At 38.9% G+C, this 128,033-nt stretch overlaps 4 protein-coding genes and 2 non-coding genes across 7 annotated transcripts; 4 read left to right on the forward strand and 2 right to left on the reverse strand.

Moving 5' to 3' along the window:
• Window positions 1-11,780: 11,780 nt before the first annotated feature.
• On the reverse strand, window positions 11,781-11,885 carry LOC122022049. The gene has a single exon (XR_006122798.1). It is a non-coding gene; the product is annotated as a small nucleolar RNA R71 (small nucleolar RNA).
• A 45,896-nt stretch (window positions 11,886-57,781) lies between these two features.
• Window positions 57,782-73,005, forward strand: LOC122021187 (formin-like protein 1). Its single transcript, XM_042579264.1, has 4 exons — window positions 57,782-59,372; window positions 59,470-59,669; window positions 61,679-61,923; window positions 71,947-73,005. Exons 1-4 carry the CDS (start codon window positions 57,988-57,990, stop codon window positions 72,742-72,744), a joined length of 2,628 nt encoding a protein of 875 aa, XP_042435198.1. The 5' UTR covers window positions 57,782-57,987; the 3' UTR covers window positions 72,745-73,005.
• Window positions 73,006-81,148: 8,143 nt separating this feature from the next.
• Window positions 81,149-111,501, forward strand: LOC122018835. 2 transcript variants are annotated; one of them, XM_042576268.1, is made up of 10 exons: window positions 81,149-81,440; window positions 83,824-83,901; window positions 83,980-84,545; window positions 85,987-86,592; window positions 86,659-86,816; window positions 92,783-92,985; window positions 93,074-93,201; window positions 93,305-93,654; window positions 93,777-93,880; window positions 111,173-111,501. In XM_042576268.1, the coding sequence occupies exons 1-10, from the start codon at window positions 81,158-81,160 to the stop codon at window positions 111,241-111,243; spliced, it is 2,547 nt and encodes an 848-aa protein (XP_042432202.1). In that variant the 5' UTR covers window positions 81,149-81,157; the 3' UTR covers window positions 111,244-111,501. The 2 variants fall into 2 exon arrangements, with proteins under 2 accessions (XP_042432202.1, XP_042432201.1); XM_042576267.1 differs by lacking the exon at window positions 111,173-111,501 and having other exon boundaries at window positions 93,777-94,000.
• Window positions 111,502-116,136: 4,635 nt separating this feature from the next.
• TRNAS-AGA lies at window positions 116,137-116,218 on the forward strand. The gene has a single exon. It is a non-coding gene; the product is annotated as a tRNA-Ser (tRNA).
• Window positions 116,219-120,739: 4,521 nt separating this feature from the next.
• LOC122019184 lies at window positions 120,740-121,447 on the forward strand. Its single transcript, XM_042576682.1, has one exon. The coding sequence runs from the start codon at window positions 120,740-120,742 to the stop codon at window positions 121,445-121,447; it is 708 nt and encodes a 235-aa protein (XP_042432616.1).
• A 5,323-nt stretch (window positions 121,448-126,770) lies between these two features.
• On the reverse strand, window positions 126,771-127,517 carry LOC122019185 (vegetative cell wall protein gp1-like). The gene has a single exon (XM_042576683.1). It carries the CDS (start codon window positions 127,515-127,517, stop codon window positions 126,771-126,773), a length of 747 nt encoding a protein of 248 aa, XP_042432617.1.
• Between the last annotated feature and the right edge of the window lie 516 nt (window positions 127,518-128,033).

The raw sequence follows: 128,033 nt of genomic DNA on the forward strand, positions 1-128,033 counted from the left end.
TGACTAGATTCCGGTCTCGGAAAGACGAAATCTAAGTCATACTATTTGTGCTAATTCATACTATTATAAAATGTGCTAACAATCTATCTTGCAGGATATATATTACCTCGAACTAACTTTGTTTTGCAGGAAAAGGGAGTTTCTGGAACAAAGTGGTCCGGGCGCCCGGAGGGGATCCGGGCGCCCGGAAGGCAAATTATATCCAGCCAAGTCGTCGCCACGTGGAGCATCTCGGTTTGAGCAGCTACGTCACATTCCAGGCGCCCGGAAGGAATCCAGGTGCCCGAAGCAGCATATAAAAGAAGCCCCAGGCAGGAGCTTCTGGATCAATCATCAATCTGAGAACTCTTCTACTGCTGGTCCTGCTGCTCTGCTGCGATGCCAACAAAGCTCCGACAAAGTGCTCCTTCGGTTTTTAGTTAAATTCCTTGTCGGTATTACTTTGTTTCATTAGCATTTCCTGTATTAATCTTGTAATTATATTCGAATTGCTAGTGATTGCCCAACGAAAGTGGTCAAGGACCACGGGCCTTCGAGTCGGAGTCGTCACAGGCTCCGAATGAAGTAAAAACAACTGTGTTCATTTACTTTTCCGCTGCGTAGTTTTACTCATCTTTTCGAATCGATATTCACCCCCCCCTCTATCGAATCTAACGGTCCTACAAGTGGTATCAGAGCATGTACCGCTTTGATTTGGTGCAGCCACCAATCAAGCAAAGGGGGGTCGTTTTAAAGAAAAAATTAGATATTGTTTGTCTTTTAAATAAAACCTTACGCCTTTCATTTTTTCCCTCCAAAACGGTTTTTGAAAAATACATCGCCATCTTTTCACCATTGTTTAGTATTTAAAAAATATTACATTTTCAAAATTTTGAAATAATATTTTTTTCAAATATTTTATTAATATTTTAATAATATTTTATTATTTTTTCTGAAAATAGTGAAATATTATTTTTTTCAGCACTGCTAATCCAAGACCAAGTCTTGGGATTTTTTTCCGTTTCTCTGTGTGCAAGAAAAATGACTCTTCAAGAAGGACGGAACTCCCACGAACCACCACCATACGATCAAGATTTCAACTATTGGAAGCAATTAATGGAATGCTTCTTAGGAAGCGTAAACTTTGATTATTGGTTGATATTGAGAAAACCTTCTCAGAACTCAGAACTAAACACAAATGTAAGTAAAATCATTTGTAATGTTTTACCTAACAATGTTTTATGCAGAGTAAAAAAGTACAAAGATGCACATGAACAAACTAATGCTGGAGCCGAGAAAGGTATAGCCTTATTTGCAAGTTCCGCCAAAGAAAAGAAAAGCAAGCCTGAACTTGAAGAAGATTCCTACCAAGATTCTGAAGACGAAGAACACCTGGTGAACTTGGTAAGAAAAATGTTCACCAGGAGAAAAAGGAGCTTCAGCAAAAAGGATCTTCAAAAGATCAGTTCTCCCTCAGAACAAAAGAACGTGACTTGCTACGGCTGCAATAAAAAGGGACACTAAAAGAACGAATGCCCAAAACTAAAGTTCGACAAACCAAAGTCAACCAGAAAGAAGGCACTCAAAGCAACGTGGGACGACTCCTCGGACGAATCGGAGGAAGAAGAGCAGAAACATCAGAGCCACCTCGCACTGATGGCCCGCGAAGACGAAACAGAAGACGAGTCGGAAGATGAAGACGGGTCTGAACCCGAAACAAGCCACGAGTCCGTACTCGTTTCCGAAGGCCCGAATGAGGTATATTTTAATTTAAACAAAAAAGTTTTTAGAATTATTTCCTGTTTAAATAGTAAATTAACTAAAATAGAAAATGAAAACAAATCACTTCTTGAGGAAAATCAAAACCTCAAGGAACAAATCAAAATTTCAAATCCAACTCAAGATCTAACACTTGAGGAGGAGAATTTATCACTAAAAAATGAGATTAACAATTTAAAAGAAATGTTAGAAAAATTCACAACAAGATCAAAAAATCTTGACTTAATCCTGAACAATCAAAAAACATGTTATAATAAAACCGGACTCGGATACAAGTCAAACTCAAATAAAACTTTTAAGTCATTAATAACTCAATACAAATCAACTAATCAAGCTTGGGTTCCAAAAGAGTGCCTGACCACGCAAGTAGGACCTAATCAATATTATATACCTAAAGAAAAAATACATTATATAAAATCGAATAAACCAAATCAAAATCCAAAATACAAACCTAAATTAAATGCAAAATCTAAACACTTTAAAAATCAACAAAATTATCACCAAGTTAACCATAACTATAAAAAGAATCGACACAAACCCAAAATCAAAATTTAAATTAATGGCCAATAATTCAGGGGGAGGCTCCAGAATAGCTGGCACCTCCAAAACTAACTTACCCGACAGGGTAACCCAAAACAAACTAACCCGACAGGGTAATTAGGATTAGAGACCAAGTTTAACTTGAATCATGATACTGGTGAAATTTTTGGATGATAGTACGTTAGGGAAGCTTGGGCATCGCATGTCTAGAAAGATATGGCTTCGATCTGGTGCATTTGGCCAAGTGGAACTGACCGAAGCTACCCTTAAATGGATCCTAATCAGTTAGACCAAGATTTAGTACTAAGCTCCGTGGATAGGACTATTCGGAAAATCTCGAAAGGTTGGTTACTTCTAATGACGTCCATGTGACTCACCAAGCTTAGAAATTTATCCGAAGAATGCCTATTTGTGGAGACCAAAGCTAAATCTGAATCTAACACAAGTTAAACCAAAACTCCATAAGTAAAAAAAAAAAAAAATAAAAAATCTAATGTCATCTCACAAAATCATAGGATTCCCTGATTGATAATATAGATCGGGTGAGATGAATAAGGCTTAAATTTGCTTAATTAATAATTAATTTCAAAATTTTAATTTTAAACTTAAAAATTAATTTCAAAATTTTAATTTTAAACTTAAAAATTAATTTCAAAATTTTAATTTTAAACTTAAAAATTAATTTCAAAATTTTAATTTTAAACTTAAAAATTAATTTCAAATTTTTAAACTTAAAAATTAATTTCAAAATTTTAATTTTAAACTTAAAAATTAATTTCAAAATTTTAAACTTAAAAATGAATTTCAAAATTTTAAAACTTAAAAGTTAATTTCTAAATTTTAAACTTAAAAATTAATTTCAAAATTTTAATTTTAAACTTAAAAATTAACTTCAAAATTATTAATTTTAAACTTAAAAATTAATTTCAAAATTTTAATTCTAAACTTAAAAATTAAATTCAAAATTTTAAACTTAAAATTTTAATTTAAAAAAAAAAAAAAAGGTCAAAAACCAGGGGCGGGCGCCCCTGGTATTCCCTCCGGGGCGCCCGGAAGGGGATCCGGGCGCCCCGCCCTAAATCAACCACGAGCGCCCGGAAGGGATCCGTGCGCCCGGAGTCCCCTATAAATAAGGGGCAGCAGGCGCCCCCAACCTTTGCCCCACCAATTCTCACTTTTGCCAAGGTTCACTCCGAACCTCAGTGTGAAAGTACTTTAAATCAAAATTTTCTTGCGGTGAACGCTGCTGTGATTCAACCGAGGTCGTCAGATCTATATTTGTCGATGGCTCCTCGGTAAAACCTCTTCCCCTCTTTAAAAGTTTTTAGAATTTGACTTCTCAAATTTCTCTTAGAATATTTTCTTATATATACAGTAGGAAACGAACGAATACTGGTGCTGGACCCTCTAATGCTAGCTCTGACCCTAGGTTTCCCACAGATGAACTAAGGATTAAGTTTGAGTCAACCATTTATAAAGCCATTAGGACTACCTGCATAGATAGATCATTCTTTCTAGAGTCATGTCCCTCCGTTTTAGAGGTTATAGAACACTATAACTTAAGGAACCTTGTCGAATGTACCAGTCCAATAAACATAAGTCTGTGTGCCGAATTTTGCAATAACCTAGTGAAAGTAGACGATCTCACCTATACCACTAGGGCAGCAGGCACTGATATCACATTTTCCCCTACGACTATCTGAGAGTTTTTAGAGTTGCGTCCATCTACTTGTTCCTTTTTGTGCTATCCTCCCAGGGATCTACCATTTGGAGATCCCTACTCACATATTACTCTCGATATGATTTATTCGTATTGTTTTGGGGGAGAGCGAGATCCCACTATGACACAGTTTAGGTCGGTAGAACTTCGGGTCCAGGACTACGCTCTTTATAGGGTTTTAGTCCTTTGCATTTTACCACTGACTACTCGGGACATCGCTGTGATGCGCCCATTCCATTCATTCTTACTCTATGCCCTGAGTCATAGGTTAGATATTGATATCAGCCTACATATCTTCTCCACCATTATCTACTCGGCTGGATTCGTGACTGATAGACGAGTCCACATGCCATTTTGTCACATTTTGACAGCCTATATGTCCTCGTTGCACATTGATGTCACTAGAGGAGACATTGCCCATATGACCGAGTTCGATGTTATAGCAGCTCGGAACTTCTCCCTAGCTGGTGTCCAGATAGATAGGGATGACGGGACTATGTCTTGGCGGAGGGGGGCACAGCACCAGCCCGATCCAGACGCACAGGTGGACGAGTTCATGCTCGCACTATTTCCAGAGGAAGCCGCACAGGCTCCACCACCGCCCCCAGCTCGAGCACCACGTCACGCTCCCCGCACTCTAGCCGACCGTATGACCGGACTAGAGAGAGCTATGGCGAGTCTCCAGCAAGAGAACTCAGATTTTCATCGGGACATTCGGCGAGAGGTTGCCGAGTTACGAGCTGCCGGGGATACCCGACACACTGAGCTGATGGCGCTTCTCCGATCCTTGGGATCTGGACCACCCCCTTCATCAACTCAGTAGATCTAGTTATGACTCACTTCTACAGCTACACTACCTATAAAATATGTTGAATCTATCTAGTGATATTTCAGACTTACATTGATTATGTTCTAACTTGAAAGACTAGGATTTTTCAAAAATACTTTCAAAAATGGTTTTATCAAATTATAAGTTAAACTTGTTTGTTTTCAAAACTTTCCATTTTTAGATTTTCAAAAACAGTTTTGGCCTTAGACTAGTCTTGAATCCTTAGAAAACATGTACCCATAGGCCTAGTTTTTGAGCATCTCACCAACACCTTAGGTTTACCTTGCTTGTGTTTGACAAACATAGAAAGGGGTGAGATGCATAGGCCAATTGTCTGGACTTAAGATGCTTATTTCAGTGCATCAGCATAAGTCTGGACGTTAAATACAACTCAAATATTAATCAGATTAAGTTGATCAATCAAGTCAAACACTGACTGCTTATAATCAACTTAATCTGACTAACCAAGTGAAAACTACTATCTTCTGATAGTTAGTTAGTACCTAATTGGTTAGACAGCTGGTTAAATTTAAGTATCAAGTTCAGGGGGAGAAATTAACTAATATTTTGTGTGTTTGAAAAATGCCTTTTAAACTAATTTATGTTTGAACATTAGTTCACAAAAAGTTAAATTTAACTAAGTGTTTGAAAAACTTGGAAGTTTAATTCCACCTAATTTTCAAACCTGATTTAAAAAGTTGACTATTAAACTTTACAAATTTAGCCTTTATCAAATTAGCCTTAAAAATTTATTTTGGCAAAATTTAATCTCACTTAATTTTTGCTTTGTTTTGAAAAATTGAAGTTGAAAATTTACCTTTTGAAAAGTAAAAGTTACTTAAACCGAAAAAAAATTACCTTTAAATTTATACTTTTCAAAATTCAACTTGTCTCCCCCAAGTCAACTTGATTCTTTTTGGATTTTTTTTACTTTTTCCTTGAATTTTGAACCAAACTCAGATATTTTTCAAGATCAGCTGTTTTACAGTAACTCAACACTATGTTTACCCTTGTTTTTTTTTATGAATGCCAAAGGGGGAGGGTTAGGACGGTTAAGTTAGATAAACCAAATTGAAAACACTAAAACTAACTTTAAAACCGATGTACATGTTTTTTGCATTTTTTCACTAACTTAACCAGGTTGTCATTCCATCAAAAAGAGGGAGATTGTTGGTGCGGGTAGCACTAACGGTCTAACTCAGGTTTTGATGAATGACAAATCAGGTTAAGTTAGGTTTGTTGTTATCTGACACTTTGATCGAGTGTGCAGGAGAAGTCTAGACAGGTCGACGGGCTGACCAGATGTCTGGCACGAAATCCAGCTAGGTCGACGGGCTGACCGGATAGCTGGCGAGAAGTCCAAGCGGGTCGACGGGCTGACCGGACGCTTGGCGAGAAGTCCAAGCGGGTCGACGGGCTGACCGGACGCTTGGCGAGAAGTCCAAGCGGGTCGACGGGCTGACCGGACGCTTGGCAAGAAGTCCAGGTGGACCGGACGTCTGGCAGGTAAGTGAGGAAAGTCACTGGAGGGGAGTGACTGCGAGAACGTGTTCCCGGGAAGGGAACATTAGGCGTCGATCCGGCTTAGATCCATTTCGGATGTCTAAGTCGAGATCGTGACTAGATTCCGATCTCGGAAAGACGGAATCTAAGTCATACTATTTGTGCTAATTCATACTATTATAAAATGTGCTAACAATCTATCTTGCAGGATATATATTGCCTCGGACTAACTTTGTTTTGCAGGAAAAGGGAGTTTCTGGAACAAAGTGGTCCGGGCGCCCGGAGGGGATCCGGGCGCCCGGAAGGCAAATTATATCCAGCCAAGTCGTCGCCACGTGGAGCATCTCGGTTTGAGCAGCTACGTCACATTCCAGGCGCCTGGAAGGAATACAGGCGCCCGGAGCAGCATATAAAAGAAGCCCCAGGCAGGAGCTTCTGGATCAATCATCAATCTGAGAACTCTTCTACTGCTGGTCCTGCTGCTCTGCTGCGACGCCAACAAAGCTCCGACAAAGTGCTCCTTCGGTTTTTAGTTAAATTCCTTGTCGGTATTACTTTGTTTCATTAGAATTTCCTATATTCATCTTGTAATTATATTCGAATTGCTAGTGATTGCCCAACGAAAGTGGTCAAGGACCACGGGCCTTCGAGTAGGAGTCGTCACAGGCTCCGAACGAAGTAAAAATAACTGTGTTCATTTACTTTTCCGCTGCGTAGTTTTACTCGTCTTTTCGAATCGATATTCACCCCCCCTCTATCGAATCTAACGGTCCTACACTAGGCGCCCAAAGCTGGTCTAGGCACCCGAACCAGAAAAGTCATCCAGAAGTTAAGTTGGAGCGCGAAGACTAGCCAAAGCTACGTTAATGATTTAGGCACTCAGAGGGGTTCCAAGAACCCAGAGGTGGATAAACTTGACGGTTCAAGTTTCAATAAGAGATTGCCATGTTAGTAATGGTCCAGGCGCTCAAAGGGGTTCTAGGTGCCTGGAATGGGCCTATATAAAGGCCTGCGACCAGTATCTTCAGACAATTATCTGTTATAATTTTCATATTCGCGTGCTTCTCCAAAAAGGCTCTGGTAACACAGAAAGGTTGCTCCGAAGTTCAAAGAATAAGGACTTCATCAATTGTCTTTCTGTTTGTCAGTAATATTTATGTTTTAGTTCTTGTACTCAAATCTATATAACTTATTTTTGAACTGATAGTGATTGGCCAACAAAAGCACTCGACGAGTGTAGACCTTGGAGTAGAAGTTGTCGAAGGCTCCGAACCAAGTAAAAAAGTACTTGTATTAGCATTTGTACTTTTGTGTTTTTCTTTCGCTACTTATTCTCGATTTTCAAAAAAGCGATGAATGTTATTCCCCCCCCCCCCCCCCCCTCGAGTGTCTTTATAATCCAACAAATGGTATCAGAGCTAGGTTGGCTCTGAATTGGTGCAACCACTAATCAGGCAAAGGAGTGACTTTCAAACTTTATCTTAATTTTTCTTTTCAGTTTTAAGTTTTTTGATATAATCTAAATTGGTACAATTACCTTTTCAAAAAAAAAATCTGTTGCAAAATACTCTGAATTGGTACAACATCAACCGAGTTTTAATACTTTTATTATCTCCTACACTGCTAATCCAACACCTAGTCTTGGGATTTATTTCTTCTTTTTCTTTATGTGTAAGGTTCTATCTTTAAATGGCCCAAACTAAAGGTACAACACTGTTCATCCTCCGCTCTTCAATGGGGGTGACTTCCCATATTGGAAGAAGTGAATGGAGGTGTACCTGAAGACAGACTTCGACTAATGGTTCAGCATCTAAAAAGGATACAAGCCTCCTATCGACAACAATACTGGGATTCCAATGAACCCAAAAAATTGGAATGCGAAGATGAAAAAGAAGGTGCAAACTGACTTCAAGGAATTGAACATGATCTAGTGTTGACTCATGAAGGAGGAACTAAACTGCATCGACCTACATGAAAATGTAAAGGAACTTTGGAATAAACTCATCAAGTTATACGAAGGAATTGTTGGAGCAATCTTAATGATCCGTGTGACCATGTGTTTTGGTGTTTGGACAAAGGGTTTAAGTTAGGATTACCATATAAGTTATACGAGTTATTTGATATGTGTATGTGAGTGTACAGGTTTGTAGGATACACATATGACTCAGCTTGATGGCTTCGGGTCCGGTGAAGGATGGAGCATCCGAGGGACCGTGGACAAGGCAGTAAGGACAAGGGCTAAGCGAAGCGATTTTGAGACATACGCGAAGAATGACATTAGGGATAAGCCAAAGGCTTGGATGCATTCGGGGCACGAGAGCCAAAGGAAGTAGGCTTAAAGGCAAGAGGTCAAGGCTGCAAAGAAGAGTCAAGTGAGTCGTAAGGATACGAGTGCATGAGAGATTGTACTCAGGAAAAAATCCGGGGGGGTACTATAGCAGTCGACTGGTGTACTATAGCAGTCGCCTAGTGCACTGTAGTAGTCGACTAGTAGAGAGTCGTTGGGCTGACACCAGTCGACTGGTGCAAGGACCAGCCGACTGGTAATGGTAAAACAGCAGGGTTGTTTTCTTCCAAGCTCTATAAGATGGAGCTTGGGATGGCCCGCCAAGGTGACGAAATTGGACTTGGTTAAAGTCTAATTAGTAGTCACTAAGTGCTCAAGGTTTCCTTTGTGGCCAAGTGTTCATGGTGAGTGTTGTGGTGAGGTTTGTCCACCCATAAGGAGGTTTGAGATAGCCAGAGTTTCCGGGGACTAATCCACCGACGGATTGAGGGATAGTCCACCTTATCGACAACCATGGAGTAGGAGCAAGTTATCTCTGAACCACATAAATGGATGTGTGATGTGCGTAGATTGTATACACTTGTTTAGCAAGTTTTGATGCACATTCACATATTTTGCACATGCTTTGTCTACGTATTTTTATACTTCCAGCTTTCATTTTAGTATATTTACTCTTTTTGTTCGGAGATTTGTTTTTGTGCATTTTCTGTACACAGGAGTTGAAATTGGTGAAGGTTTCATGTTTAAGGCCAAATCCGCAAGCGAAGCAAAGGAGGAAGGCACCATTCTTGTACCTCACACGGCCCTAGGTTGCCTAGGCCGTGTGGAGTTCCTTGGCCGTGTGGATGCAGCAGAGATGGAAGTTGCTATGGTCGTGTGAACATCACACGGCCGTGTAAAGATTTGAAGCCAGATGGAGCCCTGGCCATGTACACCACACGGCCATGTGAGATTTCCAAAGACCAGGAAGGCCCTGGCTGTGTACATTACACGGTCGTGCAGGATTTCCAGTGAGCAAGAGGGCCCTGGCTGTGTACACCACATGACCGTGCCAGGTTTCCAGAGGCGGATCCAGTGCAGGCCATGTAGATCTACACGGCCGTGCAAGGGGAGCATTGGCAGAAGCAAGCCACGGCCATGTACCACACACGACCGTGAAAGGTTGGCAGAGAAGGGAATGGCTCTGGCCGTGTGAACCTCATACGGTCGTGCCTCGAGGTCGTGTGGCGCACGAACCTCACCTCTAGATAAAGGTTTCTTCAAGATTTAAAGGGGGATCTTCTCCCTTTTGGGGGGAATTCAAGATTTGGGCATTCCTCCACCTTCTTGGAGGGATTTCCGGTGATTCTAAGGGCAAATCTTCAACGCTTCGACTCCGGGAGAGCGAGGATTGGATCCGAAGACGGTTCTTTATCGTAGATAAGCTTTTCTTCCCTTTCTCTCTTGGATTTAGGGATCAAGATGTTTATCTTTTCTTCTTCTTTTGGATTCTTTCCTTGTTCCATGGGCTAGATCTCTTGTTCTAGGATGGAGGGAGTATTTGTAATGGAGATTTGATGTAAACTCTTGTGGATTTGCCAACATTTCTATTTCTATGATTTTGCCCTATTTGTATCTATTCTTTCTTGTGTGGATTGTTGTGATTAGGGCTTAATTACCATGCTTGATTGAATGTTTGAATATCTTGTGGATCTTGTAGAGATAATTCCTCATTCGATTTTCCAAGGGGCGTTCGTGATAGGAACATGCCCGTGTAAAGACGTTTGAGGGGTAATCTTGAAGGGAAAATTAGGTATTTCAAGAGGGTAGGATAGATTTTATGCATTAATCTTTATATCTTAATGAGGTTGAGAAGTAGTGGATTTCTATGTTGATTTTCTGAGGGGCGCACGTGACAGGCAAGCCCGTGTAAGGACAACATAGGGTTCATTCCTAATTGATCGTATTTAGATATATTTCAGTCCTAGGCTGGTTTTCTATTGCAAGAGGAAACCGGCAACCTTCTACAAATGATGGGCAATTGAGAAATAAGATTTGGTAGATCATTACATTGAATAATATTACAAAGAAACCAAAACTCCTAGAACATACCTTTATCATTGCCCTTATTCTTGTTTCTTATTCTTTTATTTCTTTGTTTACCTTTCATAGTTACACTTAGACTTTGTAAATCGATTGATTCATTGTTTAGCTAACTCGCTTTGAAACATCTTTAGTACTTATTCCAATCCCTGTGGATTCGATATCATTTATTATTACTTACGACATATCCATACACTTGCGGAGGTCAACAAGTTTTAGCGCTGTTGCCGGTGACTACGCTATAACATTAGGGATTATCAATTGAGTTAGACTAAACATAACTTTTCTTTTCTTTTCATTAGCATAATTGAAACTAATTTTTAGAATTCTGTTTTCATTATTTGCATATCTTTCTAATTCTTAACAATTCTTTTTGTTGCAATTCTAATTCTAATTCTAACTTTGCATTCTTGATTTCTAGCACTCTAATCTAACTTTTCTCTATTTTTTTTTTTTGATCTAGTTTCTTTCTTCTTTTCTTTTGTAAACATATCTTGCAATCTTTAGCATATGAATTATTCTAGACATTTTTCTTTTTCCTTTTATATTTTCTTTCTTGTTTTCATTATGCACTTTCTTCCTTGCACTTTAAATTCTGCATTTTCTTTCTTGCTTTTCATATTACATTTTATTTCTTATCTTTGATTCTTTATTTTATAATTTTTTCTTGAATATCCATGAGCACTAAAATGTCAAGCAGGCCCATGAGAAATTTTTCTACACCCTTTTCTGCAAGATTTTTATCTCCCATTATCCAACCTCAAATTGAAGCAGAAAGTTTCCAACTAGACCCAGAGTTAATTTTTATGATACAAGGTCATAAATTTGGAGGAGAAGTATTAGAATGTCCTTATCTGCATCTTGAAACATTTTTTGAGATTTGTGATATGGTGAAATGTGAAGGAGTGTCAGCAGATGCAGTTCGATTGATGGCATTTCCTTTCAGTATCAAGGATAAAGCAAGGACTTTATTATATTCTCTCCATCCTCAAAGTATCACAAGTTGGGAGCAATTAGAAAGCAATTTCTGAATCATTTTTTGCCTCCAAGAAGAACAGTGTATATGAGGAATTGCATAACAAATTTGCTCAGGCATATGGAGAATCATTGTTTGAAGCATGGGATAGATTCAAGAGTCTTCAAAGACAGTGCCCTCATCATGGTTTTGAAAAATGGTTGATTCTGCACATATTCTATGGGGAAATTTCTTTCTCAGACAAGAGTTTATTGGATTCATCAGCTGGAGGTTCTTTTATGGACAAAAGTGTAGATGAAGCATATATGTTAATTGATCAAGTGACATTAAACCTCCATGAATGGTCAAACATAAGTTGGATGAAATCTCCCTCAAACATTCAAGAAGTGCAAGCCATAAATGCTATAGAGTCTGTTAAACAAATTGTAACTCAACCATCTATGGGTTTTGAAAATCACAAGTCACATGGGAAGTTCAAATATTTGGGGGCAAAGATTGAAAGTATTGTTTTAAAATAGTTTAAAGAAGATCCCCCTCCTTCGCAGACAAGATCTAGTGAAAAGTGTGATGATGTTGGGTTGAGAATTGAAAAAAATCATGAAGAACTTCTGAAGAAGGACATGTTTAAAATTGAGGAGAAGAATCATAGAAGATCACAAGAACTCAGTTCCATTTCTCCAGGAAGTTCCCAAAGGCCACAAGTACCTTTCCCTCAACGATTGATCACACCAACACTAGATAAGCAAGTTGGACCTCCTCCAAAAGTTCAAAGGGAATTTGGGAAAAAGGAAGTTCGATCTTTCCCAGGACCTTCACTAAGGATTCCTTTTCCACAAAGGTTAGCGGGGGTCAATGAAAATAAAGACTTCGGCAAATCCGATGACACTAATAAGGTTGAGAGCAGATTTCATAGTGTGTATAAAGATGAAGACTCTTCATATGAGGATTGTGATGATAATGTAGTGGATAATGAGTTTTTAGATCTACCTCCAGGTTTTATTGGAAATAGTGAAATTGAATTTTTAGATGATGAATGTGATGTGGTAGATCAACTTAAAACTGCAAGTGAAGTTATTGATCCTCCTATAGTTGATTCTCCTATTGAGGATATTGATGTTGGTTTATTTTTTAATGTTTGTGTTGATGATGTTGATATGGAACAATGTGTAGGGAGCTGTGTTGTGGAAGCAGCATCTCAAGAATCACCACCTTTGTCCACACGACCCTTAGAGGTTGCAAGATTTGAGCATGTTGTGGAACAATGTGTAGGGACTCATGTAGATATGGTTGAGTCTCAAGAATCACCATCTTTAATATCATCAACACCTGAGCCAGAGCCAGAGCCATCATTTGATTCAAAGGAAGTCACATCCACATGTTTAGAAATATTAGGTATTTCTCAGCAAAGTAATGTTAGTATTTCTTATGATCTTTTGGAAAATTTTATAGAGGTACCTATCATTGATTTTGTTGGATGTGATTCAATTTTTATTTCTTATTTTGCTTATCTTAATATGGTTATGGCTCTATCTTATCTAATATGTTTGTGGGAGATTTGTATTTTCTTTGCATGTGCAGATTTCACATGGGCTAATAATTGGAAGCTCAATCTGAACTGTCCTCGACCACCCGAAAGAACTTTTAAGAAGACGAAGTTGGAGAGAGCGATACTTCACTTTTTAATTCCAATATTGAAAGCTCCCTCCATAATAAGAACCCTTGGTGAGATGGTTCTAAAATATCTTACCCCTCCAAGAGCGAGATTTAGATGAATCTAATGAGGTGGTCGAGCTATTGACCTTAAACAAGCGCTTCTTGGGAGGCAACCCAAGTTCCATCTTGTTTTCATTTTCTAGTTTCTTTTTGGTTTCATTTCTTTCCTTATAATAAACTTGTATCCTCTACTTAATTTTTCTTGTTTATCTTATTTTTGTATATTTCAAAGTTATGGAGGAATGTGAGCATTGGATAGAGGAGTATCTTTAAAAACATGAATGCCAACCATTTGGAGCTCATCACTTGGTAACTTCTCTAAACATCATAAATCTCCTCCATATATCATTTCTAGTTTTCATTGGGACAATGAAAAGTTTAAGTCTGGGGGGATGCATTAGATGCATTTTATTTGCTTTGTTTGTTTTTGTTTTTTGTTTATGTCTTGCATTTTGTTTTGATTTTTCGTGGCATACATCTTGAGAACATCAAACTTCACTTATATGCTTTCTTGTCTTCAAGTGAAAATGTTAGCACGTTCATTATCTAGATTCATGATGTTCAAGTGATGCTAGTAGTATGCTTAATGTACCTCTTTTCTCTATCTTGGGTAGCATGAAATAAGCTAAGTATCTTAGGGAGATGAGTTTTAGTCTTGGCTTGACCTTAAGGATCTTATCTTCACTACACCTATACTTGATGCTTGAATGGTTGATATCATTGAAATAGTCATGATTCATCTTGTTTGTTTAGTACTTGGTTTCCATGGTGATTTCACAAACTTCATTTTGGTTACTGGATGAGGCTCAACTCATGTAAGTTCATTTGAAAAAATCAAAATATCCCAACATTTGTACTAAAAGTACACTTGTGAATAAGATTTGCACAATACAAATACTTATGAAAAAAAAGAGTGTGGAAAAAAAAGGGTAAAGAAAAAAGTGAATAAGGGGTATAAAAAAACAATTGTCGTGAGTGGAATCTAGCTAGTCACCCCTTTGAGACCGAGTTAGGTTACTGGGGAAATGACTGCTTAGCTTCTCTTGAGATTGAGCACGCCTTTGAGACCTTGGGTTGATTGAGAAATATGAACTAAGTGTGTGGCAAGTAAGTGTCTATCACTGGTTACTTGTGTAACGACCCAACTCCTGGGTACTAAGCTATGAGCCGGATCGCTACATTAACTACTGAAGCTACTGTGCTGTACTGTGCGGAAATTGGGTAAAACAAAATTTCACTAACTGGCTCTATTAAACTGACAACTGGTACACCCCTGCTGTTATAAGGAAGGGTTCAAGACCCTTTCCGGTTGAGGTATAGGTGCTGAGGAGGATACTTGACCTCCCATCTGAGCCAGAACTCAAAACTAACTTCCCAGCTAGCTGCTGTTCGATCCACGGATCGATCAAACTTGTCGCGATTCCGTGCCCTGCTGGATCGGTCGGAAGACCGATCCAGGTGTGTCTGGATCGGTCTGCAGACCGATCCAGGCACCTGGAAACGCTGGGATGCCTACTGTTCGATGCTGGGTCGGTCGGCTGACCGATCCAGGGAGATACAGTAGGCTACTGTATCCATCTGGATCGGTCGGCTGACCGATCCAGGAAAAGGAATGGCCCTGGATCGGTCTGCTGACCGATCCAGGTTCTGATAGTCTGAAACGAAATCAGAATTTCTGATTTCCAGCACTGATTCGTGCCAACAATCACATACACAAGCTCTAGATACATGAAAAAAAACACTCTAGCATGCAAATACTAACGTTCTAAACATGATAAACTAAACAAGACATAGTTTACTAAGCTACAATACCTAGCAACAAGACTAAGTCATAAAACTAGACATGTTAAGTACTAAAACTGAAATAAAAGCATATAGATCCCAAGGATCTTTATTCCAGACCCCTTGCACACACACATCATCGTAGCATCGCCCTCCAGCCTCCGCTAGTCCACTTTTCTTTTACCGGTATCTGTAGTATAAGAAAAGTAGCATCTGTAAGCTAAGAAGCTTAGTAAGAAACCATCTATCTCACAAAAACATGCAACGATGCGATTATGTTTTTAAAACATGCTGTTTGAAAACTGAACTGAGCATGGCAACATGGCATGGCATACAAACATGTACTGAACTGATCATGGCATACAAACAAGCTGAGCATAGCATACTGTATCTAAAACTAAGCAGGAATACTGAACTGGTCATGCATATACATCTAACTGGTCATGAACTCAAATCATGAAACTTAACTGAGGTAATTTAACTGTAACTGAAACTAAGTTAGTGTTTCCATCACTGATTATATAATTGGAAAAACTATATATAATAATAGATGAAAATACTAAACATGCTGCTGGGGCCCTGGCAACTGTACTTTTTGTGCGCGCATCCCTACGAGACTCGGGATTGCAAGTTCCGAATCCAGCAGGGTTACTAGATTATCTGAACCTAGGGACGACTGTGGGAGTCCAGCCCATGGATATCTGATCCAAGTACAGTGCCATCTGAATAAAAGTAAAATACTGAATACTGTTTTATTTTACTTTGCTGTTCTAGGTTATCTGAACCTAGAGCTAGGTTATCTGAACCTAGAGGCTACTGTGGGAGCCCACCCAATGGATATCTGATCCATATAGCTGTAATAACTGATAATAAGCTGAATAAAATGTTTCTAATACATTTTACATGCTGTTAGGACGCCTACTGGTGCATCCTTCTGAACTGGGCATTCTACCGAATACTTGGTGTGCACTAAAAGCACACCCTAAAACTGAAAACTGTAGAACTACTGAACTAACGCCAAAACTAACAAGCGAGAGCAATTATACTGCAGGTGAGGGGTTTCTTACCTCCTGTTCGTAATTTCTTACGATTCTATTCGCTAGGATTCCGGTGGAGATGATCTTCTCGACAATCCGCTCGCGTCTTCGCGTTCCTCTCGCGGAGAAGAACCTTTTTCGTGTTGGAGTCGTTGCCGGAAGATGTTCCCTTGACCCTTGGCTTGGTGTGCCGTGCGTGAGGAAGAGGGGAAGAAGGAAGAAGCGGCGGTGGTGTTGGGAGGGTTTCGGTGGAGAAGGATGTGCCGAACCAAAATAATATAACCCAACCCCAACTTAAGTTTATATTTATATTAAGTGGGTAACTAGGCCCAACTCAAATATAAATATAAATGTTTCCCTTCTCTTTCAGCACGGCCCTGCTGGGTTCAACTGGTTACTAGCATTATCCCTTAAACCATAGGTCTCGGGTTCGATTCCCGCCTAAGCTATTTTGCGACTTATTTGTTTTTGCTACTTCCGGTACTCCAAAAATTATGTAAAAATATCCTAAAAATCTAGAGAAATCATAGGATATTTCTAAAATAAATTCGGGAATTTTTTGGACTTTACAATCCCCCATACCTTATAAAAAGTTCATCCCCGAACTTAAAACAATTCTGGGTACTTCTGTCCCATGCTGGCCTCTGTCTCCCAAGTCCCCTCTGCTACTGTGTGATTTTCCCAGCTGACTTTGACTAATGGTACTTCCTTGTTCCGTAATTTTTTTACTGCTCGGTCTATTATCTGAATAGGCCGACTGTCATAGCTGAGATCATCACGGACCTGTACCAACTGGGGCTCAATCACCTGGGTGGCGTCTGGAATATGTTTCTTTAGCATGGAGACATGAAATACGTTGTGGACAGCTGACATCTCCTGAGGTAGCTCTAGCTCATATGCTACCTTGCCCACTCTCTTCGTGATAAGGTATGGTCCCACATATCTGGGAGCTAGCTTGCCCTTCTTCCCAAAACGCATGACTCCCTTCATGGGAGCTACCCTGAGGAAAACTGTATCTCCAACTGAAAACTCTAGGGGTCTGAGTCATATATCAGCATAGCTCTTCTGACGGCTCTGTGCTGTCTCTATCCTCTGGCGAATCTGCTGTATGGCTGCTGTGGTATCTGCTACTAGATCTGTCTGAAGCTCTAGTTCCTTCTGTTCACCACTCTCATACCAGCAGATTGGTGATATGCACCTCCGCCCATAGAGTGCCTCATAAGGTGCCATGCCGATAGTGGCCTGATAACTGTTGTTGTATGCAAATTCTGCTAAACTCAGATATTTGCACCAACTTCCCTTGAAGTCTAGGGCACACGCTCGGAGCATATCTTTGAGTACCTGATTTACTCGCTCCGTCTGACCATCTGTCTGAGGATGGAAAGGTGTGTTAAATTTTAACTTAGTGCCCAATGCTGACTGTACACACTCCCAGAAGTGTGATGTGAATCTGTTGTCTCTGTCTGAAATAATGGTCCGTGGGACTCCATGTAGTCTGACGATCTCCTTGAGATACAACTGAGCTAGCTGCTCCATGGAATAGGATATTCTGATAGCTAAGAAGTGGGCTGATTTAGTCAACCTGTCAACTATTACCCAGATGGCATCAAAACCATTCGTGATTCTGGGTAATCCCACTATGAAATCCATAGAAATATCCTCCCACTTCCATTCTGGGATCTGAATGGGCTGCAGAACTCCTCCTGGTCTATGATGTTCTGCCTTGACCCTCTGACAGGTCAGACAGGTCTGGCGTATCTGGCGATATCTCGCTTCATCCTGTGCCACCAAAATCGTTTCTTTAGATCACGATACATTTTGGTGGAACCGGATGCATCGCATAGGAGTCCTGTGAGCCTCGTCTAGAATCTTTTTCGTAGTTCCTCCCGATCCGGAACACAAAGTGCATCACCACGACACTACCCCATCGGACACTCAACTCTCCACTTTCTCGATTACGCTAACCCTTGCTTGATTTTTGGATTTCGGGATCCCGCTCCTGAGCTGTCTGGATATCATCAAGCAAGGTAGATGCTAAGGACATAGTGGAAAGCTGCCCGACTATAAGCTCGAGACTAAAAGCTGTAATCTCCTTCCTTAGGGGTGGTGACATAGCTGCTAAAGATAATAAGGTAGCACTGGACTTCCTGCTGAGTGCGTCTGCTACCTTATTAGCTTTCCCTGGATGGTAGAGGATATCTATGTCATAATCCTTGACCAGCTCTAACCATCTGCGCTGTCGCATATTCAGATCCTTCTGAGTAAAGAAATACTTCAGACTTTGATGATCTGTATACACTCTTCACTGAGCTCCGTACAAATAATGTCTCCAAATCTTGAGAGCGAACACCACCGCTGCAAGCTCAAGGTCGTGAGTAGGATAGTTCCTCTCATAATCCTTGAGTTGTCTGGAGGCATAGGCGATCACCTTGCCCTGCTGCATCAGTACTGCTCCTAATCCCAATTTAGAGGTATCACTGTAGATGTCGAAGCTGTCTGTGTTTTCTGGTATAGCTAAAATAGGAGCACTGGTCAATCTCCGTTTTAGTTCGCTGAAGCTGTTCTCGCAGTCCTCTGTCCACTGAAATTTCTTGTTCTTCCTGGTGAGAGCTGTCAGTGGGGAGGCTATCTTGGAGAAGTCCTCTACAAATTTCCTGTAGTAGCCCGCTAATCCTAGAAAGCTTCTGATTTCACTGGCGTTCCTGGGTCTCTTCCAGTTTACTTACTGCTTCTATCTTGCTGGGATCTACCATAACACCATCCTTGGAGATGATGTGACCGAGAAAGGCTACTTGGTCTAGCCAAAATTCACATTTCGTGAATTTGGCGTGCAGCTGGTTCTGCTGAAGGATCTGCAAAACTGTCTTTAGATGCTCTGCATGGTCCTCCTGAGTGCCTGAATAGATAAGAATGTCATCGATGAACACGATGACAAACTTGTCTAAGTATTCTCTGAATACTCTGTTCATGAGGTCCATGAAAGTAGCTGGAGCATTTGTCACGCCGAAAGGCATGACTACGAACTCATAATGTCCGTATCTGGTCCTGAAAGCTGTTTTAGGTATATTACCTTTCTTGACTCTAACCTGGTGATATCCTGATCTAAGGTCAATTTTAGAGAACACTGTGGCTCCCTTTAGCTAATCAAACAGGTCATCTATCCTGGGGAGAGGGTACCTGTTTTTAATTGTGACCTGGTTCAAGGCACGATAGTCTATGCATAGGCGCATGCTTCCATCCTTCTTCTTCACGAACAACACAGGTGCTCCCCATGGCGAGTGACTAGGGCGTATGAAACCCTTGTCAAGAAGCTCCTGCAATTGCTCCTGAAGTTCTTTCAGTTCAGCTGGAGCCATGCGGTACGGTGCCTTGGAAATTGGATTTGTGCTGGGAATGAGCTCTATCTCAAATTCAATCTCCCTGTCCACGTGTTCAGCCCCTTTGTTGAATAAAGCTAGGCTCTATGTCTCGACCTCGATAGCTGTTGGTTCTTGTCCTGGCTGGTGTTGACTACATTTGCTAAAAATCCCATGCATCCTGAATCCAATAGCTGCTGTGCTTTCAATGCTGAGAGAAACTTCCTGGCTTTTCTCTTTGGTTTTCCTATGTACTCAAACTGTACTCCTGCTTCAGGTTGGAATATGACCTTCTGTTTACGGCACTCTATAGAAGCGCCGTATCTGATCAGAAAATCCATTCCAAAGATGACATCGTAGTCAGTCATTTCTAGCACTATCAGATCACCAAAAAGTTCTCTGTCTGCTATAATGACTGGCACTGCTCTGAGCCAGTGCGTAGATGCCATAATGTCTCCTGAGGGTAGTGTTGTCAGAAACTGACTATTGAGTAACTCTGGAGGTGTTGCTAATTTCTCGGCAAATGCCTTGGATACATAAGAGTGGGTTGCCCCAGTATCGAATAAGACAGTTGCATTATGCTGTAAAATACTGATCTGACCTGTGACAACTGTCGAGGCATTTGCTACGTCCTCTCTGGTCAGTGAGAAAATCCTGGCATTTGTGATAGCTGTGGGGGCTTCTAATCTGCCCTGACTGATCTGTGGACCATCTAAGGCAGCATACATCTGGTGTAGCTGCGCTGGCTGAGCTCCATACTGTATCGGCTGAGGCTGAGGAAGACTGTTCTTGTTCGGGCACTGCTTAGCCATGTGCCCTTCCTGTCCACATTCAAAACAACCTCGCGTACCCTTGCGGCAAACTCCTGGATGGTGTTTCCCACAAGTAGCACACTTGGGATGTCTGGAATGTTTTCCAGCTGGCCCTCCTTTTGGGTCACTGCTTGCCTTGCGTTTCCCCTTCCAGTTGGAGCTATGTCCCTGTTGTTTCTGCTGAGTACCTGAGCCAGCTTGTCCCTTGGGCTCTGTGGAAACCTGCTTCTGCTGGGTGATGCTGTGCTGATAGTGCTCGGTGATCAGAGCACTACTCACTAGCTCCTCTGTGGTTTGTGGCCTATGAACGCCACCAGCCACATTCATTGCGATCTCTGGTCTGAGCATCTTCAGCATCAACCGTACTCGTTCCTTCTCTGTGCTGACTAGTTCTGGACACAGACGGGCCAACCTGTTGAATTTCTTCACGGCTTCCTGAACTGATAGGTTGCCCTGACGAAATTCTGTAAACTCGTCATAGTGTCGGTTCGTGACTTGCATGTGAAAGAATTCCTCGAAGAATTCTTTCTCGAAGTTGGCCCATGTCATCTGGTTTACTGGCCACTTCGATTTAATCCGCTCCCACCACATGCGTGCGTCTCCTGTTAAACAGAAGGAGGCACACTTCACCTTCTCTTTGGCCAATCTAGAAGCTCCATCGTGCTTTCCAGTGTTTTAAACCATGCCAGAGCATCCCATGGTTGCCTGAGAAATTCTCGGGCTTAATTCTCTGCCAATGGATAAGGTAAGCTTCTCTCTTAGCCCTTGCTACTGGGGCTACAACCTCTGTGATTACTGGAGTCGTGAGGTTCGGTACTGGAGTGACTGGGGGAGTAGTCTGCTGGTTAGCCTTTAAGGAGGCTATCTCCTGCTGCTGTTCAGCTAACTGCTACTGTAGCTGAGCCACTAGTGCTGTAAGGTCTGGGGGAGTCACTGAACTGCCTGCCTCATGCTGGGGCTCGGCCGCTGATGCTTTCTTAGCTGGACGTCCTCGTACCATTTTCTAAATAGCAGAGAACACATATATATAACTAGGCTATCATGTTATAATTAACTACTGGTAACATGTTAAATACTATCACTGTAAACATGAATTAATTAACTACCAACATGAGAGCAAACATGGAAGCACATATAACTGATATGAAAGCTGAAAACAAAACTGAGTGAGAGATGTTCTTACTTGGAAGCTGTAGGCACAATGCTGATGTATGTGTAGGAAGTAAGGAATTCTGCTCTGATACCACTCTGTAACGACCCAACTCCTGGGTACTAAGCTGTGAGCCGGATCGCTACATTAACTACTGTGCGGAAACTGGGTAAAACAAAATTTCACTAACTGGCTCTATTAAACTGACAACTGGTACACCCCTGCTGTTATAAGGAAGGGTTCAAGACCCTTTCCGGTTGAGGTATAGGTGCTGAGGAGGATACTTGACCTCCCATCTGAGCCAGAACTCAAAACTAACTTCCCAGCTAGCTGCTGTTCGATCCACGGATCGATCAAACTTGTCGCGATTCCGTGCCCTGCTGGATCGGTCTGCGGACCGATCTAGCAGAGGCTGGATCGGTCGGAAGACCGATCCAGGTGTGTCTGGATCGGTCTGCAGACCGATCCAGGCACCTGGAGACGCTGGGATGCCTACTGTTCGATGCTGGGTCGGTCGGATGACCGATCCCGGGAGATACAGTAAGCTACTGTATCCATCTTGATCGGTCGGCTGACCCATCCAGGAAAAAAAAGTAGCACTGGATCGGTCTGCTGACCGATCCAGGTTCTGATAGTCTGAAACGAAATCAGAATTTCTGATTTCCAGCACTGATTCGTGCCAACAATCACATACACAAGCTCTAGATACATGAAAAAAAACACTCTAGCATGTAAATACTAACGTTCTAAACATGATAAACTAAACAAGACATAGTTTACTAAGCTACAATACCTAGTAACAAGACTAAGTCATAAAACTAGACATGTTAAGTACTAAAACTGAAATAAAAGCGTATAGATCCCAAGGATCTTTATTCCAGACCCCTTGCACACACACATCATCGTAGCATCGCCCTCCAGCCTCCGCTAGTCCACTTTTCTTTTACCGGTATCTGCAGTATAAGAAAAGTAGCATCTGTAAGCTAAGAAGCTTAGTAAGAAACCATCTATCTCACAAAAACATGCAACGATGCGATTATGTTTTTAAAACATGCTGTTTGAAAACTGAACTGAGCATGGCAACATGGCATGGCATACAAACATGTACTGAACTGATCATGGCATACAAACAAGCTGAGCATAGCATACTGTATCTAAAACTAAGCAGGAATACTGAACTGGTCATGCATATACATCTAACTGGTCATGAACTCAAATCATGAAACTTAACTGAGGTAATTTAACTGTAACTGAAACTAAGTTAGTGTTTCCATCACTGATTATATAATTGGAAAAACTATATATAATAATAGATGAAAATACTAAACATGCTGCTGGGGCCCTGGCAACTGTACTTTTTGTGCGCGCATCCCTACGAGACTCGGGATTGCAAGTTCCGAATCCAGCAGGGTTACTAGGTTATCTGAACCTAGGGACGACTGTGGGAGTCCAGCCCATGGATATCTGATCCAAGTACAGTGCCATCTGAATAAAAGTAAAATATTTAATACTGTTTTATTTTACTTTGCTGTTCTAGGTTATCTGAACCTAGAGCTAGGTTATCTGAACCTAGAGGCTACTGTGGGAGCCCACCCAATGGATATCTGATCCATATAGCTGTAATAACTGATAATAAGCTGAATAAAATGTTTCTAATACATTTTATATGCTGTTAGGACGCCTACTGGTGCATCCTTCTGAACTGGGCATTCTACCGAATACTAAGCATGCCCTAAAACTGAAAACTGTAGAACTACTGAACTAACGCCAAAACTAACAAGCGAGAGCAATTATACTGCAGGTGAGGGGTTTCTTACCTCCTGTTCGTAATTTCTTACGATTCTATTCGCTAGGATTCCGGTGGAGATGATCTTCTCGACGATCCGCTCGCGTCTTCGCGTTCCTCTCGCGGAGAAGAACCTTTTTCGTGTTGGAGTCATCGCCGGAAGATGTTCCCTTGACCCTTGGCTTGGTGTGCCGTGCGTGAGGAAGAGGGGAAGAAGGAAGAAGCGGCGGTGGTGTTGGGAGGGTTTCGGTGGAGAAGGATGTGCCGAACCAAAATAATATAACCCAACCCCAACTTAAGTTTATATTTATATTAAGTGGGTAACTAGGCCCAACTCAAATATAAATATAAATGTTTCCCTTCTCTTTCAGCACGGCCCTGCTGGGTTCAACTGGTTACTTGCATTATCCCTTAAACCATAGGTCTCGGGTTCGATTCCCGCCTAAGCTATTTTGCGACTTATTTGTTTTTGCTACTTCCGGTACTCCAAAAATTATGTAAAAATATCCTAAAAATCTAGAGAAATCATAGGATATTTCTAAAATAAATTCGGGAATTTTTTGGGCTTTACAACTTGTCTATCACTAGAAACATTAGGAATTCAAACTTGATGACGACTTGACTAGGACATAAATTGAAACTTGAAGAGTTTTGAGTTGTTTTATTTGCACTGTGCACAGGGTACTTATGCTTGAGCCAAACTTAACTTATTTTCATGATCATGCTTACTAATGAAACCTTTTGATAGAGTTAGGAGAATGCATTAGGGATATGAGAGCATTATAGAGCATATGAATTTAGATTGTAGCATTTTGCTTGAGGACAAGCAAAGGTTTAAGTCTGGGGGTGTGATGTGCGTAGATTGTATACACTTGTTTAGCATGTTTTGACGCACAGTCACATATTTTGCACATGCTTTGTCTACGTATTTTTATACTTCCAGCTTTCCTTTTAGCATATTTACTCATTTTGTTCGGAGATCTGCTTTTGTGCATTTTCTGTACACAGGAGTCGAAATTGGTGAAGGTTTCGTGTTTAAGGCCAAATCCGCAAGCGAAGCAAAGGAGGAAGGCACCATTCTTGTACCTCACACGGCCCTGGGTTGCCCAGGCCGTGTGGATGCAGCAGAGATGGAAGTTGCCACGACCGTGTGAACCTCACACAAGCAAGCCATGGCCGTGTACCACACACGGCCATGTAAGGTTGGCAGAGAAGGGAATGGCTTTGGTCGTGTGAACCTCACACGGTCGTGCCTCGGGGTCGTGTGGTGCCCGAACCTCACCTCTATATAAAGGTTTCTTCAAGATTTGAAGGGGGATCTTCTCCCTTTTGGGGGGAATTCAAGATTTGGGCGTTCCTCCACCTTCTTAGAAGGATTTCTGGCGATTCTAAGGGTGGATCTTCAACGCTTTGACTCCGGGAGAGCGAGGATTGGATCCGAAGACGGTTCTTCAGCGTAGATAAGCTTTTCTTCCCTTTCTCTCTTGGATTTGGGGATCAAGATGTTTATCTTTTCTTCTTCTTTTGGATTCTTTCCTTGTTCCATGGACTAGATCTCTTGTTCTAGGATGGAGAGAGTATTTGTAATGGAGATTTGATGTAAACTCTTGTGGATTTGTCAACATTTCTATTTCTATGATTTTGCCCTGTTTGTATCTATTCTTTCTTGTGTGGATTGTTGTGATTAGGGCATAATTACCATGCTTGATTGAATGTTTGAATATCTTATGGATCTTGTAGAGGTAATTCCTCATTCGATTTTCTGAGGGACGTTCGTGACAGGAACATGCCCGTGTAAGGACGTTTGAGGGGTAATCTTGAAGGGGAAATTAGGTATTTCAAGAGGGTAGGATAGATTGTATGCATTAATCTTTATATCTTAATGAGGTTGAGAAGTAGTGGATTTCTATATTGATTTTTTGAGGGACTCGCGTGACAGGCAAGCCCGTGTAAGGAAAACATAGGGTTCATTCCTAATTGATCGAATTTAGATATATTTCAGTCCTAGGCCGGTTGTCTATTGCAAGAGGGAACCGGCAACCTTCTACAAATGATGGACAATTGAGAAATAAGATTTGGTAGATCATTACATTAAATAACATTACAAAGAAACCAAAACTCATAGAACATACCTTTATCATTGTCCTTATTCTTGTTTCTTATTCTTTTATTTCTTTATTTACCTTTCATAGTTACACTTAGACATTGTAAATCAATTGATTGGTTGTTTAGATAACTCGCTTTGAGACATCTTTAGTACTTATTCCAGTCCCTGTGGATTCGATATCATTTATTATTATTTACAACATATCCGTACACTTGCGGAGGTAAACAACGTGTTAGCGGTTTGTTCTTTCCTTATTGTCTTTAGCTTGCTTGTTTTGTATTATTTCACTGTGTAAACTAACAAGTGTAGGAAGCTATCGATTTGGGGGTGGTGTCCATTCAACCCCCTTTCTAGCTGGCCACTGATCCCCAACAAGTGATATTAGAGCGAGGACACTCTCCATTGGACTAATCGCCAAGGAAGCTAAGAAGATGACCGACTTGACTGATCCACCGAAGTATGAAGGAGGAAGCTTATAGGATATCACCTTTTGGATGGTGAAAATAAAGAACTTCTTCAAGACAAATTGGGACACAATGATGGTCATCGAGGAACCATTTGAAATCCCAAAAGACAAGAAGGGGAAGAAACTCCAACTGTGATATTGAACGGAAGAGCAAACATCACGGTCAAAGGCAAATGATAAGGTAATATTAATGTTGATTGAAATTTTATCTTTTAACATGATAAGTCATGTAGGTGAATACAAAAATTCCCACGAGTTGTGGAGCAAGGTAAAGATGGTTTTAGGTGAAGAACTCATGCCTACACACGAAGAGGAAAAATCCGAAGAAAGGAATGAAGTGGCTCAAATGGCGGAGGAGAAAACTGAAGTTGATTCATTCTCAACATCCGAGGAGGAGAAGGAAGAGAAAGCATTATTAACATCCTCAAGGGTTGAAGAAGAATCCAAGACGGATGAAGAAGAGGTTTTGGAGGTCAACGTTATGAGCATCTCCACCGAAGTCAAGTCAAAGGATCACATCATTTGCTTTGGGTGCAATGAGAAGGGACACTATAAGAGTATGCATCCATTGGGTAAGAAAGAGGTAACTCCTAAACTCAATTCAATTCCTTTAGAATCTAATTTGAGTTATAGGAAAGAAGAAGCCCAAAGGAGGAGAATGTACATTAGATGCTTCATGTGTGGGGAGAAGGAACACTACTGTTGGTTAGTCCTAGGAAGATCGTACCGGTTCCACTGTACAAAAATTTTGTACAAGTGTCGAACCTATCCTAATAACCTATTGTGTTCTTTAGAAATTAAATTCAGAATCGCAAACGGAACTTAACATTATTGATTCCAAATTTAACTTATCTGTTCTTAATGGTTTAGACTTGGGTCGCAAACGATGCTTAACATTATTGATCTAAATCCACCTATGTTATAAATTCAATTAAATATTAATTTCAAAAATCAGCTTCCAGGTTAAACATGGCGAGGCACTAGGCCTTCTTGGATATGGGAGCAACCACCACTTCCTAGACAAAGCCTTTCAATGAAATCTAATATTTAATTTCCTTATATAATCCTAGGTTTAACCAAAAGGAACAATCAAATCACAAATTCAAAAAACAAAAAAAAACACAAACTCGAATCACAAATTCGAAACCTAGAATTATATGCCTCTTGTGTTTGGAATTCATACAAAGAAAAACTAGTATGATGCAGAAAATAATTACTAGTTATACATTTCTTTGTATGCAATGACCTCTTGATCTTCTACCGTATTCCTCTTCTTATCTCGGACGTTGTGTGGGCAACAATCTACCGAGATGAGAACTACCCAAACCCTTCTTCTTCCTCCTTGCAAGTTTCGGCCAAGCTCCTCTCCTTGAGATGAAGAATTTCAGCCACACCACCAAGCTCCAAGGGATTCTAGAAATAAAGCCTCCTTTCTCTCCTTTTCCTCCAAGCAAGATCTGACCACCACCACAAAGCTCCAAGGGATGATGTCGCCAGCCACCAAAAAAGAAGAGAAGAGGAGAAGAACAAGGACTAGGGCCGACCACCACCAAGGAAGAGAGGGAGGAAAATAGAATAGAGTTGTTCCTCATGAAGGCACCCCTACCCCCTCTTTTATATTCCTTGGTCTTGGCAAATAAGGAAAAATTAAATAAAATCTTACTTATTTTTTTTGTCATGAAAAGGAAAATTTAATTGATTAAAACCAATTTCCTTTTCTTAAATATCATGGTCGGCCACCTCATTGCTCCAAGCAAGGAAAGTTTTAACACAAAATTAAAACTTCCTAATTTGTTTCCGAAAATTTTAAAATGAAAATTTCTCTAATAATTTTTCCCTTCATGGTTGGTGATAAAAGGAATTTTATAAATTCAAATCTCTCTATTAAAACATGTGGATGATTTCCAAAAAGGAAAGTTATCTTTTAAAATTAAAATCTTCCTCTCAATCTACAAATAAGGAAAGATATCAAATCTTTTTTTAATCTTTTGTAGAAACTTATAAAAGGAAAAAATTTATAATTTTGAAACTCTCTTTTAAATCATGAACATTGTTACAAAAAAAGAAAAGTTTTCTCAAAATTAAAATTTTCCTTTTAATCTACAAAAAAGGAAAGATATCAAATCTTTTCTTAATCTTTTTGTAGAAAGCTATAAAAGGAAAGACTTATAATTTTAAACTCTCTTTTAAAACCATGGAATCTACATAAGAAAAATTTTTAAAAAATAAAATCCTTTTAATTTGATGTGGTCGGCCACACCAAGCTTGGATTCAAGCTAGGGCTACCCACACAACTTGGCTCATCCTATTTGCTTGGTCGGCCCAAGCTTTGGTTCCAAGCTTGCTTGGCCGGCCATCTTAGGATGGGTATAAAGGTCGGTATAGGTGGGTATAATACTTTATAAATGAGAGGCTACGATAGGGACCGAGAGGAGGAATTGGTTTTAGTCTCCCGATGAAATTAAGCTTCCCGTGTTCGCCCCGAACACCTAACTTAATTTTATCATAATAATTCATACCACTAAAGAATTATTATTGAACTACCGCACCAATCCCAAATTATATTTTTGGGCTCCTTCTTATTATGAGTGTGTTAGTCTCCCTGTGTTCAAGATGTCGAATGCCCACTAATTAATTGAGTTACTGACAACTCACTTTAATTAATATCTTAGTCCAAGAGTAGTACCACTCAACCTTATCGTCATGTCGAAGTAAGTCCACCTGCAGGGTTTAACATGATAATCCTTATGAGCTCTTCTTGGGGGCATTATCAACCTAGATTACTAGGACACAGTTTCCTTCTATAATCAACGACACACACTATAAGTAATATCATTTCCCAACTTATCGGGTCTTTTGATTTATCGAGCTAAATCTCACCCTTTGATAAATTGAAGAAATAAATACTAAATATATGTGCTTGTTATTTTATTAGGATTAAGAACACACACTTTCATAATAACTAAGGTCTTGTTCTTTTATTAAGTCAGTATAAAAAGAACTTACCTTAAATGATCCTGCTCAATACACTTAGAGTGTACTAGTGTAATTTATTAGTCAAGATAAACCAATACCTAATTACACTACAACTATTCCAATGGTTTGTTCCTTTCCATCTTAGTCGTGAGATATTGTTTATAATTTATAAAGAACTAATAACATTATCTTCTGTGTGTGACACCACATACCATGTTATCTACAATATAAATTAATTGAGCAACTACACTTAGCATATAAATGTAGACATTTGACTAATGTGATTCTTATTTCTAAAATAAATGTTTACAAAAACTAGGCTTTTAGTATACACTCTAACAACTACCACACCAAATGCCCCAAGAAGAGGGAAATTAAGAAGCTTCCACATTTAAAGAAATGGGAGAAGAAGAAGAGGAGCTAAAATCAAGGGGGAGCTTCAAGGGTAAGGGAGGTATACCCTAATTTGAATCGTAATTCAAATTCTTATGTTCCCATGCATACTAGGAAAAATGATTTTGATTATCATTGTATGCCCATGCAAAATTTTGGATTTAAATGTCATGATAGGAGTATGGTTAATATGGATCATAACCCTAAGAGATCAATTCATGATAAATCTAGACATGGTAGACCTAAGGAGAACCAAGACATTAATCCCAAGAAGGGGAGACACATGCCTAGAAAGGATAGGTCTAGGAATGTCCAATATGGACAAATCAACTCTAGGGTTAGGGACCTAGAAAGGGAGAATCAAGCTTTGGAGGCAAAGCTTGATCAATTGGAGAAAACCCTAGATATATTCAATGTTGGATCTAGAGGGTTAAGTATGGTGTTGGGTAGCCAAAGACCCAACAATGATAGATCGGGTTTGGGATACCGATCTAGTGTCTCCAAAACTAAGGGAAAGTCTTATACTAAGATTGCATATGACTATAGTAAGAAGAATCCAATAAATGGCAAGGGAAAGTCATCTAATGGTAAAAAGAAATTAACCAAGGACAAGGTGTCCAAGATTAAAAAGTTTAGGTTTGTAGGCCAAGTGTCACCGAAGGTGCACAGATGTGGCCTAACAATTGTGGATGAGTCACCTAGGGAGGTGACCAAGGTTAAGAGCTCTAGAGGGCGCTCAAAGAGTCAATTTGGGACCCATGGTAAATGGATCTCAAGTGGGTTTTACTTGGGAGTTTAGAGGAGCCATGGAGTGTGCCAAATGGTTTGGAGACGGACTTGAGTCTCAAACCTAAGGATTTTGCACACATAGGATGTGTTTCATGTAAGAAATATGACATTTAGGGTCATATTGCATGATAATTGGTTTTGGATGTATAGATGTCATATAAACCAATGCTAGGGATGCATTATGGGTTACTATGAGCAAATACATCAAGAGGAAACCAAAACTATGACTTTAGGTCAAGGTTCAATTGAACCATTTAGCTGATTTTGGATTTTGTGTCAATTTTGGGATTAATGATAGATACATTTTGTAATATATTTTTTTCAAGTAGACAAGGGTAGAATAGACCTCTCTACAAAATTTGAGAATTTTTGGAGGTCTATGGAATTTCTAGTGCATTTTTGAAGTTGGGTTAAAATGCTGATTTTTATATAAATAGGGTACCAGTCGATTGGTGCAGATACCAGTCGATTAGTAACAGTGTTTTTGAGCACAGAATGTCTCTGTAAGCTCATTTTAATGAGGGCAGTCAACTGGTGTTGATACCAGTCGACTAGTAACAGTATTTTCAATCACAAAATGCTTCTATAAGGTTGTGTCAAAGGAGGCAGTCGACTGATACCAACCTGAAAGTATTTTTCAAAGCTGATTTTGATGTGTCAATTCATTCAGATGTATGGGATCCATGGGGAATAAATACATGAGTTTATGGTCAGTTTGGACGACAAGTTTTCAACAATTGGGATATTGTTGGATAGCTTTTTGAAAGTTAGGCAAAGGGGGAAAAGTAAGGTTTAGTAGGGGGAGCCTTGTGATAGGTTCTTAAAAATCCCTGTGGGAAAATCCTAGCTTATTGGGGAGCTTAGGTGTAGGGGGAGCCTTGGGATAGGTTCCAATGCATGTTTGTATTTTTTTTTTCATTCAGTAGTGTAAGTCCAAGTATGTAGCATTGACAACGTAAGTCCATTCGACGGTGTAAGTCCAAGTATGTAGCTTTGGAAACGTAAGTCCATTTAGCTGTGTAAGTCCAACTGCATAGCCTTGGCAACGTAAGTCCATTCAGCGGTGTAAGTCCAAGTGTGCCTTGGCAACGTAAGTCCATTTGTTATTAGCATTGTTATTTGCTATTTATTTTCCCTAACTTAAACATATTGTCAAACATCAAAAAGGAGGAGATTGTTGGAGCAATCCCAATAGTCCATGCGACCATGTGTTTTGGTATTTGGGCAAAAGGTTTAAGTTAGGATTACCCTCGTTATTTGATATGTGTATGTGAGTGTGCAGGTTTGTAGGATACACATATGACTCAGCTTGATGGCTTCGGGTCCGGTGAAGGATGGAGCATCCGAGAGAACGTGGATAAGGCAGTAAGGACAAGGGCCGAGGGAAGCGACTTCGAGGCATACATGAAGGATGACATTGGGGATGAGCCATGGGTGGATGCATCCGAGGCACGAGAGCCAAAGGAAGTAGGCTTGAAGGCAAGAGGTCAAGGCTACAAAGAAGAGTTAAGTGAGTCATGAGGGTACGAGTGCATGAGAGATTGTACTCAGGGAAAAATAGGGGGGAGGGGGGGGTACTGTAGCAGTCGACTGGTGTATTGTAGCAGTTGACTGGTGCACCATAGTAATCGACTGGTAGAGAGCTGTTGAGAGAGTCGTTGGACTGGCACTAGTCGACTGGTAATGGTAAAACAGCAGGACTGTTTTCTTCCAAGCTCTATAAGAAGGAGCTTGGGATGATCGACCAAGGTGACGAAATTGGACTTGGTTAAAGTCTAATTAGTAGTTACTAAGTGCTCAAGATTTCCTTTGTGTCCAAGTGTTCTTGGTGAGTGTTGTGGTGAGGTTTCTCCACCCACAAGGAGGTTTGAGCTAGTCGGAGTTTTCGAGGACTAATCCACTGATGGATTGAGGGATCGTTCACCTTACGGACAATCGTGGAGTAAGAGCAAGTTATCTCCGAACCACGTAAATGAACGTGTTAGCGGTTTGTGCTTTCCTTATTGTCTTTAGCTTGCTTGCTTTGTATCATTCCGCTGTGCAAACTAACAAGTGTAGGAAACTATCGATTTGGGGGTGACGTCCATTCAACCCCCCTTCTAGCCGGTCACCGATCCCTAACAGGAACAAATATGACAAAGGTAACTGAAAAAGATTCATTTCTGAATAAATTACTTAACATCAAAATGTAAAAAGAAGAAAAGGTGACTTGGGATGATGCATCTTCCGAAGAATCGGGCGTTGAAGATTGGGAGCATCACAACTACCACACATTGATAGCATCAGGACTGGAATCAAAAAGCGAGACAGAGTAAGACGATGAGTCCGAAGATGAATCAAGCCACGAGTCACACTCATTTCCAAAGGTTTGAATGAGGTATCGTCTATCTTAACTGCTAAATTTTTTAAAATAATTACATGTCTTAATAAAAAATTAATTAAGTCTGAAAAACAAAATGAAACACTACTTAGGGAAAACCAACACCTTAAAGAACAATTTAATTCCCAAACTGAAAACATAAACCCAACTCAAGTCAAAAGACTTGAGGAAGACTTTAAATTGAAAATTGAAGTAATCAATCTAAAAGAATTGTTAGAGAAATTCACAACAAGATCCAAGTATCTCGATATGATACTTAGATCACAATGAGTTGTGTACAACAAATTTAGACTCGGATATAAGTCTAGCTCAATAAATAAAACTTTTATATCACTTATAAGCCAAAACAAGAAACAAACTAAAGCTTGAGTTCCAAAAACTTGTTTAACCAAGCAAGTAGGACTCAATCAATTTTATGTACCTAAAAATGAAATTCATTACCTAAAACCAAATTCGACTGAACCTATTAATTCAAACCTAAACCTAAAATAAAAAATAAAATCAAACAAATCAAACTTAAATAAAAAAACTATATTTCAATCAAATAACTACAAAGTTAATTTAAATTCATGTTTATTATAATTATAAAAAATTGACATAAACCTAAAACTTAAACCCAAATTCAATAATTTAGAAGGAGGCATCAAATTAGTTGGCACCTCCAAAAATAATAGTTTACCCGACTAGGTAATTAGGACTAGCTTAAATAAAGATAAAAATATAACTTAACAAGCAGCACTGGAGAAGTTTTGGATGATAGTAGGTTAAGGGACCTCTGTCTATGCATGTCTAGGAAAATATGCCTTTAACCTGGTGTATTTAGCTTAGTAGAACTAACTGAAGCTACCTTTTACTAATCCTAGCTAGTTAGGCCAAAGTTTTGTACTAAGTTTAGTGGGTAAGACTATTTAGAAAATTTTGAAGGCATGGTTACTCTAATGATGTCCAGGAGGCTCACCACAACTTAGAAGTTTATACAAAGAATACATGTTTGTTGAATCCAAAGCTAAAATCGAATCTAACACACGTTAAACCAAACCCTAAAATTTAACTTAACTCATCTCACAAAATCATAGGATTTTCTAATTGAAAATATAAGTTGGGTGAGATGAATAAGGATTAAAAAAATAAATAATAAATTAAAATAAATTAAATTAATTAAAATAAAAATAAATCAAGTTAAACTAAGTTCACACTTGTGCTAAAATTTTATTTCTCCTACTTTTTTAGGAATCTAAATAGATATTGGACAGTGGTTACTCTGACACATGACCGATCAAACAATGGTCACAAAATTAACCTTCAAAAAATTAGGAATAGTTGTATTTGAAAACAACGACAAACTAAAGGTAATTAGAATATGTAATATTGAACTAGAATCTAATTTAATTATTAATAAAGTACTCCTTATTAAAAGTTTCAAATTTAACTTACTCAGTGTTAGATAATTGTGTGATTCAGAATATAAGGTTAGGTTTACATCTACTAAATGCTTAATTAAACATATGAAAGCCCCTACAATAAAATTAAAAGGACCTAGGAATAATAACATTTTTATACAATTAACTTAGCCAGCGCCTCACTTAAATGTCACTTGACATAAAAAAAGGAAACATGGCTGTGGCATAGGAGAATGTCCCACACTAACTTAGAAACCTCGCCAAATTAAATGGCTTAGTTAAAGGACTACTAAAACTACCTAACTTAGACTCAATAATTTAAAATACTTATCAACAAGGAAAACAGACCAAGTCAACTCACAAACTAACTAATCAAACTCAAACCAATTCAACGCTTGAATTATTACACTTAGATCTATTTACTTACATGGAATTAAATTTATTAATGGAAATTTATATTGTTTAGTAATAATTGATGATTACTCAAGATTTATTTAAGTAAAATTCTTAAAAAATAAAGATGAAATATTTAAAATATTTAGGAATTTTTGTAAACAAACTAAAAATGGAAAGGACTCAAAAATCAAAAGAATTAGGAGTTATAATGGTGGGGAATTGAAAATCATAGGTTTACTAAATTCTACTTAGAAAATAGGTACCATTAAGAATTCTCGTGTCCTAATATACCTCAACAAAATGGAATAGTTGAAAGGGAAAATAGAACTCTCTAAGAAGCCACTGGGACAATGCTAAATGAATACCAACTACCAAAATATCTCTGGGTAAAAGTTGTTAGTATAGCCTACTATATACAAAATAGAATAACAATAAATAAAAAACATAATAAAACCCCATTTGAAGTTTACTATAATAAATTACCTAATGTTAAATACTTTAAGGTATTTTGGATGTCCTGTTTACATATTAAACACAAGAGAGTACTTAAAAAATTTATCTCAAAAGTAGAAAATAGAATCTTTGTAGGGTATTCCCTAAATAGTAGAGGATATAGAGTTTACAATAAAACTACTCTAAGAATTGAGGAAACAACTAATATAAATGTAAAATACCGAAAATAGGCGAATATTAATAAGGGAATTTTCCAGAATTTTTGGAAATTTTTTGGAAATTTTTCGGAGCTCGTACGGATGAGTTAACGGGGATAAAATTGGGGCCCGGGAAAAGCCTGTTTAGGCTACCCATTTAAGCGAGGAAATGTTTATTTTTATATTTCCTTTTTCTTTTTCTTTTTTTTCTTTATTTCCCTCTTACTCGCCGTTTCTTCCTTCCCCCGCGCACCCGATGCCCTCCTCCGAGGCCTAACCGCCGAGCGGTTCCCTCCTCTCCCGAGCCTTTTCCCTCTCCCTCTCACGGCGTGGAGCGCCTCTCTTCTCTTCCTCTTCTCGTCTGTGCCCTAGCCATCTTCTCGGCTGAGCCTTCTCCACCCGACGACGCCACCCCGCAGTACATCGCTGAGCCCTAGCGCCGACCACCGCTGAGCCCTCTGCCGATCCTCGATCTCCCTTCTTCTCTCTATGCTGCCAGAGCCGACCGCCACAGCCGACACCGCACGAAGCAGTGTCGACCCAGCGTCGATCGCCTCTGTGCCCTAGCATCTCCGCAGATGCCGAGCAGCGCCGGCCTTCCCTCCTCTGCCTCCCGACCCCTCTCCTTTTGTAATGACCTAATTTTCCCTATTTCGAGTTCTAAATGTCCATAAAAATATTTGGAAATACTTTTAAAATATTCTAGAGATTTTTAGAGTATTTTTATGTAATTTTTGGAAATCGTTTGGTATTTTTACAAAATGAAGGAAGTTTTGACAAAAAAATTGTCAAAGCCGAGATTCGAACCGTGGACCCCAGACCTGAACCGAGCCTTAACCGAATCCGGCTAACCAACTGCTCCGCAAACGTTTTGTTAAAAAATATAGAGAGAAATATATATAAGCAGTAGTTAGGAACAATTAAAATAAATCGAAATAAAAAGGGCGTGACAGAGGGATTGAAGCCGAGACCCTTTGATTCGGTTAAAAGCCGACTGACCAACTGGGCTAGCGGTCGATGCTAATTAAATAGGCAGCGACAAATATTTAAGCTATAGTTGAAACGTTTAAAATAAATTGGAATTAAAAGTGCGCGACTAAGGGATCAAAGCCGAGGCTTTTGACCCCGAGCAAAACTCACCTGACCAGCTGTGCTGGCGGCCAGTGTTAATTAAGGAAAGAGTGAATAATACTTAAGCAGTAGTTAGATGATAAAAACCCTAGTTATAAGAAGAGAACCTAAGTTTTATTCCGTGACCTAAAATCTCTTCTCTGCTTCTCACGTGCGACGGCGTCGATTCTGCCGAGCGAGGAAATACGAAGCCCTAGCTTCGTCTCCAGCGGCTGGTGAAGGCCTTCTTCCGGCGAACCTTGCGGATCCGAGCTCCTCTCATCGAAGAGAATGCGTGAGCATGAAAGAGAAGCCAAAGTCTTCATCTCCCCGAAGCCCTAGCTGCGTTCTTCGATTGTAAGTCCAAGAACAGCGAGGTAAGTCACTTACTCACCTGCAGTAGGATAGCTCTGAGGTTTAATCCTTGTTCCTCTTCTTGTTTTCGAATTTAATTTGATGCTTCCTTTGTTTTTTTGGGTATGCCGTGAGAAGGGATGGATTGCACATTTTCTGCCGTGAGGTTGAAAGGATGAATATGAAAAATAGGTGTGAGGAACATTTAGTTCCTTTTGATCACTGGCTGTGCCACAGTCTCGGAAGGAATTGGCACCTGTTGGCTTTGGATTTTTGTTGTAGGGAGTTAAGATGTTAGGGACCTTAGAACAGATTCATAATGTTGTCTGTTTTCTTTGCCATCTGATGAAGCATGATTGGAGAATTAGGGTTGCTTACAAAAAGGGTTAAGCTGTGAATTTGATATATATGTTTGTTTGAATAGCTATGTATAGCATTTTTTTTCCCTTATATTGCTTTCTTGCAGTGGAACTACAGACAGGTCCCACTAGTAGGCATGAGCATGAGCAGATTCATTCAAGTGTGCATTTATATTCATTCAAGTAGGAGTAGGCATGGGCAGATTCATTCAAGTGTGCATTTATATATTTATTCAAGTGTACAGATTTTCATTAAGAGCATGTTTCATTAAGTGTTGTTTAGGTGTGCTTTCTTGTTACATTAAGTTCTGCTTTCCTTTGTTTTAAGTGTTGTACCATGTTATTTGTAGGCACTTCAGTTTAGTATATCATGGGTTAATTTATGATAGCAGCAGTAATTACCTTTTTCCCTCATGCTTTGACTTGTTGGAAACAGTTTAGAAGAGTTGACCCATTAAGTGCAGATTTTTACAAGTAATGTACGCAGATTTTTGATAAGTATAGCATTGCAGATTTTGCTTAAGGAATTTTATAGTTTTATGAAACCCGAACAGTCCTATTGTCTAATGGTGGCTGCAGTATGCTTACTTTAGATAGCTTCCTATTGTAGATGGAATTGTTTTTTTACATTCATAGCATGCTTATGTAGTGATAATGGTCTTCTTGTACAGCATGTTTAAAAAACTATATTTCCTCTTTACTTTCACAGCAAGTATTAATAATTATGTTTATTCTGTGAAACTCTAGAATTTCCATGCATATAGTGTTCTATTAAACTCTTTTAGGGGTTTTGAGTGATTATAAGTAAGAAAAGACTACGGTCTTAAATTGATCCTAAATTCCAGAAGTTTGGATTAAAAGCACACTAAGTGTTTGAATAAATGCCAAGGCATTTTGTTATAAGAGAATTAAAGAATAACAAGTATAAGGAAGTTATAGTTAAAAAGAAAATAAGTATTTTACTTTTTAATGGCATGTACCGGACACAAGGTCCATTGGGTGGGCTCCTAGATCGCCCCTAGGCACAAGATCGCCTAGAAGTACCTTAGTAGTTTCGGGATTAGCTACCTCGGCTCATATTAAGGATGCGCGCAGATTGGTACAATGTCGGGCCCAAGAGAAGTTGATTATTATTTTAAAATAATAAAGTATAAGTTTTGAAACAAATGAAACAAACACCATTTATGCTTAGAGTCAGTAAGTTTAGCTTCTTTTGAATTCTAGCATGCAATATTAGTTTTGTTTGTTTCCTGATTTGGTATTTAGCATGATTAGCTTTATCTTCCAACATGCAGTTTTATCCTTATATAGCATGATTCCTAGTATAGCATGATTAGCTATTAGAATTACATGAGTAGATTCCTTAGCTTTTCTTTGCTATTAGTTTGACATGAGCAGTTATGTTTATGCTTTACTTTCTTTTAGAGCATATAGTTTCTAGTTCTTTCTGTATACATGCATATTCGTGTTTTTGTGAGTTAGATAGCGCTTACTAAGCAAATTTTGCTTATAGATTGCATTTCCTCTTACTAAAGATAAGGGAAAGGAAAGGATATAGCAAGGGAGGCGACAAGGTGGTGCGGATGGTGTGTGATGCCAGGACTGTGGGAGAGAACTGGGAAGTTTTGCGTTTTCATGTTTAGTGGATAAGAAGTAAATGAGTTGTACTTTATAGTTGATGTCATTGAGACTGTATTTTATATTCTATGTTCCTATTGAGTTATTTGTGTTTTAGTTTACATGCAGTGATGAGTTTCTATGTAATAGGTAGATATTATAGTTTTTTGTCACTTATTAAACTGCGTGGGTGTTTGATATATGTTCCAGCCGCCTGTGGCTGTATATACTGTGTATGTATTGATGAATTTGGTCACCGGTACAAGGGAGACTCTGCCGAAATTTTTCGGTAGGGATTCCTTGTGGTTTTGATCATACCGGTTAAGTAGAGTTAGTAGTTAAGTAACGGTCATCCTTAGAGAGTAGTAGTGGTAATAAGAAGGGTGGTCGTTACACCTTCTCCCGACGCCGAGCAGCGCCGAGCCTAGCCTCCCCGCAGTCCCCAGCGTCGACCACCGCAATGTCGCGGCCCTTTCCCTCTTTGGAGTTGTGCGCCGACGCCGACCCAATTTCGCCGGCCACCGGGTCCGACCCTCAGGCACCTCCGACTCCACTGATCACCAGGTGCTGTCACGCAACCGATGGGCCTAGTAGTGCCCTAGTTCTCGCCGTCGCAGCCACCTGGCCTCTGTGCTGCTTACTGCCACAGAAGAGGTAATGCTTTCGGATTTGGGTGCTTAGTTTGGATAGGGAAGTTTGCTGATTAGGGTTTCTTTGTCCAGCAGGGAGGTTCTTGGTTATGGTTTGAGGTAAGGGAAGATAGGTTGAATTTAAATTGTAGTGGTGTATTGATATTTTGGTTGAGCCTCAATTTTTCATGTGATCCGGGCAGTGTGGCGGGTTTCCAGCAACAGTTACTTCGTCCAACAGTAACTTTCATTGCCTGTGGTGTAACAGGAGCAGCTGAGAAGTAAGGTAAGATGTAGAGCATTTGATATATGCTATAGGTCATGATTTTGATTCAATTATTTTAGATAGATGATCATGTGTAGATTAATTCTTGTGGGAAGAATGATGGTCATATGATTAGGGTTTTGCCCTAATTTAGGATTAGAGATTTTATTTAGCTATTTGGAAGAGTTGTAGCTAAATAAAATATATTTCTATTTGTGACACAGGACTTTGACGCGAGACGAGTATCTCGACGTCGAATTTGGATCGGTTTGGACATTTTTCATTGGAGGCGGGTACTTTTGACTTTATGTCTTTGATATGCATAGTAGTGAAGTTAACAAATAGCAATAATTATGTTTCTTATTTGCTTCGGTTAGTCACTACCCAATACCTGTTACATGCTTGGTTGATTGCTTGTTTTGCATCTCATGTTATTACTTACCTGGTTATACGTGCTTATAGGGGTAGTGATATAATCATACTTCACCATGTTCAGGACCTAGGTGTGATACCTTATCTGATCTGTGTACCCTTGATATGATTTATTGACTATGGTGCACATCATATATGTATGTAGATTGGTTCAGTATATTACCATGCTTAGTGTCATGCATCATTCGCATGATTGCATGCTGTGCGATTGTCGGCTCCATTATTGTTGAGCATATCGCCAGTTACATGTAACTGCACACACGACCACTCATGGGTTAGTGGTATATTCAGGCAGGGTGTGTTGCAGCAGGTGCTCTGTCAAGGGCTCCGTTGGTCCACTCATGGGTTAGTGTGGTGCAACGTTGTAGCAGGACAGGGATCCCTCCCCGTCATCATGTACCGGGAGATGAGAGCATTGACCTCTCCCATTTATGATTTGGGGTAGGAGGATTGTTGTACTCCGACAGCATCCCGTTCACTCGATCACTCATCAGGAGTAGTGATGACAGAGTGCACGGTTGTCACAGCCCTACCAACTCGGTCTCACTATCGTGTGTGAGACGGCTGACTGGAGAGTAGGGGTGACCAGGACATGTCATGGGCATCATATGCATGATGCATTTATTGGTTGTGTTTGTGTTTGCTGCATTTTATTTGCTGCATTTGGATGGATGCATATGCTTGACATACATATAGGATATTGATACTTCTTGGTCTAACGACTCTGTGATATTTATACCTGGTCCTGGTTAGTACAGTTATGCTCCTGTTTATCTCAGTTTGCATTTATCCTTATTATGTCAGGAGACTGTACGCATGATTAGTGCTAGATGTTATTTCCTTACTATGTATATCAGTTGTACCTGCTGAGTGTTGGATTCACACCCTCCTCCGTTGCTATTTTAGGTCGATGCTGTCAGGAGAGAGTTCCAGTTGCTAGTCCCCTGCAGCCCACGAGGATGTTTATTTATCTTTTGGCTTTATGTACTAGACTATGTTTGGACTTGTTTTGTTTTGATACTTGGAGCTTGCATGGATTGTACTTGTCGATGGGTTTTTAATTAGATTTGTTTTACTACATGCCTGCCTAGACGGCATAAGAGGTAAGTTGATTTGATCGTCGGATTTAAGCTTTATGGGTATAGTTGAGTACGGTGGATTTTGAGTCTTATTATCATTGCTTATTAAACTGCGTGGATGTCTATGTGTTATAGTTTGTTTATTATTGTTATTTATTCCAGCCGCATGTGGCTGAGGTATATGGTGATGTATTAAAGTTTCAGATTGTCCGTCGTACAGGGGAGATGCTGCCAAAATTTCTTCGGACAGGGACTCCTCCGGGGCGTGACAATAAAATTTGATGAAATAACTAACTTTAAAGAATCTAACTCAACTGCAATACCAACCAATTGATTTTATTAGAGCTAGCACTGATCTAGGGGGAGCAAGTGAAAACCCAATAGATTAATACAAAGAAAAAAAAATCAATCATAAGGAAATGAACAAACACAAACTGAGCCTAGAACAATAATAGACAACTCAGATCACCCAATTGAACAAATTTTGGGTGACCCAAATCTAAGAGTTCAAACTAGATCATCTTTTAGAAACTTAAGTCAAATATCTTTAATTTCTAAAATCGAACCCAAAATAGTAGAAGAATCCCTACTTAACTCAGACTGGATTATAGCTATACAGGAAGAACTAGTCTAATTTGAAAGAAATGAAGTTTTAGATTTAGTGTTATTACCTAATAATAAAAAGGTAATAAAAACAAAATAGGTATTAAGAAATAAACTAAGTGAAAATAGAGAAGTTGTTAGAAATAAGGTTGGCCTAGTAGCTAAAGGATTTAGTCAAGTAGAGGAACTTGACTATGATGAAACATATGCTTCAGTAGCCAGATTTGAGTTTATTAGAATACTACTAAGCTATGCAACCCATAAAGGATTTAAGCTTTATCAAATGAATGTTAAATCCACCTTCTTAAATGGGCTAATAAAAGAAGAAGTTGTAGGTCAACTACTTGGGTTTGAAAGTATAGATCATCCTAACCATGTATTTAAACTAAAAAAAGCCTTGTATGATCTTAAACAAGCACTTAGGGCCTGATATGAAAGATTGTCCTCCTATCTAATTTCTAAAAGGTTCAACCAAGGCCAAATTGATTAAACTCTTTTTATAAAATCACTCAAACAAGATATCTTCATAGCAAGTATATGTAGATGATATAATTTTTAGTGCAACCAACTCAAAATTTTTGCAAGAATTTACAACTTTAATGAAATAAAAATTTGAAATGAGCCTAGTAGGTAAATTAACCTATTTTTTAGGATTATAAATTAAACAAACAAATAAAAAAATTATATTTATCAACAAAAATACATAAAAGAATTACTTAAAAAAATTAGAATGGAAAATACCAATGAAATAAAAAACACCAATGACCACTAACACAACCTTAGATAGTGATCTAAATAGAAAACCCATAGATCTAAAATATTATAGGAGTGTCATAGGTAGCCTTTTATACTTAACTATAAGTCAACCTGATATTTTATTTGTAGTTAGCATGTGTACTAGATACCAAATTTGTACTAAGGAATCCCACTTAATTAATGTAAAATGAATTTTTTAGATATTTGAAAGGCACACCAAATGTAGGAATTTAGTACCCTAGAATACCTAATTTTGAACTAATAGGTCACTCTGACTCAGATTATGCCGGCTATAAACTAGATCATAAAAGTACAAGTGGTGGATATCAATTACTTAAACCATCACTTGTCAACTGGTTTAGCAGAAAATAACATTGTGTTACTTTATCTACTATTGAAGCCGAGTACAAAGCAATGGGTGAGTGTGTAGCACAATTATTATGAATGATGCATACATTAAAAGACTTTAACTTACAATATAAAAATGTAAAAATCTAGATTGATAATATCAGTTCAATCAACTTAACCAAAAATTTAGTGCATCATTCAAGAACCAAACATATTGAAATTAAGCATCGCTTTATTAGAGATCACGTTGCCAAAGGAGACATTGAACTCAACTATGTTGAGTCCAAGTCAAACTTGACTAACATCTTCACTAAATCACTACCTGAATCTGAATTCAATAATCTACAAAGATGACTAGGAATGTGTGTGATTAAATAAATTTTCAAATATTTCTAAATTCTAGGAAAATTATTTACTTATGTTTTCTGAAAATTCTCATTTTCTTAGTGTTTCAAAATTATTTTGACCTTAGCCTAGATCGAACCCATAAAAAGCATGATCTTATAGATCTTAGGAATCGAACATCTCACAAACATAATAGGTCTACCTTAATTGTGTATTAAAACAAATATAGAATGATGTGAGATGTGTAGGCCTTTTGTCTGTACTTCAGATGCTTATATCAGTATATCAACACAAATATGGGAGAAAAATATTAAAATACAGTGATCAAGTTAAGCAATTCTTCTTAATAAATAATAAACTAGATCAAATTTTGTTTAACTTAACTAACCAAGTGAACACTACTATTTTTTGGTAGATAGTAACAGACAATTAGACATGTATTGAGGACATTGATAATTGAATGATTATTTTTCAGTAAAAATATCAGGTTAAGGGGGAGAATTTGATTGGACAACTTAAAAATATTTTCAAAAATTACTTTGAAAAATACATAATTTTGAAAGTTTTTGAAAAATAAGATTTTTTTGAAAACTTGGAAAATTATTTTGAATCTATACTCTTAAAATTATTTTAAAAATACTAATTTAAAAATTATTCTAAAAATTTTTCTTTACTTTAAAAATCTTTCTTGGAAAATTATTTCTTTAAAATTACTTTAAAAATTTTGATTAGAAATTTTTCTTTGAAAATACTTTACAAATATTTACTTAGAAATTTCTTTCAAAAGTTTACTTAGAAATTTTTGAAAAAAAATTACTTAGAAATTTTTTAAAGAGTTTACTCAAAAATTTCAGAAAAAGTTTACTCAGAAAGTTTTGAAAAAGTGTACTTAGAATTTTTTTTTTAAAAAAAAAAGTTTACTTAAAAAATTTTGAAAGAATTTACTTAAAAAATTTTGAAAAAGTTTACTCAGAAATTTTTGAAAATGTTTACTCAGAAATTTTTGAAAAAGTTTACTCATAAATTTTAAAAGAAGTTTACTCAGAAATTTTTGAAAAAGTTTACTTAAAAAGTTTTTTACAAAGCCTTCCTTAGAATACAATTTTGACTTCAAAATGATTTTAAAAATATTTGTACATTTTTTTTTGTTAAACTAATTTTTTTTCCATTCAAACCTCTCCTTAATTCTGATACATACAAAGTGTATATTTTCATCATTAATGTCTGACATTATTTATCACATATTATGTTTATTCTTATTTTACCTTATTTTTTTTGATGCATGCCAAAGGGGGAGTAGTTCAGATCCTTTGTCCCCATTTCTCTCTATCCCCGTGTCCCATTGCCGATCGGACAGATCAGATTAAATCTCAAGGCATCATGACATCTTTAAAATATGTGCAGTATCCTCGTGATTTGTAAATCATCCTTGAGATTTAATCTGATCCGTCCGATCGACAGTGGGACAGAGAGAAATGGGGACAGAGGATCTGAACTGAAGGGGGAGGGGGGATGGGGGAGGGGGTAAGGGTTAATGTAGAAAAATAAGAAAAAGAACAAATAAATTTGATAAAGTAAATAGAATTCAAAACTAACTTAGATCAACTTGATCAAGTAAATAAAATTCAAAACTAACTTAGATCATTTGTGTGTTATTTTTGCATATTTTCTTTCAATATTATTTTTTAAAAAATTTAACTCAAGTTGTCATTGCATCAAAAATGGGAAGATTATTGGTGTAATTTATACTAATGATCTAATTCAAGTTTTGATGAATGGCAAGTGAATTAAAGTTAGAATATTTGTGATCTAATTACTTTACTAAGTATGTAGGAATTGACGAGTCTAGAAGACTTGACACTAGGCTGAAATCTAGTTAGGTATGTAGGATATGATAGCTGGTACGAAGCCCAGATAGGTTCGCAGGACCCTATATCTGGCGAGAAGTCCGGTTGAGTCCACGGGACCTAACAACCGATCGAAGTCCAGTTGGGTCTGCGGACCTAACAATTGGTGGGAAGACTTGGTGGGTCAAAGGTAAGTCAAGCGACTGCAGTTGGTAGTGAGGATGCCTTCCTGATCGAGAGAGCAGTAGACGTCATTCCGACCTAGGGGTTTCAGCGAAACTGAAGGTCAGGGTCAGACAGTCCAGAGATTGTCAAATTACTACATTTCCTTTTTCCAATTATTGCTTGTGTGATAACCTTATTGTAGGGGGAAAAAAGGGAAAAGAAAACAAGGCATCCAGGCTCCTGGAGGGATCCAGGCACCCGGACTCCGGGTGCCCGGAGTTGGTCCGGACGGCCGTATTAGCTTTGCCCGAGCGGCCTGGCCAGACACTTGGGTGCTCGGGGCACTCGAAGCTGGTCCAGGCACCCCGACTAAAAAAGTTATCCAGAAGCTGAGTTAGAGCGCGACGATTGGCGGAACCCACGTTAATGGTCTAGACGCCCGGGGGGGTTCCAGCTCTCGAAGGTGGATAAACTTGACAGTTCAAGTTTTGACGAGAGATCACTATGTCAGCAATGGTTCAGGCACCCGGAGGGGTTCTAGGTGCCCGAAGTGGGCCTATATAAAGGCATTCGACCAGCAGCTTCAGCTTTAGATAATTATCTGCTATGACTTTCATATTCGCATAGTGTTCTAAAAATGCTCCGACGACACCAGAAGGCTGCTCCGAAGTTTGAAGAACGAAGACTTCTTCAATTTCTTTTCTATTTATTGGTAACATTTATGTTTCAATACTTGTACTCAAATCTTTGTAACTTATTTTCAAACTGATAGTGATTGTCCAACGATAGCACTCGACGAGTGCGAGCCTTAGAGTAAGAGTCGTTGAAAGCTCCGAATTAAGTAAAAAAGTACTTGTGTTAGCATTTGTATTTTTGTATTTTTCTTTCCGCTGAGTATTCTCGATTTTCTAAAAAGCAACAAATACTATTCACCCCCTTCTAGCATCTTTACGATCCAATAGTGACTCAAGGTCTACTAGAGATAGAAGAATAATGATATGAGACATCTTGGAAATGCTAGAATGAGGAACACTAAGACAACTTTGATGAGAGCCACAAGAGGTAGACTACATAGGTAAATGAGTGAAGGATGATACATAGATGGAATCAAGGGACTAAGGACCTAATTAGAGATGACCATTGGTGTAACGACCCGCCTTCTATTGGCTAGGCTGTAAGGCCGGACCGTCACATTATGCTGTGCTAAGCTATATCCATGACCATTACTAAGTCTAGATGCGGAAAACTGTACCAATTTAAAACTTTGCTAAGCTAATACAAGTTCTTGGTCCTACATGTGCTAAGGGATGCAATCTAAGGTATTCATGGCATACCCTACATCCTCTATGGTCAAGGAGCTGAACTACAAGGTCTCTTGGTCGAAACCCCACTTCCCAATCGATCCAGATTGAACTCGATCGATTGCAAGCTGTTGGATCGATCCGTGGATCGATTCAGATGGCTACTGTATGCGGAATTTAGGTTGGATCGATCTAGTGATCGATCCAGCACGCTACTGTGCTCGGGCAATATTCTGGATCGATCGGCTGATCGATCCAGACTGGCCAATCGATCCAGCGATCGATTCCAGTGCTCTCTGTTCGCGGGAGGATTTCCCGATCGATCGAACGATCGATCCCTGAACTTTCTGTTTGCGACAGAATGCGACTGGATCGATCGGCTGATCGATCCAGAAGCTTACTGTTCGCAGAACCAGGCTCCCAATCGATCCGTTGATCGATTGAGGGCCCCCAATCGATCCACTGATCGATTGGGGTTTCTGATTTCGCAGTAAAACTCTGATTTCAGAACTGTTTCGTGCCAAACTCAACTACAAGAGTTCTATAACAACTGGAAACATACTAATAACACATAACTAGGATTATGAGCATAAGTTCTAACAATCTAAGCAAGTTTTCTATAATTCCATGCATTTAGATAACTAAATAAGCAAAGAATAACATGATAAGAAACACTAAGCTCTTAAATGTTCTAGTTCTTCCAAGGTCTTTATTCCAGATTCCATCCACACACATCTTCATCGCATTTACCTCCAGCCTCCGCTAATCCATCTTCCCTTTACCTTTATCTGCAATATAAGGAAAGAAATATCTGTAAGTTTTACGCTTAGTAAGAAACCATCTACCTCACAAAACATGCATACGATGCAATTTATGATTTGAAAACATGCTATTTGAAATACATGCTGAACAGGTAAAAGCATAGCATGGCATACAAACAAACTAGTCAAGGCAATAAGTGCTAACATAAGCTATCATATTGTATCAATAGGAAACTAAACTGATACAAAAACTGAACTGAGTTAATTCTAAACTAATGCTAAAGTTGTACTGAATCCACATAACTATTTGTGAAGTTTTGAAAACTATTTTCATAAATAGATCAAAATAATAATCATGCTGCTGTTTGGACCCGGCAACTGTACTTGCTATGCGTGCATCCCTAACTAAACCCGGGTTTGCAAGTCCCGAATTTAGTAGGGTTACTAGGTTATCTGAACCTAGGGACGACTATGGGAGCCCAACCCAATGGATATCTAATCTAGTACAGCGCCACTGAGAAAGTAAAATACTGAATATAGCTAATTATTGCCTGTCTTGCTCTTTCCAGGTTATCTGGACCTAGAGCTAGGTTGTCTGAACCTAGAGGCGACTGTGGGAGCCCACCCATTGGACATCTAGTCCCATGATAGCTGTAGCAAGACTAAATAAGCTGTGAAAATGCTTCTATTGCATTTATCTAAGCTAATAAAATGCCTAAGTTGTATTTTAATTGTGCTATTAATTTAATCGAACACTTGGTATGTGCTAGTTCGCATCCTTTGTGTCGAAAGTCTACATACTACTAAACTGAAGCATAAAATTCATACGGAAGCTACTTATACTGCAGGTGAGGGGTTTCTTACCTCCTACTCTAATTTTCTTACGATTCTAATCGCTAGATTTCCGGAGAAGATGATCCTTTCGACGATCCTCTCGTGTCTATGCATTCCTCTCGCGGAGGGGAGCGTCCTCGGGTTGGAGTTGTTGCAGGAATGAGCCCTTATGACCCTAGGGATGAAACCCTAGCCTTTCCTTGGCTTTGGTGTGAAGAGAGGGTGCCGGAGAGAGAGGTTCGGCGGTGAGGGTTTGAGGGAGAAAGAAATCTCGATCCAAATAAAACCTCACTTAATCCCTTCCCTATTTATATTAAGTGGGTAATTCGGCCCAACTCTAACATAAATATAATTGTCTCTCTCTTCTCTCAGCACGGCCCTGTTGGGTTCACCTGGTTACTAGAGTTCACTATAAGTCGTAGGACCCAATAGGTCTCGGGTTCAATCCCCGCTTAAGCTATTTTACGATTCCATTTATTTTTGCTACCTCCGCTACTCTAAAAATTCTGTAAAAATATCCCAAAATTTCTGAAAAATACTAGGATATTTCTAATAATTATTTTGAGAATTTCCGGGCGTTACAATCCCCCATACCTTATAAAAAGTTCGTCCTCGAACTTAGAATAACTCTGGGTACTTCTATCTCATACTAGCTTCTATCTCCCATGTTTCCTCTTCTGCTGTGTGATTTTGCCAAATGACTTTTACTAATGGTACCTCCTTGTCCCGCAATTTCTTAACTGCTCGGTCTATTATCTGAATAAGCCGACTATCATAGCTGAGGTCTTCGCGGACTGATACCGATTGGGGCTCAATCACCTGGGTGGCATCTGGGATATGCTTCTTCAGCATAGAGACATGAAATACATTATGGATGGCTGACATCTCCTGTGGTAGCTCTAGCTCATATGCTACCTTGCCAACTCTTCTAGTGATAAGGTATGGTCCCACATATCTGGGACTTAGTTTGTCCTTTTTCCCAAAACGCATTACTCCCTTCATGGGAGCTACTCTGAGGAACACTGAATCCCCAGCTGAAAACTCTAAGGGTCTGCGCCGTGTATCAGCATAACTTTTCTGGCGACTCTGAGCTGTCTCTATCCTCTGGCGGATCTGCTGTATAGCTGCTGTGGTGTCTGCTACTAGATCTGTCTGGAGTTCTAGTTCCTTCTGTTCACCACTCTCATACCAGCAGATTGGAGATCTACACCTCCGCCCATAGAGAGCCTCGTAAGGTGCCATACCGATAGTGGCCTGATAGCTATTGTTGTATGCAAATTCTGCTAAACTCAGATATTTGCACCAACTACCCTTGAAGTCTAGGGCACATGCGCGGAGCATATCTTTGAGTACCTGATTTACTAGTTCCGTCTGACCATCTGTCTGTGGATGGAAAGTTGTGCTAAATTTTAACTTAGTGCCCAACGCTGACTGTACACACTCCCAGAAGTGTGATGTGAATCGACTGTCTCTGTCTGAAATAATGGTCTGTGGGACTCCATATAGTCTGACGATCTCCTTGAGATACAGCTGAGCTAGCTGTTCCATGGAGTAGGATATCCTGATAGCTAAGAAGTGGGCTGATTTAGTTAATTTATCGACTATTACCCAGATGGCGTCGAAGCCATTCGTGGTTCTGGGTAATCCCACTATGAAATCCATGGAAATATTTTCCCACTTCCATTCTAGGATCTGGATAGGCTGCAGAACTCCTCCTGGTCTCTGGTGTTCTGCCTTGACCCTCTGGCAGGTCAGACAAGTGCTAACATATTTAGCGATGTCTCTTTTCATCCCGGCCCTCCAAAATCGTTTCTTTAGATCTTGGTACATCTTGGTGGAACCTGGATGCATCGCATAAGGAGTCCTGTGAGCCTCATCTAAAATCTTCCTCTTTAGTTCCTCCTGATCTGGAACACAGAGTCTGTCACCGAAATATAATACCCCACTATCGGACACTCTAAATTCTCTACTTTCTGATTCTGCTAACCCTTGCTTGATTTTCTGAATTTCAGGATCCCGTTCCTGAGCTGTCTGGATGTCACCAAGTAAGGTAGACTCTAATGTCATAGTAGAGAGTTGCCCAACTATGAGTTCGAGACCGAAATATGTGATCTCCTTCTGTAGGGGTGGTGACATGGCTGCTAGAGATAATAAGGTAGCACTGGACTTCTTGCTGAGTGCGTCTGCTACCTTATTGGCTTTCCCTGGGTGGTAGAGGATGTCTATGTCATAATCTTTGACCAGCTCAAGCCATCTACGCTGTCGCATATTCAGATCCTTCTGAGTGAAGAAGTACTTCAAACTCTGATGATCTGTATACACTCTGCATTGAGCTCCATACAAGTAATGTCTCCAAATTTTGAGGGCGAACACAACTGCTGCAAGCTCAAGGTCATGAGTAGGATAATTCCTCTCATAGTCCTTGAGTTGTCTGGAGGCATAGGCGATTACCTTGCCATCTTGCATCAGTACTGCTCCTAGTCCCAATTTAGAGGCATCACTATAAATATCAAAGCTGCCTGTGTTTTCTGGTAGAGTCGGAATGAGTGCACTGGTCAATCTCCTTTTTAGCTCGCTGAAGCTGTTCTCACAGTCCTCTGTCCACTGAAATTTTCTGTTCTTCCTGGTGAGAGCTGTCAGTGGGGAGGCTATCCTGGAGAAGTCCTCTACGAATTTTCTGTAATAACTTGCTAATCCCAGAAAGCTTCTGATCTCACTGGCGTTCTTGGGTCTTTTCCAGTTACTTACCGCTTCTATTTTACTGGGGTCTACCATGATACCATCCTTTGAGATGATGTGGCCCAGGAAGGACACCTGATCTAACCAAAATTCACATTTCGTGAATTTGGCGTACAGCTGGTTCTGCTGAAGAGTCTGCAATACTATTTTCAAGTGCTCTGCGTGTTCTTCCTGAGTTCCTGAATAGATAAGAATGTCATCGATAAATACAATAACAAACCTATCTAGGTAGTCCCTGAATACTCTGTTCATGAGGTCCATGAAAGTAGCTGGAGTATTTGTTATGTCAAAGGGCATGACTACGAACTCGTAATGTCCGTATCTAGTCCTGAATGTTGTCTTGGGTATATCCCTTTCTTTAACTTTCACCTGATGATAACATGACCTGAGGTCTATCTTAGAGAACACTGCTGCTCCCTTTAGCTGATCGAACAGGTCATCTATTCTGGGAAGAGGATACTTGTTCTTAATCGTGACTTGGTTCAGTGCTCTGTAATCTATACACAGGCGCATGCTCCCGTTCTTTTTCTTCACGAACAATACAGGCGCTCCCCATGGTGAGTGACTAGGACGTATAAAGCCCTTGTCAAGCAGCTCCTGTAGTTGCTCATGAAGTTCCTTCAGTTCTGCTGGAGCCATGCGGTAGGGCGCTTTGGAGATAGGATTTATACCGAGAATGAGTTCTATCTCAAATTCAATCTCCCTGTCTGGTGCTAGACCTGGTAACTCCTCAGGGAAGACTGCTGGGTAGTCACATACGACTCAGACCTCTGCTAGCTGTTGATCCTTGTCCTGACTGACATTGACTACATGCGCTAAAAATCCCGTACATCCCGAATCCATTAACTTCTGTGCTTTTAGAGCTGAGAGAAACTTCTTGGCCTTTCTCTTTGGTTCTCCGATGTACTCGAACTGTACTTCTGCTTCCGGTTGGAATACGACTTTCTGTTTACGACACTCTATAGAGGCACCGTATCTGATCAGGAAGTCCATTCCAAAGATGACATCATAATCAGTCATATCTAGCACTATCAGATCACAAAAGAGTTCTCTGTCTGCTATAATGACTGGCACTGCTCTGAGCCAGTGCGTGGATGCCATAATTTCTCCTGAAGGTAATGTTGTCAAGAACTGACCACTGAGTATCTCTGGAGGTATCGTTATCTTTTCAGTAAATGCCCTGGATATATAAGAGTGGGTTGCCCCAGTATCGAATAAGACAGTTGTACTTTGCTGGAATATACTAATCTGACCTGAAACAACTGTCGAGGCATTCGCTACGTCCTCTCTAGTGAGTGAGTAAATCCTCGCATTGGTCGTAGCTGGAGGGGCTTCTAGTCTGCCCTGGCTGATGTGTGGACCATCTAAAACGGCCTGCATCTGATGTAGCTGTGCTAGCTGGCCTCCGTACTGAATCGGCTGTGGTTGAGGAAGAATTGTCTTGTTTGGGCACTGCTTGGCCATATGCCCTTCCTGTCCACATTCAAAGCATCCTCGTATGCCCTTACGACAAATTCCAGGATGGAATTTCCCGCAAGTAGCACATTTGGGATAACTAGGTTGTTTGCTGGCTGGTCCTCCCTTTGGGTAACTCCCTGGTTTGCGCTTGTTGCTAGAGTTCCCTTTCCAGTTAGAGCTGTGGCCCTGTTGTTTCTGAGTACCTGAGCCTCCTTGTCCTTTGGACTCTGAGAGAACTTGCTTCTGCTGCTTGATATTGTTCTGGTAGTGCTCGGTGGTCAGAGCACTGCTGACTAGTTCTTCGGTGGTTTGTGGCCTATGAACGCCGCCAGCCACATTCATCGCTATTTCCGGCCTCAGCATCTTGAGCATCAACCAAACTCGTCCTTTTTCTGTGCTGACTAGTTCAGGGCATAGACGAGCCAATCTGTTGAATTTCTTCACGGCTTCCTCCACTGAAAGGTTGCCCTGGCGAAACTCAGTGAACTCGTCGTAGTGGCGATTTGTGACCCGCATGTGAAAGAACTCCTCGAAGAATTCTTTCTCGAGGTCAGCCCATGTCATCTGGTTTACTGGGGGCTTCGCTCTAATTCTCTCCCACCACATACGTGCGTCTCCTGTTAGGCAGAATGAGGCGCACTTCACCTTCTCGAGTTCTGGCCAGTCCAGAAGCTCCATCGTGCTCTCCAGTGTTTTAAACCAGGTTTGAGCATCCCATGGTTCACTGGTGCCTGAGAAGTTCTCGGGCTTGACTCTCTGCCACTGGATCAGATAGGCTTCTCTCTTTGCCTCTGTTGCTGGGGCTACTAGTACTGTAGGTTGGACTGGTGGAACCTCTATAACTACTGGGGTTGCTATGTTTGGTTCCGGGGTGACAGTGGGGGTATTCTGCTGATTAGCTTTTAAGGTGGCTATCTCCTGTTGCTGTTCAGCTAGCTGCTACTCTGGGGGAGGCACTGAACTGCCTGCCTCATGCTGGGGTTCAGTAGCTGGTGCCCTTCTAGCTGGACGTCCTCTTGCCATTTCTAAAGGAAGAGAGGGCATACATAACTAATACTATCACATTTAACTAATTACTATAATCAACCATGTTAAACATTATCATATATCAACATGCTTTAGCTATCTTTAAACATGACAGTAAGAAAACATAAGTAAGAGGAGAGGTATTCTTACTTGGAAGCTGCAGGTTCAATACTGATGTGTGTGAAGGAAGTATGGAACTTGCTCTGATACCACTCTGTAACGACTCGCCTTCTACTGGCTAGGCTGTAAGGCCGGACCGTCACATTATGCTGTGCTAAGCTATATCCATGACCATTACTAAGTCTAGGTGCGAAAAACTATAACAATTTAAAACTTTGCTAAGCTAATAAAAGTTCTTGGTCCTACATGTGCTAAGGGATGCAATCTAAGGTATTCATGGCATACCCTACATCCTCTATGGTCAAGGAGCTGAACTACAAGGTCTCTTGGTCGAAACCCCACTTCCCAATCGATCCAGATTGAACTCGATCGATTGCAAGCTGTTGGATCGATCCGTGGATCGATTCAGATGGCTACTGTATGCGGAACTTAGGTTGGATCGATCCAGTGATCGATCCAGCACGCTACTATGCTCGGGCAATATTCTGGATTGATCGGCTAATCGATCCAGACTGGCCAATCTATCCAGCGATCGATTCCAGTGCTCTCTGTTCGCGGGAGGATTTCCCGATCGATCGAACGATCGATCCCTGAACTTTCTGTTTGCAACAGAATGCGACTGGATCGATAGGCTGATCGATCCAGAAGCTTACTGTTCGCGGAACCAGGCTCCCAATCGATCCGTTGATCAATTGAGGGCCCCCAATCGATCCACTGATCGATTGGGGTTTCTGATTTCACAGCAAAACTCTGATTTCAGCACTGTTTCGTGCCAAACTCAACTACAAGAGTTCTATAACAACTGGAAACATACTAATAACACATAACTAGGATTATGAGCATAAGTTTTAACAATCTAAGCAAGTTTTCTATAATTCCATGCATTTAGATAACTAAATAAGCAAAGAATAACATGATAAGAAACACTAAGTTCTTAAATGTTCTAGTTCTTCCAAGGTCTTTATTCCAGGTTCCATCCACACACATCTTCATCGCATTGACCTCCAGCCTCCGCTAATCCATCTTCCCTTTACCTTTATCTGCAGTATAAGGAAAGAAGTATCTGTAAGCTTTACGCTTAGTAAGAAACCATCTACCTCACAAAACATGCATACGATGCAATTTATGATTTGAAAACATGCTATTTGAAATACATGCTGAACAGGTAAAAGCATAGCATGGCATACAAACAAACTAGTCAGGGCAACAAGTGCTAACATAAGCTATCATATTGTATCAATAGGAAACTAAACTGTACAAAAACTGAACTGAGTTAATTCTAAACTAATGCTAAAGCTGTACTGAATCCACATAACTATTTGTGAAGTTTTGAAAACTATTTTCATAAATAGATTAAAATAATAATCATGCTACTGTTTGGACCCGGCAACTGTACTTGCTATGCGCGCATCTCTAACTAAACCCGGGTTTGCAAGTCCCGAATTTAGTAGGGTTACTAGGTTATCTGAACTTAGGGACGACTATGGGAGCCCAACCCAATGGATATCTAATCTAGTACAGCACCACTGAGAAAGTAAAATACTGAACATAGCTAATTATTGCCTGTCTTGCTCTTTCCAGGTTATCTGGACCAAGAGCTAGGTTGTCTGAACCTAGAGGCGACTGTGGGAGCCCACCCATTGGACATCTAGTCCCATGATAGCTGTAGCAAGACTAAATAAGCTGTGAAAATGCTTTTATTGTATTTATCTAAGCTAATAAAATGCCTACGTTGCATTTTAACTGTGCTATTAATTTAATCGAACACTTGGTATGCGCTAGTTCGCTTCCTTTGTGCCGAAAGTCTACATACTACTAAACTGAAGCATAAAATTCATACGGAAGCTACTTATACTGTAGGTGAGGGGTTTCTTACTTCCTACTCTAATTTTCTTACGATTCTAATCGCTAGATTTTCGGAGAAGATGATCCTTTCGACGATCCTCTCGTGTCTATGCGATCCTCTCGTGTCTATGCGTTCCTCTCGCGGAGGGGAGCGTCCTCGGGTCGGAGTTGTTGCAGGAAGGAGCCCTTATGACCCTAGGGATGAAACCCTAGCCTTTCCTTGGCTTTGGCGTGAAGAGAGGGTGCGGGAGAGAGAGGTTCGGCGGTGAGGGTTTGAGGGAGAAAGAAATCCCGATCCAAATAAAACCTCACTTAATCCCTTCCCTATTTATATTAAGTGGGTAATTCGGCCCAACTCTAACATAAATATAATTGACTCTCTCTTCTCTCAGCACGGCCCTGCTGGGTTCACCTGGTTACCAGAGTTCACTATAAGTCGTAGAACCCAATAGGTCTCGGGTTCAATCCTCTTGCTTAAGCTATTTTACGATTCCATTTATTTTTGCTACCTCCGCTACTCTAAAAATTCTGTAAAAATATCCCAAAATTCTTGAAAAATACTAGGATATTTCAAATAATTATTTTGAGAATTTTCGGGTGTTACAATTGGGCATAGTGAAATTGCAACATCTTTAACAAGAGTTGAAAAGGATGAACTATGTAGGTGAATGAGTGAAGGATGCCATGTGGAAAGAGCTAGGATTCAATGTATCTAAGGGATTAGTGGTCTCTCCAGGATGATTCCATGCACTATAAAAGGGGTAAATCATGGGATATTTATCCTAGCACATCGACCCTTTTCATATGGGAGGTCAGACACCCAATGGCTAGGAATTGACTCCAATACCTATTATAGAAAATACCCATGCAGTTATCAACTACGTTGACCCATAAGGGTGCATCTAAGGGATTTATTAGAGCAAAAAAGATGATATCACTTACCCTAAGCGACCCAATATCATTGACCCCATGGCAAAATACAAACAAGTAAATCACGGGGCACATTTTACCCTAGCACAGTAGGATTTATTGGAGCAAAAAAGATGATATCGCTCACCCCACAACAAGATACAAATAAGAAATCATGGGAGACATTTTACCCTTGCCCTTTGCATAAGGGAGGTCAAACACCCAATGAGATATTTTATACCCATTAGGAATTGACTCCAAAATCTATTGGAGCAAACACGTAAAATACAAGTAACCCATGCAGGTACCAACTACAGTAACCCATAAGGGTGCATCTAAGAGATTTATTAGAGCAAAAAAAGATGATATCGTTCATTCAAAGTGGTCTAGTATCACCGAGCTCACGACAAGATACAAATAAGTAAATTACGGGGGACATTTTGCCCTAATATAGCGGGATTTATTGGAGCAAAAAAGATGATATCGCTCACCCCATAATAGGATACAAACAAATTAAATAAATCATGTTGACCCTTTGTAGGGGAGGTTAAACATCCAATAAAGTATTTTATACCTATTGAGAATTGACCTCAAGATCTATTAGAATAAATATACAGGCACTAACGGCACTAACCGACCAATGAAGACAATATATCTTTCAAACATAGAGTTATGACTTGATGAGAGATGACCTCGTGAGCAAAATAAAGTTGTGATATGTATACTTTTAAGTGAGCAATGGGAGTCAAATAACCTATAATTTGGGCTTAAGGTAATGTAATAAATTTTGTAATGTAATGTAATCTTGATTACATTACTATATTGGTAATGTAATATATGTAATATTTGATTATAAGGATAATTATATTCTTTTGTTTCATGTCGAATATTTTTTATAAGGAATGTAATTTGTATTATTATAAAATGATAAAAATATACTACGATCTCTACCGGAGGTTACTGTCGTACCTCTAACGGAGGCGATGGTTGGCGGTCATTGGCGACGGCGGTGCCCGGAGGTGGTCAGCGTTGGCAGCAACGTAAGGGACCGTCGATGATTGGTTGATGTCGAAAATAAATTAGGGGTATATTTGATATTTAAATTTTTGTTAAACGGTAACTTCATAATGTAATCGAATTACATGATGATTACTTAGTAATTCAAATTATAAAACTTCATTATTTTTTATAATTTAGATTATATTATATTACAATTTTAAAACGATGTCAAATAAAATAATTAATTTTATAATATAATCTTGATTATATTACAAGATGAATTACATCCTATCAAACATAACCATACGTATATCTGTCAATAGGCAAGGGGATGACATAAACTTTAGCTTTTGTTTTTTTTAACACCTGTTTTTTTAACACCTGCGTAGGACTTCTATTATATTGTAAAATTTTAAATATATATATATATATATATATATATATATATATATATATATATATATATATATATATATATATATATATATATATATACATATATATATATATATATATATTAGGTAAAAATCAAAAGGCATCTCATATTAGTATTTTTGTTAAACGGGAACTCTGATGTTAAAATAATTAAAATATTATCCATCCCATCTTTTATATTAAAAATATCCTTATTTCAATTACTTATAGTAATTTTTACCCAAGCTTCTACATTTTGTACTAGTGTTAGAAAGCTATGTGACGGCTTTGGTTAAACTATAAGATTATTTTTAAGATAACAAAAATAAGATTAGAAGTTATTTTTAAAAATTAGAGCATCATTTTCACAATTATAAAACACAGAGTGTCATTTTAATTTTTATTCAAAAATGTATATCTAGAGGATCCCGGCAGCGAGAGATCGCAGTGAGTTAATTCCTTAACAATTTAAAATTGAAAGAGTATTTTAACCATTGAGAAAGTCTAAAAACGACGATAGAGATTCGGTCGGAGATTTGGAAGCTTATGCGAGTTCTCCGAGCCTGCGACGTGCGTTTACCATTTACCCAGGCAAACAACAGCAGTCCCCCTTAGAACTTAGTCGTCCTCCGCCTCCCGTTCACATGGGCCACTCTCGTCTTTTTCCTCTGCCTTTTCTGTCGCACGACATCATCACCATCTTCGTCTCCTTCCTCTCACAACGGTACAAAATCTCACACTCCTCTTTCTTTTCCTTTCTTCATGCAATGCATTGATCCACACAATGCCGTCGCCATTCCACAACCGCAGAGCTCTCCACGTCCCATTCTTCCCCGCGCCGCCTCCTTCTTCCTCCTCGCCCTTCCCCAAATACCCTTCCGCTTCCTCTTCGGCTTCTTCGTCGTCTTCGTCTTCGGCGTCGCAACCGCAGCAGGGCTTCTTCCCGGCCTACCTCGCCCCTCCTCCGCCCGCACTCCCCATCTTCCCCGCTAACCTTTCTTCGCTCATCTTCCCGGCCTCCCACTCCGCCCCGCCCCGCCGGGGCCCGGCCACCCACCTCCTCCTCCTCCCCGCGCTTCTCCTCCCCCTCCTTGTGCTTGCCCTCGCCGCCGCGTTTTTTCTCCGCCGAATCCGCCCAGCGCGAGGCTTTGACGGCCGCTCCGACTCGCTTCGCCTGTTTCAGCCCGACATCGCCCACCCAAAGCCCCCTCCTGCTTCCTCTGAGTTCTTGTATCTCGGCACCCTCGTCGACTCTCGCGGCCACCAAAACCACCCCCACTCCTCTTCCGCCGACGCCGGCCTGCAGGTGGGCCCGTCGGCTCCGCTTTCCAAGACTGGGTCGCCGGAGCTTCGCCCGCTTCCGCCTCTGTCACGACAGATCCCGCAGGGGTACGGGAATGCTGACGGTGGCAGCTCGCCGGCGGAGGAGTTCTACTCGCCGAAGGTGCCTTCGAGCCTCGGGAATACGTCACCTCCGGCCACCGTAGATAAATGCGGATCGGCAATCAGCACTGTGTCCTCGATTTCGGCGACATTGCTTTCACCGTCACCGCCGACGATTCCGTCTCCGCCGTTCGGGTTGAGCCCTTCGAATTCTAGCGGCAGATCGCTCAAGACCATGACTGAGAGGAACTTGGCTTCAGGAGGCGTTGGATTTCTATACCCGCCACTGCCTTCTCCGCCTCCTCTCCGGCCAATGACCCCTTCACCTCCGAAGCGAAAGCGCGCTTCGCTACCTTCTCCATTTACAGACAAGAAAAAGGAATTTGATGGGAAAATAAAGACATTTGATTTCTCTTACCCAAATCCAGTGGAATCGTTATATGATAACGACTTCACTCACAGCCATTTCGCTACTAACGTCCCATCTGCACCGCCGCAACGACAAATTCCGACACCGCCACCGCCGCCTCCACCTCCTCCACCTCCGCAGCCATCTCGACCTTATTGTTTTCGGGATGGTCCTGTCAGGAAACTGAAGGATTTACAGCGACCAGATCTTGTACCGGATAAGAAGGTCAGGAATCCCTCAGCGTTCGAAGAATCATCGAAGAATGCGAAGGATGAGGAGATTCCTCGACCAAAGCTGAAGCCCTTGCTCTGGGACAAGGTCCGAGCAAGCTCGGATCGAACAATGGTGTGGGATCAGCTGCGGTCGAGCTCATTCCAGTATGATTCTGAAACCGATTTCTCTCAATCTATCTCTCTCTTAATATTTTTTTTTGTAAATTTACTCATTTGTTGGGATCATTGTTTGGATTCGTAGAGTGAATGAGGAGATGATCGAGACGCTATTCATCCGCAATGTGACCAGCTCGGCGACGGAGGAGATGAACAAGGGGCGCGTCCTTTTCCCGCTGACTCAAGAGAACAATGTCCTCGATCCTAAGAAGTCTCAGAACATTGCTATTCTTCTTAGGGCTTTGAATGTGACTAAAGAGGAAGTCTGTGAAGCCCTATTAGAAGGTCTGGTCAATTTCTGTTTAAATATCTGGAACCTCCAAACGCTTTCCTTTTTTTACAAGATTATGAAAAATTTCTTATTTGTTTATTTTTGGGTAAAAATCTAAAGGAAGTTTTTTTTTATAAAAAAATGAAAATAATTCTCCAATATATTTCTCATCTAGAATATACCCTTATTTGACATAGCTGTCAGCTACTACACTTGTTTTGAAGTGATTTGATAAGTTAAAGTAATTTTAATTAAGTTTGAATAATTTTGAGCAAGTTGATAAAGAGTATTTTAATAGTAATTTTGATCAAGTTAAACTAAAAAGAAAATATTGAGCCTATTTACTAAAACAATGCTGGAATAAGAGTTTTTTTGGGTGAGAAATATGCTGGGGTGTTATTTTGATATTTGTTTTTTAAAAAAGGAGCGTACTTTTGATGAAAATGATAATAAGGGGTGCCATGTTGACTTTTGCCCTTGCTTTTTACCTTCAAAATCAAACTTTATTAAACTTTTTTTCTTGGACACTAACTGAAGCCAAGGAGTTGAGATAAAGGAAAAGGAAGAAATTACACCAACTGATAAGAATAATAGCCGTCATACGTGATTAGCAACAACAACTACAAATATTCATGGATTAATCAACCTAATAGAGGCATACCTAATGCATTTCTACAATTTTGATATCCTGTACATCCTTATGCGAGTGACTAAGGCTGACATTTGATGTGGGCACTGACGTAGCCAAAATCCAAAATTTTGAATTCCTCTTTCATCTATATATAATAACTTTCTTCTCTCTCCTTTGATTGCATGCAAGGTGGTATTGGTTTATAGAAACCAGCACGAAGGTGGTGATGGTTTGTACAAACTAGCACAAAGATGGTGATGGTTTGTAAAAACCAACAATAAGGTGGGTGCTGGTTTCTACAACCAGCACCAAGACAGCTCCAACATGTTGGTCTTAAGACCAACACCATCACGTTGGAGCTGGTCTTTAAAAACCAACACTTGGTTCGTTAACCAGCACCACTTGGTGCTGGTTTGTTGGTTTGTAAAAATCAGTACAACTTTGGTGCTAGTTTCTAAACTAGACTTTCTAAACTAGCACCAAGGTGGATGGTGCTGGTTTGGTGGTGCCAGCACCACTTTGGTACCGGTTTGTAGGTTTCTATAAACTAGCATTAAGGTGGATGGTGCTTGGTGTTGGTTTGGTGGTGCCAACACTACCTTGGTGTTGGTTTCTAAATCAAAGAAGAAAGAAGAGAGTTGTTGCATGCAGATAAGAGAGCGATTTAAAAAAAAAATAGATTTTGGCTGCGCCAGATCGCCTAAGTCGGATGTCACTCACAACCGCTCATATAAAGGTGTGTAGACTATCATTCTTGTGCATTTCTATAATATTTCAAGCCACAAAGAATTCGGAGATTCAATTGATGCTAAGTACAATTCCTAATGCAACACCTTTCCAAGGCATTTTGTCAATGCATTGAAATAAGGAGGTACATGTTGAAAACTGCTTCCCAAAAAATACTAAATTATTATAAATTTGTGCAAAATATTGGAAATAACCATGTGTAGATATTATTATTGTAAACATTTAAGGTTAAAAATATTACATAATATTACAAACTAAATGTCATGTATTAATTATTGACTTGTAATTAACAAGAAATTAGATGATAAATAAATAATATTATCATTTATATCTTATTCTATGCTATATACATTGAATTATCTTACATATCAGTCTGGTTTCCATATTTATCATATTATATGTTATTTACGTTGGATATATCATACATATCAGTCTGGTTGTCAAACACTAAGTTGTTCCTGATTATGCACTCTATCTTAAAATTCTTGCTCAATTCACTTTGAGATAAAAAAAACTCAAACCCATCCTAACCCATTTAAGATGCTTTTGACAGGAAAATGTTCCTGTCTATCTTGAAGAACATATATATGTGAAATTCCCTTTCTATCTTTTAAGATCAGTTACAAGTTGGTCATTGCTGTACAGGGAATGCAGATAGTTTGGGAACTGAACTGCTGGAGACCTTGTTAAAGATGGCTCCTAACAAAGAAGAAGAACATAAACTGAAAGAATTCAAAGAGGACTCAGTTATTAAGCTTGGTTCAGCAGAAAAGTTTCTCAGAGCAGTGCTTGAAATTCCATTTGCATTTAAGAGGGTTGAGGCCATGCTTTATATTGCCAACTTTGATTCAGAGGTCAATTTTCTCAAGAAATCTTTTGAAACTCTCGAGGTAAATCTTGGACTGTCTGAAGAAGTTATTTTTCCTTATAATTTAAAATTACTGCTCAATATGCTGCATATTTGTGGATCAAGTTGCTAAAATAGATAGCTGTAAGTTTGTTGTTTTTGATTGCCTTAACTTTCTTCTCTAATTGCTCCTTTTTCGGGGTTATGTGCTGCAGTGGCATTGTCTACTTGCAGCTAAATTTTTTATCTAGTGGACCAATCTTTTCAATGACCATCATGTGTTGTGAGGATCTATGAACAAGTTCACTTATAATTGTTCAACTGACTAGTTTATGCTTGTATTGCTCAAACCAGTTGTTAGCCAAACCCTAGCAAAGTTGTGTTTTAACTTCTTTGGAGATTCAATCTTCTACTATCGTAGTACAGATACTATGAATCTTCTTGGTCTTGATCTCTATAAGAGTAGAGGTAGAAGGTTAAGATTTCATCATGAAGTTGAGAGATGCGAATATGATGTTGGAAAGGGGATTAAGAAGTGGATAGGAAGGAGATATAATGCTGAAAAATGCTGAGTTGATGGTTGCACTTCAAAAGGTGATGATACATGAGAACTATTTACATGGAAAGAGAGAAGTGGTCTTTGTGTGGGAGGTGGAGGGGGAAGAGACACATTTAAAGTAGAGGGAATAGTATGTAGGATCATAAAAGCATTAGAGAGGGGGTGGTAAATAACGCGCGTCACCAACTCCTTTTTTTAGAACTTCTTTTTTGGTTTTTTTTTTCAAAAATAGCAACAAAAATAGATAAATACAAAACACAATACGAACATCATTATTTTTATTTGGTTCACAGCTTGTGGCTGTTAGTTCAAGGTCCGTGATCCTTGATCGCTTTTGATTGACAATCCACTATTAGTCTCTTTCTCACAACGAGAAAGAGACTCTTTACAAAAGTCGAGAAATGGTAACACATTTACTGTTCCTTTTCAAGTTTAAGTACAAACAACGATACTAGAAAAATATACTGACAAAATGGTTGCTTTAGATGGGTTCGTTGTCAAAGTAGCACGACATCGTAGTGTCAAAGCTTTAGCATATAATGGAAGTAGAGAGGCGTGAACCACTAATTCTCGAAGCCTCTAAACGCGACTTCTTTTATAGACTTGGATTGGTCTATCGATAAGCCTTATCAGTATACCGATCACCCCAAAAATTGATCCAACCTCCTTCTGCCATGTTCTTCGAGGATAAACTTTTGCCATGTCAGCATCGTGGTCCTTATCGTTGACCTCGCCCTCTGTGTTACGCACCACAAGTGTACGGTTACTTCGTCAGTAATAAAAGAATATCGAATCCACAGGGGCTGGTTATAATCACTAAGGATGTCTCAAAAGCGAATTAGCTAAACAATCGAACAAGAGATTATATGATCTAAGAAATGACTAAGAATTAGAAGTAAAGGTTAAATGCAGAAACTCAGTTTTGTGAAGGTTCCAGGAGTTTTGGTTTCTTTGTGATATTCACTAATGTAATGCAACCTACTAATTCCCTATCCTCAATTGCAATGTATTCGTAAGAAGTCACCGGGTATCTCCTACAGAAAACACTGGTCAAGGACTCTCTTCTAAACCTTAAGCAATCAAAGAGTTATGATTCCTATGAAGTCTATTAGCGGGGCAACCCTGTCACGATGCCCCTCGGTCATACAACATAAAAACGCATCACTAATTAATTCACATTAAGATATAAAATTCAGGACGTCAATCCATCCTACTTCTTTGTAGGTTCTTATTTCACCCCTCAAGGTGATCCCCTAAATGTCCGTTAGCAGGGCAACCCTGTCACGACGCCCCTCGGTCATACAATTTAGAGAATTCCTCTACAAGATTCCACAAGAAATACAAGCAATCAATCAAGAATGGTAATTAGGTACAAAACACAACAATCCATACAAGATTGATTGATATAAAACATAACAACATTATTGAATCAAGAAGATGACAAATCCTTGAATCTTATATCAATTTACATCACAAATACTCTCTCCATCCTAGAACAAAAAGATCTACTCCATAGAATATAAGAAAAGAACCGAAGACAAGAAGATCGTTAACATTCTGATCTCAATCAAGAAGATAGAATAGGAATGCTTATCTCAATACGACGAGTGATCTTCGGAACCAATCCACCGCTCTTGGAGTCGAGTCTTGGACGGAAAACTCTTCTTGAATGCTGGAAACCGCGCCCAAGAATTGATCTCCCCAAAAAGGAGAGCTTCCCCCATTCAAAGAGGAAGAAGCCCTATATATAGAAGAGGGAATTTGGGCGCCACACGACCCAGGACACAACCGTGTGAGATTCACACGACCTTAGCATTCCTCTTCTCGGCCAAGGTCACACGACCGTGTGACCCTCGCACGGTCGTGCCAAGCTTAATCCCTGGCTGGCTTGCACGGCCGTGCAGATCCACACGGCCTAGTCAGTCTTCGTCTCTGGAAGTGTCACACGACCGTGTGGCACACACGGCCATGTCATTCTTTGGCTTTGGAAAGGCTACACGACCGTGTAACCACACACGACCGTGTCATCTCCACACGACCAGGGCATTCCTCTTTGCTGTTGATGTTGCACGACCCTGTCATCACCACACGACCAGGGTATTCCCCTTTGCTGTTGATGCTACACGACCCTGTCATCACCACACGACCAGGGCTATTTCCCTTGGCATGGTCGTGTGGCCCTCATGGCTAGTGTCAACTTCCTTCGTTTTGATTGCAGAATTGATTACGAGCATCAATTCTTCTCCAAATTCGACTCCTGAAAACAGAAAATGCACAAGAGCAGATCTCCGAACAAAGAAGAGTAATTATGCTAAAAGTTAAGCAAGAAGCATGAAAGTGCATAGACAAAGCATATATAAAATATAAGAATGTGCGTCCAAACATGCCAAACAAATGTATAAAATCTACGCACATCACTCTGCCACGTCATCTGGTCAAAGTCTATCTTCTCGCCTTGTCATCTAAATCATTCTTATCATGTGTCATGTTAGCTAGATCATCCTTATCCTATGTCACGTCAGCCATTTCGAGCTATCCAGTCCATAAAGGAGGCCACATCAGCACTCAACTGACACATCATTATTTGATTGACCGAACTAGCCTTTCGGTCTATTGATCCTTTTCGATCTATTGATGAGGCCAATCAGTCTACCGATCCTGCAAAATAGGGTTAACACAAAAATATAATAAACAAGTATAATTAAGTTTGACAGTTGACTAACTGTCCGATCTCGACTTCGGATTCCGAGTGGAATCCTTAGTCGGATCACCTCCTAAGGCTAACCCCATAAGGAGGACTCGTCCTTACTTGTTCTTTCTTTCGGAAGAACCACTGCACTCTAGGAGCTTACCTCAACTTACGGTTGGTCAAACCCTTGGTCCTTTAGACCCGTTTGGGTTTCATTTGCTCAGCATTTGATCCCTTGACTCCTAACTTGACCTCCGGTCCTCACTAACCCATCAAGTCCTTCTTGCTAGATGTTCAGTCCATTGAACCATCTAGACTTAGCGGATTGGTGTCCCTAATCTGCTAAGGCTTCCTTGCCTAGATCCAGTCTAACTTACCTACTAAGGCTTTTCTTATCTAGTATCCGATCAACTTGACCAACTAGGACTTTCATGGTTGAGCTACTTACACACTTGATTACACTTGTTAGATCACAATTAAGCTTAACATTTTTTTTAAGCTGGCACTATGTATTCAGCTTACGCCGACTAATCTTGGGAGTGACCGACCTAGTTTCCACCGGTCACCAATTATCTTTGCCAAATCTAGTTTTGATTATCTGGTACTCCCTGCACCAACATAGTAGTGATCTAGGAGAACAATCCACAAAATGAGGCAGCTTGTGGCTAGAGCTGTCAGACGGGTCAACCCGTGGCGGGGCGGGTCGGCCCGTGGCGGGCTAACCATTTGGTGGGGCGGGGAGGGCCAACCCGCCAACTTGGCGGGTTGGGAAATTTCCAACCCAACCCGCGGGTTTGGCGGGTTGCGGGTTTGGCGGGCCAACCCGCGGGCCCATCAAAAAATTTAAAAAAAATTAAAAAATATTTCATATCTTCAACATTTTATTTCAAAAAAGTTTTCTACAATTAAATGTATACATAAACATGTATTTTAAATATAAATGAACACAAATGAGTACTTATGTTGGATGAAAAGTACTATTTTTATTTCAAAATTATAACAAAGAAAGATAATAAATTGGCCTAAAACTTAACTTACATGTGTTTTTCAACCCGCGGGCCAACCCAAGCCCGAGCAGGTCGACCCGCGCGGGTCGCGGGCCTAGGCGAGTCGGCCCACGCTTAAATTGTTTGGCGGGGTGGGCCAACCCGACGGGCCCAACCCAAATTGACTGCTCTACTTGTGGCAACACAAGCAATGAAGGAAATTGAAAGAATTATTATTTTTATAATGAGAAGAAAGATGTGAATCTATATATTTTTGGTTTTGGGTATTGGGGGAGGGGGAAAAGATGATTTTAGGGATGTTCTTTTGGTTAAAGAATTTAATTAATTTTTTACATATGTTGTAAATGGATAAACCTCAACTTAGAAACCCTAAACCTAAATATTAGTATGCAACTTAACTCACTATGGTTATAATTTTATTAATCTAACACTTTTAAATCTCCCTTTATGTTGGAACATAGGCAGTGTATAAATTGTATAAGTTTAATTTGTTGTTTGAGTAAGCAAGTGTCGCAACTAGAAGATAAAGTTATGCATATAGAGAGTTTGGATTGATTCTCACACAAAGCGTGATATCTCTATATCGCATTCAATGTCCAAGGTTGCCTTCATGTGTGAATCCAAAGATGAATTGTTATTTCATATAGGAGAGTGGTTGGGTACCATGAACAAGGAAGAAAATGATAATAAGAGAAGACGATGAACAAGGTAGAAAATGATGATAGATGACTTGGGTCAAAGAAGGTTGCTAGTGATGATAGTGATAAGAGACATCCCTTTATAGATTAATGGGGTGCACTAGAGGAGGAGGTGAATAACATTTTTTGAAAATATATTAATTAAATCAAAGTAAACAAGCAGTGGAAATAAAGTAAATAGAAATATAAACTAGATGACACAAGTGATTTAATGTGGTTCAGAACCCAAGGTTTCCTACTCCATGATCCTAGTGATCCTTTAGGTGGATCGCCCTCGAAAATACCACTGTCTTTCTCCTTTTTGAAGTAAACTTCAGAGGTGGAGAAACCTTGTTATAATTAAGTATTTGATACAAGAAATGATAGATAAATATAAGCTCAAATGATCAAATACAAAAACAAGAAGGCAAGCATAAAATAGATATACCAAAGAGATATAACGTTGCATTTTGAGAGCTTCTAGATGAGCACAATGAGCCTCTGAGCACTTGTATTGAGCGAAGATAAGTAGATATGAGTTAATTGAAATGTCACTGTTGCCATCTATATATATGGACAATTTTCTACGGACTGGCGTTACGGACTTACACTGCGAACCTTAGATGTAGCGTTTGTTTTTATTTTTTTTTTTGGCTTACAGTTATGTCATTTAGAGTTTAGGAGTTGGGTTATAGTATTAAGCACGAAAAAGCGTTCATTTTTAAATTTTTTTTTTGGCTTGTAGTTGTTGGTACTCCAAGGTTGTTTTGATGTGATCAAACAAGTTAGGTTAGGTCCTGTTGTGTTTAATTCTGTGTCTAAGTGTGCAGGAACTTAGGAACACAGGATGTCGAGCAAAAGACGTAGCTAGCGAGAAGGACGGCACGGGAGAGAGCCAACGGGCATTAGGACCTCATCGTTTAGAAGAAATTATAGATGTGGATAAAGATTTAACAATCTTTTCTAGCGAATAATTAAATACTTTAAATACTTTAAATCCCAAGAAATTAAATTCTTCATTTTTCTACTTCTATCTATAGACATCACAGACAAGAAGCTTTTCATCTTCCTGACGGAGGAGTTGTTAAACTCGGTTTAATGACTGAAGAGGCTGCTAAAGCACTCTATATGTGAAAACACAATTATATCCATTTGGGATTAATTGTTTTTAGCCTACGAGGACTTACACGAGCCAAATTAGGAGGAAAAGTATTACTTGTCTTACATGATACTCGGTTCTCTGATACGGAAAAAACTATTATAGGACTAATTAAAGTAGATATGAATGCTAACTTAGGCATTACTTATGTCTAATTTTAATATGACGATTAGAGACTTTGTCAAACACATCCAAATCCATATTTAAGCTAAAGGATATGGGTAATTCCAAGGAGATAATCTGCAACTTAATATAGTGTTTTTGGGTAAAGCCATAAATCATATGCACAACCACTTTAAAGTATTTGTCACAGATATGATAAAAGCTTTAACAACAAAAGGAATACATTTTCTAAAACTAGAGAATATAATTCTGAACTTTTAGCTGGAATGGAATGGAATATTAATCTACAAAATGCAGACACTACATTACAACCAACTTCGTCACTCATATATAAAGATACAAATAATCAACTTTCTGTGAGATTCTCTAGATATCAACCAACGACTCTAACACCTGAAATAGAAATAGAAGAACAGTCGGCTACTCAACTTAACTTAATGCTTCAAACCATAGATAGTATGCAAACTCTTCGACTGTTGGCTTATAAACATTTACAACTCACCAAGAACTTACCCAATAATGTAAATCTTATGAATCATTAGCCACTTCTAAGCCATATGAAGTAAGGCTACTAGAGAGTACAATGAAAACTATGGACTATGGTCAAGAACATCCACCTAGGACTAGAATATTACTATATACTAATAATAATCCCCTAGTTAGAACCATAGGAAAACAAAGACCACCAGAAATGACTTTCTTTGGTAAAGATGTAGTTTTACTTAATATCACGGAATGTGATCCCAGTTATATGATACGTACTTAGAACAATGGATAGTTTCAGTAAACGAGACTATCAGGCTAAATATGAAATGGACATAGAAACTGGAGAGGCTATGATCAGAGTTGGTGAAAATTACTTAGGAGACGTAGCCAGAGCAGCCTGGGAAGATTTTGAACTTTATTTTCCCGAGGAAGTCACTAGGATTGCGTCACAAGACAATAATATACTAAATTTCTACTATGCCATACATAAATTGTTTACGGCCAGGGACACTAATACTGGTCTAGACATTAAGCAAAAAGAAGTCATGCGAGACTTAGAACAACTCCAATTATTTAATTGGAATTACATTAAACCTTTCTGTAATGACTTTTTAGCTCTTACAGCAATCTCAGGAAATTATTGTAATTCAACTTTAGGAGAAAGATTTTTTAATAAACTACCAGAGGAGTTAGGAAAAGAAATACATAAAACTTGAACAGATTTACAAGTACCACCATTGTATGACAACATAGGAATACGAATTCAACACATACAACGCTTAAAACCTAATGCACTTACATCCAAATTCAAAAGCAACTTAAAAATCAGCACTATGGTTTTTATAGTCAAATTTATACCCCTCAACAATATGAAAGTTAACAAAACCAGATCAGACATAGTAAACGACGACAGGTATTACCTGTGCCAAAACCCAAGTTTACACCCAAAAAGACTTATTATCTTAGAAAAAGCAAAGAACGGAAACCATATCTCAATAAAGAAAAATATGTTAGGAGATTTAAATCAAAGAAAACTTATACTAACACTATTACTTGTTTTGCTTGCCATGAACATGGACACCTTTCCTCTGCTTGTCCTAAAAGAAAAAACTTATTTAGTCATGAAGCTGAAGTTGTGGGCAATACAAACTTTGATCTAATCGACGTACAATCAGATCTTTCTGATACTTCTTCAATTTATTTAATTCTTTCTATACTTGATCTCAAAGAATTACCTCCAGAGGTTCGAAAAGACTATTCTTTGATCAATTCCTTCCTAGACCCACATAATGACGACTCTATATGAAACCATTTTTTTTTTACCTTTTCCATTTCTGTGATCTAATGGATACACTTGTTTTTTTTTGGATACACTTGTTTTCTTTTTTTTTTGTGTGTGTAGATATTTTTTTTATTAAGGAATGAGCGATTTGTCCATTAATATAAAAATTAGTAGTTTCATCATTTCATGAAACTATTCATTTTTTATAGTGTGATCATTTCAAAAGGCGAAGAGGACTGAGAGGGCTTCAATTAGCAGCAAGGAAGAGCTTGATGAGGAGGGAAGAGTGTTAATGCAATGATAAAGATGACCATGAGGTGGATACCGGAAGCAAAGGAGACCACTGATATTGGAGAATACAATCATCAAAGGAGAGGAAATGGACAGTTTTAGATTTTTTTTCAATGAATTGAAATCTATCCTAGGGTAGTAGAAATGGTAGCTGGGAATAAATTGGGCATCCCTTTCATAATTTTTATAGGAGGGGCACCTCCTTGATGAACATAAAAATAAGGTGCACCGTTATAACTTTTTCCCTAGATTAAATTTTAAGTTTAACTTATGGAGAAGAAATTAAGAAACTAATGTTTTTTTGGGTAAATAGTAAAACCAAATGTAAGAAATGTAGTTTCAATAATAAAAAGTAATAGACAAATGACTAAATGGATAGAGTTGAAATTCCTACAAGTAAGATTTGTTTTATCTCATAGATCCATTATTTTACAAAGATATATTGATGAAAGTAACATCAATAGGATAAAGAATAGGTAGTTAAAAATAGGAAGTAGCTTGTGTAATTTTATGTGATTGTTGTATGCTCAACAGGTTAAATGGAAAAGTTTATAGGACTATGATGCAAGCTGCAATACTTTGATTGGAATGTTGGGTCATTAGGAAGCAATTTATGACAGAATATTAAAATAAATGTGTGGGAGCTGTGAAAAAGGATAATATATATATGTATAAATACAACAACAGCCAAACTTTTATCCCACTAAGTGGAATCAACTATATGGATCTTCTTATATTATTGGGTTTGATCCCTTTATATATAATTCCAGAGAAATTAGTTGTACATTTTAAAAAAATAATAAAATCATTGAGACAGGATGGATATATTCAAAGTTGACCAGTGAATTCCATAGTTGGAAGAGTGAAATTCATTATAATGGAAACTATATGGGGTAGCTGGAGAAAAAATATTAGTTAAATTGATTAATTAATTTGAATATTACTAATGATATAGCCTTGAAAGGGATAAAATTTGTGCAGTTGACTCCGCATATTTTGGGCGAAACATAGTGTGGCAATGCAGGTAATGTGTGCTCAACAACTTGTTCATAAACATTGAATAGAAATAAAATCCTGTTTAGGAGAACTTCAGATTTTCAAAACTACATTTTTAGTACCTAACTGATTCTAGTGTAATCTCAAGAAATTTAACCAAGAAATATTGAAATGTATTAAATTCTTTGTAATTTGTTGAGATGAATAGGAAAGGCTTCTCTACTTAACAAATATTTGTATTAGCCTTTCTTGGAAGGGACAATTCCTTGTGCTACAATTTAGATTGTATTTCAAGCTTCATTCAACTGTTGAGATTTAGATGATGTTGAAAGGCAAGTGATTGATTTTATAGAAGAATTGAATCAATAGAGTGGAAAGTGTAAGGTTTTAAGCGAGACTGAAAACAATATTGGTCAATGTAAACAATGATTTGTTTAATTTGGATATCGCTAATTATAGCATTGTACCGAGCCCAACGGAGGAATTTGATTGATGTAGCTGACCTGAATAGTTCAGATAAGAACAATTTGATGATGATGATTCAATTGTTGATGTGTTTGATTTTCCCTTATGCTTGGAGGCTATGTCCCATATGTAGTTTATCCTTTCTCTTAATTATTTTGATGAATGAAACTAGTGATATGTTGTTACCTGCACTATCAGTTTATCTTGTTTTGGTTTTTGGTTCTCAGAAGTTTCAACCTAAATGTTGGGATTAGGTAATTCGATTGAAGGTGTTGATTATTTCCTTGGATTTGCTAACTAGACCTTACACTCACTTGTTGACTAAATTCCAGGCTGCTTGTGAAGAGCTGAGGAGCAGCAGACTGTTTCTCAAGCTTCTAGAGGCTGTCCTAAAAACTGGGAACCGCATGAATGTTGGTACAAATCGTGGTGATGCACATGCCTTCAAGCTTGACACACTGCTCAAATTAGTGGATATCAAAGGCACTGATGGAAAGACTACACTCCTACACTTTGTTGTGCAAGAAATCATGAGAGCCGAATGCTCTCGCCTTTGTGGCACCAAAAGCCTCACTGCCAAAATCCAGACTCTTCAATCTGACCATGAATGTGCCAAGCTTGGCCTCCAAGTTGTTGCTGGCTTGGGAGGCGAGCTCAGCAATGTGAAGAAAGCAGCTGCCATGGACTCTGATGTGCTCAGTGGTTATGTCGCAAAACTTGCTGGCGGAATTGGAAAGATCACTGACGTCCTAAGATTGAACGAAGCATCAGCCCAATCTGGACAACACCGTAGGTTCAACGATGCCATGACTGACTTCCTAAACAAGACTGAGAATGAGATCATAAAGCTGCAAGATCAAGAGAGCATGGCGCTGTCCCTTGTCAGGGAATTGACTGAGTACTTCCATGGAGACTCAGCCAAAGAAGAAGCTCATCCTTTTAGAATTTTCATGGTAGTTAGAGATTTCCTTGTCATTCTCGATCAAGTATGCAAAGAGGTTGGAAGGATCAATGACCACGGCCTCATCAACTCAACAAGGCAGCATTCTGTGCCAATCCACTCAAACCTACCTCCAGTGTTCCCAAGGTTCCATGCTTTGAGACAAGAAAGTTCTGATGAAGAGGTGTAATTGACATATTGTATCAGTCTAGTGCTCATGGCTGCTGCCCTTCCTGCCAATCATCAACCTTTCAGTGCAGCCAGGTAATATAAAACTTTTGTAGTAGTACAATGTTTTACGTAACAGATTTTTGTGGATAATTAAGGCTATATATAATTAATTATACACGAAATCTAGATGATAGAAAATGACTGTGTTTATCCTTAAGTAACTCTATTACTCATTCTGCTTTCTATTCCATAAATATGATATGGCTGTGTTTATCCTAAAGTAATCTCTCTAAAATGCCTTTTTGTTTGCATGCAATTTTGAATCAAATATGTTCTTTAAGGAATGCTTGAAGGAACAATGATGGATTGCCAATTGTCATCTCAATTTTGGCATTTGTCTTTAGGCTTGACGAGCTTGTTCTTCTAGTAGTTCATATAATCTCAGTAAATCATTATCGTAAAATCATGCATTTATGGTATGTGTATGATAGGTTAAGGTTAGGGGTGTATATATATAGTTCGAATTCTGGAAACAACTTCTTGCAAAAAAGCAGAGTGTACGATGGATCCTTTACCGGGACCCTGTATAATGGGAACTTCGTGCACCGGACTGTCTATATATATCTACAAACGGCTAGTGTTCTAATGATTGAAACACTTTGCCTCCAGTCAACTATATCAAATTCCAATTGGTTTCATCGTCTCAGATAGTAATCTTATCCTTCAATGTCTAACTTTCCAGTCAACTAAAAGCCTGTCTACTACTCTATTGGAAAATCATCTTAGTTGACTCTAACGAATAAGATAAACAATCTTATCCTCCAACAAATCATTTGTTAGTGTGAAGTTCACTCTAATGGATTCGAGCCCAGTAAAGAGCATCTTGTTTCAAAACTACCTAATCAACTCAATATCTTCAATCGACTAAGTCTTCCTTTAGTTGTCTAGAGATGAAATAAACCTTTCTATCTCCGAGTAGATTGAATTTTTTCAAAGATTTCAACTTAACTCGAGATCAAATTAAAAATGTTTACCATATGAGTATGGTGTAGTTGCAAAATATTTCAGAGAACAAATAAAATAATTATAATTTAAATTCTAATATGGATGAATGTTTTAGAAGTTTATTTCCGAGTACGTATAGATTGTATTCCAGATTGATTTATTTGGTAGATGAATCAAAAGAAAAATTGTCTATCTCTAATATTAATTGGACGAAGTTCAAACACCTAAATTATATATATAAAAAATTACACCTCATTCGGTAGACTTTATCTAAAAAAAACAACTCAAGATTGTAATCCCTCGTAATTTCTCACAATATTCATATATCATTAAGGCTTCGATGCCATGAATGGTTTTAGCCTTTGAATCCAACTCATCAAGTCTTCCAACCGTTTGGATCTGCTAAGCCCTCAAAGTTTGTTCCGTTTTATTCTTATCTTTCATCAAATTCTCATAGTTCTATCTGGAGAACAATTCAACTCCATCCCAATCATGAACTTTCATAATCCACCTCTATAAAAAAAAAATCCTTATATTGATAAGAAAAACATTAGAAGCAAAAATTTAAAAAACACCATTATTATTGTTATTATTATTATTATTATTATTCAAAAGCATAATATTTTTAAAATATTAAAACAACATCCATTCTATTTTAATTTTAAAATTATTTTTATTATATTATAATTGTAATAATTTTATTCAAAATTATTATAATATGTAATATATTTATTTAAAACTATTATAATATATAATATTTATTTAATCAAATCAAAATTATAGTAATTTTGATTAAAATTGTACAATTTAATTAAAATTATTATATATAAAATTATATATTATAATAATTTGATCAACAATATTATAATGGTTATGAATAAAATTTTTACATACTGCAGTTTAAATAAAGCCAATTTGATTATATTTGAACGATTAAGCAAACTTGATAAAATAAAAAAAAATATTTTAATATATCAGTCATGCATGTGTAATAAATAATTTGATAAGTCATAGTTGATCAATTAGTCCACTACAATAATATTGGAGTATTTTTAAAATAAAAATAAAATTGAAGATATCCGATAAAAAAAATAATTGGAATTATGTGTTTTCCCCCAAATATTTTATTCTTATTATTTTTAGGACTAATTGGAATTATGTGTTTTTACGTAAAACATTCCCTCCCAAAATACAGGCTGCACGATCGCCCGATCACTACTCTCTCTCTCTCTCTCTCTCTCCCCATCGTGTCGAGTGATCTCTCTCTTCTCCATTTCTCGCTCAGCTTGCGGCATTGGCGAACGAAACGGTGCACTCGCTTCCACGGCGAACGGCGGTGAGCGGCGAACAGACCACTGCATCCAGGTACCGAACAACAACAAAAAAGAAAATTCTTTTCGCTGCGTGTGCTTCGGTTCTCTGTATCCCTATCCCTTCCTTTGCGAATTGAAATTCGCCCCGGTATCGTCTCTGTGGTCCGATGCCCCAGGAACAGGCGGAAGGGAAACAGAAACTTCCTGTTGGTTCCTAAGGCGACCGGGCTACAGGATCTGATGCAGAAATCGACAGAATGCTGAACCTGCTGTTGGAATTCACTTCCAATACGGTGCTTTAGGAGTATCTTCTTCTCGCTCTTAGTGTAATGAGATTCGAGAATGGATGGACTTTGATGTTTTCAGACCCAGATGGTTTTACAAGCTAAAATTTTCTGATCCTAAATCCTGATTTTGATCAACTGACCGGTCTGTTTGATCTCTTAATTTTGCTATGGTTCTCTAATGGGTTCATTTAACAATCTAGCCGGACACAATTATCATGATGATTAAGCTGTATTAATCCCAATCATTTGGGATCCGCTGTGTGAAATTTCTCATTCTGTCTATCACAGCTTCAACTCTAATCAGTTCAATTTATCAATTTGTACCACCTTAATTTGTTTTCTATCATTTTATAATCTATCCCCTAGCGGCCCAGTATTGCCGGCCCCACGACAAGATACAGGCAGATAAATTATGGGAGATATTTTTTGTCCTAATACAGTGACCCTTTGCATGGGGCATTTTGCATCCACCAGGAAGTGATTCCAAAATTTATTGGAGTAAACACTCATGTAAGTACCAACTGTGCTAACTAGTGGGGACATCATTTTATTATCTATGAATTTATACTTAATTGCTCTTCAATAGTAATGTTTTTGTTCTTTTTTCCAATAACTCCAACTATTCATCTTTGCTACTCTAATTTCTTCTATACGTTATTTCATGACTTAACATTTTGATCCATGAAGTATGATCGGCCTTACTAATAAAACTTTTCTTTTACCATTAAACTAAACTTAGAGGGCAGTAATAAATGTTATTCCACAACAAGAAAATAAAAAATCAACACACAATAACAGAAAGCCACCTAGAAAAAGAGAGGGACACAATGCTAATTCAATGATTTATGTGGTTAGACAACCCTTGGGCTTTTGCTCCACTGCCTATGATCAACCGCAAGTTACTCCATGAATTCCATTAATTTTCTCCTTCTCGAAAATCCTCCAGAGGTAGAGAAACCTCTTACAATGCCTTGGTTACAAAAGTATAAAAGAAAAATCACAAGTGGAGAGAAGATCTTGAGAGTAAATAGTCTAGCACAATATCTTTGCTATAGATTGAATGCTTTTCATAGCCAACATGCCCTATATTTATAGGCGTCTCCTAAGCTTCCAAGTGTGTTCTAGAAATTATCTTGTTTGTCTTGTATTACTCGATTGCTCCTCACCAATAGTCCATTGGTTGTTGACACTCAACTAGAGCCGTCAATTTGGATTGGGCTCGTCGGGTTGGGCCGTCCCCAATTTAAGCGAGTTGGGTTGAAATTTTATTAACCCAAGCTCACTGTCGGCCGACTGGCCTAGGCCTACGACCCACGCTGGCCTACTTGCGTGGGTCGGCCCGTGGCCTGCGTGGGCCGGCCCGTGACCCGCGCAAGCCGGCCCGTGACCCGCGCGGGCCGGCCCGTGATCCGCGTGGGCAGGCCTGTGACGGGCTTGGGTTGACCCGTCGGTTGAGAAACACATGTAAGCCAAATTTTATGTCAATTTATTATTTTTCTTTATTATAATTTTGAAATAAAGATAGTACTTTTCATCAAACATGAATACTTGTTTTTGGATATATTTGATTCATGAAACCTTTTCGAAGCAAAACGTTGATGATATGAAATTTGTTTTATTTTTTTTTTTTTAATTTTTGATGGGCCTGTGGGTTGGCCCGCCTAACCCGCAATCCGCCTTAGATTGGGTTGGGTTGGGGATTTTCTGACCCACCAAGATGACGGGTCGGCCCACCTCGCCCCTCCAAATGACCCGCCTTGCCATGGGCCGTGCCTCGCCACGGGCCGACCTCCCCGCCATGGGTTGACCTGCCCCGCCACGGGCCGACCTGTCTGACAACTCTACACTCAATGACTTTACCCATCATTTTAGTCGATCCTTGTAGCCATCAATTAACTACCTTCAATAGTAACTTCCAAAAAAGGCTATTATAATGAACTAACTGTTCTGTTATAATCAATTAACTATCTATTAATCGACTCAAGAATCCATAAGTCGAATACCTTCAATAGTAATGACTATTTATAACAAAAAAACCCAATGTTGTTATAAACAATTAATTGCAATTTCAGTCAACAATGACGCTGGAAATAACACTCTTTCAGTCTCTTAGCTAAGTCGACTTGTTCAATCAGTCGACTGACACACTGTCAGTAGATTGATCAATTGATTAATACATTGGTGAACTGAAGGTCTAGGTCATCTGTTGAGTTGAATATAGTTGACTGGTAATCATAATTTAGTTGATTAGAGCATTGATTAAGCCACTTCTAAGGCTTTCTTTCGAGCCTAATCTAGTCGTTGATTACCCAATTCTACACATGCACACGCACTCATCATTGCACAAATGAAATTCACTATGTTCTTCGAGAATACGCTTCTTCATTACTTTTGTATCCTCACTTTACTAAACCTTTGGTTAATTTTGACCTACTAAGGCTTTGTGTTGCCAGACATTTAATCACTTTGATTTGGCAAGATGGTCTCTTGCTAGACATTCGATCACCCTTAATTTTTCATGACTTCCTCTTGCCATACATCCAATCATCCTTGTTCTGTTGGGAATTCCTCTTGTTGTGTGAGATGCTCCTGTGTATACTTGTTACAAGATTATTAAATACATATTTTGACTTAACCCTTTGCCTAACATCAAAATCGATTGCACTAACAATCTCCACCTTTTGATGTTTGATAACCAAGTGGGATTAAGAGAGCAGAGAAAAATATGAATATGGTTATGAACATGATAGATAGTAATGAACATGATAATCAATACGACATAGTAATGAACATGAGAGGGGATGCAATATAACTCTCCCTTAAGTTGTGGTATTTGATCGCCCTTTTAATATGTCAATTTTGTCCAATCTTGACTATTCTCCCTCTAAATTCATTCTCTCTTTTTAACTATTCTCCTCCATTTTCTCTCTTTACCATACATAAAAAAATTAATCTAGTATGGGATAAATAGGGATATATATGGTTTTAAGGTTTTTGGTCAGGAGTCAAATGAATGCTCATTTCTAGTCAATTGACGGCTGATGGTTTATATGGTTTTTTAGTTGAGTTTAAGAAAATTCTAAAAAATTATATAAATTTTAGACTTTTGTGAAATTTTGTACATACATTTGTTTTAGCACTATGTATCCACGAAAAATAGGGTTTTGTATAAAGTTTCAATATTTTTGCACTTTGGTACAAAGTTTCAAATAGACCAAAATCTTTGGTAAAATGACTTATGTATCAATCTATGCTTTACATGTGGTCTGTCTTAAGCAATGCATTATTATTATTTTATTCCTTATTTTATGTTTTTTTCATTTAAGTTATTCAAAATATGTTCATGGGTACTTGGGGATTCTTTGTGAGGTAAGTTCAAAGTTATTGATTAAGTTTTTAAAGTAGGACCTTGCTACTTCTTGTTCTATAGGGTGATTGAGATTTATTTTAAAGTGTTAAAAGTTGTTTTTGTGTATCTTCTATAGTCTCTTCATTTGTTCTATTTTCTACAAATTTTTCTTCACTTTTAATTATATTTTATTCATTTGTTTCTTTTTAATATTTTCATTTATAGATAGGAGGTCATCATTATTCTCATCAAATACTTCATTAGGCGTTTCTTCTATTCCTAATGTCTTATTTATATATTCTATAAACTATACTAGATGAATAATATTATACAAGAATTCTCTCATCAGCTTTAGGTGAGAACTTTCCTAAGTAGTCTTTTGTATAAAAAATATAAACATGACACCTAAATACTTTAAAATACTTATATTTGGTGTTCTACCATAGTAAAGTTTATGGGGGGGTTTTATTTAATATTTTGTGTAAATATGTTTTATTGTGAACATGATAAGCAATATTAAATGCTTCCGCCAAAAAATATTTGGTAAAGAGTATTCATTAAGCATGGTTCATATGGCTTCTTGTAAAGTCTATTCCTTCTTTCTATAACACCATTTTGTTGTGGTGTTGTAGATGAAGAGAATTCATGTGTACAACCTTTATCTTTAAGGAGTTTGTCAAAGTCATGTCTCTTAAATTCTTCACCATGATCACTTTGGACCCATTGATTTTGGGTTCCCTTTGATTTTCTATTCTTTACAATAATTTATAAATATTTCAAAGGTATCACTTTTATGTTTCAGAAAATTTACTCAAGTGAACTACTCTATAGTCATCAACAATAACAATAAAATACTTGCTTTTGTTTAAAGACAAAATTTCATGACTATCTGTTTATCATGGTATATTAACTCTAAAGATCTTTTAGTACTAACTATATTTTTAGGTTTATGGCTAACTTTGATTTGTTTACCCTTTTGACAAGCATCACACAACTTGCCTTTGTCATATGTTATTCTAGGTAACTCTTTAACTAATTTTTCTATAGCTAATTTTGTGATTAGTCTCATGCTAGAATAAGCTACTCTCCTATGCCATAGTTAATGTTTATGATCTTTGGTAACAAAACATTTAATGTTAAAGCTTGTTATCCAAAGTAGACCTATCATATATTCATTATTGCACCTCTTGCATACTAACAATATCTTATCAAAATTTGCATACTTAATTAAATAAATTTCTGCTAAACATTTGATTTTATATACGATGTCACATAATTAACTTATACTAAGTTATACTCCTACAACATTAAGTTTATTATCATTGGCAAATGAAACACTACCTTTATTTTTATATCTAAAAGATGATAATTTGCCAATATCATCCGTCATGTGTCTTGAACACCCACTATCAATGACCCATCGAACCAAATTTTTTTTTCTTATGTATACCTAATCAAAACTGATTGCACCAACACTAGATAGTCAATGCCTCTTCTTAGACATCAATAGCCTCTTTGTTTGAAGAGCACTCACACTTGCATATGATCCTAACTAGAAAAATTGGAGTTAAGACTGGTGTTTTCACCTTAATGGATATTTTGGGAACACGATGTCTATCTTAAGGGTTGTCTGAAAAGTTAATAATCCTTGTAATCAATTTATTTCATTGTTTAGTCTTCATGAAAGATTGTTTGCTCTTTTAGCTGTTGTTTGTTATCGTGATTTCTTGTTTCTTTCCTTTTTCTCTCATCTTTGATTATATTGCTTCATCCTGAAATAATATTTTTTCCCTTTAGCTAGGTTCCTCTAAGAAAGTATATGAATCTATATGGAGTTTGATGTGCTTTAATGATTTATTTGTTATTTAAGGAGGATATTATTGATAAAATTATGGATTAAGTTAATGTTGGGCATTAAAGATTTCGTGTTTTCATTGTATCTTATGGTTGAAAAATACATGTACAGGTAACTAGTTGCTGACTAATAGATCATGAAATAAAGGAAACCACCCAATATAATGTAAGCATATTCAAGAAGAATATATGTATATTTGTCATTGTCAATAATAACATGTGGAAAGAAAGGTAATCAAAAGAAGATTTACTATTAGCGAAAAAAAGAGTGGTAGTTTAATTGCAGATGCTGCCTTGTAGAGACCTCAATGGTAGTTTCACATGTTTTATTTTTCTTTGGCGTTCATAGCATTTCTATTTTGTATTTTATATTGCTTTAGCTAATGTTGCTTGTATGTTTATATCAATGCTCGAGTACTTCAATGCTCCATTTTGTTTTTGAACATTTCATGTGTTATTTCCATGCTATCTATAGGAACACTGCACATTTTATCAATTTGCTTATCTGTACCAAAGCTTCTTGCAAGTGTTAAATCTTCTAGAATCTTGCTCCATGTGGAACAAGGAGGAGAATCATGCTATATCTACTTACTATTTTACTTAGCAGGAACATTGGATATCACTATGAATTTTCTTATCCGAACTACACTTCCTGTAGTTCCTGAGGTGTCCAGGGTTGCAGAGTCTGATAATGACAATTCTTTGCCACTTGTACAACAACTAACTTCCACTTCAGAGGGCCTTATTTCAAAAGACCAAGTACCTAATGGTTCTACTGGGAATGATGCAGCAACAGGCAGTGACAAAGTTGGAGATGCAGGTAGCGTGGCACCAGATGCAACTCACAGAAACCAAGGATACCATACTGATGTGTCCAAAAATGATGGATGGATAACAATCCCGAACAGTATGTTCTCTTTTAACATAAACACTTCAAACAACTTTAGTGGTGTGATTTAGCATCAACTTCTGAATGTGGATCTGAAATTTACAGTGTTATGCTGGCATAAATAGGTTGCCATTTTATAAAAGATGGTGATATTTTAAAACTTCATTTTTTTTTGCTGGATCAATTAGTTTTAATCTAACTCTGTGATTTTCACCAATTTACATCACTATACTATGCTATCTGGCTGTGGCTAACAGATTGAAACATTTACATACAGGATTGGAGAACACATTTTTTGTTTCAGTTTGTGTATTCTTATTTTTGTAAATGGTTTCATTTAGGTGCCCATTTTCTAGGATGTTATGTAGCATTAGAATCATTTCTAAACCAAAAGACTGAAACAAGCAATATTTGAAGTATCATTATGTGCCTAAGTTTTAGCCTTTGACCTAAATGATACAGTTTTGGTGCCATGCCGACCAACAATTGTCATGCTTCAGTACATTTTGAAGTGTGCTGAGATCATTTTTTTAGTGTGTAATCTGTGTCTACTTAAGTTGTTTAGTTCCAAATATGAGTCAAAAGTAGTTAGTTTCAAACTTTTCTCAACTGATTATACCTTACCCAAATAATTATCTAGCATTTTAGGGCTAAGTATTCAATTAAAATCAAACTGACTGAATCGAACTTTTTTTTTGGACAAACCAAAGTATGCCACTAAAACCAAACAAACCGAACTAATATAAAATCGGTTCATTTGGTTGGTTATCGAGCAATCGACTGATGCTGCATCACAAGTCAATTGCTATGTGGATAGCCAACTCCACCAGTCGATTCTTGAATTTACTATGTTTGATTTGTAGATGCTAGTCGACTACATGTTTCTTCGAGCTGCCACAACTAACAAACCTAGACCAATAGTCCATTGTCCATTGATTATAATTATTGCTGGTAGTTTCGTTTAATCAGAATAAATCAAAATAATCGAGATTTTTTTTAAAAAAAAATTAAAATTTTGTATTAACTGAATCAAAATTTTGAATTAAATCAGCTATTTATTTCAGTTTAATTGAGATTTTGCTCACCTCTACTAGCATTGAATAGGAGCATATGTTCTTGTAAACATGTATCATTTTTGTGGATCAACATTATAATTTTTTAGAAGGGGAGTCTTGGTGCAACGGTAAAGTTGTTGCCATGTGACCAAAAGGTCACGGGTTCGAATCCTGGAAACAACCTCTTGCAAAAAGCAGGGTACGGTTGCATATAATGGATTCTTCCCCGGGACTTCGCATGGCGGGAGCTTCGTGCACCGGGCTGCCCTTTTTTTTTTTTACATTATAATTTTTCAAGGCCTAGGTTAAATATGCTTAAGACATTGTTTATTAGGATTCGTTACTTCACATGTATACAAATATATGTGGATTATCCATTGAAGTTGAACTTAGGTTAACACAATTGCAATTAGAATTGACATATGCACAAAATATAGATACATCTAAGCTTTCCCAACTTCGATACCACTCCTTTTTTCACTATTGATGCTTTGTTTGGTTAAATAGGAGTCACTCCAACGCCATTCCTTGTCTCACATTTTATAGTGTTTTATCTCCTTATGGTGGTGACGGGTAAATGAAATAAATGGATGTCATGGGAAGAAAAATTCGATTGACCAGCAAAGACTAAATGTCTCCCTATACTGGGTCGTGTTATATGCTCGACATGGACCCATGTGTCGGGCCCAGCTTGAATATTTTAAAATAAAAGAAAATAAAGAAAAAACTAAAAATTAAAGAAAATATAAATATATAAAAAATATAAAAAATTTTAGGCCAGCTTAGGTACCACTAAACTATGTCTGGCCTGAGCCAAGTGGTCAACTTGAAGTCTCGAGTTGTGCCTAGCATGGCTTGTGACATGTGCAACCTGACATGCTAAGAAAATGTGCCCATCGGACCAGTCATGCCCAACCCGGTTGTTCTATTTTGACATTTCTAATATCACTCAAAACAAACCCTTTCTTGGTCGTTGCCATTGAAACTCTATTGGGATGAGATTTGACATTTCTCATTGGTCAACAATGAGAGCAATATATTGGCCATGCTGACTGATATTGATCAATATTTTATACCATAAATTAATATTCTTTTAACTTGCACTATCCACTTCCTGTTTTGGCTTTGCACTATTTATATTCTTACCCATCAAATTTGACATAATTCAGCTTAAGGTTTTTATCAAATTTTAACTATACAAGTTGGAAACTATAAGATTCATACTTCTAAGGCACAAAATATCGAAATCAAAAAAGAAATCTTGTACTGGCCTTGTGTGCAGAGCTTGTGCCATTATTCAAATTTGATTATTCAAATGGTTACCTTTTCTCCTTGTATGCTTGCAGAGGAACTTCCAGATAACTGGGCTTATGCAAATGACATATCACAGCTGAGGTCCTGGGATCGTTCATTCATTTTTCCTGGTAGTTCTTTCTTATAGCTTCCTATTCTAGATTGTTCTTTTTTACTGCTTTTGTGCAATCTTATCTACTTTCTTTCAGGTGAACAAATTTGCATCCTGGTTTGTCTATCAGCATCTAATTCAACAGAGGAATCAAAAATCACTACTCCACCTACAGTTGTTGCTCCATTGTTGAGCAATGCCAAATCCAACCCAAATAAATCACATCCTATTGAAAATGTGAATGAAGGAGCTAATAGCATAACTGGAGAAGCTTTGTGCCAACTGGTAGAAAGTGATCGCCAGACTAATTCAGATGCAAGTATATTGAGTCCTGAGATTGATATTTCTTTGACCGAGTTTCCAGTCCGTTTCGGGTGCCATACACACCAAACAGAGAGATTACTTGAAAGTTTTAGAAATTCAAATTTCTTTGTAAGGATAACTGAGGCAGATGAAGAACTTTGGTCAAAAAAAAATGCCCCCTCTCAAAGGAAACCTGAGGTAGTAGTTGGGAGAAGCCAGTCTGATGGACAATCAAAAAAGATTCCAAAGAAAAATGCTATTGCCGAAGTTGTTGATATGGGCGGTTTTGATGGTAACACATCTGGTGGAGTAGCTAGAGATACTGTTAGATGCTGTTCTTTATCCAATGGTGATGTAGCAGTAAGCTTTCAATATATTGTTGTATTATTTTCTTTCACTTAATTGACAAATCAAACACACTTTAAGATGCTTATGCATGAATTCCAAGTGTACACTGTGCTTTTGTTTGTAAATATCTGCCTGCTATTTTTTTTCCCCTTTATTGTTTAAATGTTTATTGTTCCAAACAATTATCACATATTTTTACCATAAATTTCATCTTTTAGGTGGCCAATATAAGCATATCACTTTGAATACCATCTAATGATGTACTGATCATAGAATCTAACCTTTTCCTTTTCTCCTAATTGTTTGAGATCAGAGCCACTGAGACAAGTTAGGAGCAACTCCAATAGATAATAGAATGAGAGAAAATAGGTCAAGCTAGTATGGATATGCTCAAATATGACCACAGTTTCTATAGATAGAAAGTTAAATCTATTAAAATGGAACTTGTAAGGGATAGAGGGTGATCAAAGAATACATTACCAAATGCAACAAGAAGTTGATTTACTTGATTTGGATATTGCAAGTAATATTATTTTGCATAAAGCACAATGGAGGGATAACATTCTTATAACTGCCATCAAATAGTTGGGCCAAAGATGGTATGATGATGATGCTCCAGTCAATTATAAATTTTACTCAATGTATCTCAACAGCAACAGAAATAATAGAAAGGGGGTGAATGCAAGCTTAATTAATAAGAGTGCTTAGACAATAAATAAGATTGGAAATCTTTGTTGTTACCTTCGACTTGTTTAGCTGTTTTATTTTGATTAATGAAAGATAACTTCAATATTTCACTAATGACATGCTCCAACAGAACTGTATTTCACTACAACTAATCCGATAGTTCTTAAATCTTGAAAAAGTGCATGATAAATGACATATTAGGTTTCTTCCACCAACTACTGTCTTTTTTGAGTCAATCTACATTTGCAAGAGCTTTAGAGAAACTTGTCTTGCAAAAATTGAGACCTCCTGACATATTTTCTTGCATACATATTTTCCTCGGGGCAGCTGGGGAATAAATCTCCTATCCCCGTATTATACCCTGTCCGTCACATGCTCGCTCGGATACTGCGATTTACCTCCCTCGTGATGACCTTGGGTCGGGTACGGCGAGGGCGCTGGGGGCGAGCGTTTCGCCTTTTTGCCACAATTGCATACAAGGCATTGAAGTATAAGGTGGATTAACCTTTTAGCTGCTTACTAGGAAAGTAAGATCAACAAAATTCTTATAATTCTGTAGAATGGCTAAAAAACAACATTTCTTAATTATGGTCATCTTGAAAGGCAAAATTCTCAGTACATCAAATTAATTAGTCTTTACAGAGCTTACTTTTATTTATCTTTTTTTTTTTGGCATTTTTTTATCTGGCATTGATCTTTTTCATTGAAACTAAAATCACACTATCATTTTTCAATTGATACATAACATTTGTCTTGGATGATGCAGGTTCTTCTAGAAGTTAATGTCGGAGTTAGTAATTTAAAGGATCCTGTCCTTGAAGTTATTCAATTCGAGAAATATCAAAAGAGTAATAATGATACCGGGAACTTCATTGATTTGCCTGTTGAAAATAAAGATGATCCATATCATGAACTACTTCATTGGTTGCTCCCTTTAGATCGTATTATGCCTCCACCTCGTCCACTTTCATCTCCTTTCACCTCAAGTATATCGCAGAAAATAACATCTACATCTGGATCACAAATTTTCTCTTTTGCTCTAAGAAGCTACTCCATGCCTTCACTTCCTCAAGGGAGTGGACCAGCTTCTGTAACTTCATTTTCCAACACAAAACCTGCTTCTGAACCTGAAGATTACAATCAATTTTCTTTGGAAAATTTTCAAAAGAGTAAGGATATAGTTAATGAGGGTCTTTTATCATTTCGAGGTGTGTCACTAGAGCCACAACGCTTTTCTGCACATTGTGGTTTGGAAGGCATGTATTTACCTGGTCGAAGATGGCGAAGAAAGCTTGAAATTATTAATCCAGTTGAAATACACTCTTTTACTACTGAATGCAATACAGAGGATCTTCTTTGTGTAAAATTGAAGGTATTAATGTTCATATTTTGCTTGTTTCTTTCCATTATACTTGAAGGGCTATTATCTTGTTTGCAGAATGTTTCTCCAGTTCATACACCAGATATAGTTATCTTTGTGGATGCAATGACTATTGTCTCTGAAGATGAGGCACCAATAGGAGGTTCACCCCTATCCATACCAATTGCTAGCATTGAGACAGGAAATGGTCACAGCTTACCAGACCTTGCCCTCAGGTTTCTTTCTAGTCTTCCAACTCTGTTGCTTCTTTCTTTGCTGCTTTTGTTGCATATCATGACAACGTTCAGTCAATATTTAATATCATAAATTTGAGTATGCTTTCTGGCTTGATTCCAAGTTACTTTTTGTATTCACTTTTAATAGACAAATCTATTAGTTGTATTCGTATTAATAATCTGATGATATTATATAATATCTTGTTTGATTGGTTAATCTAATAAAATGATTGTCAAAGTTGCTACCAGTGTTTTTCTACAGATTTAATGGCATCAGACAGTATAAACATCAAAGCCATATTAGAATGGTGGGATTGGAATTAGTAAAAGAACTCAAAAAGCAAGAAATAAATGAAATAGGTTTATATAATGCATTTGATAACCAATGATGCTACCACGCCTAAAAGTAAATATTATTATGCTCCATCAAACTGATGCAGTAAGTAAAGGTAAACAAAGCCACTATGCTGCCTTAGAATCAATGCAAGAATTTATTCTTTATAAACAGATGCAATCCCAATGATTTCTCATTTTTTAAGTCCTTACCATCTTGTTTTTCTATTCTGGACCCCAACTTTTTGCAATCTTGTCTATGGGCGATACATATCAAGCACCAATTTTCATAATTATTACTAGGTGTAACAGAATGCAGTAGCAATTATAAGAGAACCTAGCTTTTGTAAGATAATTCAACAAGGATTTAGGATCTAATACATGAACTTAAAATAGTAAATATGCTAGATAGGCTTAGAGTTACCAATCTTTGCCATGGAAAAGAAAGGGTACCTTTGATGTTGCTTTCTTTTTAGGTTACCCTTCTTCTTGACCTTCAACAAGGTGAGCTCACAATGAATAACAATCACTTAGAAGAGGGGACTATCAGTCTCATGCATTTATTTTCCCTTTAAAAGCCCAAATCAAAAGGTTCACCAATTTTTACCCATATCATAAGTGTCCAAGGCAATAAATGGATCGTAATTGAGCTCAACATACCAAAACAATAGGGGACCCCCCAACCTAATTCTCCAAATATTTAAATCCATATCAATTAAGACTTGGCAACATTGATTGCCTTTTTATTAAAGAAAATAACTTACTTGGTAGTGCTTAGAAGCTAACAACAAGAAATAGATTAACTCTTGAGACAATACTTATAATTAATCTTGTGATGCTTTAAAAATTCAATGTCTTGAGACATATCATCAAGGAGGTATTTGTTGGAACACTCCCGGGGAGGGAGGGGGGGGGGGGGGGTTAGCTCGTCTTGCTTCGTCAATGTTGATTTGCAGCAGAAATACTCGAAGCGAACTCCTCAATGCTAACATAAAGGATTTACTTGGTATCCACCTCAAGATGAGGTGACTAATCCAATGATCTCTCTACTATGCAAACAACTCCTTCTCAGAACAATCTGGAGGTGGAGAAACTTTGTACAAGCTCACACAAGAGTATAACTCGAAACAAGAAGTAAATGTACAAAAATATAATGAATAACCACTCTTGTTCGATCTCTTATAGCTTGAAGATGACTTTGGACCAGTGGACAGTGCAACAACACTTGTCTTCCAAGCTTAATGCCTGGCGGTGAGAGTTGGAGAAGAATCGGTGAAGGTTTTTGCATTTGAACCTTGTCGTCACCTTTATACTTAGCGATTTAGGGCTTCCAATCGATTGGGCTTACTCTCCAATTGATTGTCACATCAGATCCATGCGATCCCAGTCAACCGTGTAGCAGTCATATCCCAATCGACCAACTGATCGATTGAGCCATCTGGATCGATCAGCTTGCTGATCCAGAAAGCTTATGTGCTCTCACAGAAGACCCTAGAATCGATTGACTATTCGATTTTAGCCGCCTTGTGTCATCACGAGTCCCCAATCAATCAACTAGTGTCTCAATCGATCGATCGATTGGAGAGCACATTATGCTCTCTTGCAAAGTGTCTCAATCAATCAGCTGATCAATTGAGATCTGGCTGAATTAATCAATTAATCAATTCACCTTTCCTTTTCGCGATGACACTCCCAATCAATCAATTGATCATTGGGTTCAACCGTAACTCAAGTCTAGGGTTCCCTTGCTCAACATCCGGTCAACCGTGACCTATTGTGACTTCCTTATGCCTAGCATCCGGTCAACTTGACCTGTTGGGACTTCATCACCAAGTGTCTGATCAATTCTTTAACCCACTTGAACTTTTCTCCACATGCCAAGTGTCCGGTCAATCTTGACCCGCTTGAACTTACCGACTCGTGCCAAGTGTTCGGTCCTTCATGGCCCACTTGGACTTCTAAACACTAGGTGTCCAATCAATCTTGATCCACCTGGATTTTCATATGCCTAGTTTCACTCATCAGGACTTTTCACTACTTGGCTTCACTCACCAGGATTTTTTCCTAGCTTCACTCACTGGGGCTTTTCACTTGCTTCACTCATTAAGACTTTTCTCACTGCCTAACTTCACTCACTAGGACTTTCCAATCTGCCTAACTTTTAGCTTCACTCACTAGGGCTTTCCAATCTTCTTGGCTTTACTCACCAGGACTTTCCGCTACCTAGTTTTATTCACTAAGGCTTTTCACCCTGCTTCACTCACCAAAACTTTTCCCACTGCCTAGCTTCACTCACTAGGACTCTTCCCATTGCATGAGTTCACTCATCGAGACTTTCAAACTGCCTGACTTTACTCACCAAGACTTTCACACCAAGTGTCCGGTCAACACTGACCCACTTTGATTTTCATCTTCTGCCAATCGTCTTGTTGGTTTTGCCCTTGCCTAACCTCCAGTTAGGACTTCCTAGTCAAGTATCCGATCAACTTTGACCTACTTGACTTCTGGTCAATATTTTGACCATCAATCTCTATATGGACAATTGCACCTAATATCTCCATAATGTCAAACATCAAAACACAAACATCAAAACTCAAGCTTGAGTCAACTCAAGCTTAGTCAATCTGGTCAACTTTGACTCAGGGAAATTATACTAACAATCTCTCATTTTTTGATATTTGACAATACGTTTAAGTTAGGCTAATCCCATAGTCTCAACTTCTTCTTCATGCCAAAGTATGAATGAGAGTTTCCTTCATTCTCCCCCTTTCCAAGAGGGTAACCTCCCCTTTGGGTAATGAAGGTTTCCTAACTTAAACTCTACATTCTCCCTTTTGCACACATCAAAAATTCTCCTATCCATATTTTGTTCACAACCTAACTTGTTGTTCACAACATCACAATGAAGGTCCTATACCCTTCATTGTATCCAAATGCTCATCCTAGAATGTACACAATAATGAAGGTTTCGCACCTTCTATTGTTTCGTTGTTAAAAAAAATATTCATATCTTTAAAAAGTAGCTCCCTCTCAAAACATGTTCCAAACTTCTGTCATTGCACCAACAATGACTTGGAATTCTTAAACCCTTAGGAAATCTAAAATTTGAAGTTTTGAGGTTCAAAATTTAACTTTGAAACTAAACCCCATCCTAAACTCTAACTTAGTCTTCCTAACCATTCCATTCTTGTTTTCATCAAGAAAAGTACCCTTACATATTCATTAATGAGCTTCATAGGGTTAGGGATGGTTAATATCACTAAATGAGGCTTAATGGACTGAAATCAGATCATTTTAGCCAAAACCAACCTCTCAATCGATTGGAGGGTGTTGATCGATCAACTGATTGATTCTGCGAGCTTCTGTTGCTGAAAAACTGCTTCAATCAATCAATTGATCGATTGAAGTCGGGGCTAATCGATCGGCTAATCGATTTCGTAAGCTTCTGTTCACGAAAAAACCCCTTCAATTGACTGACCAATCGATCCACACCCAGTTGGATCGATTGAGTTTCTAAATTTCCTGATTTCAAAATTAGATCGAAATTTAGAAATTCGTAAATAATTCTACTGTTTTCCAGAAATCATGAAATTTTGGTGAGACATTATTTATGTCATAGACTATCATAAAAAAAAAATTTTATAAGAAAATACATCCCATTTTCAAAGATTGACACAAAACTTGAAAGCATTGAAAACTTCAATGTTTTGCTATAGTTTATGTCTAACTATACAATGGTGATTCCTATTAAAAGATAGCCTTCACCAAGATTTTCTAAAAGCATTTTGAAATGATTTTAAAAATCAATTTCCAACCATATTCCTTGGGCTAAATGGACATGACTTGTGCACTAGCTTTTCCAATGATTGGATAACACATAATCTATGTATTTTCATGAAACTAAAACTCAAAAAAATGCACTAAATCAACATCTTGAGTTTTGCTCATTCTCCTAACATCTCACTTGTATCTAATGTGCACTAAAACATATACAAGTCAACTTATGGTTTTTGTGAGATGTAGATATTGGTTTTACCCTAATCTAAGGGATTATGCATATTTATCTAGCCATTTCAAGCACAAATTATTTTTGGTTTCATGTTGGATCAGTTCATAATGCATAATCATTGGAGTTTGGTTGTTTAAATCAGATCTCTTTAATGTTGGTCATGCATGTTTCGTGAAAGGTATGTAAAGGATTTTAGGATGTTTTGCGGTCACTATGACCTGCTCCGGACCTCCCCAAAACCATCTGGTCACTATTGATGTACTCTGGTCCTCTAAGTCTTTTTCACCACTTAGGATTCACTCTTGAGGATTTCCGCCCAACATTTCGTAATGCATAATCTTTGGAGTTAGGTTGTTTAATTCTGATCTCTTTAACGTTAGTAATGCATGTTTGGTGAAAGGTATGTAAAGGCTTTTAGGATGTTTCACGGTCACTATAACCTGCTTCGGACCTCCTCTCAAGCATCTAGTCACTATTAATGTACTCTGGTCATCTAAGACTTTTTCACCACCTAGGATTCACTCCCCCATGATTTCTACCAAGCATCCCGTCACCCTTGACTTATTTGGACTTTTTACTTAGAGTTCACTCCTCTGGAGCCCCCATCTTCTTTGTTCAAAGTCATTATTCAACCCATATGGCTCAATCTGGACCATGACTCTGATATCACTTGTTAGGACCAAAAGAATCCACATATCTTCACAATGGTATGATATTGTCTACTTTGGGCCTAAGCCCTTATAGATTTGTTTTTTGGGCTCTACCCAAATGACCTCCTACCAATAGAGATATCTTTTTATCTTTTTAAACCTATGACCTTTTTAATGTATTTCCAATGTGAGACTTTGATTGCATTCTAACAATTATCTTAATTTTAGCATACCAAGGGGTGTTGAGTGTTGATGGAATAATAAGATGATTAATTCAACATAGAAGATATTATCTTGGTGTTGAGTAGTGTCGAGTTTTGTTAATTTATCAGAATGATGCATTTGACTACTTTGCCCAACATGGTACAAGATTTCAAACCATGGGTTTAAGAGTTACCACTTTTTGCAATGGAAATGAGAATTTACCCTTGATATATATATATATGTAAGTTGATATTTCTCTTCTTGACCTTCAACAAGATGAGCTCACAATTGGTAGAACTCACTTTCTAGGTAAAAGAGGACCATTTTATAGAGAAATTATATAGGCCTTCTCATTAAACGTCTAAATCAAAAGGTTCATCAATTTATCCTTTTCATGAGTATCTAAGGTTCATTAAATGGATCATAATTTGGCTCCACATGTGTTAACAATATGGGAATCCAACCTAATTTTACAAATGTTTAAATCCATCTCAATTAGTGATAACCCATTTAATGAGGAAATTCTGACATTTCATCAAAAATATATTGTATCAGTAATATTTATTATCGAAATATTAACTAATTTCATCTTGTTAATGTAAGTCTATTATACATAATATCTCAAAGTTGAAATTTCACTTAATAGACCGGCAACTTTTCTTCTATTATTTTTGTCAAATCAGAAATTTAAGTTAGAACACTAACAATAACTTGTAATACATTAAATAATGCTGGCTGTTTAAATGGATTGATAAGGGACATCTTTGCAGGAGAGGTGAGGAGCACTCATTCATTCTCAAGCTGGCAGCTAGAGCAAACAAAAATCAAGGCAACAGTGAGATGGCTCGATTTTTAAGAATAAGTGCAGCTGCACCAGGTACACATGTGAGTTCAAGTACAACTGAGGGAATGTCGGCTTCATCCACTGTAAATCAGTTTGCCATTTTGGTATCTTGTCGATGTAATTATACTGGTACTATGGAAATCCTTGCTGTCATAATTACTACAGTCAAACTTTTAGCTAGAAGTTTAATCTTGATCTTATAATTGGTTTGATATAGAGTCAAAATTGTTCTTCAAGCACCTAATAGATTGGCGACCACGCATTGCAAGGGATCTTATGGTCTCCATTGTATCAGATAAGAAAATTGATACCCCTATTCCTAGAGCCCCTCAACTTCCCATTATGGTATTGTAACTCTGTTGGATGCTTCTTTCTTTTACTTTTATATAAGCTTTGGATTTATGGATTTGGAAAATATTTAGCACTTTGTCCTTGTGAATTGTTTCAGGTGCTAACCCTTGAAGCTACTAATTTAACAAATGAAGATCTTACATTTACTGTTCTTTCTTCAGAACCATCTGTTTCTCCTTCCGTATTGTCATTGAACTCTACACCAAAATCTCCAATGAACATTTATCCTGCCTTTCATGATTATGCGGGAAAAACTAGGGATAGGTGTAAAAAAATTGTTCAGGTCCTAAGTCCATTGCCTGTCACAACCACATTTGAAAATGAGAGCTCTAATGATAGTAATACATTAGGATCTGAAGGACAGGAAACTTCTACATTGCCTGATCATGTTTCTAGCAATTGCTCTGGCCTTACACATCTGTGGATGCAGAGTGCTGTACCCCTCGGGTAATATTATCTACAATCTCAGCTTTCCATCTAAATCCTTTTTCAATTATCATTATTATTACCATCCTCATTTTTAATTTTATCGTACGATAGCTATGTCTTTGCATGTTTTGATGATACAGATGCATTCCTGCACATTCAAGTGCCACTGTCAAGCTTGAACTTCTCCCTTTGACTGATGGGATAATTCCACTTGACACTTTACGTATAGCTGTCAAGGAGAAAGGTATGTCAATGTATATTTTTTTACATTTCTGTAACAATGATATTTGTTCGTTTAGCAATGGTAGTAACTACTTACATTATAAAAAATAGATTATAAGTTGGAAGAGTTCGATCTATTAAACAAAAGGTGTAATGCTAAAGAGGTACAAAAAAACATTAGTTAATCTAATAAATAATAGTGTAACTAATTTAAATACTATCAGTGATTAGAGAATGACTCCTTCCTCTCATGGCTGACATATCCTTCTATGTCCTTGCTCTCTTGATATGTCAAGCAAGCCCAATCATAAAAATTGTAACATTGGTAGTTGTCAATGCTGGACACAAAACTTGGAATCAAAGTCTTTTTGATACTACAATCTCGATGAAGAAGCTTACTGTTGTCTATGATGAAATTTCATTTGATGGAGGTATTATTTCAAGACGGGCCGAAAAATCACATTTTGGAGAGTCATACACTGAGAGGGATGGACGTTCTTTACAGATTGATCAATAGTGGTTTCTGAATCCTTCATGTAGATTAGATGTCAAAGTCATGATAATTGGCTTTCATAATATGATTCTCTCAATTGTGTTAACTCCTTCCATGGAAGGTGTTAGGCACTCTACCATGAGGAAAGAGATGTTTGTCTCACATCTCCACATTATGCCTACATAGGCAAATAAAAAAAAGGTAGTCCGGTGTACGAAACTCCCACCAATGTGAGATCTTCGGAAAATATTATACGCAGTCTTACCATGCATTGCAAGAGGTTATTTTCATGACTCAAACCAGTGACTACAAGGTCATACGGTAGTAACTTTACCGCTGCGCCAAGACTCCCCTTTTACATAGGCAAATGCCCAATTAAAAATAAATCATCTATAGATGATTAAGTCTCACAAAGGATACATAGTTTTGCATTAATACATAGGTGAGCATGTGATTCCCAAAACATACTGGCTAGAGAATGATATCGATATCTAAGATGACTTGTGTGTTTGCTAATGACAAATATTAGTTGCGACTTGATAAATATAGTTTTTTATTTTGTTTATGATATTAGCACAGATGCCATTTTAGTTGAAAATTAAGTAGAACTTCATCATTCATATCTTAGCTGATCTTATTTCCCCTCAAGGCCTTGTCTGCTTATTGAAAATAATTAGTGGAAGTGGTCAAATTGATGTTCCATGGTTAGTAATGTTTAGATTATGAACTAACATTAAATGATATACTGGTGGTGCCTTAAGTACATAATAAATAAGAATGTTACTGTTAAATGAATAAAATAAGATAAACCGACTCAAAAAATATCCATTATAGACAACAATCTCTTCTCTTTAAGCTTGGTTTACTTGAGTGCCAATATTAGAGGGGAAGACAGAAGGGAGGAAAATGATCACAAAATTAAACATATCGTGGATTACTTGTATTTAGATTGTATTTTTTTTCTCTATCTCTTCTCTTACATATCCATCCATCCAAGTAAATCATGCCTTACGCTATGCTTCCTTAAAGAGAGAAAGTGAATAGAAGAGAAGAATAATTGATTACTTGGTGTTATCTTAATTTCTTAAAAGGAATGGAACGTAGAAAACTTTTTCCCTTTATTTATTTGGAGGAATTCAGAGTAGAGAAAATTCATTATTTTATTAATTTGCATTTTTAAAATTTTAACAAAAAATAAGAAAAATTAAGTATCAAAAGTAATTTTTTTAATTGTGTCTGCAATCAAAATTTTGCATTTCCCAATTTGGGTGGAAACCTTTTGAAGGAAAGGGAGATAATTCTCTATGTTTATGTATCTCTTTGCTTTGCATTTCTAACCAAAGAAATGGAGAAAAACTATCTTTCTTTTTGTTCACTTATTTGCTTTTGCAGTTCTTTGCATCATGAGAACACAACCTTAATGTCACAAGCTTGATTTTAGCACCACTCGTTCGTGCATCACTTAGACAATTTAATAATTTATCCACGTAAGGTTGTTAAATAAGCTCAACTCATTAGAGACCTCACACGAGAGATGTTTAGAGAAATTGAGAGCATTTGCGAGATTAGTAAGTCAAGAATGTTTACTATTCTTCAAAATGTTCTTTAGAATGATTTACAAGTGAAGCAAAGAGATCTATATAGCCATCCTCATGCTTTTAAATATTGTTCTATACTCGTCGAAATGGGCAAAATTTCATATTCTGTTTGCCACCCGCCACTTGACACCGCGGGCCCACGGCGAACGCCTCGAGTTGTGATGAACTTTGTGAGTTGCGATGAACTCTGCTAGTTGTGACGAACTCCGCTGGACCGCAGCAGTCTCCGTGAGTCGTGACGACCTCCACAAGCCCGTGGCGACCTCCATGGGTTGCAACGACCACGCCAGTGGGCACGCTAATGGGGATGTAGCAGAGAGAAATTATTAACTTAGGTTAAATTTTAAAACTTTAGGTTAATTTCAATCCTCTCCTAGAAATAAATAGGATAACATAAATAAGCTTAATCAAAGGCTATTAAAGTTATTCTACTAATTTAATAAATATTATATATATATATATAATTTCAAAAACATATAATTAAATTTTTATTTATAGAAGCATCGTGATGCCATTTTTTTCCTTTTTATAAGTTTTTATTTTGCATTTTGTATTGTTTTAATATTTAGATTAAATTTTTTATATATATTTAAAAAATATCAAAAATATATTATCACGATATGATATGATACCGAAACTGTATAGTTCCGGTCCAGGATCGAAACATCAGTATGAGTCAAGATTTTAAACCATGAGCATATTTCTCATGAATACATGGTTGGGTTCAACTTGATCCAATGGTCCAATGGTGTACATTATATGTTTAGCAAGATTTTACAGAATATCTAAATATTTTCATGGTAAGAATATTCTAGAATGATCTCAAGAAAGGACCTAAAATAGAGCTAATGCCAATGCTAATGCCCAAAACCATGGACCTAGAGAGTGGGTCATAGGGTGGATCAAGAACCTCCCTAGGCTTGAAATTGGGTAGATTATGATATTCTCTGTCACCTATGCTTATGATGTATTTCGTGCATTCTCTCCCTTGTAGCACTTGGTGAATTTCCATAAGGCATCCTCTCTTTTCCAACTTGCCTCGGTGTCTTGTTGATTCTTCCACTTTACCAAGTATTTGATGTAATTTAAAACCTGTCTCCTTCAAATGATTCTGTCGGCAATGATGTACTCCACATTTTTATTGAAGGAGGTGACAACAACTGTTGGTGCGTGATTTGACTTGTTTTTGTTCGGGTCATCCTGGTTTTTAAGATAAGATTTGAGAATGCTCACATGGAAAACATGATGAATCTTGAGTATTGAGAGACATTATACTTAGTAAAATACTTTACTCACACATTTGATTACTAGGGAGGGACCTTCATATCTTCTTACCAACCCCTTGTGCATGTTCCATAAGGACTTGATTTGATGGAGTAGGAATTTCACCAGTATCATGTTGCCTTCTTCAAATTCTACATGTCGCTTCTGTTTAAATAAACTCTTGAAATATTGGCTTGTTCATGCCACTCCTTTTGCTAACATATGGGCTTCTGGACTCCTTTTGCTCCATTACAGTCTCAAATGGACTCATATGTCGCCTCACTCTATTGTAAGTTATAGGAGAATTAGGCCACATCATGCAACTTCATTGTGGCAAAAAAGTGAATACGTTCGCCCCTAACGCCCTCACCAACTCGTCCCAAGGCCAACACGGAGGAGGTTATAGGAGAATTAGACCACATCATGCAACTTCATGAATCTAGTTGACGAGTACTCACATAGTACTTTAAGTGTCCCATTGATGAACTTAGTTTGTCCATTGCTTTGAGGATGGAAACTTGCAGACAAATTTTTCCTCAACAATTTGAAAAGCCTAGTCCAAAAATGTCAGTGAAATGAGGGTCTTATTATGTTTTGTGGAAGTCCCTTAAGCTCCACCACATGTCGAAGGAATGAGTACAATGTCTCATTCATGGTGCAATCTGATGAGATAGGAATGAAAGTGACCATGATGCTTTCGTACCTTTGGGACAAGTAGCTTTGTTGTTGTTGGGTGTTGATGCTACACCGTAATCGGGGATCCAGTTATGACCATGATTTAGAAAATGAGATCAACCCCTCGAAGGAAGAGCAAGAAGGTAAACCCCAACCCTTGAAGGCCAAGGAAGACGTGGTGACGAGAAAATTCTTTCAATTGTTCGAGTTTGAGGATGAGGAGGAGCAAGCGCTCAATTGGTTCAATAAAATTCCTCAACCAGTGGGTAGTGGTGTTTTGTGTCCACCACTTTTCCAAAGTTAGACCTTAAAGTTCCTCATCCTTGATACACAATCTTGAAGAAAATATGCTGACTGAGAAAGTTGCTCGTCGTTTTGCTTAACAGCAGGATACCAGTCATTTCATCAGTTGTCTTTTCCTCTCCTCCTGTTGCATTCTTGTCGTTTTAGTGAGTGGATGAGTATGAGTTGCCAGAGTGCGTTAACAGCCTGGACCGCTGCTCTTTGTTCCATCTCGTGTAGTTCTTTTGAGAAGTTGTGGTATTCGTCCAGAGGTATTGGGTAGGAGTTGTGCATTTCATTAAGCTTCCGTTGGTATTGCTCAGCAAGGTCGAGAGGGCCTGGAGTGTCCTGACTAACATCTTCTGGACCTCCGGGCTGGGCTGACTTCCCACTTCTTTGAGTGCTGGTGCTACCAAGGCCAGTCGTCTTAACTCCTGTTCCGGCCATTCTGTCAAAATTAACACAGAGATTAGTCGAGATAAGAAGTCGGCTACCTGATTATTTTTCCCATCAATGTGCTCAAATTGTACTGAAGGGCCTGCGCTAGTAATATAATCGATAAAGGAAATTCATCGGACCCTGGATGACTTATGGTTGGCCGTCTTGCCGAAAAAACTGTTAATTGTCGGTCCTAATAATGATTTCTGATTTATCCAAGAAATAAATCTTTAATGCTTCCATAGTGTTCATGACTGCATGTATTTCTGCGTCGATAGTTGATTTTGGCGGGTTGTATTTCCTGCTTGAATTTGCACAGATCTTTTCTGAAGATATCGGATCATATTTTTTCTTCTTCCATTTGCATATACCTCCCCAGCCATCCATTCATCCATATACTTCTAGCACTATGTAGCAGTCAGAGGGGGGGATCTAAAGGTCTGGGAGTTACTTGACCTTTTCTTTGATCATATGAATTAGCTCCCAGTCTTACTGGTTTAACCATTTTTCGCCGTTTGGAGAGGTCTTTGCATAAAGTGGGCTTAGCAGTTTGCCCAAGTTTGGGATGTAATTCCTGGCATAGTTTAACAATCCCAACCACGATCTCATTCCTTTGGTTGTTTTCAGATCGTTGTCCTTGAAATCCGCAATCTTGGTTATAACATGGGGTTGTAATTTAATTCTGCAGCTTCCAATAATAGCCCCTAAGAATTCTATTTCGGAAACCGCAATTTTCATCTTAGTGGGACTAAGAACTAGCCCATTTTCTTTGCATATGTGAAGCATCTTTCAAAGATGTTGCTCATGGCTCCTTTCATCAGGCGAGAAAACCAATATATCGTCAATATAAACGACTATGAATTCTTCGGTTCCCTTAAAGCATAAGTCCATCTTTCTCTGGAATATGGCAGGTGCGTTTTTCAGACCGAATGACATTATAAGCCATTCATACAATCCATCCGGGACCTAAAAGGTCGTCCATTCGATGGATTTGGGATGCATAGCCACCTAATGAAATCCACTCTTTAGATCAAATTTTGAAAAAATGCAGCTGTTACTGACCTTTTTAAGGATTGTGTTGATGCCGGGTAGACTGTATTGATCCTTGTGGGTAATATCATTCAGGCGTTTGTAGTTGAATACCAATCTTTCTTTACCCTTCTTTTCTTTGCCAGTAATAGGATCAATCGTTGTTCCAGAGTTGACTATTATGGTAGTCGTTCTGTGACCGCTCTTACTAGGCCTAATAATCCCCAATTCAAGTAAGGACTTTACATGTTTTGTAAAGGCTTCCTTCTGGCCGGCGTTAATTGCTTCAAGGGCCTATCTTCAATAGTGAATTATGGATTCTTGATATCCAAATGGCAAACAATTTTGTTCTTTTGCCAATGTTGTAGTGGGTTGTCTCCAATAAAGCCTTGTGTCTTTAACTCCTTCAAAAGTGGCTCAAACTTTTGCTCAAAGGTCTTGTTCATCTTCCCAGTTGAGAAATGCACAATTTCTTTAATTTGTATGTATTCATCCTCGTCCATTTCTAACTCTTCTATTGCTGTGTGAACGAAAGGTAACGTATTAATTGTGGTTAAATTTTTATAAAACGTTACCGTATTGCCTTCGATTCTGCGCCCTCCTTGCATTGCTCTGATAAAATTACACCTAATGATAAGCTGAATGTTATCTCCTAGTGTCATTGGAAAGCTGTAGGTATAAGGAATCCGAAACATATTATCTCCTATCATCATTCTTCCATTCTTGAGCTTCTTATTAGCGGTTTGCTGTGAATTTATCCCGCTGAAATTGACCACAAAGGTGTTCTGCTCTAGTGCTTCTTTTGGGACTGATCTTTGGTCAACACAATAGGTCGTTGCTCCCGTATCCATGATTGCTTTTAACTTGAATTTTGGAATTCCTGGGATATCAACTTTAACTGTTAAATTATATAACATATTCTTAATTAACCGTGGGCTTTGTGTTGCGGCTATTGTTTCTTCAATAAGCATATTTACAGTTCTTTCTTCTTCAAGATCCTGGAAATCCTTTTGTAGGTCTTGTTCCAATTGTAATGCTTCATATTGGGTCCTGTAATAACTTACTTCCTCCTTTAGCGTTTTAATCTCTTCTTCACACCAAATAATATAGTTTCGTTGTTCCTGTATCAGATTTAGTGGAAAAAATGGTGTGGAAGGAGCATGTGTGACAGGTACCTCTTTATTGAAATAGTAGGTTCCGCATAAATTGCAGACGGTTAGAAGACATTCTGGACAATGCATCCTTGCCCTTTGCATTGTTGTTCTTTTACAGCATGTGCAATTCTGGGATTGAGGGGCGAAGATTCTTTCGTTATGCTTCCATTTGTGTAGGCAGTTTGCCTGTGCTTCAGAGAGTCGTACTTGTTGTCTGTAGCGTCAATTTTCGAGCCCTAGCATATAAATAGTGTTTAAGTGCAGTGCCTGTACTGACCTTTGTAAGTCATAAGCATCTTCTTCTCCTTCTGATATGCTGTAAATAGCATCGCTTTGAGCTTCTCCTTCTTGTATAGAGAGAAAGTCACAATCTTTTGGTAGCTCAAGTTGCTCAAAGATTGCAACTCTTTTCACATTTCTCTTTTCATTGGGGCAGCCCTTCGTAAAATGTCCCTCCTGGCCGTAGAGGTAGCATTTACACTTCTTGTTTCTTAGCAAATGCTTCCTTTTCTCTATCCTTGTGTGTGAATCATGAGGTTTTCCCTTATAGGTTTTTGACTGCCTGACTCCAATTTTTCTTGGTCCTGTCTTCTGATAGTATCCAGGTATAGGGATTTGACTACAGAATGATAAGTCTTTCAGGGATCGCTTAAAGGCTGCATCTTTACACTCTTGTTCAAGAAATTTATGAGCAAAAATAATTCTTGGGAATACCCCAACTGTAAGTCTTGGATATTTTGCTTCAAACGCCACCTTGATTCGATTTCCCAAATCTCCAAGCATTTTGAGTCAGAACTTTTCAGATAATTCAGGTCCTGCATAGAGCCTTCCAGTTTTTGCTGCAAGTCGCATGTGATTATTAATGTATTGAATAATATGCTTTACATTATCACAAGAAAGTTTTTCTAAGTCTCTGTATGTAGAATTTTGTATTTCCGTAGATCCTTGGGTAGAATCTTCTGCCGAGAAAACGCACCTTATTTTAGAGAGAATATTCTGGGTTCCTTCCCTTCCTTCGCTAATGGAAATAAGGGCATCATACTCACTGGCATAGGTTATCCTCCATTGGACTCAGGTTATTTTCTCTATCTCTCCAAGTAGATTTTCAATAAATTTTACATTCTCCTTTGTATCAGTAAATGCTTGAGATGCCATATAATTTTTTGTGATAGATTCCCATTGTGAAAAGGCATCATCAAAATGGCCCAGTTGCTCTGGTATAACAAATAAAGCCCCGTTTTGTTGTTGTGCAGAGGGAAGAGTCCATAACTCGTAATTCATTCCTCCCTTAAATTTTGCCTTAAGATGTTGTTGTTCATAAATTGGTTGAAAAGTTGATGGTCCTGTTGCGATATCTGCTGGGGGGTAGCCTGGGGGTCCCATTGCAGTGTCTGCTGGTGGTCTATAGGGAGATAGGAACGTACTGGTTGAATAAATTTGCTCCGTTGGTGCTACCTCCTCAACCAGTCGCCTTAAGCATGGATACTCCATTTCACAATTTGCTGCAATAAGTTCAAATTTATTCCCACCACCTTCGCTTGCAAAAGGGTTCGTCCAATCATCATCAGGATAATCATGCGGGTTGGATAAAGTAGATAAATAATGGATATAGTCCAAATAGGATTCTTCAATATCCTCATAATTAGGAGTAGGATCCATGGGCGGTACAGAGGCTCATGGGCTTGTAGTCGCTGCATGGTCTTCCTCAGAATTATTAAGGAAAGAAGAGTCTCCCTGAAGTAGGACTGTAGTTGTTTCACGTGGAATGAGGAGTGAGAAGATATCAGTTGACGTAAAGTATTGTGGTTGCTAGGAAGAGGACGGTTGGTTGCTGGGAATGGGTTGAGCAGAAATACTTGAGGAGCCAAAACCTCGCTCCCCTCTATCAGTAATACTGAGATGAGGTACCTCATAGACTTCAGGAAGGGCTATTCTTTTCAGAATTAGCTGTGCTATCTTTTGCTGAGGAAAAATATAAACCGGTATATTAGTACGATTAAATAGAAGGACTTTTACCTCACCCCGGTAGTCCGAATCAATGACTCCCGCACCGACTTCAATGTCGCTTTTCCACGCTAATCCAGAGCGTGAGGCAAGCCTGCCATAATTATCACGATGATGATTAGACGAACCCTTTTGCAAGCGAAGGTGGTGTGAATAAACTTGAACTTATTGCAGCAAATTGTGAAATGGAGTATCCGTGCTTAAGACGACTGGCTGAGGAGGTAGCACCAACGGAGCAAATTTATTCAACCAGTACGTTCCTATCTCCCTACAGACCACCAACAGACACTGCAATGGGACCCCAGGCTATCCCCCAGCAAATATTGCAAAAGGACCACCAACTTTTCAACCAATTTATGAACAACAGTCTCCTAAGGCAAAATTTAAGGGAGGAATGAATTACGAGTTATGGACTCTTCCCTCTGCACAACAGTAAAGCGGAGCTTTATTTGTTATACCAGAGCAACTGGGCCTTTTTGATGATGTCTTTTCACGATGGGAATCTATCACAAAAAATTATGTGGCATCTCAAGCGTTTACTTATTCAAAGGAGAAGGTAGCATTTATTGAAAATCTACTTGGAGAGATCGAGAAAATAACCTGGGTCCCATGGAAGATGACCTCTGTGTTAATTTTGACAGAATGGCCGGAACAGGAGTTAAACCGACTGGCCTTGGTAGCACCAACACTCAAAGAAGTGGAAAGTCAGCCCATCCCGGAGGTCCAGAAGATGTTAGTCAGGACACTTCAGGCCCTCTCGACATCGCTGATCAATACCAATAGAAGCTTAATGAAATACACAACTCCTACCCAATACCTCTGGACGAATACCACAACTTCTCAGAAGAACTACACGAGCTCAAACAAAGAGCAGCGGTCTAGGCTATTAACGCACTCCAGCAACTTAGACTCATCCACTCACTAAAACGACAAGAATACAACAGGAGGAGAGGAAAAGATAACTGGTGGAATGACTGGTATCCTGCTGTAAAGCAAAATGACGAGCAACTTTCTCAGTCAGCATATCTCCTTCAAGATTGTGTATCAAGGATGAGGAACTTTAAGGTCTAACTTTGGAAAAGTGGTGGGCCCAAAACACCACTACCCACTGTTGACACATGTTTATAGTAAGATTCGCGTGTTGTAAAGTAGATATGTGTGTCTAAAGTAAGTTTGCGTGGTTGTACGCTACTACTTTAAAAGATTCCTTCTTATCCGATTAGCAATGAACGTGTCGATGGGGCCCATTGAGCACCTGACGTTTTGCTATAAGAAGGGAGCAATCTCCTCTTGCAAGGCATTCAAGCATCCACTTGAGCCTTACTTGAGGGATTTCTATAAGATTTCTGCTTTTACGAGTGTTTCAAACCTTGTTTTCTTTAAACTTCTCAAATTTCCGCTACCGCTCTCCTTTTATTTAAATTTGAATAATCAACCACTTATAAATTTTTTGTACATAAGCATATAATTTATTGTGCCTTAAAGATATCTTAGATCTTTTTTTTAACAATTTGTCAATAGTTAATTCTGGAATTTTTTTATGCCTACCTAGCATTCTAACAACAAAATTACTTTCCAATCTTGTATAGGTTTGTGCATACATTAGGCTTCCTAAAACATAAGCATATGAAGTTGAATCTATTTGTTTTCATTCTATATCATTATTTTAAAATTGCATAAGATTAAATTTGTTCCCCTTTTAAACAGAACAATTCTCCATATTAAACCTCCCTAAAATTCTTTCAATATAAGCTTTTTTTTAACAATTCTAATAATCCTTTAATTTGTTACAATATAATTCAATTCCAATCATATAGATGTCTCACCTATATCTTTTATTTTAAAATTTTTTGAGAGATAGTCTTTCATCTTATATAGCATGCCTAAATCATTAGCAGTAATTAATGTTGGTGCAGCGGGGCCGGTAAGAGGAGGGTGAATTGCCTGTCAAATATAAAAAGGAATCTTTCTCGATCTCTCAACTTAGATTAGTAGTAATCACACAATTATAACAGGTTAATTAAATAATTACAAAATAAAAGAGGCAGAAGAATTTACTTGGTTACAACCTAGGTGGTTATTAATTCAAGGCAAATGAAAAAGTACTTAAAATCTCTTTCGTTGAAGGCGGAGAAGCCTCTTACACTCGTTGAATGCTCAGAAAAGAATTTGGAAATGAATACTAGAGTTGTTATCTATTTCCTAAATCCAAGGGTCTTTTTATAGCCCTTGGAAAACTCTATTCGCAACTTGAAGGCGCCTCCAAGATAGTCCAAGGCGCCTTTCATTGGATAAGTTTTATTCGAAGCAGATAAAACTCTATCCGTGGCCAACAACTATCGGAAGACGCCTTCAAATGCTAGAAGACGTCTTCGTACTGTTCATCGAAGGTGCATTCCAGCCATAGAAGACACCTTCCACATCGCAACTCAGCTAAACACTGATCTCTTAGCGTAGGTGATTCTCCGACTAACCAGAGTTGAGTTCACCGGACCCAACTTCGACCTTCTCCTCGAGTAACCTTCCTCCCTGGCTTCTCGTCCCTCAGACCGCCACGCGCGTCCTTCTCGGTCGTCGGTGTACTCCACAGCATCTCGTCCTTTGGATGCACTGAGCCCGTCGATTCTCTTACCATGTCATCCTTCTTGCTAGCTGCGTTTTCCGCTCGATTTCTTGTGTTCCTAAGCTCCTGTACACTTAGACACAAGGATCAAACACAATAGGACCTAATTTAACTTGGTTGACCACATCAAAACCACTACGGGATACTTACAATCTTCTCCTTTTTGATGTGCATCAACCCAAGTTAAAGTTAGGTTAAACAGCAAGTAATAACATGATACATGAAGTTAAAAATAAGTACAATAAAATAAGTACAAGGATAATTAAAAAATTATCCTAACTCCCCCTTAATCCCTCCTAACTTTTACCTATTCCTCCCCTTTGATCACATCAAAAAAATTTGGTAAAGATAAAGTAAATTGTTAGAAAAATTTTCACAAAGAAATACTTTGTTTTTGAAAAGAAATAAATTATTTCAGTACAGAAAGTAATTTTTAAAATTAAATCTTTTAAAAATATTTTTTCAACTCTAAAAATTTTATTATTTTTCCTGGATGTATTAGACACATTGTTGAACAGTAGAAAAATAAAATTTTTTAAAATTTTTATTTTCTTGTATTTTTAATATTAACAATTATCTTTTCAAAAAGTAATTTGTAATAAATCAGACATTATTCGAAAAAATTTGAAAAAATTTGTAAAGATAGAGAATATTATGTTTTTTCACAAAAAATAAGATTTTCAAAATTTAAGTCTTGTGAAATAAATTTAAATTTCAAAGTATATTTTTATTAGCAATTTTATAAAACATAATTCAACAGTAAACAGAATTTTTAAAAAAATTTTGTTTGTAGATCAAGCATCAGATAGCATAGAAGCAAATTTTCAATTCAAAATATGAACAGAAAAACATTTTTCTAATTTGAGACAATTTCTATCCTAATAAAAAAATTAAGTTTAATCTAAAAGGAATTTTGGAACCCAATATAGGTTCTTGCCTACTGGATTTATTAAAAATTTGGGAGATACATAATTTTTAGGAATTTTTCTAATTTGTCCCTAGTGATTTTTAATATCCAATTAATTCTGCCATACTTTCTAAACTTTGATTTTTGAAAGTAGTTAGAACATGCATTGTTATTTTTTAATTTTTCTATTTGTACTTTCAATTTTTTGTTTTCTAATTTTAAATTATTAAGCAATTCTAGTAGGCATGGATTAGCTAATTGTCTTTTCAAATTAACATTTTTTTTTTCTAATTTGCACATATTTTTAGAAAGCATTTTGATAAACTCGTAAGATTGTTCAGAAGATAAAGCACGCACCTCATTTACCTTGTGCTTTGATGCTCCCCCTTTGTCACTGCTTTCTTCGTAGGATCCTCCCCCTTTGTCGATGCTCATCTCGGAAGAACTTTCAACATCCCTCTGGTGATTTGCTATCAGGGCTAGTTCGGCTAAGTTTCGATCTCGGACTCGGAGGACGACGATTCATCCCATGTGGCCTTTAAATTTTTTTGCTTCAATCTTGTTGGTCTTTTGCTCTTTTCCGTCTTCTTCTTTAGATCGGGACAATTGTCCTTGATGTGTCCTTCTCCTTGGCAGTTGTAGCATCATACCTTCCTTTTGCTTCGAAAGTACTTTTTCGTCAATGACTTAGTAAATTTATTAGATTTAATGAACTCACTAAATTTTCTTACCATTAACGCCGCTTTATCTTCGTCGATGGATGCTTCGAAGTCTTGATCATCTATTCTTGCCTTCAGGGTAATGTTTTGACTAGGCCCCTTCTTCAACTCTGCACATTTAGATTCGTGAAATTCTAAAGTAAAAAATAAACTCTCTAAAGTACTTACTTCTAGATCTTTTGAAATATAATAAGAATCTATTATAAACGTCCAGTCTTGTGTCCTAGGAAAAGCATTTAAGACATACTTTAACAAATCTTGGTTTGTTACCTGTTCTCCGTGATTCGTAAGTCCGGTTATTAACTCTTTCAGCTTGGTGTGCATTTGTGCTACTGACTCTCCTTCTTTCATCCGGAGGTTGGTTAGTTGGTTCCGGAGCAGATCTCGTTTTGTGAGCTTAGCTTTGGATATACCTTCGTATAGCTCTAGGAACTTCTCCAAAATTCCTTTGTTGATTTGTAGACGTCGATTCTGCTGACTTCTTGCGGAGGTAGGACTCTCAGCAGATGAAATTCGGCTAGTCTATTTGCTACGAAGTCTGCTTGCTCCTTCTTGGCCCATTGATATTCTTCTTTTTCATTTCCTTGTGGGTCTTTGTGAGTTATAAAATCATATTTAATAATTAAAAGCAATTCAAAGTTTGTTTTAAAGAATACCTCCATGCCTTCTTCCATGTCATGAATTCTCTTTTTAACTTTGGTGGATATATGCTTAGTCCGACCATCGTCTCGGTGCTTTAGTTGGTGGTTATTCTTTCTGAAGCGTTCTAGCTCTGAAACCAATTGTTGGTACAACGGGGCCGGCAAGAGGGGGTGAATTACCTGTCAAATATACTTTCCCGATCTTTCAACTCAGATTAGTAGCAATCACATAATTATAATAGGTTACTTAAAAAATTACAAAATAAAAGAGGCAGAAGAATTTATTTGGTTACAACCTAGGTGGTTGTTAATCCAAGGAAAATGAAAAAGCACTAAAAATCTCCTTCGTTGTAGGCGGAGAAGTCTTTTACACTCATTGAATGCTCAAAAAAGAACTAGGAAATGAATACTAGAGTTGTTGTATATTTTCTAGGTCCAGGGGTCTTTTTATAGCCCATGAAAAACTCTACCCGCAGCTTGAAGGCGCCTCCAAGATGGTCCAAGGCGTTTTCCATCGGATAAGCTTTATCCCCAGCGGATAAAACTCTATCCGTGGCCAACGGCTATCGGAAGGCGCCTTCGTACTGTTCATCAAAAGTGTCTTCCAGTCATAGAAGGTGCTTTCCATAGCACAACTTAGCTAAACACTGATCTCTTCATGTAGGTGATTCTTTGGCTAAACGGAGTTGAACTCACCAGAACCCAACTTCGACCTTCTCCTCAAGCAGCCTTCCTCCTAGGCTTCTCGTCTTTCTGACCGCCGCGCACGCCCTTCTCGTCCGCTGGTGTACTCTTCCGTAGCATCTCGTCCTTCGGATGCATCGAGCCCGTCGAGTTCTTTCCCGTGTCATCCTTCTCGCTAGCTGCGTCTTCCGCTCGACTTCTTGTGTTCCTAAGTTCCTGCATACTTAGACGCAAGGATCAAACACAACAAGATTTAACTTAACTTGGTTGACCATATCAAAACTACTATGAGATACTTACAATTAATATTATGATCAATATATAGGACTAAAAATAGAATTTTGTTCCCATTAATCTTTTGGTATATGTAATGATTAACAATGTTTTTTTCTAAACCAAAAGAGGTAATGATATTATTAAATTTAATATACCATCATTAAAAGTCTATTTAAGTTCACATAATGATTTCTTAAGTTTACAACCTTTTTTCCTTCAATTGAAAACCCTTCAAGCTCATTCATATAATTTTCCTATTCAAGCTTTTCATTCAATGTCATAATAATTCCTAATATTTCTTTGAGATTGGTGAAAATGCCTCTTTTTAATCAATGCCATCTTTCGAGCATAATCTTTAATAATGATATCCATCAACATATACATTTACAATGATTTTAGTAATGATAACTCATCATACTCCTAATTATATCCATTAATGTGAAGTAACCCCTTTCTGCCACACCATTTTATTACAGTGTGTGTGACAATATATTATGTACATATGTCATATCTTTCAAAAAAGTTTTGCAAATGGCTTGGAGGGTATCTTGTTTCATTATATTTTGCATATATTCACTCCCTATTAGGCATTGTAATTTTCACCTTTTTATCTAATTGTTTTTCAATCTCATTAATGTATAGTTCGAAAACATTCACCATTTGAGACTTTTCTTAAAGCAAATAATGTATTTATAATATGAAAAATCATTAATAAAGGTGATAAAATATTTTTCTTCACCAAATGATGAAGAATCAAAAGGTCCATACATTTGTGTATAATTTCAATAAGCTAAGTGCTTCTTGTAGTATTTTTCTTATTATATCTAGTTTGTTTTCCCTTAATGCAACTTACAAAAATCAAATCACTAAAATATAGATTCTATACAATTATTCTTTATCAATCTTTCTAGTTTTTTTGAATATACAACCCAAACACTTATCATAAGTCAAATTTTCATTAAACATATTACGCTTAATTATAATATTGATGCAAAGTAAGGATCCAACCAATTTATCATTAAATGTCAATCCATAGAAACCATTATTAAGTCTCTATAACTAATAAATCTAAATTTCTTACGTAAATTAAAAGAATAATGTCTAAAATTAAAACCAAAACCACAAACATCATGTTTTGAAAGAGACGTAAGGTACATAGATACTGAAGTTACATAAAGAGTTTATAATAGATCTAAATGATAACTAGTATTTAAGACTTTCATAGATATTGAAGGTACATAAAGAGTCTACAATAAGTTTAAATGATAGCCACTTTTTAAGACCAAATGGTAAGTTTCTATCCCGTCAATTTGAGCTTTCATATGATTTCCCATCTAAAAAATTTTTAGTTTAACTTATGGTCTGAATTGTAAGGAATTTTTGCTTCATATTGAATACACGAATAGTAGCACTAGAAAGAAGCCTTCAAGTATTACAAAGAAGATCATTAAGTTTGATTCAAAACATTATAAGTATTTAATGTACTTTTCAAATCAAACCATCTGATTGGATAATCTTTCTGATAATATCATTTTTTTAAAGAATCAATACTTATCATCATTGTATTCCTTTTTATTAGTCTTAGGAGCTTTATCGATTTGTTTTTCTTAAAACTTTTGGCTTTTACTTTCAAAGCTTTACCAACTCCTTAAATAATATGATTGATGGAATAACTTTCTAAATTTATTATTCCTCCTAAATAAGTTAATTAATTAATTTATTAATCTCCCATTTGTCCTTAATAGTGTTATAGTTGATTGGAAAAATATTATATTTAGAAGGCAGTGAGTTTAAAATAAACTAAATCAATGAGTTATCTATAATCATTCCTAAACTCTTTAAATTTCCTACAAGATTAGTCATCTTAATGGTATGTTCTTGCATACTTTACAACTCATTAAACTTCATGATCGTGAATTGGGTTATTAATGTACCAACAAGTGAGTTATCAATAGAATAAAATGTTTTTTTCACAAACTTTAGATATTTCTTTTTCATTTTCTAGTTATAGAATTGTAGTTTAATATTGTTGGCTATAATCATCTGCAAAAACATAGGCATTGATATGTTAAATCAGTCTCATGGACTTTCTTTTTGATTGCCTAAATTAGTAATAGGAGTGATTTCCCTTTAGCGGTGTCAAAAGTCAAAAATTAATACACCTAAATGAAAATTGACTTACTCTATGTAGAGAAATTAAAATCATTAATAAACAAACTGTTGCAAATAAAACACATATAGATATATACAAATAAAAACATGAGAGTATATGTAGCGTATATTATAATACACATATTTAATTCAAGAATTTTAACTTTCTTTGGCTATGTTTGCTAATCATAAATTTTTGTTAGGCTTCATTTTAAAAAAAAAAAATTATGCTTTTTCGTTTAGTCACCAAACACAACTATCTATTAGAACAGTGAAACGATGGAAGAAGAGTTATGTTTCTAGTTTATATCATAAGATAACTTGAACAATAAAGTTATGTTGGAAACTGAAAGCTAAAATTTTTTCTAATATTGCAGGCTTGACGTTCATACCAGAGCATACCTTGACGGTTCATGCAACTTCCAGCATTGCTTCTGGGATCTTATAGATCATGCCAACTTTGGTTCGAAATTACTTACCTGATAAATACTCCACCTATTTTGTTCCTTCCTACACTCCACAAAATCAGAAAACCAGAATTCACTAAAAATCCACGCTCACAGCACTGCCTTAGCCTTCACTTTTGTATTGTTTTTTGAATGCTTACAAACCGAGTTCCTAATTTTACATTGTGTAATGTATTTTTCTCTTTTGTAATTTTATGCCATGCTATCCGATTTTCTTTCATTATTTTCCCCATTTTATGACCAACAGGACGCCGAGTTTTTGTTTTCTGTCAAGTATTGTAATCGCATTTGCATATGGTTGGAGTATTGATGAATGTGAGGTTTATCAATTACGAGTTATAAAGTAAACTAAAATACCTTATATAGTGTGGCCACATATCTCATTTCAACGGATGCATCAAATGCAATATAAATCTCCATGCCCAAAGGTTTGACAATGACTACATTACTAGAGACCATCTAAAATGGGGACCTTGTCCCATCAATAACATCTAGTAATTCTCTTGAAGCAACACTATCGAATTCGATTTTATTCAAATAAAAGATGTCATAAGACATTTCAATTCACATTACCCTGAGAGCATGATGTAAAATAGTCTTTCAACACAGTTCAATAAATACTCAAAGTAAGACAAAACAAAGGAAAACTCAATGCAAAATTCCTCTTAAGAAAATATTGGTATGTATGCTAATGAACTCTCAATGAAGATCCAATTAATACAATACATTTTGTCATTAAAGGAATTTTAGTCATATTCATTCAAATTCAAGGGAAAAATGAGAGATCGCAATTGGTCTCTAATGAGAAAGCATTTAATGCAAGTTAGTAAAAAGAAAAAAGAAAAAAAAACAACTTTAATGTTAGGAGTCCAGAGAGAAAATTATTCAAATTTCAATAAATCATTTAATTAAATAAACTCCTTTATTTTATTTCAAATAAAAGTTAGTTGTTAGAATTAAAATATTTAATTATGGACGAGATAGATCTTATATGGTAATTCGGATCCTTTGCCCTTAAATAATTTTATCTTTGATGATCATGACATTCTTAAGATATATACGACAACAGGATGTGTAATCTATTTGATCAATAAAGAAATATGAAGATAAAGATATTTTGAGATAGAGGATTTCAGCTTCTTATATGGTTATAAAGCAAATTGTATTCAATTAATGAATTAATTAATTTTTTTAAAATTAAAATATTTTTTATTAATTAATTAAGAGGTCGATTTATTATTATTATTTATTTTAAAAGGAGGGAATGTTCACTACACCCCCCTCTCAAGCATTTGGTCGAACACTCCACGGGCGTAAGTGACTGAAAGTATCCCAGCTTGGCGTACATGGCGTGAGAGACGAAGATGGTCCTGAGAACCAGACGACGGACGGATCTTCCGATGCCTGAGTCGCTGGCGAAGGAGCCGGAGTAGAGAGAGGAGGCGAAGGTGAACTCGTCCGACGGATGGTCTCGAAGGAGCATTTCGACAAAAAGGGAGAGGGTTTCATCTCACGACCGGGTTTTCGGAGTCCAATGTCCGGAGGACCCGCTTGGCGCTGGCGAGATCGGAGCAGTTGGAGTAGAGACCAACGAGGGAGCTGTGGACCGCACAGGTATGGACCTGGGAGCCGAAGCGAAGCGTTCGGTCTTGAGGCAGAGCCGGAGGCGGAGGCAGAGAGCACGGTGGCGATTGCGAAACTGTTGTGGTGGACGCTGATGTTGGCCTAGAATAGGATACGATAGCACACAACACCCAAGAACAAAACAAGAAGAATAGGACAAAATAGAAACTTCACTAATGAAAGGAAACCTTACAATGAGATTAGATACTACATGCCTCTCGACCCTTTATATAGTATCACAAATGCTATGAGCACGAACCATGAGATCCACAAAAATAGGATCTAGATGAGATCCACAAAAATAGGAAGACTAATTCTAGACTTTATCCCTTAAAGCTAGGAAAGTTTATCACTGCTAATGTAAAGAAAGAAAAAATACGTAGCTAAATAACATGTCTGGATTATACTCACATTACCCCTCCTAATCCTGACATGGTTCTAAGTCACGGACGCCGAGTAGTTGTCGCATGGCGGCTTCACTTCTGACAATGCTTTAGTTATTACATCGGCTCGCTGTTCTCCGGTATTAACGAACTCAACCACAATATGTCCATCTTTGGCACCACGGGCAGTCCATTTGTCCGTACCACGAACAAGTCCATCTGTCTGCGTTATCCATGGCTCTGTTTCTTTGGCTCTGCGCCAAAGTCTGCTTGCACACCAAGTACTCGGCCCATGGCTCGATCTCTTCGGCACCACGAACAAGTCTCGTCTGTTCGTTCTCTTTGTGACACGGGCAAGTCCGTCTGCCCGCACATTCGTTGCCACAAACAAGTCTCGTCTGTCTGCTCCTTCGGCAACACGAGCAAGTCCATCTGCTCGCACAATGGACAAGTCCATCTGTCCGCCTTTGCTGCTTGGCATATGTTGCATACCTGCCACACCCGCTTTGCTGCCAAGTCTGCCTCCTGCAAACTTGGGCTTGGAACGTGCCCAGCGCATTGCCAATCCTCTGCTTGGTATAGCTTGCGCCCATGCCACACTTGTTGGTTTGCCAAGTCTTCCTCCTGTAAGACTTGGGCTTGGGCAGCCCTGCACTGCCGCTCTGCTTAGCATGCCTTGTGCGCATGCCCGACTTGGATGTATGTCAAGTCTGCCTCTTGCAGACTTGCACATGGACAGTGCCCCGCGCACTACCGGTTCGCGGCTTTGCATGTGTCCTAGCCAGGTTGGGTCTTCTTGTCTTGCTAGGAGACACGCTTGCTTGAATATCTTCAAGGTTATCTTGTACAAGCGATTTTGTGTTCTCTTTATCAGCATCAAGAGCTTCCCGTTCCTATCAATCACCTTCATGGTATCTCCTTTCATATGCACTTCATTCTCAGCTTCTGTCAATTGACCAAGACTTATGATATTACTACAAAGTTTCGGAATGTAGTATACCTCGTGGAGAGCTTTCTGGTTGCCGTTCTTGCATTCGAACACAACCGTCCCCTTGCCCATGATCTCAATGGTTGATCCATCGCCAAACCTCACCCTCCCAGTGATGGTTTCATCTAGTTCTTGAAACTTCTCACGATGGCCAGTCATGTGGTTGCTGGCACCATTGTCAAGGTACCAAACGTCTTTGTCTTCACCTTTCTTGACGCCCCGGTACACCTCCGGTAGCAACATCTCTTCACTGAGCAGAATGGTATCCTGCCGCTGAGATTCTTCGTGGAACATGGTCATCATTAGTGCTGGCTCTTCATCCGTGGCGCAAGTGAGGTGAGCCTCATCTCCACGACGCTTGCTGTAGCATTCAGACGCATAATGCCCCATTTTCTCACAATTGAAGCATTTTATGTGTCTCTTGCCACGAGTGCCACTGTTGTTGCCGCTAGTGCCTCCTGCACTATCTTGGCTCGGCGTACCACGGCCACGATTGCGCCATTTGCCACGACTAGGGCTGCTGGATCCACGCCCCTTTCCTCCTGACGAAGTGTCCACGTTGCTCCCCTTCTGTCGCATTTGCCATTCGGCATGAGTTAATAGGAGCTCACCTTCAGTGCCGTTGGTGTTGCTGCATAGTCGTAGCGTTCGTTCTTCGTACGCCTTCAGTCGCCCTATAGCCTCCTCAAATGGTATAGACTCAAGGTCGTAGAATTGCTCAATACCGGCAACAATAGGAAAGAATTTATCAGGGACAGAATCGAGCAATTTTTTTACCAACGAGGAATCTTCAAGCGTGTCACCAAGGGTGGAGAATTTGCTGCTTAGGGCGCTGAGTTTGCCAGCAAACTCATCAATCGTCTCGGTCTCTTTCATCCGGAGGGCGTCAAACTCGCTCTTCAACGTTTGTACACGTGCCTTCTTCACCCGATCACTACCAAGATATCTCGTCTTCAGGCTGTCCCAGACATCTTTCGCCGTCTTCTTTGTTGCAATTTGGAGAAGGATGTCTTCGGGGACACACTGCAAGATGTATGCGCGTGCCTTTTTGTCCTTCTTTGCATCCACCTGGGCTCCTTCCGCTGGCTCCACCGCCTCCCAGACTCCCTGGGCATCAAGGATCGCCTCTGTCTTTATTGCCCACACAGTATAATTGTGAGGACTTAGCATCGGATAGGGAAATGACACTCCGCCGTTCTCCTTTACTGGGATGCTCGACATTTTATGTGGAATCGTGGATTCTTGGGTGTTCTATACTGACAAGGCTCTGATACCAAATGTTGGCCTAGAATAGGATACGATAGCACACAACACCCAAGAACAAAACAAGAAGAATAGGACAAAATAGAAACTTCACTAATGAAAGGAAACCTTACAATGAGATTAGATACTACATGCCTCTCGACCCTTTATATAGTATCACAAATGCTATGAGCACGAACCATGAGATCCACAAAAATAGGATCTAGATGAGATCCACAAAAATAGGAAGACTAATTCTAGACTTTATCCCTTAAAGCTAGGAAAGTTTATCACTGCTAATGTAAAGAAAGAAAAAATACGTAGCTAAATGACATGTCTGGATTATACTCACAGCTGATGGCCCGCGAGCCGCGGAACTTCTCGATATCCGCAAGGTAGTCGCCGTTGAGCACAAGACCGGCGATGAGGGTGGTCCACAGGACGCGGTTGGAGAGGGCCGAGTGCAGCATAGTGTGGAAGACGAGCGAGGTGGCGGCGGGCATGCGGCAAGAGGAAGAAGGTGAGGGGCGATGGCACGTGCTTGGTGGCGGCGGGCATGCGGCGTACGTTGGAGGGCGGATCACAAACTTAGATTATATTATTTATATTATAATAAAATCTGCAAAGGTTTCAAAAATGTGGTCGTGCCGGAGTGGTTATCGGGCATGACTAGAAATCATGTGGGCTTTGCCCGCGCAGGTTCGAATCCTGCCGACCACGAACTCTCAAGCTTTTTTTTTTTTTTTTTAATATTTGCATTTAAGAAATTCTAAAAAAAAAAACTATTTCTTTTTCGATAATTTAGATCCGAATTTCTCCAGAGTAAACGGTTTCCCTCCTAATTCACTTACCGCATAAATCCAGAACTAAGATGTGATAATCAGATCAGTTGTAGTGTTTACTATAATTGTTAATTAACAGTGACATATTATTTTAATATTTTGTTTTTTTTATTAAATTAATCTTTTTGTTATTTTAATATAATAAGTCAGAAGAAAAAATCTAAGGAAAATAAATTATAAAATGAAATAAATATGGTATACAATTATAATTAATGATACTAAATTATACTTATTAGTATCTTTTAAAAAAATCAAAATAGAAAATAAACTCTCTAGAATACTTCTAGATCTTTTGGAATATAATAAGAATCTGTTATAGACGTCCAGTCTTGTGTCATAGGGAAAGCATTTAAGATATACTTTAACAAATCTCGATTTGTTACCTGTTCTCCGTGATTCGTAAGTCCGATTATTAACTCTTTCAGCTTGGTGTGCATTTGTGCTGCTAACTCTCCTTTCATCCGAAGGTTGGTTAGCTGGTTCCGGAGCAGATCTCATTTTGCGAGCTTGACTTCGGACGTACCTTCGTGTAGCTCCAGGATCTTCTCCCAAAGTTCCTTTGCTGATTCGTAGGCGTCGATTCTGCTAACTTCTTGCATAAGTAGCACGCTCAGCAGATGAAATTCGGCTCGTCTATTTGCTACGAAATTTGCTTGCTCCTTTTTGGTTCATTGGTATTCTTCTTTTTCATTTCCTTGTGGGTCTTTGGGAGCTATAAAATCATATTTAATAATTAAAAGCAATTCAAAGTGTGTTTTAAAGAATACCTCCATGCCTTCTTCCATGTCATAAATTCTCCCTTGAACTTTGATGGATAGATGTTTGGTCCGACCATCATCTCGGTGCTTTAGTCGGCGGCTAATCTTTCTGAGGCATTCTGTCTCTGATACCAATTATTGGTGTAGCGGGCCCGACAAGAGGGTGTGAATTATCTGTCAAATATAAAAAGAAACCTTTCCCGATCTCTCAAATGAGATTAGTAGCAATCACATAATTATAACAGGTTAATTGAACAATTACAAAATAAAAGAGATAGAAGAATTTACTTGGTTACAACCTAGGTGGTTGTTAATCCAAGCCAAATTAAAAAGTACTAAAAATCTCCTTCGTTGAAGGCAGAGAAGTCGTTTACACTCGTTGAATACTCAGAAAAGAACTAGGAAATGAATACTAGAGTTGTTGTCTATTTTCTAGGTCCAGGGATTTTTTTATAGCCCATGGAAAACTCTATCCGCATCTTGAAGGCGCCTCCAAGATGGTCTAAGGTGCTTTCCATCGGATAAGTTTTATCCGCAGCGGATAAAACTCTATTCGTGGCCAACGACTATCGAAAGGCGCCTTCAAAGGCCGGAAGGCGCCTTTGTACTGTTCATCGAAAGCGCCTTCCAGCTATAGAAGGCGCCTTTCACAGCGCAACTTAGCTAAACACTGATCTCTTCACGTAGGTGATTCTCCGGCTAAACGGAGTTGAGCTCACCAGAGGCCAACTCCGACCTTCTCCTCGAGCAGCCTTCCTCCTAGGCTTCTCGTCCCTCAGATCGCCACGCGATTCCATCTCATCCGCTGGTGTACTCTTCCGTAGCATCTCGTCCTTCGGATGCATCGAGCCCTTCGAGTCCCTTCCTGTGCCATCCTTCTCGCTAGCTGCGTCTTCCTCTCGACTTCTTGTGTTCATAAGTTTCTACACACTTAGACACAAGGTTCAAACACAATATGACCTAACTTAACTTGGTTGACCATATCAAAACTACCACAGGATACTTACAATTAATATATGATCAATATATAGGACTAAAAATAGAATTTGTTCCCATTATTCTTTTGGTATATGTAATGATTAACAATGTTTTTTTCTAAACCAAAAGAGGCAATGATATTATTAAATTTAATATACCATCATTAAAACTCTATTTAAGTTCACATAATGATTTCTTAAGTTTACAACCATTTTTACTTCAATTGAAAACCCTTCAAGCTCATTCATATAATTTCCCTATTCAAGCTTTTCATTCAATGTCATAATAATACCTAATATTTTTTTGAGATTGGTGAAAATGCCTCTTTTTAATCAATGTCATCTTTCTAGCATAATCTTTAGTAATGATATCCATCAACATATATGATACGGTGCATGATTGTGGGGTCAGTAAGATGATGTAGTTAGGAGTCAAGCCCCCGTAGAGGTCAGAAGTCAAGCTTACGTGGAGGTCAAAAGTCTAGCTTACATGGAGGTCAAAAGTCAAGCTTACGTGGAGGTCAGAAGTCAAGCTTACGTGGAAGTCAGAAGTCAAGCTTGCGGGCCGTGGTCAAAATCTCCGCTTACGAGGCAGTCAAAGGATAGGATTACACGTTGGACTAGATCCATCCTCGATAGCAATCAAGAACGGGGCTCACAGCCTAGGTACAGTTGAGAATGAGGTTCACAGGTCAGGTACAGCTCAGAACTGGGCCCCCAGGCCAAGTACAACTGAGAAGTGGGCCTACAGGCCATATAAAGGCGTAGAGGGAAAGGCCTCTGGCGTAGTACAGGCCTGGCGTATAGGACGGAACATACAAGTCATGGATAACAATATACATATACGGGTCGCGATACAGGCCTGGCGTACAGGTCGGAACATACAAGCCATGGATAATAGCGGACAAAAGCAGGTCGGGATACAGGCCTAGCGTACAGGTTGGAACGTACAAGCCATGGATAATAGTAAACAGATGCGGGTCGGAATACAGACCTGACGTGCAGGTCGAGACGTACAAGCCATGGATAACATCGAACAAAAGCAGGTCGGGATACATGCTTAGCATACAGGTTGGAACGTACAAGCCATGGATAACAGTGGATAGAAGTAGGTCGGGATACAGGCCTGACGTACAGGTCGGAACGTACAAGCCATGGATAACAATATACGGGTTCACAGGTCAGTACAACGAAGGACTGAGCACTGGCCAGGTAATGGATAGGAAAGGAATGCGTCTGGCGAATACGGGTCTGGCGTGTAGGTCGGAATGTACAAGCCATGGATAATAGTGGATAGAAGCAGGTCGGGATACAGCATGGAGTACAGGTCGAACGTACATGCCATGGATAACAATATACAGATGCGGGTCGGAATACAGACCTGGCGACAGGATGTAACGTGCAAGCCATGGATAACGGCGGTCAGCGAGTCGGAATACAGACCTGACATGTAGGTCGGGATGTGTTAGCCAAGTATACAGGTCAAGATTTATGATAAAATATACAGATCGTGATGTGTTAGCCAAGGATACAGGTCGGGACAAACGAAGTCAGACACATCTTGGAAGCAGGGATAAACAAAATCAAACTAAGGTATACAGGGCGCGACACGTAATGCCAATAAGAGACAAGACGGTTCAGGGTTTGTAATAGGAGATGCATAGGAAAGGGTTCAAAGCACAGGTCTGAAGGCGAAGTCAGATCGGGGTTAGCAAGATATCAAAGCGAGGTTAGCAAGTGTAAAGGTCTAGCGTAGCAATCACGAACGGAGGACGCCATGAACTACAAGACAAGCAAGCAAGGGAATCGTAACTGTCTGTCAGAGAATAATCAGTGTGTCAGGGAATATGCTAACAGTCGGGGCTCATTACCTTTTTGGTTCTGTCGCCGGCCTATAAGGAGGTGTCGCGTGTCATTCATCGCCAGACAAAGCCTGACAGCCGACATTCCCTGACACCCGCCAGACCCCAGAAACATCCATTGTAGTATAAAAAGGGATGCTTTGTCCCTTATGCAGGTATGCTCACTCGTCATTTCTTACACTTCTTTACTTTTCGTCCTTTCTCTGTGCTTCTGGGGAAAAAGTACCTGATTTGAGCATCGGAGGGCCTGACCCGGGGACTTTTTCCCTGGTTTCTGGTCTCTAACGACTCGTGGGCTCGTCTGAGTGTGCGCAAAGCCCTAGCATCATCATCCCGGTCATCATCTTTCGTCATCTGCCCATGTGAACCCTTTCGGAGGGTGCTAGGTAGATCGGACGCCGCAACAACTTTCCGTTAACTTCCAGTACATCAAGGCCCACCTCCATCCGACTCAGCTTTCGGACGAGATCAAATTTGGCGCCGTCTGTGGGAACACAACCACCTGTTCTGGAATGTGAAGATGGAGGAGTCTGGCCGCATCAATGTCACCATGACCGCCGGATAATACGAGCTCTTCAAGGAGGCCAAGAGGCGAGCGGCGTCCGAGAAACAAGCAACCGTGTCGCGACCGCACCAAGCTCCTGCTGAAGCTTCCAAGGAGCCCATCCATGTTTCAGATCGGGGCTCTAAGAGAAAACAGCCTGAGGGGTTTCCTCAGGTTCCTTATCGCGAGCCTGACTTGGGGTATTATCAGCCAGGACCCCATGGCCCCAGTCTTAAGAAAGAACAACCCCAAGACTCTATGGCTGAGAGTTCCCTACTCAGAGACTTAAGGAATGGGAAGGCTCTCATCATACCGGAAGTATTCCCGGAAGATCCGGATGAGAGAGTACCTTTCTCGGCCAGGATTTTGAATGAAAAATTGCCTAAGGGATACAGGGCCCCGTCAATCGGGGAATATGACGGGAGCAAAGACCCGGAGGATCATTTACCTAAATTTAAGAATGCAGCTCTGTTGCACCAATATAGTGATGCTGTCAAGTGTCGAGTTTTCTTGAATACTCTAGCTGGTTCGACACTAAAGTGGTTTGATGGGCTACCACAAGGATCCATCACATGTTTCTTGGATTTCAAGACGGCCTTCCTTCGTCGTTTTGCCAACAGCAAAAAATATCAGAAGACGGATCATTGCCTTTTTGCTCTTAAGCAAGGGCCGACCGACCCTTTAAGAAGTTATATCAACCATTTCAACCAAGTGGCCCAGGATGTCCCCACCGCCACTTCGGAGATTCTGATGAGTGCTTTCTCCCACGGATTAAGAGAAGGAGAATTCTTTAAAGATCTCATCAAAAATCTCACTCGGAACTTTGATGAGATGGTGGAAAAAGTCGCTTGCTATATTAAAGTAGAAGAAGCACAGGCGGCCCGGAGGGAAGCCGAGAGACCGCCTTCGTTTGTCAATAAGCAGGAAAGAAGGGTACCTCAACTAGCCCCTCAACCTCTTCCATGAGCTAGAGAAGCCAAGCCTACCTTCCAGCCCGGTCTGGAGGTTAGACCGGCCCCTCGAGTCACAGCTGTGCACGCTCCCCGATCTGGACCGTGGAACACTCGGTATTGCACCTATCATTGATCTCGTACTCATGACACTAATCATTGTTTTCAGTTCACTCGGGATTCTAAGCGGGCTGCCGAGTTAGGCTTACCCTCGCCCGAGCTAGCCCCTCAAGTGCTCAAGATGATAGAAGAGCAGCGAGCCGTGGCTGGACAGGCCGAGCAACCCCGCCCTGACCTAGTGGGACCCAGTACTCATCAACCCGGTCGGGGGAAGAGCCGGAGGTAGTACGGGAGGCCGACAATAGAGGCAACGCCGCTGTCCGAGAGATTGGCATGATCTCTGGAGGGCCAACCGATGGAGATTTTGGGAGAGCGCGCAAGTCCCATGTGCGTCGCTTGGAGGTCCATACTGTGGGATGCAGCCAAGAGCAAGCTGCTGGCCATGTCATCAGCTTCGGGTCGGCACACCTGGAAGGTCTGGAGCTGCCTCATGATGATGCCCTTATCATCAAGGCCATTATCGGCAACAACCGAGTGGCTCGGATTTTTGTTGACACCGGGAGCTCGGTTAATATTCTATTCAGAACTGCATTCGAGGAGATGCAGATCGATGCCACTGAACTCCAGCCTGTGGCTACGTCTCTATATGGATTTACAGGCAATGAGGTGAAGCCAATGTGTCAGATTAAGCTGGTCATATCTCTGGGCACCGAGCCATTGGTGCACACTAGGAGGAGCACTTTTATAGTGGTGGATTCCCCGTCCTCTTATAACATCATTTTGGGAAGGCCCACCTTGCATGAATTTAGGGTTGCTGTTTCTACCTTCCATCAAAAAATTGAATTTCTCGTTGGCGAGCAGGTCGGGGAAGTTAAGGGAGAGCAGAAGGTCTCTCGCCGATGCTATATATATTGATATGGTCTGGGTGGAGGCTCGTAAGAATCAAAGAATGCAAGATGGTGGCATCCATGCTGTCCAAGAAGAGCCTTTGCCTATGACTGAAGAACCCATCCCCTGGGAGGATGTGCAATTATACGCTGTACGCCCTGAAAGTTTAACTCGCTTGGCAAGCGACCTGCTTCTCCTCTCAAGGAAGAATTAGCTCAATGCTTGATCTGCAACCTGGATGTCTTCGCCTGGTCTACAGAGGAGTTACCCGAGGTCAAGCCGGAAGTAGCAGAGCACAAATTACATCTACTATCGGGCTCCCGACCGATCAAGCAAAAGAAAAGGAACTTCTCAGCTGACCAGAACAAAATAATCAGAGCCGAGGTGGATCAGCTCAGGAAGGCAGGCCACGTTCGAGAAGCGTAGTTCCCATCCTGGCTCTCTAATGTGGTCTTAGTAAAGAAGCCCAACAATAAGTGGAGAGTATGCATAGACTTCTGAGATCTCAATCGAGCTAGTCCCAAGGATTGCTATCCTCTACCCCGGATCGATCAGATGGTGGACTCAACTCCCGGTTGCGAGAGGATCTGCATGCTGGATGCCTACCAGGGGTATCATCAGGTTCCTTTAGCTGTGGAGGACCAAGAAAAGGTTAGCTTCATTACGGCTGATGGTACCTTCTGTTATACTGTCATGCCCTTCGGTCTCAGGAACGTAGGAGCCATGTACTAAAGAATGATGGACAAGATCTTCTGGGAGCAGATCGGGTGCAACGTGGAGGTTTATGTGGATAATATACTAATTAAGTCTCCTTTAGCCGTGAATCTGATCAAGGATCTAGAGGAAACCTGCCAGACTCTCTAGCAATATGGGCTGAAGCTGAACCCATTGAAATGTTTGTTTGGGGCTAAAGGAGGAAAGTTCTTGGGCTACCTAGTGACCGAGCATGGAATAGAAGCTAATCCAGAAAAAGTTCGAGCACTACGTGATATGCAAGTTCCCCAGAATTTGAAGGAAACGCAGAAGCTAGTCGGCAGAATAACAACCCTGCCAAGATTCATTTCCAGACCTGTAGACCGGGCTGCTCCTTTTTTCAAAGTGCTCAAGAAGGCCTCTAAGTTCCAATGGGATGAAGAATATACCCGAGCTTTTGAGGAGCTGAAGAAGTACTTGGAGGCTCTGCCATCTTTATTCAAGCCGGTTGTTGGAGAACCATTATGAGTCTACTTATCTGCCACCCGTGAGGTCGTAGGGGTTGTGCTTATTAAGGAACATGATAATGTACAACGACCAGTGTATTTCTTCAGTCATCTATTAAAAGGGGCCAAGTCTCGATACATGACTCTCGAGAAGTTGGTTTATGGATTGGTTCTTATGGTTCGGCGGTTAAGACCTTACTTCCTGGCACATCCTATCACAGTTCTGACCAATAGCACCATGGAAAGAGCCCTAACTAATGTAGAAGTTGTAGGTTGGCTTATCAAATGCGCGACGGAGTTAGGAGAATATGACATATAATACCAGCCGCGCACAACTATCAAGGCGCAGGCCTTGGCAGATTTCTTAACAGAAATTCATCAGACCAACTCTGAAGAAACCTGGAAGGTCTATGTGGATGGGTCGGTAACTCATCAAGGAAGAGGGGTTGGGGTCTTGTTGATATCTCCCCAAGGGGATATACTTCAGTTGGCTGTCCGGTTGAATTTTCGAGCCACTAACAATGAGGCAGAATAAGAGGCTTTGTTGGCAGGACTGCAGGTAGCTCGACACATGGGGGTTGCCCTAGTCATTTACTCAGATTCCCAGCTAGTAACTCAGCAAGTGGCCGGTAACTTTGTGGTAGATTGTGATAAATTACAAGTATATTGGGAAGCATACTAGAATTTGCAGAAGTTACAGTAACTAAGATCCCCAAGGCAGAGAACGAGAAAGCATATGAGCTAGCAAAGATGGCCAGTTCCTTAACTACTTGGGTGTTGGACCGGTCAACGACGCAAACTTTCCTTATAGCTCAGATAGATTTGCAAAACAATAGGAAAGCAACTATTGATTGGCGGGTTCCCATGATCAGCTATCTTAGGCAGGGTACCTTATCGGCTGACCCAGAGGAATCACGGCTGGTCAGGAAGCAAGCCCATGCTTATGTCATGATCGGGGATTAGCTATACAAGAGGTCCTTCTCTAGACCCTTACTCAAATGCTTGGGTATGGAGGAGGCGGACCAAACCTTACGAGAAATACATCTAGGATGCTGTGGCAATTATGTAGGCGGTCAGACATTATCTCGTAAGGTACTCCTGGCCGGGTATTTCTGACCTACTTTACAGAGGGATGCTCATAAGCTAGTAAATACATGCTTGTCCTGCCAAAAACATCAAAATTTAACACATTGACCGACGGTTCTGCTAAGAACATCTATAGTCTCGTGTCCTTTTGATCAATGGGGCATGGATATTGTGGGATCATTTCCAATGGCCCCAGGTCAGAAACGCTTCTTATTGGTAGCAGTGGATTATTTCTCTAAGTGGGTGGAAGTAGAGGCCCTGGCTAGGATCACAGAAGATGCGGTCATCCAATTTCTATGGAAGAATATTCTTTGCAGGTTTGGCATTCCGCACAAATTGGTGTCAGACAATGGGAGGCAATTTTAAGGGCAAAAAATCCCGGCCTGGTGCAAGGGATTTGGCATAACGCAAGCATTCACTTCAGTGCCATACCCGCAAAGCAACGGCCAGACCGAGGAGGTGAATCGAGAAATAATACGAGCTCTGAAGGTTAAACTGGATCATGTGGGAGGTAACAGGGTGGAAGAGTTGTCAAGCATCCTATGGGCTTATCGTACAACACCCCGAGAAAGTACAGGTTTGATACGAAGCGGTAGTACCCATAGAGATTGAGTGCCATCGATTGAGGACATTATATGATGAAGGGAATGTAGGTCGGCGTCTTATGGAGTTGGATCTCATAGAAGAATCCGAGGAGAAGGCAGCAGCTCGCTTTACAACCTACCGATAAAGAATGAGGCAAAATTATAATGTAAGAGTAATCCCTCGATTCTTTCGGGAAGGAGATCTAGTTTGAAGCAAGTTAAACCTATGGCTAAGTTAGCACCCCAGTGGGATGGGCCCTACAAAGTCATCAAGAAATTGTCATCCGGATCTTATTATTTACAGGATAACCAGGGAAAGAAGTTAGATCGGCCTTAGAGTGCCAACTACCTGCGACCTTACCGAGTTTAAAGAATCGTATAAAGAAGAAGAGGTCGGGCGGTCACGTGTTTGACAGACCGGGGTAACAGGCCGGGGCTGAAAGTAGACCAGAGTGCATTAAGAGGATATGTTAGAGCGGAAATTGTATATCCTAATATTTCTTTTGACAGATTAAGAAATTTTAGCAAAGTAAACCTCAAAGTGCAAGTGGATGTGTAGGAAGAAAAGTAATAAAGTATTTCATAGGAAATTGTTAAGTCACATTATGTACATGAAAGCAGTGATGATCATTTGAAAGGAGCAAAGATATCATCCGGAATCTCTTTAAGGATCCGGTCATGGTCTAAAAACTCAACAGGAGGAGCTGATTTTAAATAGCCCTGTTCGTAAAGTTTTCACAGAGTCCCAACCGCACCATAGATAACAGATGTGGAGAAACGTTGTCTTGCTTGTGTACAAAATCTAGAGAACTCAGGTACAAGTTGCGGCTCTATTTGCAGCGATCATTCTCCCCTTCCTTATAAACAGTCAGGGCTGTAGATACTCCTTCTGCAGTAGCTCGGGTCTGAGCCAGTTCAGTTCGGACGGCCAGAAGTTCTGCCTCTTGAGACGCTAATTGGGCCGCCTGGGATTTTAACCTCTTGTCCTGATCTTGTGCAAGGGTTTCTGCGGAATGCAGTTTCTGGGTTAATTGATCAATGTCTCGTTGATGTACCAAAGCTTGTTGCTCCGAGCGCTGCTGGTGTATAATGTCAATCTGGCTCTTTTCTTCCTGAATGTTTTTAAGCTGGTGGTTGGCCTACGCTATGGACACTTCCATATGGGTATTCCTTCTGGTCAGGTCCTTTATTTCGACTCTCAGGGCATGACTAGCCTGCGCAGGGTCATTTAATTGGAACTCCAATTCTGTTACCATGTCTCGCAGCACCTTGCTCTGGTAATGAGCGGCATGGAAGGATGGGTTTATTATCAGGGACTCTGCACAAGCCTGGGACATAAAGGAAATATCTGATAAGAGCGGGGAGGATAATAGTGCTGGAATATCAAGTTTACCTTGATATACAGCTCTGAGAATCTATCCATTTGGGAAGGTAGCAGCAAGAGTTCCATCTGCTGCATACTTTCTTCCCATAAAGTGGCCCAAAGACATTTCATTATAAGGAAGCTGGTGGAGACATCTTGCTATGACCTTAACCCAGCCTCAGAAGGGGTAGTGGTACGGTAATGGTGATGGATGGGTGGCGGTGGCTGTGAAGGTCCAGCAGCTGAGCCAGAAGGAGCTGAAGGGGGCACATGAGAAGGCTCTGGAGGTGAGGTAGTCAGTGAAGGGCGATGTGAGGGGCCGACTTCAGTGCTCGGGTGCTGTTGAGAGGTTGAAGGTTGAGTTAGCGGAGGTTCGGCCGGAGCCTCGGGTGGAGCAAGAGGAGTATTTGTCTGGCTCGGGATAGGAGTCGTGGTTGCAACAGGAGGTGAAGGATGAGGAATAGCGGAAGGGCCCGAGTCTTGGCTAGGATGGGGGGCCTTGCGGCGAAGTCTCTGAGCTAAAGGCTGGTCATCCAAGTCAGAATCTTCGGAAGGTAGCCGAACCCTACGCCGAGAAGAAGAGGAAGCATCACGACTCGAGCGGTCATTTACAGAACGTGCCCGACGAGCCTCCTGGGAGGCATCTCTGAAGGCAGGGTTGGTATAAGTCACGTTGGTTGATCTTCGACCACGGCCGCGACTAGGGCTAGAAGTCGGCCGGGAAGGATTAGTTGATTGAAGAGGCGACGGGGCAGATGACCGGGCTGTAGGCGAGGGTCGAGGATGAGCAGGAGCACCAGGCCGGGATGTAGACGAAGTCCTGGGCAAAGGAGGTAGATCGGGCAATAGAAGAGGCTCTGCGGGGAAGACGGGGTCGGGGATTTGCAGTGGTAGCCATACCGACATGGGTCGAAGTCGAGTAGGGGATCGATCTCCTTTCTAAAATAACTCGATCGCGTCGCATTATTTCCATATCACTTATAGGAAGAGGCTGAACCTCTGAGGCACGGGTTAAAACATCAGCTGTACAAGACAGAGTGTGGGATCAGCTATAGTAGGTAAAACAAAATGCATGAGGTTATAAAAGAACCAAAAGAGAAACTTACCCAGGGAGTGAGGTGTTTCAGAAGTAAGATAGCTCAGACGGAAATATGACAACAATTCCTCAGACAATAGGCGCGTTAAGTTCAGTTGTCATCCTGCTAAGCGAGATGAAGCCTCTATATAGGAGGTATCAAGATGAAAATCCCCTAGTGGAGGGGTCAGGGGAAGTGACGATTGCCATTGCAGGGGCCATTCTACCTCATGGGGAAATCGAATGAAGAAGAACTTACTCCTCCAGTTCGTTCCGAAAGGCTATAGGGGTGAGAAAAAAGAAGTCCGAAGACGCAGCTGGAAGCAGAGTGAGCCTTCTTCCTGCTG

The sequence above is a fragment of the Zingiber officinale genome, chromosome 9A (genome assembly GCF_018446385.1).
Source record: "Zingiber officinale cultivar Zhangliang chromosome 9A, Zo_v1.1, whole genome shotgun sequence".
NCBI classification, from domain to species: Eukaryota; Viridiplantae; Streptophyta; class Magnoliopsida; order Zingiberales; family Zingiberaceae; genus Zingiber; species Zingiber officinale.

Bases quoted from the DNA above. Each gene is read 5' to 3' on its own strand.
- LOC122021187 (XM_042579264.1), top strand. From the start codon at position 57,988: ATGCCGTCGCCATTCCACAACCGCAGAGCTCTCCACGTCCCATTCTTC. The intron at 59,373-59,469 runs GTATGATTCTGA...TTGGATTCGTAG, and splicing joins CTGCGGTCGAGCTCATTCCA to AGTGAATGAGGAGATGATCG. The intron at 61,924-71,946 runs GTAAATCTTGGA...ACTAAATTCCAG, and splicing joins AATCTTTTGAAACTCTCGAG to GCTGCTTGTGAAGAGCTGAG.
- LOC122018835 (XM_042576267.1), top strand. From the start codon at position 81,158: ATGAATTTTCTTATCCGAACTACACTTCCTGTAGTTCCTGAGGTGTCC. The intron at 86,593-86,658 runs GTATTAATGTTC...TCTTGTTTGCAG, and splicing joins TTCTTTGTGTAAAATTGAAG to AATGTTTCTCCAGTTCATAC. The intron at 93,202-93,304 runs GTATTGTAACTC...GAATTGTTTCAG, and splicing joins CCCCTCAACTTCCCATTATG to GTGCTAACCCTTGAAGCTAC.
- LOC122019184 (XM_042576682.1), top strand. From the start codon at position 120,740: ATGGCTGAGAGTTCCCTACTCAGAGACTTAAGGAATGGGAAGGCTCTC.
- LOC122019185 (XM_042576683.1), bottom strand. From the start codon at position 127,517: ATGTCGGTATGGCTACCACTGCAAATCCCCGACCCCGTCTTCCCCGCA.